This window comes from Bufo bufo, chromosome 9, assembly GCF_905171765.1.
Source record: "Bufo bufo chromosome 9, aBufBuf1.1, whole genome shotgun sequence".
Lineage (NCBI taxonomy): Eukaryota > Metazoa > Chordata > Amphibia > Anura > Bufonidae > Bufo > Bufo bufo.
In genome coordinates, this window is record NC_053397.1 from 198,429,399 (window position 1) to 198,573,577 (window position 144,179).

General features: G+C 44.7%; 1 protein-coding gene across 1 annotated transcript; it reads right to left on the minus strand.

Moving 5' to 3' along the window:
* Positions 1–5,201: 5,201 nt before the first annotated feature.
* Positions 5,202–97,364, minus strand: SHISAL2A (shisa like 2A). The gene is made up of 4 exons (XM_040407619.1): positions 97,183–97,364; positions 88,077–88,216; positions 7,317–7,522; positions 5,202–5,505 (listed from the first exon to the last, which is right to left on the minus strand). The coding sequence occupies exons 1-3, from the start codon at positions 97,362–97,364 to the stop codon at positions 7,338–7,340; spliced, it is 507 nt and encodes a 168-aa protein (XP_040263553.1). The 3' UTR covers positions 5,202–5,505; positions 7,317–7,337.
* Between the last annotated feature and the right edge of the window lie 46,815 nt (positions 97,365–144,179).

Sequence of the window (144,179 nt, forward strand, 5' to 3'; positions counted from 1 at the left end):
AACTATTTCACAAAATTTTTTTATCTACATTTTTCAAACCAGCATCTGGATCTGAATGCTTTTCTAATTGGATGTAAATTTTAACATTTAGTATAGCGACTGAGAAGTTCAATAAAGTCAGAATACCGCCACCTGTTGTTTGTTCTTTCTTTAATTTTTCTGTCCACCTCACTGAGGTGGACGCACATCCCCAGTTCCATTCTTCAACTGCCACCGTCCCGATCTTCTCTTAGAAGCTGTGACAGTTACAGTGAGAGAGCTGCAGCAGTAAGAGCATGCCCCCTGAGTTGAGAGCTTGAAATTAATCTAGCAGAGCCATTGGAGCAATTCATGGGGAAATCTCTGGATCCATGTGAGGTTCATGGCTGTGTCTAGCTTTGTTAGAAAGAGGTTGTCATGTACTAGATTATGTCTGATTTTTTTACATTAAAGGCTACAGACCCTTAAAGACTACATACACCTTTGAGGGCAATTTTTATATTATTGAATTGCACTCATATCACCACGCAACAAAAAAAAAAAAATTGTCTGCTACTGGGCAAAATCCATTTGTCCTATACTAATTTGAGTGTGCGGATTACAAATCCGAAGTCAGAATTGTTGTAACACGTCACAAAATTTTGCTAAGCATAAGTATGCCTAAATGAATTAAGCACTTGGAAAGCATTGAATAATTTTGAACAGAAAGAGTTTTACTCCAACAATTACCTGATCTACATCAAAGTTTGCGTAGTAAACAATGTATGAAAATGTAATGGAATTACAAAATTTCAAAAAGTCTCGTTTTTCAGTTTAAAAGTCTTACTTGAGCAAGGCCTAGTACTGTTAAAAGTGCTTCGGGCATCTGATTTTGCGTTTGTGAACGGTCATATTTTCCTGTTGCAAAAACCAGCAGTAGTCCCCCATCATGTTGGGATTCCAGCTGCCTTGATACCTGTTTTCCATTGTAGAAATATCTTTATGGAACCGCTCTCCATGTTCGTTACTTACGTGTCCAAAATTGGGTGGGAAAAAGTCAAGATCGGAATTTTAAGAAATGCACTTTCAATGACATTTGGCAGCCAAGTTGTTCATATGCTGTAAGCATGTTGTCTACTAATTCAGCATAGTTTGCAGCTTGTCTGTTCCCAAGGAAGTTCTGCACTACTAGCACAAATGCATCCCAAGCTGCAAGTTCCAGAAGGATGACTTTAGTTCTGAATGTGTCATCATGCCTTAGTCTGTTGATTTCGGGGCCAATAAAAATTCCGGCCTTTATTTTAGCATCAGTTTTCAGTGTGCTAAACTTCTACTTCAAATACTGGAAACCATTTCCATCACGATCAAGCGCAATTACAAAATTTTTCATTAAACCAAGTTTAATGTGAAGTGGAGGAAGATAAACTTGAAGTGGATCGACCAGTGATTTGCGTTGTACATTGTACTAACCAACTGTGTGCTCGACTCTGAGAGGCCACTGTCTCATTTTGTAATGATTGTTGTCATCACGACTGTTCCATAGGTACAAGAAACATATATTCTTTGTGTACCCTAACTGTAGGCCAAGCAGCAGTGCTACCACTTTCAGGTCAGCACAAATTTTCCATTTATGTTCTGAGTATTTGATCATTATCAAAATTAACTCCATAGAAGCATGGGCCTCTTTCATTCCAAACGCATGAGCCAATGGAACAGATGGTTTTTCATTACCATTGTGCAACAAGACAGCTTTCAAACTTGTTTTGCTAGAGTCTATGAATAGCCTACATTCATCGGGAACATGTGTACCATCTAACTCCATCATAAGACCATTTACATCAGTACAGAAACAGACATCGCTTTCAATTGCATAGTATGCAGCTAACTTGGTATGTCGATGACGAAAGTGTGAAGATGTGGTGCCTCGTTGTAGCAAATTCCATTCCTGAAGTCTAGAAGCTAGCAGTTCTGACTTTTCTTTAGATAATGACAGATCTCTTACCAGATCATGTAAATCTGATTGGCTCAGCAAGTGCGGCTGAATCTCCAGTTGTTCTGAATCAGGAAATACATTGTGACAATCAACATCTTCTTCATCAGGATCAGAACCGTCGTTTTAATTGCCGTTTCTGCTGTGGGAGGGGCAGGCACTGGATTCTCTACATCGTGTGGTACTGGTTTAAGAGCAGACTTACAGTCAGGATACACAATTTGTGACTTGTTTCTCTTTGAATATCCAGCGATTTTAGTCATGCAAAAGTAACAGTCTGAATGGTCATTTTTCTGCTTACGCCAAACCATAGGCACTGCAAAAGCCATTCCTTTCCTTTTACCATTTAACCACTGTGTTAGCCCAGAGTAACACACAGTGCAACAAACATGAGGTGGCCAGCTTTTATCTTGATCTCCAATTTTACAGTCAAAGTAATACTTGTGCGCAAGACGCACTCACTTTGTCAGATTCTTGCGCTGATCATAAGTAGTGTATTTGCCACATATGTAGCAGAAATTGTCTGGATCGTTAACACATTTGCATTTATCTATCTTAAGTTTAAAAACTGATAGCACTATAAAAGATCACTTTATCAAAATTTGTCCAGCTTGCCTTATATACTTACTGCTGACATCAGCCTGAGTGCGTCCGGACAGGTCTGGACATGTCCATTGGAATATTTCCAATATAATGCATTAATATTATAACTGAATAGGTTTTGCATGTATAACTTAAAATCTAGACGTGTCAGGCAAATTCCGAGTTCGTATTTGGAATCAGCGCGCTCATTTTAGTATAAATCGCATGTTTTTCTCTCAGTAGCAAAATCATTGTTGCGCGGTGTATTGAGTCTATATTAAAAATATTGAGCCCCTTTCTCTGCACAGACTTGAGATTCTCTAGACCCAGGCATGCTCAACCTGCGGCCCTCCAGCTGTTGCAAAACTACAACTTCCATCATTACCTGACAGCCTACAGCTATCATCCTACAGAAGGGCATCGTGGGAGTTGTAGTTTTACAACAGCTGGAGGGCCGCAGGTTGAGCATCCCTGCTCTAGACGCAGGCTCTGTATTTTTACTGTTTTCCATCAAGCAGCTCAGCTGACAGTTTCTTCTATCGGATCTCTGACCTCCTAAACACTCATTATAACTTAATTCTTCTCTTACTGAAAAGAATGTTTCTTAAATAGGTATTTATGACCTTTTAGTAATTTAGAGATAAGATTTATTAGATGACTGGAACAAAGTAAAAGTAAAATTACAATTCACACAGCTAGACAATGAATTAACCCTTTGCAAGAGAATAGCTGAATATTTCTTAAATAAAGACCAATTGAAAAAAAAAATTTTTTAGCCCAAAATGAGTAAAATGCAATCAATAAAATAAAAAAAATCCCACAAAGGTGTACATAGCCTTTAAAATGTTTAAGTTGGTCATCGAATATTTATCATCATTGAATATACATGAAAACAAGAGAACTTTCATTGCTACAGGGCACAGTAGAAAAGGCAATACCTAAGGGTGCCCTGAAGATTAAAGGCACAGGTTCAATACTTAGCTCTAGCCACCATGTCACATCAGTGAGGCATCAGGATGTACCAGCAGTTTAGGATATGTGCAAATGTTGACTTTGGTCTTACAACTTCTTATATTTAAAATTAGTGAACGATATTAGGAATGAACAGTCAAAATCCCAGACATAACATAATTAGACTTATCATCTTTTGTCTTAGGAAAATAAGGGAAAGGGTACAGTAACTAAAGGGAAATTATTGGGTTTTTATAAAAAAATATATATATATTTTGCGGTATTTTTTTTTATATGACTTTCCATTATTTCACATTGGCCCCTGGAGCAGCAACTATAGTGTCTTACCACAGAGATGCTGCTGTAACCTGCAACTCCAGCAGGGGGTGCCGGATCTTTGTTCTGGGCATCTAAGGAAGGAGATTCTGCTGGACTAAACATGGGCAGGGTGCATGTGTGTGCAGAGACTGGGTGTGTGGCTTAGTCAGAACCAGAAAACGGGTACCAGAGCACCCAGGGTGGATAATCGTAGCCATGAGAGGACAAGCTATGGCCTTTTGGTCCTGCTGCAGAATATCGACAGCAGAACCACATATTGGAGCAATTTGCAACATGTAGAGCTTAAAGGGAGAAAATTCTCAGTTGAACCAGGCACAGTGCCTCGTAGAGCTAGCTCAGCGGAATGCAGTGCTACCTGTGACTTAGCAATACGTTATTTCATTCTGGAGAAAATGTACTTCAATCCATATGCAAATGACCAGTTAAGTGCACCGAGGGCAGGCTCAAGCCACTCTGTGCACAATTGCTCCTCCTGCTTCCTCTGCCAGCTCCTCCCTCTTCTTCTTGTTTGGCAGGACAAGGAGAGGTGGCTATGCAGGATGTAAAGACATACGAGGTCGAATTACTCTTTAAACAGGTTGTCCAGCCTATTGAAATTTTTACTAAAAGCATAGACTAGTGGAAAAAAACAAAATGAGTAATACCTTGCCGACCCCCATTGCTCCCATACCCTACAGCTTCCAGGATTGATGTTTCAACATGCATATGTAACCACTGCAGCCAATCTCTGGCTGCAGCAGGCACCACTTAGGTCACCGCTGCAGTCAATGCTTGGCTGCAGCAGTCACATATTTGTGTCAAAATGTAACTGCTGGAGAGACAAGGATACAGAGACCGACAGGGAAGCGGTAAGGTGAATATTACCCAGTTTGTTTTTTCACGCCATCCTAAGTTGATGGTAATAAAAATGCCAAAATGACACCTTTAAAGGGGTTGTCTGAGATTGTGATAGTAATGACCCATCCTCAGAATAGGTAAGCAATATCAGATCACTGGGCATCCGACACCCAGGACCCCCATCCATCAGATGTTTCATAGCTTACCAAGCACAGTGCCGTACACTGTATAGCAGCTGTGCTTGGTATTGCAGCTCAGCCCCATTCACTTGAATGTGACTTAGCTGCACCTACGCCATGTGACCAATGAATGTGATGTCAATAGCCTAGGAAGAGGTCGTGGCACTCACTGAAGGCAACACCCTCTTCAGACGGTTGATCGCAAGGGGTGCTGGGAGTTGGACCCTCACTGATCCGCTATTGATGACCTATCCTGAGGCTAGGCCATCAATATCAACAACTTGAACAACCCCTTTAACTCCTAGGATATTCATCAAAAGACTGTATTTTCAACGAGTTTCTATAGGCTGTGGTTAGTCTTCCCGTATCCAAGTGGGACAGGAATAAATGTTAAGATTCCTGTTCTAGTAGATCCGTCCCATTCATACGGCAAGCTGTTCTTCCAATTCTAATGCCATCAAAGCCTCCAAGAGCTTTTCGTTTCCAAGCCATGAGACTGTTTTTCTGGAAAAAGAAGATTAGTACAAATGCCACTCAAAGACTAACAATGTAAAAGAGGCAATAGTAAGGTTTACTGATAGAACGCATGGCATGTGGGTTGTAAGGCGGTGGGCACAAGAGATCAAAGCCAAGCAGCTGTTTGAAAACACAGAATCCTCGCACAACGACCTACGGAAAAAAAAGGAAGAAAAACATGCAAATTAGAGCAGAATCATTTTTTCGATGCCAAATATTTGGTACGGTAAAACTATTAGTAACTGTGGGCAAGAGACTGAAATCAGTCAACATTTCAGTCACAATGATATCTCTTTCTTACTTTACTCTTTGCTTAAAGGGCATCTGTCAGCAGTTTTGTACCTATGACACTGGCTGACCTGTGACATGTGCGCTTGGCAGCTGAAGGCATCTGTGTTGGTCCCATGTTCATATGTGTCCGCATTGCTGAGAAAAATAAAGATTTATTTTATGCAAATGAGCCTCTAGGAGCAACGGGGGCGTTGCCGTTACACCTAGAGGCTCAGCTCTCTCTACAACTGCCCCACCCTCTGCACTTTGATTGACAGGACCAGGTGTGATGACGCTTACACTGCCTGGCCATATCAATCAAGGTGCAGGGGACGTGGCAGTTGTAGAGAGAGCAGAGCCTCCAGAGTTGCCAACCATAATTTTTCTTTTCTGGGCAACTTATCCCAAAATCGTGGATAGCCAACATTTTTTAAGGACATATTGGAAAACCATAATGAATGATAAAGATTATAAGTAATACCGGTCTACAGCTCAATATACTTATAGGAGCTCATTACCAGCATTTAGGGTTCAGCGGCCTGTGCCCGTATTGCGTCCCTCAAACAGCGGGTCTGTAATATGTGGGCACCGGCCGTGAGCTCTCCGTATCACAGATTACTTGAATGGTGTGGAGCGGAGGTATGGAGTGGAAGCCCACAGAAGCACTACTATTGCCACCGCACCCCAAAACAAATAGAACATGTTCTATTTTTTTTTTGCAGTGCGGACTGAATCTTGTCAATCATGGACACATTCAAGTGAACAGATCCACATCCGCAAACAGTGGGCACACGGCCAGTGCCCTTGCGGTGCAGTTGCTATTTGCGTTCCACAGCACGGGCACGGGGCGCACACATTCGTGTGCATGAGCCCTTACTGTGAGCTGTAAAATGATGATAATTACCACCATAATAATATAGTCAAGAACCACCAACCTCAAAAAAGTTGATTATTTTAACGGACACAGGAAAAAAGTTGCCTATTTTTATGGACTGTACAGGAATTTCTGGACGGTTGGCATCCCTGCCCCCCGTTGCTCCTAGAGGCTCATTTTTCTCAGCAATGTGGACACATATGAACATGGGACCAACACAGATGTCTTCAGCTGCCAAGTGCACATGTAACAGGTCAGCCAGTGTCATAGGTACAAAACTGCTGACAGATGCTCTTTAAAGGGGTAGTCCAGTTATATCAAGTTATAACCTAAGTTATAAGGGATAATTATTAGATCGAATGGGGTCCTACCGCTGCGGCCCCCACCCTGTGGAGCCACCCTGAAATGAACGGAGCGGTGGGTCAGAAATGCGAGTGCTGTCACTCCACTCATTTCTATGGGAGTTCTGGAAATAGCCGAGTACAACGCTCAGCTATTCCAGTTTAAACATTTTTGTAAATCCGTTTGACGTGATGAATTTCATGACCGAAACCTCCAGATTTATTTCTCCTTTTGAGCGTTCTGCAACTTGAAAACCTGAGGATAAATATTGTGCTGTTTAAAAATTCATTATGTGGAACCAGACTGGAACTTTATTCCCGCACAAAGCATAAAAATTCACATGCAGCTGAAGTTTTTCGGAAATTAGTACATGAAGCAAAAACCTGTGGAAAATATGTTTTCGGCCATGACGGAGTGGGAGTAATGAGGCTGTCAGTACAGGATGTATTTTAGGGCTGAGGAAGTGAACCATACATACTTGTTGCGATGACGGCTGAGCTCAAGAAGGTCCTTGGACGTTGATGGTTGTCACAGTGGCAAGGAAACATCTCTGAAACAATCTGTCCGGGTCTTGGGGCTGATTATCGCAGTCCAATTTATGGCTCAGAAAATGCCGCTTAAAGCCACTGGGCACTGTTGATTGGCCGGACCGGCTGGGGCCCTCCAGAGAGTTTTGTTCAGTGCCTAAAGGCAAAAAAAAAAGCCATGTTATATACAATTTGTTCAAAAATGACTAATCAGTAATTTTATGCATTGTCCAATTCTTTTGCTTTTCCCTTGAGAATAGACACTCTCGTTCCTAACAGTATTAAGGGGATTTTCTGGGAGCACTATATTAATGAACTATTCTCAGGGGTGGGGTCTGACTCCTGGAATACCAACCAATCAGCTGTTGGAACAGGCCGGTAAGCATGCTTAGCAAGCACAGCGCCAAACATTGTATAGTGGCTGTGTTTGTTATTGCAGCCAAGGTCCATTCACTTGTTCCTTTGTTGTAGTGTGCATGTATCTCAGGAAAGCTGGATAATAAGGGCACCAAAGGAGGGGGTGACTACTGAATGTGGGAAGCCTAGCAGCTTTAAAGGGGTATTCCTATCACAGACAACTCGCTAGGATATGCCTCCATTGTCTGATAGGTGCGGGTCCCAGGGAACAGAGCGAGGAGAGTGGTGGCTGGAGCACCTCTGGGACCCGCACCCGTACTGAGAAGGAGCCTGCAAAGTCAAGGAGGGAGCCCAGCACATGTATGGCCACCTAGTGATATGTCCCCAATGTCTGAAATGGGAATACCTCTTTATAACCATGTGGCATTTAAAATTATTTGGGATTTGTGATATCATGGGGGATCTTTTTCGGTTTTAACAAAAAATGTTTTTTTTGTAAGTGTATATAAGCATTTGATTGATTACAAAGTGAAGACCAGAAGATGTGGGCAAGTAATGGCAGACACAGGCAATAGAGATCATCCTCAATTCTGGGTGTGGTGGTATATGTGTTTCCAGGAAAGCTTAGTGGCTGTATAGTTTCAGGGATATCACACAGAGGGGGCTTAGAGCAGTATCGCAGCCATTCACTGGAATGGGAATGGGTTCGGGTTTTGAGAAGCTGTTGTAAATGAGTGAAGTTGTAGTGGAAAAGAATTTGATGCATTTTAGCAGAGCTGTGTGTGAAGTCTGTACTCCAAGAATAAGGTGTGGCTATGAGCTGTGTGTGTGAATGTGCAACAGAGGCACAGTCCGCAAGGGGTCCCTTTGAGATGAGATAAGTGTTTTGTGACGCCAGTTGCAATGAAGCGACAATGGGACAGAGTCCCTTTAATAAATGGTGTTGGTACCCAGGTGTAGGAATGGCCGAGTGGTGTAGGGTGGCCTACAATGTCCCTTAATGTTTTGTGCACGTGTCACGGTGCTCCTACCTGAATACGCTGGAACCCCAGGCGTTGGCTCTGAAGCAGACAAAGGGGGTAGTTGAATTGTGGGATTTAGAATAAATTGAGTCCAGACCTTGTATATAGTTGAACAGCAGCTTTACTTGAATAAACGTTTCTCCAAACGGTTTACAGACTTTGTCTTGGTTCCCAGCAGGCTTTAGCATTAACTGTGGCAGGCAAACTTATCTCTGCTACATCTGTTGCTCTCTGGCTCTGCTGTGCTGACAAGCTTAAGGCCTCATGCACACGACAGTAAAAAAAAAACATCTGTTAAAAACGGACACACTGTCAGTTTTTCATGGCCATTTTGCATCAGTGTGTGCATCCATTTTCTGGCTGTGTGTCCGTTTTTAATGTCGGTTTTGCATCCGTTTTGCATCAGTTTTTCATGTCCGTTAAAAATGGATGAATTTGACCCACCCTTCTGAGAACAGCCATAGAACAGTAGGCCCCCAGCTAAAATAATGTCCCCCATACTGTAGGAATAATTTTTTTTTTGCTGCCCCCAGCAGTGTATATAATTTTTTTATAGTGTCCCCAGCTTTTATAATGCCCCCATGTAGGCCCCCAGCTAAATAAATGTCCCCCACAGTGTATATAATTTTTTTAACCTCCCCTAGCTTTAATAATGCCCCCAATGTAGGGCCCCATCTTAAATGATGCCCCCCCCCCCCATAGTGTGTTTCTTTTTTTTTTTTTAGGGCCCCCAGCTTTATAATGTCCCCCATGGTTTATATAATGCCCCAATAGTGTCCCGGAGCCCAAAAAAAAAAAACTGCAAACCCTCACCTTATCCACTTGCTCGCGCTGCAGCAGTCTCTTCTCTCTTCACAGAACGGGACCTGCCGAAGGTGCGCAATGACGTCACTGCGCGCTCCCACGTGGTTACGTCACCACGCAGATCGCAGGTCCTTCGGCAGGAACTGCTCAATGAAGAGAGAAGAGACGGCCGCACCGCGAGCAAGTGGATGAGGTGAGTTTTTTTTTAACCCCTAAATGGCCTGTGTACCCATTTTTAACGGCCGTTAGACGGGTGCACTCCTGTCAATCGGCCGTATGGGGTGATTTCAATGGGGTCCGTCTAGCCGTGAAAACGGCCAAAAATAGGACATGTCCTATTTTTGGACGGATGCTATTCACTGGCCGTTAAAAGATGTGAATAGCCCCATAGACTTTCACTGGTGCTAAAAATGGCCGTGTGACGGCCGTTACTTAGACCCCCGTCACAAGGCCATTTTTCAATGTCGTGTGCATGTAGCCAAAATAGAATCTCTGCTTCAGCAGGATGCTGCAACTTCTCTTCTCTAGTCTAACTCTAGATTTGTCCAGGGAACTTTTCCTCCTGGCTTCAGGGGCTCCAAGCTGTGGCTTCCACATCCAGCAGAGAGGAAGGTGCTCTGACTGGCTTAGACAGGGCTTGACGTGGGCACATCAAACAGCGACGTGCACAGCCCTTGCTTCCTTCCCCTAGCAGGGGGTATGCTAGACTGCCTCTCACTAACTAGTCTCCTCCCTTCCTTAGAGAGAGGGTTAGAATAGAAAGAGGGTTCCACTCTATGTTAATGTTGCTCTGCCATGCTTGCTGCCACCTTCTGGTGAACCAGGTAAATTACATGAACATAACAGTTACAAAATAGAGAATGCACATTGTGACGGTCCTGCAATAAATATACAGAATGACATTAGGTTAACCATAGGAGATAGTAGCGGGGTGCATAGGTGGTAATGGCACTCTGAGTCATTACAAATGTATGAATATATAATGCTGCAGCAAGGAATGAAAATGTGAACCTAATCCGGACACGCTCGTCTGCAAGGGGCATAATTATTTCAATTTCAAGAAAAGCTGGGTACAACTGCAAACCAAAATATCAAACGGTATGAAGCGCAGGGTAAACTCAACTACAACAGTGGGTCTGAATAAATGTGATATTAATGGTGTTGTGTTTTATTATTTCGAGTGGGCCGTAGCTATAGGTGGTGCAGAGGTAGCAGTCGCTACTGGGCCCAGGAGCCTGAGGGGCCCAAAGACCCTTGTGCCACATAAGACACTGGCATTATAGAAAGTGCATACTAGTCAATTTACACCTCTGGCTGGAGGGAAGGGGTTAGGTCAAGAATTTGGCATGAGGGGGTGCCCTTTCAATGTTTGCCTCAGGCAGCAGGAAGGCTACGTGCTCCCCTGCCCCTTTTCAACAAGCACTGAGGGACTATGAGCTTTTAGCTACGCCCCTGATTTCGACAATCAAGGGCATAAGGTGAAGGCTACATGCACACGAACGTTGTTTGTTTCCGTGTCCATTCCGTTTTTTTTGCAGATAGGATGCGGACCCACTCATTTCGATGGGTCCGCAAAAAATGCGGACAGCACACGGTGTGCTGTCCGCATCAGTATGTCCGTTCCGTAGCCCCGCAAAAAAAATAGAACATGTCCTATTCTTGTCCGTTTTAGGCATTGTTACAATGGATCTGCAAAAAAAACGGATGGCAATTTGCGGACCGCAAAACACATACGGTCATGTGCATGTAGCCTAGTTTCACGCTACAATGTACTATGAATAGACAAATGTAATAGAACAAAATGAATTTGATAAATATCTGTCACATACTGTATAAACCCTTTCTGCCCTGGGTCAGTTTTCACCTTCCTGCCCAGGACATTTTTTGCAAATCCGATATGTGCCACTTTATGTGGTAATAACTTTGGAACACTTTTACTTATCCAGGCCATTCTGAGACTATTTTCTCGTGACACATTGTACTTCATGACAGTGCTAAATTTAATATATTTTTCCTTTATCTATAAAACAAATCCCAAATTTACCCAAAAATTTAAAAAATTCACAATTTTCTAAATTTGAATTTCTCTACTCTTCAGGCCTCATGCACACGACCGTATGCATTTTGCGGCCTGCAAAAAATACGTATGACATCCGTGTGCATTCCGTATTTTGCGGAACGGAACAACTGGCCTCTAATAGAACAGTATTCTATTTTTTGGCAGAACGGAAATACGGACATACGGAAACGGAATGCACACGGAGTACCTTCCATTTTTTTTTTGCAGACCAATCTAAATGAATGGACACGGAAAGAAAATACGTGTGCATGAGCCCTAAGACAGATAGTAATGACTCATAAAATTGTTATCAGTCATCATTCCCCATATGTCTGCTTTATGTTGGCATCATTTTGTAAATGTCATTTTATTTTTTTAGGACGTTTAGAAGCTATTTTTCACATTTTCAACAAAATTTCCATTAGTTATAAAGTGATTTTGAGGGGCTTACATAATGGAAACCACCCACAAATGACCCCATTTTAGAGACTACACCCCTCAAATTATTCAAAACTGATGTTACAAACTTTGTTAACCCTTTAGGTGTTCCACAAGAAATTAAAGGAAAATGGACGCGAAATTTAAAATTTTTCATGTTAATCAATTATTTCTTGCAACACAGCAAGGGTCAACAGCAAACTAAACCTCAATATGCATTACTCTGATTCTGCAGTTTACAGAAATACCCCATATGTGGTGGTAAACTGCTCTATGGGCACGTGGCAGTGGTCAGAAGGAAAGGAGCGCCATATGGATTTTGGAGGCAGATTTGGCTAGAATGGTTTTTGGGCACCATTTTGTATTTGAAGAGACCCTGAAGAACCCCTACAGTGGAAACCCACAAAAAGTGACATTTTGGAAACTACACCCTTCAAAGAATATTTTAAGGGGGGCACTGAGCACTTTGTCCCCCTAAGCGTTTTACGGAATTTGAAAACACTTGGCTGTGAAAATGAAAAGTATAATTTATTCCAATAAAATGTTGCTTTAGCGCCAAATTTTTCACAAGGGGTAGCAGGAGAAAAAGCACCCCATAATTTGTTACCCATTTTCTCCTGAATACGGCAACACCCCATATGTGGTGGTAAACTGCTGTGGGGGCACATGGCAGGGCTCAGAACGGAAGGAGCGCCATATGGCTTTTGCAGCGCAGATTTTGATAGATTGGTTTATGGGCGCCATTGGTTTTTATTTTTTGAGTGATTGTCTTATGTGGGGGCTCATTTTTTGCGGGATGAGGTGACCTTTTCATTGGTACCATTTTAGGATACATAAGACTTTTTGATTGCTTGGCATTATCCTTTTTGTGAGGCAAGGTGAAAAAAAAAAGGCTGTTTTGTTGTAGTTGAAAAAAATATTTTTTTACAGTATTCCCCCTAGAGGGCATATAATGTGATATTTTTATAGAGAAGGTTGTTACAGAAGCGGTAATACCCAATATGTCTATTATTTTTATTTTTGTTAAGTTTTACACAGTAAATGTATTTATGAACAGAATGAAATCTTGTTTTTGTGTTGCCATTTTCTGACTGCCCTATTTTATTTTTCTGGCGATTGTAGGGTCTCATTTTCTGTGGGATGAGATGGCGGTTTGATTTGTACCATTTTGGACTACATAAGACTTTTTGATCGCTTGGTATTACACTTTTTGTAAGGCAAGGTGACATTTTTTGGCATTTTTTTTATTTTATTTTTTTACAGAATTTACCTGAGGGGGCATCTCGTGTGATATTTTTATAGAGCAGGTTGTTATGGACGTGAAGATACCTAATATGTCTATAATTTTTATTTTTGTTAAGTTTTACACAGTAAATGCATTTTTGAAAGGAAATAAATCTTGTTTTTTTGTCTTTTTGTGCCATTTTCTGAGAGACATATTTTTTTTATTTTTGGGGCGATTGTCTTAGGTAAGATCTCATTTTTTGTGGGATGAAATGACGGTTTGATTGGTACTATTTTGGCCTAAATACGCCTTTTTGATCGCTTGGTATTACACTTTTACTGGCTGTTTTGGCCCAGTTTTTTTTTTTTTTTTTTTTACTGCACAGTGGATTATGTGATATTTTTATAGAGCTGGTCAATACGGACGTGGCAATACCTAATGTGTATACTTTTCTTTACAATTTTTTCATTACTCAATTATGGGAAAAGAACGCTTTTTTTTTACTTGAAACTTTTATTTTTTTTATTATGCAAAACTTTATTTTAACTTTTTTTTTTGACTTTTTTTTTTTTCTACAACTTTTGGGGGTCTGATCCCCTGTACAATGCATTACAATACTTCTGTATTGTAATGCATTGGCTGTAAGTGTATTACACACTGTAATACACTTACAGCCTTCCTGCCTGTGAGATCCAGGGAGCTGGATCTCACAGGCTTACATGGAAGGCAATCCCGATGCCTGTGGAAGGGGAAGCACAGCAGCGTGGAGACCTGATGGGGAAGGGGAGGGAGCTCCCTCCCTCCACACACCCCGCACATGCCGCGGTCAGCGCTAAAAAATACTGATGCCGGCGCATACAGCAGGGGTCCGGCTAACGGGAACAGCCGGTCCCCTGCAGCTGATTGGGCGGGCGCAGCTCCTGCACCCGCCCGATCAGTGTGCCGTAGTACTACGGCGCTGGTTGGGAAGTCACTTCCCGCTGGTCGGGAAGGGGTTAATCTTAATATGGAAATAATTAGATGAGGTTTACAGTTTAGCAAAGTTTATTTCGCTTTGGCAGAGGACCTCTATGGTACCATTGGAAAGTTTTTATTTAAATGTAGTGTTGGATCGACAAAACTTATAAGAACTTTAGTCTGTTTTATTTAATTCATCTAATGCAGGGGTAGAGAGAAGTAAATTAAGTTTTAACCACTTCCGGACCCTGCCATCTTGCACCTTAAAGGGATTGTCTCATCATAGACAATGAGGGCATATTGCTAGGATATGCCCCCATTGTCTTATAGGTGCGGGTCCCACCTCTGGGACCTGCACCTATATCAAGAACGGAGTCCCGCAAGGTGATGCTGGAGGACTCCAGTCCGACCACCACCAAGCCAGCTCCTCATAGAAGTGAATGGGAGCACACTGCGCATGACCGGCCACCGCTCCCATTGACTTCTATGGGCTCGACAGAAATAGCCGAGCCAGCACTCGGCTATTTTTGCCGACCCCATAGAAAATGAATAGAGGGCGGCTGCGCATGCGCAGTGCGCCCTCCATTACTTTCAGGGCTCCGTTCTCGATCTAGGTGGGGGGACCTGCACCTATAATACAATGGGGGCATATCCTAGCAATATGCCCCCATTGTCGGTCATGAGACAACCCCTTCAAGGATCAGTCCATTTATTAGCAAATCTGACATGTGTCACTTTATGTGGTAATAATTTTGAAACACTTTTACTTATCCGGGCCATTCTGTTTTCTCGTGACACATTGTACTTCATGACATTAGTAAATATCTGTAGATATATTTCACCTTTATGTATAAAAAATGAAATTTATGGGGGGAAAAATTCACAATTCTCAAAATTAGAATTTCTCTGCTTTTAAGGCAGATAGTGATACCTCATAAAATAGTTATCACTTTACCATCTAATGTGTATAAGGAGCCTTCTGACTCTCCCCTGATGGCAGATGTTGAGGGAGAGAAAGAACGGACTTCGGGCAATTAGATTTCAACATGATGGATCCTTTTGTTGTTGGGGAGATAAGAGGTCCAGTGATAACACATGCACCCCTGTCCGAGCCAAGTGGGGGGAGGGGAGAGATAGTTGTTCACCCAACAGGTATCTGAAATGTATGGCCAAGACTATAAAAAAGAGAAACAACTTGGAACATTGATTGTTTGACACTGTCTGTCACATTTATCATCATTATATAGAATAGACTATATTTTTCAGCATATATTCATGATCATTTTAGGTGGCAGAAGTTAATTATTTTGCCTTTTATATACGGTAGTTAGTCCCTTTGAATTCTCAAGGTTTTGAAAACACTGAACAACGCGTTCTTTCAGCATTTATCTGAATGTACAATATTTCAGATTTTCAGATCTCCCAGGTAGCCGCAGAATGAAAGAAAAAAACACAATGCAGCAGCACTCTGCAAACCAAATAAAGTACAATAATAACATAGTAATTAGCTAATTAGCACCAGAATATTTTCTATTACTATGGCATTATTGTACTATTTGGTTTGCAGAGTGCTGTTGCATTGTGTTTTTTTCTTTGTGTTTCTAGCCATGGCGGCGCGCACCTGTGCACTGGGATGTGCCGACTGACCCCCTTTTTTTTGCAGCCGCAGAATAAACACTGATTACAATCCAATTCTGAACTTTCCTTTATTAGGCTGGGTTCACACGAGCGGATGCCGTGCGTGACATCCGCTCCGTGAATGACAGCCAAGACCCGATGCAGACTGCAGAAGCACGGAGCATTAACATGACTGATAATGCTCCGTGCCTCTCTGTGATCTCTTTACTACGAAATCACAGTGACAACTTTATCTCACTGTGATTTCGTAGTAAAGAGGTCACAGAGAGGCACGGAGCAGTATCAATCATGTTAATGCTCCGTGCTTCTGCAGTCTGCATCGGGTCTTGGCACTCTTTCACGGAGCGGATGCCACGCACGGCATCTGCTCGTATGAACCCAGCCTAAATCTGTCTATCTAATCTATCACATCTATCTATCTATCTATCTATCTATTTCATATCCATCCTTCCATCCTTATACAGCTCCGAGGGCTTGCCCTTTCTACTGTAGCTCACTCTCTATCACAGCTCCGGGAGTGTGTTTTTTTTAGAAATCCAATGGTTCCAAATTGGTTTTCTGTTAAATGATTAGGGTTCATATTTTGATATTTAGAATAGGTCATGATGCTACTTTTCTATATTTTGGGATAGGTGGAAATCAATTAAAGTGGAAAAAAACAGGGATGAAATGTGTTGTAAGAGTGTTTTACATACTTAATTAAGAATTGATTGGTTTTGTTCCCTTTAATTCTGTCCCCTTCAATATTCTTTGTAATGTAGTGAGTTATGAATAGTTAGACATACACAACCCCCATTGTGCTAAGAAGGCCACATTCCTGAGTGATGTTGCATACTGGACATCCTTAGGCTACATGCACACGACCGTATGTGTTTTGCGGTCCGCAAATTGCGGATCCGCAAAAAAAACGGATGACGTTCCGTTTTATTTCCGGATCCATTGTAATAATGCCTATCCTTGTCCGCAAACTAGAAAAAAATAGGACATGCACTATTTTTTTTGCGGAGCCACGGAACGGACATACTGATGCAGACAGCACACGGTGTGCTGTCCGCGTTTTTTGCGGACCCATTGAAATAAATGGGTCCGCCTCCTATCCGCAAAAAAAACGGACCGGACACGGAAACAAAATACAGTCATGTGCAGGAGGCCTTAGGCCTCCTGCACACGACCGTATGGCTTTTGCAGTGTTTTGCGGTCCGTTTTTCACGGATCCGTTGTTCCGTTTTTTGTTTCCGTTGTGTTTCCGTTTCTGTTCCGTTTTTCCGTATGGCATATACAGTATACAGTAATTACATAGATAAAATTGGGCTGGGCATAACATTTTCAATAGATGGTTCCGCAAAAAACGGAACGGAAACGGAAGACATACGGATGCATTTCCGTATGTGTTCAGTTTTTTGCGGACCCATTGACTTGAATGGAGCCACGGAACGTGATTTGCTGGCAATAATAAGACATGTTCTATCTTTAAACGGAACGGAAAAACGGAAATACGGGAACGGAATGCATACGGAGTACATTCCGTTTTTTTTGCGGAACCATTGAAATGAATGGTTCCGTATACGGACCGTATACGGAACGCAAAAAACGGCCAGTAAACGTGTGCAGGAGGCCTTAGGATGAGGGTCTGAAAGGTATAAACATGGTGCACCCAGACAGTTAATTGGAACTCCATTGAACATCATTCAGGTAGGATGCATATCTATCTCTATCTTGTATCACCATGCGATATCATATTGTGTTGCAGGCCAGTGATGGTTATTTACTTTTACTACTCTGTATGTGATTTCTCTGTTTTATATATTTTTTTTCTCACATTTAGTAAATATATTTATTCACTTAGCCTGCGTAAGCTTCTTTTTTTTAAAGGCAGCTATGAAGCTGGGAGTCTGGGTCACTAAACTGGCAGTCGGGATAGAATGCACATCCGCACATGTGAATCTGATTAATGAAAACTGAAACTGACTGTAAGTTGGCACCATCGGCCGACCATCTAATGTGTATAAGGAGCCTTCTGACTCTCCCTGATAGCAGATGTTGGGGGAGAGAAGGGTCGGACTTCAGACAATTTGATTTCAACATGATGGATCCTTTTGTTTTGGGGGAGATAAGAGGCCCAGTGAGAACACATGCACCTATGTCCAGGCCAAGTAGGGGGAGGGGGGAAATAGCTGTTCACCCGACAGGTATCTGAAGTTTATGGCCAAGACCATAAAAAAAAGAGGAACAACTAGAAACATTGATTGTTTGGCACTGTCTGTCACATTCATCATCATTATATACACTGACCAAATATATACACGCAACACTTTCGGTTTTGCTCCCATTTTGCATGAGCTGAACTCAAAGATCTGAAACCTTTTCTACATACACAAAAGACCCATTAATCTCAAATATTGTTCACAAATCTGTCTAAATCTGTGGTAGTGAGCACTTCTCCTTTGCCGAGATAATCCATCCCACCTCACAGGTGTGGCATATCAAGGTGCTGATTAGACAGCATGAATATTGCACAGGTGTGCCTTAGACTGCCCACAATAAAAGGCCACTCTGAAATGTGCAGTTATGGTATGGGCAGGCGTATGTTATGGACAACGAACACAGGTGCATTTTATTGATGGCATTTTGAATGCACAGAGATACCGTGATGAGATCCTGAGGCCCATTGTTGTGCCATTCATCCACAACCATCACCTCATGGTGCAGCATGATAATGCACGGCCCCATATTGCAAGGATCTGTACACAATTCCTGGAAGCTGAAAACATCCCAGTTCTTGCATGGCCAGCATACTCACCGGACATGTCACCCATTGAGCATGTTTGGGATGCTCTGGATCGGCGTATACGACAGCGTGTTCCAGTTCCTGCCAATGTTCTGCAACTTCGCACAGCTATTGAAGAGGAGTGCACACCTGTGCAATATTCATGCTGTCTAATCAGCCCCTTGATATGCCACATTTGTGAGGTGGGATGGATTATCTCGGCAAAGGAGAAGTGCTCACTGACACAGATTTAGGCCCCTTGCAGACGAGAGTGTCCGGATAAGGTCCGGATGCGTTGCGGCAAACCCGCGCGAGTAGGTACGCAATTGCAGTCAGTTTTGACTGCGATTGAGTTCCGTTCAGTTTTTATCGCGCGGGTGCAATGTGTATTGCACGCGCGTGATAAAAAACTGAATGTGGTACCCAGACCCAACAGACTTAACAGAAGTTTAAGTTTGGGTTCAAGGTTGTGAAGATTGTATTATTTCCCCTTATAACATGGTTATAAGGGAAAATAATAGCATTCTGAATACAGACTGCATAGTACAATAGCGCTGGAGGGGTTAAAAAAAATAAAAAATAATTTAACTCACCTTAATCCACTTGATCGCACAGCCTACTTCTCTACTGTCTTCTTCTTTGAGGAATAGGACCTTTGATGACGTCACTGCGCTCATCAGATGGTCCATCACATGATCTTTTACCATGGTGATGGTTCATGTGACGGACCATGTGATGAGTGCAGTGACGTCATCAAAGGTCCTCTTTCTATGCACAGCAAAGAAGAAGACAGAAGAGATGCCGGCTGTGCGATCAAGTGGATTAAGGTGAGTTATATTATTTTGTATTTTTTTTAACCCCTCCAGCGCTATTGTACTATGCATTCTGTATTAAGAATGCTATTATTTTCCCTTATAACCATGTTATAAGGGAAAATAATAATGATCAGGTCTCCATCCCCATCGTCTCCTAGCAACCGTGCGTGAAAATCGCACCGCATCCGCACTTGCTTGCGGATGCTTGCGATTTTCACGCAACCCTATTCATTTCTAAGGGGCCTGCGTTACGTGAAAAACGCAGAATATAGAACATGCTGCGATTTTCACGCAACGCACAAGTGATGCGTGAAAATCACCGCTCATGTGCACAGCCCCATAGAAATGAATGGGTCCGGATTCAGTGCAGGTGCAATGCGTTCAAGTCACGCATTGCACCCGCGCGGAAAACTCGCCCTGTGAAAGGGGCCTTAGACAGATTTGTGAGCAATATTTGAGAGTAATGGGTCTTTTGTGTCTGTAGAAAATGTTTCATATCTTTGAGTTCAGCTCATGCAAAATGGGAGCAAAACCGAACGTGTTGCGTTCATATTTTTGTTCAGTGTAGAGGAGAATATTTGTTTCAGTGTTTATTCATGATGATTTTAAGTGGCAGAAGTTCATTATTTTGCCTTTTATATAGTTAGTCCTTTAGAATTTTCAAGGTTTTGAAAAGACAGAACAACACGTTCTCTCAGCATTCATCTGAATGTATAATATTTCAGATTTTCAGATCTCCCAGGTAGCCGCAGAATAAACGCTGATTACAATCCAATCCTGAACTTTCCTTTATAAATCTGTCAATCTAATTCTATGTATCTATCTTGTATCCATCTGACTCATATCCATCCATCCTTATGTAGCTCCTTATCACAGCTCTGAGGGCATGTCCTTTCTACTGTAGCTCTCTCCCTAGCACAACTCGGGGAGTGTGTCCCTTCTGCTGCAGCTCTCGCTTTATCACAGCTCAGAGAGTGTGTCCTTTCTGGTGCACCTCTTTCCCTGTAACTATTACAGTTTCTAACAGTAGATATAGCTACTGGCAGTTGATGGATGGGGGATGTACGACCACCTCAATGAGGTGCACAGAGAAATAAGGAAAAGCACAAACATAAGGTGGCGCTATACACATTTTATTGAATAACTCTATGCTACATTTTTAATTACATGAAATTACAAAAGTATTTAGATCCAGGTGCTGGTATAAAAAAACGTAGAATAATTTTTTTGGGGACAGCTCTTTTAAAGGGGCTGTCTGATGAGAGGCAACCAATTTAAAAATGCTTCTGGCACACCCAGAAACCAGCTGACATTGCTGGTCGGAAACCATGGCCAGCAAGACCTTTTCAGTTGTGATGGGCTTTGTTCCTGAGCTGACAGGGGCTGATCACAGCCAAAGGGGATGTGTCTGTCCGCAGTCTGACACTGGCATCACTGACTGGATAGTGGCAGACTGTGCAGGGTCATACCTTTATTACCGTTTGCTGGCAAATCATTCATAAACTTCTAATAGGAATAATAGAGGGACGGCAAAGATATATGGGGAATGCAAGTAGTTACTAATACAGACACATCAAGAGAGATGAAAGGTCCTCTTAAAACTTTCTTTTTGCCTTGTGCATATAGTTCTTATGCTGTCCCATACATCTCCATGTTAACAGGCAATGACCTATCTCTGTAATACTATCCTTTGAACCCTTAAGGTGCATTTTCAGACAGATTATCAGGACCGACTGTTCCTGCGAACGGTTGTTCCCGACAATATGGCCAAGTAAATGTGCCTCAAATCCCCCGATGAATGAGCGAAACACTTGTTCATCCTGTCATTAATACAGGCACCACTGATCATGGTCTAGTGGCCGGGTTTGGGGTGGCCCCAACTCTACGCTGGGTCCCCCGGACACCGTCGAGGTGTCATCATGTGTTGCTGCCTTCCGGAAGGGATGGTAAGGCGTGGTGCACCCCAATGGGAAATAAGTCCTGGGTGCTTCTTTACTGGAGGAATTCAGGTACAAAACAATACAGGTGAGGCGTAGGTCTGGCTTCTCCTGGCTTCAGGCCTGAGCTAGCTGTCCCTCTCTCTCTCAGAAGACTGGCATCCTGGTCAAGGGCCCATGGTCTGTAGCTTAGTAGTCCGGGTGGCTCCTTGGTCACAGGGCTAGTGACCCATGGTCTGTGGCTCAGCATCCCCATCTCAGCGTCTTTATGGGTGATTTTATTTAATTTGCGGTGGTCCACACAGAATCGTATTGTAGCGGCCCAAGGGCTGTGACTTTCCCAAATTACATTAGAGGCTTTCCTGTCGTTCACTAGCTGTTTCACTTGCTGGTACATGGCTGGTGGAATGGGCCTGTATCTTTTTTAAATGGGTAGGTGGAACTCAGTAGGGATAGTGTGGTGGATCACCTCTACTTTCCCAAAATCTGTTGGGTGTTTACTGAAAGCAGCCTCATGCTCCTTAACAACCTTCAGGACGCCCTCCTTCCACTCAGCGGGGGCGTTCTCATCCCCAATGTGCAGCTGCTCCCACCAGAGACCCTCTGGACAGACTTCCGCCTGGCTGGCAGACTCCATGGCTGGACAGTCAAAGTGGACAATATGATCGTTCCCAACATGTATTAATTTAGCAACAGTCTGGTATTTTTTCAACTGAACAGGTCGGTCACTAATGTTTAGCATACGGATTGGCACCCTGCCACGCTTCATAGTAACTAGACTACAGGCAGCGAGCAACTATTCCTTGCCCCCATCCAGTATAGGTTCCACAAGGGCCTGGAAAGCTTGTCCATGTGGTCTTATACGTGCTTTACACCAAAGTAATGTCTCAGAGTGAGGTTGTAACCATATGGGTTTAGCATCAGTAACCCTTACATTTCCAGTCTCACCCTTGTGATCAGTGAAATTTGATATGCCCTCCATGTATGCTGTAACACTCTGCAGACCGGCAAAGGGGCTGTAACTAACTCTTGTTGAAGTATACACATCAATTCCTTCACACAATTTTGCAAAATATTAATTCCCAATACCACTGGGGGGAAAACCCTCATCATGCACATGCACATGCACAACTATTTATTAACCCTTGCCGCTGTAATTCAGTGTTATCAATTTGGACAGTGGGCTCCCAGTATCCCTGGGATGCTATGGGCTGGCCATTTCTGGCGATTACATTTATCTTACTCTGAGTAGGATGACGAAGCTGGTCTAGCTCCCAATGCCGCTGACAGAATGGCAGTTGCATAGTAGTCACTTGTGACCCAGTGTCCACTTAAACAAGGCAGGACAACACCATTAATTCTGACAGTAATTGTAGTACATTCTCCCACTGCCCCAGGAGACACTAGTTTAACTTTTTGCATTCCCGCTCCACATGACTGTCACGGTGCGGTTCACCGTGACATGTGTTGCCGTGTAGGCTGGCTGCACGTCCCCTTACGTACTGGCTGCAGGTTTCTGTGTAGGCTGGTTGCTAGGGGCTGCGTGCTGGCTGCGGTGTCTAGTGTGTACTCTGCTCATGTACGTGTGTACCCTTTTGACTGTATCAGCATTTCTGTTCCTGCATTCTGGTTCCGTGTTCCTGGAATGGAGCGCTCCATACTGCAGGGTTCTGAGGTTTCTGGTTCTCCCTGACCTGGAAGGGTTAATCTCCCTGTGTTGTTTCCTGGGGTGTGTCCTCCCAGGTGCCCTCATTAGGCAACCTTTTTTTCCTATGAGCTGGTTGCTGGGGGTCATTGTTTGTGCTTTTGTCTGTGGGTCAGTTCTCTGCTTGGTTCTGTCTGTACTCCGTCTATGTGTTGCATGTAGGGTGTTGTCCCCTTGCTGCTGATCCTAGGGGTTATTCTGTCCGCACTGCGGTGTGGTTTCACCTGATTCTGCATTTATGTCGTTTGTCATGTTTTCTGTTACCAGTTCATTATGTGTTGCCTAGCAGTGTTTAACTGCATCTGATTCTGTTCTGTTCTGTTCCGTGTCCCGTCTGGCGGTTGTTTCTGCTTCTGATGTTTTGTTCATGTCAGTCTGTCAGTTCCTCCGGAAGGGGGTTCCTGGTTTCCTTAGAGGGGGAATTCCCGTGTTTGTGTATGCCCTTTCGCCTTCGACGTGCAGCTCTGCCTGGGGCCGCTTGCTCCCTTTGCTTGCGGCGCAGGTAACTGCTTCCGTCTCTGCTCTACCTGTTGCTGATATGTCTCTGCCTGTCTGTCTGTGGACTCTAGTACTATTGGTACCTTCGTAGGTATTTCCTGGTCTGTCTGGACCAGCTGCCACTGACTCGGTTTGCGCTCTGAAGTAGCCCCTGGCAACTACCTTGGCCCAAGCCTATCCTCACCATTTGAGGCTCTAGTGAATACCAGGTGCTGCTTAGTCACGCCCCTCCAGAGTATTGCCAGTCAGTGGCGCAGTGAGTTCACACCCGTTGTTCCTTGTGTGTACTTGAGTGCCTCTGTTCCTGTCATGAGCTTGTCCTCTTTAATACAGTTCCGTTTTTCCATTTTCTGTTCCGGTGTTCCTGCTCACCTGATGTCTCAGGGGTCCTTTGCGGGATCCGCGGCAAGTGACAATGACAAACTTCTTGACACTTAAGACATATCAGTTGGCCACTGAAATCAAACTGGTCACTGGGTAATCAACCATAATTCCTAGTATTACCATTGCGTTCTACCTCTCGGGTACAAAGTACCTCTATCAGGTTAGCAGCTTTGTTTTATGCCCTGTACCTCTTTTTGTAACACCTCAACATTTTTTGCAAGCTGGAACACCAACTCCTTCAAGTTAACTTCGGTATTTTCATCACATTTCTGAACATTAGACTCTACTGGTGCGCTCCTTGGTTCAGACATAATGGTACAATTATAACCTGGGTCTGAATCAGAACCCAGTACCTTTACTGCAAGCTCCTTAAAGTCAAGGAATGGCATATCAGGGTGTTGTAATGCAAGAACTCTCAGCTGGGTTTTTACAGCATCTAGTCTGGCTCCCTCTACAAACTGGTCTTTCAGAGTCCAGTCTGGGTTAAGTACCTCATGTGGACCCATGTGCTGGATGGCACGCAGAGCATCCTGGAGACTTAGAGCAGAATCTTCCAGGTTTTCACCCATCCTTTGTTTGTGGCTAAAGAAACGCATTTTTAACTCTGATAATGTGCGCCTGTCAAACATGCTGGCAAGTCTGTCTAAAATGTGGTCAGCAATACACTTCTCAGTACTAGGCCATGACTTAACCTCCCTTAGGGCTGCTCCCTCCAATTGACCAATCAACATAGCGACTTTCTGATCATAATTAAGGGAAATCATCTTGTAAATGGCGCTCATCTGATCCCTAAAGTCTTTGATGCCTGTAGGCTCTCCTCCATATTTCGGAAACTATGGTGCGCCAAAAAAGTATGGTACTGACAAGGGTATTGTTGGAGAAGGGCTAGAAACCCCAGAACTGGCAGGCATACTAGGGGCTCCCTCTACTGACATGGCAGCAAAGTATAGTAGCACTATGAGGCAGTAACCCAGTCCCTTACTAGCAAATCTCTAGCTAATAATTCAGGACACAGTCTCACTAGCACAGTCACTTGCTTGTGGCAGACCCCACAAGGGAACACTTACAGTACAGATGCTTATATGTTGCTGGTTCACCTCGTATATGGGCTGGGGCATTTCTGTACTCGCCACTGGCTGTCTTGATGCACTGGAGCTGGATCCACAATAACTCTGCTGGTGTTGGACCAGATCCTGTTCGTGACGCCAATACTGTGCCCAAGCCCTTTTTGCATGCATCTGTGTAGAGTCTGAAGGGTCCAAATGTCAAAGTACTTCCTGCTCCAGAGCACTACAATGGCTTCTGGGCAGCAGATTGTGCCATCTTAATAACCATATGCTGCTCAAAAACCATGATTCTGTATGAGGACGAGGGAGCGCAATAGCAATCCCTCGTCCTCATACAGTGAAATAAATAGCTGCTTGTAAATGCGTAGTCTCCCTCACTGAACGAGCAGCCGACTGCCTGGAAGGAACCGTGTAAATCCAGCTTTACTTATTCCTTGCATTTATTTTAGAAACAAAAGTCTGGTTGTGAAAGTGAACATAAGAATACGAGAACCAATAAGACTCCTCAAAATCCTGGGGCATTGTAGAGATGATTTATTAATTTATAAGGATTCTTGTTTTTTCTCACTTTTTTCCCCCTGTAAACCAGCCAGGTCATTTATTCACACTAAATATAATGGAGGGACTGGGGGTTTCACGGAGGAGCATCACCAAGTTGGATGCACAGCTGTATGCATTATTTATGTGTTTTCTGATGTATTTTTTATGCATTGAGCAGGGCTTCAAAAATTGAATAGACTTTCATTTTGTGCTGGAAAAGTGGATCCAAAAAGAGAAGAGGGTTTCATCTCGGATACTTTGATTCTTGAACTAGAGATCGTCTAACGTGTGATCATCTCAAGGGGGTCTCAAATATCTATATTCATCCAGTACCAGTGAGAGGTATTCCTTCCTTCTTGGACCTCTTATGGTTTATCATTATTTCACAGTGGCTTTAATTTTGTCTTTTTGACATTGATCAAAAGAAAAAGACTTTAATGTCTTTATTCAACCGTATTAATGATGTAACTATGAATGACTAACACTTTTGTACAAAGACTTATCGGTACGTCCATTACAATTTTTAAGCACAAAACTTGAAAGCCGAATTAAACCATTATTTAGTCAACTGGCTTAAGAAGTCTCATAATTTGGACCATATAAGCCATGTACTTAGAGCCAAGGAAGGATTGTATCCTACCATGTGAGATCAGAAGATCAGAAAGACTATCCCAAAGTTTTATATATATATATATATATATATATAATTGAAATATACACTGATCAACCATTGCCTTAAATGGGGTTTTCTGATATTTTTGAACTGTAAAAAATACACTGAAGACTTAGAAATCAATGTATGGTGCAATGGGACCACAATTGAGTTAATTAGTAAATAGGATTAATATAAGCAAAACACCATCCACCAAATAAATACTAAGATTGTTCCTCTGACCAAAACTCATGGAATCATAAAGACTTACGATGATGTAAGTTTCTCCTGCCTGATCAAGGGTCTACTGTATTGTATTCACATAATGCCATGAGTAGTGATAGACGAATATCGTCCCGGACATTTTGCGAACACAAACATGCGTTCGCGATCAAATGTTCCAGTACTGCGCATTTGCGGCGGGCCCCATTGACTTTAATGGCACGTGAACCTGAAAAACCTTCAGGTCATATTTGCAGCCACCAAATACTTACTAGAAGTGCACAAATAGTCCCACAACATGGACAAGTGACACACCAGTGGGGGATCTTTGACAAAAATTCCTACAAAAAATATGTATTTTATTCAGGGGCTATTTTTATGCGTCTTAAAGGGAAACTCTCAAAAATGTGCCCTGCTGAAGCCTAGAAATTTTTTATTTTAGGCCACGGGAGTACAGGCCCCAAAAATTAGGCATTCACCTGACAGAAAAGAACTTGTGATGATGTGGCTGGAGGTGCATTAGGCGGTCAATGGCTAAAAATGTTACCGTAGGCCAGTACAGGCCCCAAAAATTAGGCATTCACCTGAAGGAAGAAAACTTGTGATGATGTGGCTGGAGGTGCATTAGGCGGTCAATGGCTAAAAATGTTACCGTAGGCCAGTACAGGCCCCAAAAATTAGACATTCACCTGACAGAAAAGTACTTGTGATGATGTGGCTGGAGGTGCATTAGGCAGTCACTAGATAAAAATTTTACTGTAGGCCAGTACAGCCCCTGCGACATTTGTATTTGTTTGGTATATTACACCCCTCAATTGTTTTTTTTTTTGCGGCAACAGGTCAATCACACCCGTTGCAATTAGTTGTTCCAATAGCGTTTGTCCCTCTGTATAGCTGTGATATCGCAGCAGAAACGCACACAACTGCTGCACAATACAAATGCACTATAATATACAGTACTTTCTATGTTAGAAAGTATATTATAAGTATATCACACCCCTCAGTATATCACACCTATCACACCTATACCAGTTGTGGCCCTATTAGCTAGCGTTTGGTGTCCCTAACAGCCTGTCCCTGCACTGGCAAAACACAGAATGTAAAATCGCTGCCAGATTGGGTTCTGTTATAGGGTAGGGGGGGTGTCCATGTGCTGAAATGTCTCAATTGACTGTCCTGTCCCACCTGATGGATGTGTCATGGGTCAAAGTTCGGTGCAATGCAAAAGAATATGGCTCCGGCGGACATAGCCATATGTTCGCATGCTCGGCAAATCGTGAACGCGCAAAGTTCACCTCAAAACGACTGCCGGGTGAATCGCAAGGCCATCTCTAGCCATGAGTACAGTACAGCAGGTCCTGGTCAAGCAGGAACACATAGTATTATAAGTCATTATGATGCTGTGAGTTTTGGTCAGAGAGGAGAAATGTTCGGTATAGGTAATGCAGCCATCACATGGAGTTGTTTCCCCGACCAAACAGGTTTGTGTGAAATGAACATTAATAAGGAAGGTGCACTACTGTGGATGCAAACAAACAAGTCTGACTAAACCCTCAAACTGGTGTTAAAATTGAGAATTTAGCCAATATATCCTTATATGAAGGTCATATCTGAGCCCGAGCACGTATTGTAGGATGTATTTTTGTGGTACTTGTGGTCCGCTGCGGGCATCCTCCACTGTATGCATTTTTGCTGGGGATCACCATTAGCAACGGGCCACAAGTGCAGGATCTGCTCCCCTGGGTATAGATGTGCGACTGCATATGGGGTTGAACACTTCCTGCCTTTTGACACCACGCCATTTTTTGTAGTTTGTATTTGTTTGAAATTAGCCTAAGTGTTATTTTCTCAATTTTATTTTATAACTATTTTGCTTGGTTTTGTCCTTTTATTCATTTATTTATTTATTTTTATTTTTGTAAGTGCTGCACCTTGTTTATTAAAGCTTAAAACTTTAAAATGTTTAGTCCTTGTAAGTGCTAAAAGAATCCACAGCCTTTCAAAGAGTGTTTAATGATTTGACTGCTGGAAAGCAGAGTGTATGTTTTGGACTGCCTATCCAGCCACTAGAACTCGATTGATGGTGGCAAGTGGACTGTGTTGGGGTGTGATTTATGTTCAGTTTACTGCTTGAATGAAAGGTGATCATAAGACTGAGTGAGTGGAGATAGGTTGTTTCCTTGCAGTCATGCCCACGTCATATGCTGGGACAGTGGGTATGTGACACATACTGTTGCTTGCCCACCAGCACCTTAAAACTGTACAGGGGTTTGGCTGTGAGAAATATGGATTATCATTTATTGGCAGCCCTGATCGTCATTTGATTCACCTTTTGGCATGTACACAGTCAGTGTACATGCAAAATATGTTCTCACCCCCTGGCCATCTGCTGTCAGGGAAGGCCCCAGGTGAATAAAGTCACACCTAAACCAGACAGTTTGGAGGCAAGCTAGTTCTGCAGGAGACCCCCCATCAGGAGGTCTCAGCCCTTGCCCAGGATCAATGATAGCTCCCAGACATGTTGGCACCTACATTTCATAAGGAATTATGAACCGTCCGGCCATCCCAGGCATAATTTATTTTTGCGATCCTAGGGCAAAGGCAAACATCCACGTAGTCATGGCTTGATGCTAGGATGCCCGGGAGGGAAGATATACATATCTCCTCAGAGAAACCAAATAACGGTACCATGCTTGTAGCTGGAACCCGGGCGGATCAATTGGGCCCGAAATCATCTTCCTGCGACATTCTGGTCTGGGGCTATGAGCCCTAAGGGGTTTTATGGGTCATTTGCTGCCAGCACCAGAGAAGGAGGGGTGGACCCTACCCATAAGCAGGGAGGGGAGGGGAGCGGCCGGCTACAGATCATAAGCCCATGCAAGCCAGCGAGCGGGGTATTTTCTGAAGGGGGTCACATCATGCCAATGTGCCCCCACGTGACTGCAGCCAAGGACTATTCCACCATTATAACCCAAAGGACCTTTCATCTTACCCGGTAACTGTCTTTTGCTCTGCTTAACCCTGTTGTACCTATATCACCTGTATCTGAAACCTCAGACCACTGTATATATTCTCCGTGTATATTGTGGTATATCTAGTGTGCACTTAAGGCGATTAAATATATATTTTAATCTTGTGCTATCTTGTATCTCGATCACGTATCCCCACGTCCGTGTTTCGGCCTAGTTATAAGCTACCGCGGGTTGGTTTCTCACCCTATATAATCCCGTTAGCGGACCAGGCTTATATCAAGCGAGAAGCTGGTGGCAGTATACCCGGGCTGAGAAGGCGCTGTTTCACTGCGGCAGTGAAAAGGCTCCCTCAGCTCGTTGCCTCTTTGTGCCTGCTTGGACAGGAGGTGTCTGTGTAAACTGTACCATGCTGACCTTACCTGCTCCTCTGCAGGGCATAACGTCACGCTTTGGTAACCCGTGACCATACCGCGTCTCGTGAGCTCGACGTAGGTGACTTCAAGCGGGCACGAGGCGGGGTATTCGTCACAGGCATGCTCCATCACAAACTGTTTAATAGAACCATAGCTTCTAGGGGAGTATAGTATACAGTACAAAAGTACCATACAGCAGCATACAGCTTACCTAAAAAGCTTGGAATACAGAGTCTTAGGGGCTCCATGTACAGGCTTCACACACTTAGCTTTGCCAGGGATTTATTTTTTAAATTCCCACCTAGGCAGTGGGACCTGTGAAGAGCAATATACCGGTACTTACCTGTTCCTGCCACTTGACTTCAAGGCTGTCTGCACTGCACTTCCAGTCCAGGTCTGTCAACATCTGCATGGATGGGGCACATGCACTGCTGCAGTCAATGACAGGCCATAGAGGTGACATGTCCCCATGTGGCACATGACCCAGCAGTGACTAGCCTCTTGGGGACAGTACTAAAGCCAGTCAGATGCACCAGCAGAAGCACACAGATTTTGAAAGATGAGAAAGAGAGCCAGGGAGCAGGTAGGTATGTTTCTCTTTAAAGGTCTCACTGCTTGGGGTGGGATTACAAACAAACAACCCCTTTGAACGTCATATTACTATTAATAACAATAATAGTAACAATAACTAAATTGCTAAAATATAATAAAATGCCACCATTAAAAAGAATTATATTCTCAGACATTACATTCTAAATCTCTCTTCCAGCCACAGGTTGCGGGTATTCACTCCTGCTGATGGTCTCCTGTAATTCTAAGACATACCTAATGATATGATATATTTGTTCCCCAGATGAGGATATGAAGATCTACAGGGCTCCGATGATAAATTCTGAACATTTAACCAGCGTTACTAATTCCAGACAATATCAACATGAAAGGAAGCCAATGGAGGCATGTGCGACTGAAAACAAAGTCTGCATTCGACGGCACAGCGTGGCTCCAGTCAGACCTGTGGAGAATATAATCCATACTATAACCGCTCCAATGAATTCTTTTGTGATTTCTTAATCTGGACTATAGGGACACACAGTAATTTATTGCTCATTTCTTTGTATCGACAAACAGCACAGACGAAACATCAGGAGACCACAAATGAAGACAATAAAAGGCTATTTCTAAACTGGAAGAAAGTGCAGTCTAGCGACACATTAAAAGGGTTTACATAGTAACATAGTAACATAGTAACAGTTTGTATGGCTGAAAAAAGACATCTGTCCATCCAGTTCAGCCTGTTATCCTCCCAGTGGCGTACACACATTCCATGGGGCCCCGGTGCAAAACTGATCTATGGGGCCCCATCCGCCGCTGCCCCCCCCCCCCCACAACCTGCCTCCACCCCCCTTCCCCCCACTACCTCCCCTACCATTCACCCAACATGCCTCCCAACACTAACGCTTTGTGCGGGACAGGCCGATTTTGGATGGCAATCCTTCTGTACTGCGATCTGTGGATGACGCACTGTTATGGGGGATATCTGTGGATGATGCACTTATGGGGGATATCTGTGGATGACGCACTTATGGGGGATATCTGTGGATGACGCACTTATGGGGGATATCTGTGGAGGGCACTTATGGGGGATATCTGTGGAGGGCACTTATGGGGGATATCTGTGGATGACACATATATAGCATCTTATGCTATATATGTATCATCCACAGATATCCCCCATAAGTGCCCTCCACAGATATCCCCATAAGTGCCTTCTAGTAAAGTAATGTATTAGTGGGGGGAAGGGAGGAGGCAGGGACACTTGCGGTGGGGCTGGTGCAGTGCCCGGCGCTGTGCACACACCGGGGGCAGCTCCTACATTATGGAAGTTAATTCTGCTGCAGGACATTTTGCTCCACAAGTCTCCTGAGCGGCGGCCGCTTCACTGCTCGACCACTCCTCACATGGCAGCTGAACTAGAGCGCCGCTGCCCGCCCTTCTGCTGCTGTGCTGCCTGTGCGCAGCGTGACATCTCTCCCTCCGTCATGCGCCTCCTGCCCCGCCTGCCTGCTTCATTCATAAAGTGGAAGGAGCAGACAGACGGGGCAGGAGGCGCATAACGGACATTTTGCAAGCAGCTTGAGCGGCGCGATATGGCTGCGCGGCCGCCCACCCGCGCCACTTAGACATAAGGGAACACTGACTGCAGGGGCCAGGGGGGTCCACAGGCGGCCGGGCCCCGGGCCCCTGGAGTGCCGGGCCCGGTCGCAACTGCGACCCCTGCGACCCCTGTATGTACGCCACTGTATCCTCCACATGTTTTCCCTCACTTATATCTTCTCGGACTGTGGGCTTTAGACAGGACTTTACAGAAAATCAGACCCCTCCCTCTCTCCGGTTTTGGCGATCCTTTCTAAACAGACTGTCACCCTGTACGTTAACCTCCCAGTCATAGCTATCATCCAGCCATGTCTGTTATTCCCATTATGTCATAGTCCTCCTCACACATAACTAATTCCAGTTCCCCAGTATCAGACAGGAGTTTAAGTGCCGGTCCGGGTTTTGGCAGCACTTGGCTGTCCTTATTAGGCAGCTGGGCTCAGCTGAGATGTCTCTGTTTTTGGGATCTGAGGCTTTGTGCCGTGCTGAAGGGCATTCTGGTGAAACAGGCCCCCTAAAGCCTGCTGTGGACTACTGGAGGCAGAACTGCCAGGTGACTTGTGTTATATGTGTTTATATTCCATTGTGTGTGAATTAACACCAAGACTGCAAAGTGACGTGCTGTTTTGTGCAATTGCCTCAAGTGTGAATAAACACTGACGTTTCTAGTTAAGAACTTGTATTTTGCCTCTGTACTGCGCCCGCTTACCTTATCTACCAGAGCGAAACCCACAATACCTACAATTGAGAGGTTTATGTATACAGGGATCTCAAGTCTCCCGGAGGTTCAGGGAGTCTCCCGCTATTAGATAGCGGCTCCCTGACACCATGTGAAACAATATAGAAAGGTTCACTGATAGCAGAGCAGAGAGATAAGAGAAGTGACAGGACAGAGTTTAGATTACAGGTTGAATTAACCCTTTAGGGTCAAATTGGCTTCTCAAGGAGCTATATATGTTAAAGGCATCCCTTCTTCTGTCTCATTCAGTAGCTATATAACTATTGAGAGAGATGTATTTTTTTTAAATACATTTACACATTTAACCCTCCATGTTAATTATATTATTTACCCCAGTGTTAAATTCACCCCCCTGGATGCTTGTTTTTTTCCTACAGTGGGGTAGAAAATTACACACAGGGTTTAAAGAATAAACTTCTTGACTCAGACCAAGAGCCGACTCAGCGAGTCAGCGAGTGAATGGAAGCATCCGCGCATGCGCATTGCGCATCCTAAGCTTCGGTTCACTTGCTTCTTGTCAGCTCAGTGAATGAACTGATTCAAATGAACCGATTCATGTGAAAGATCCGAACTTCCCATCTCTAGTTTACTCGCAGTAAACCTTTCCAACAACCTGTAGCAGTGTCCCCTTCTCGGCGCGTGCGCACAGTGCAAGAAGAAGCCGATGCCAGCAGTCCGCAACGGCGTATCAGGCTGAGCCTGTGCGCACGCGCGGGATCTCAAAGCGGGAGGAGGGGGAGGGAGGGAGAGGCGGCACTGAGGAGTAGAAGGTCGGCGCTGGGCACGAACGGCGATGCGTGCGGCCGGGCACCATGCATCCACAGACCTCCCCTGCTTGGGCACCTTAATTCAATGATTGACAGGTTAGTAAAACCTGTTTTTCCGCAGAATAAAGCCACAAATAGCTTTTATAAGGCCACCTTAGAAATCAGAATGCTGCCCTGGACATGAGCAGGGCTTATAGGTGGTGACAGAATCCCTTCAATCATATACATAAATATGATAATTTGGGGCAGGGTAATGAGCCCAGTCCTCCACACCATAGAGCAAAGTGTGCAGATACTGCATATGTATGGAAAATGTAATAAAAAGTTTGTGAAAAAAAATAAAATAAGAAAACCTCCCTGAAATGAGAAGTGCACCTCCCTGAAATGAGTTTTTACAGGTTGGGATGTCTGCTGTATATTTTTTACCCTACACCTTTCCTTATGAACTGTTCTAGTCGCTCCTTCCATTCCTCCCCCAGTTCCATTACCTGGCCCCAAGTCTCTATCTGCACTATCTTCCCCTCCTATAATGTAATTACCCCCCCCCCCCCCCCCCCAGTTTAAACACTCCTCCAACCTTCTAGCCATTTTCTTCCCCAAAACAGCTGCACCTTCCCCACTAAGGTGCAGCCCATCCCTACGATAGAGCTTGTAGCCGACAGAGAAGTCGGCCCATCTCCAGGAACCCAAACTTTTCCTTCACCAGTTTATGAGCCACTTTTTAACCTCTCTGGTGTGGCTCGTGGCACAGGAATTATTTCGGAAAATGCTACCTTTGAGGTCCTTGCCCTGAGCTTGTGACCTAATCCCTTAAATAATTTTCAACAATTCACTCAACACTAGCAGCTGTGCTATGCCTGAACTGACATCCCTCTCATCTGCCAACCTTGCAAACTTATTGGGGTGTGTCAGATCCAGGCTAGCCTCCCTGGCACTCTTCCTTCTACTCCGCTTTCTGTTACCCAGCTAGCTACCTCACTTTCCTGATCCTCCATACTACAACCCTCCCCCGCGTCTACCCCATAGAGTGCAGTGAGCAGCAAATTTTTTTCCAAATTGCCAACGCTTCTAAGTGTCAAAACGGCAGACGGGGCCGGCAGGAGAATCAACGCTGGCCTGGCCCTGTCAATCAAGACGTGAGAGGGGGCGTGAGAGGGGGCGAGAGGGGGCGTGAAAATGAGGTGGGCGTACGGAGCCTCTAGGAGCAGGTGCAACGCCCCCCCCCCCCCCATTGCTCCTAGAGGCTCATTTGCAGATGATAAAAGTTAAAATTACACGAAAACGGGGGCATACTTAAATAAAAGAAATGCACTTGGACATTCCTGGCACATATCGCACTTGGACATTGCTAAACACAGTGTGAAGCAGTGGCGTGCCTAGGGCGGGTTCTTTCTCTGGCACCCCCCCCCCCACCCCCTTCAAATACTCACAGTAGTATTGCCCTCATTGTACAACCTTCACAGTAGTTTTGTACAGATGTGTGCCCACTCACAGTAGTTATGCCCACATTGTGCCCTCTCAGAGTAGTTATGCCCTCTCTATTTTCACATCTATAATGACAGCCTGTTTAATAGCGAAAATTGGGGTGACAGAAACCCTTTAAGTCACACACTTAATACACACACGCTTGAATTCAAACACGCGAACACAGGAAAAGTCAGAATACTCTTATGCCCAGAAAGTTGACCATTGTTTGGTAATATCTAGTTCATCCACCCTTCTTTGGCCGTCCACAATGATGTTTTCAAAAAATAATAATAAAAAAAAAAACAGTTTTTTCTATAATTGAAGGTCTGGCATTGAATTTATTTTTATAGGTGCTGCAATTTTTGTTGTGTGTAATAGAGATGGCTTTGCGGTTCGCCCAGCGGTCATTTTACGGCGAACTTTGCGTGTTCGCGATTCGCCAAACATGCGAACATATGGAGAAATTCACACCCGCCATATTCTTTTACATTATGAAGAACACTTTACCCATGACACATCCATCAGGTGGTACAGGACAGCCAATTGAGACGTTTCAGCCCATGGACACACCCCCTACCTTATAAATAGACCCGATCTGGCCGCCATTTTACATTCTGTATTTTGCCAGTGTAGGGAGAGGTTGCTGTGTGGAGCAGGGACAGACTGTTAGGGACACCAAACGCTAGCTAATCGGGCCACAAAAGTCCTTTTAAGGAATGGTATAGGTGTGCTATCGATAGGTGTGATACACAGAGGGGTGCGATATACTTATACTTTTATAATGAGTCAAAAACACATAGATCTATATAGTGATCACCTGGAAGTCAGGGGCCTAGGGGCTTAATAGGGACATTTTTCTATAGGATAAAGTTTCGGACGGGGTCGCTCTTATCAGGGCGGGTGGTCTGTGGTTAGGCTATCAGGGCCAGAATAGCACCCCCCTGTAGGGCAATATCAGGGACAGTTCTTTGCCCACCCTGTCCTTCAATACTACATCATCATCTAGCCCAGGGATAGATGGTTTTTGCTTTCCCTCCGGGATTCATCGATGTGCACTGGAACCCCCCGGATTGTGGTAGGACATATGGTTTCTGATTTAGTGCCGCCGAGCACCTGATTTGGTGCCGCCAAGCACTTGTTATTGCCTACCACATCTATGCTTTTTGCTTAAAGAGGACCTTTCACCGATTCTTACCCTATGAACTAACTATACAGATAGGTAGAGCGGCACCCGGGGATCTCACTGCACTTACTATTATCCCCGGGCGCCGCTCCGTTCTGCCGCTATGCCCTCCGGTATCTCCGCTCACTAAGTTATAGTAGGCGGAGATACCAGTCCCTAAGTTATGGTAGGCGGAGTCTGCCCTAGCGCTGGCCAATCGCAGCGCAGAGCTCACAGCCTGGGAGGTTATTTTCTCCCAGGCTGTGAGCTCTGCAGTGCGATTGGCCAGCGCTAGGGCAGACTCCGCCTACTATAACTTAGGGAACGGAGATACCGGAGGGCATAGCAGGAGAACGGAGCGGCGCCCGGGGATAACAGTAAGTGCAGTGAGATCCCCGGGTGCCGCTCTACCTATCTGTATAGTTAGTTCATAGGGTAAGAATCGGTGAAAGGTCCTCTTTAAAGAGGTTTTGCACTTTGTTTTAACTGAAGATCTATCCTCTGGATAGATCATCAGCATCTGATCGGCGGGGGTCCGACACCCAAGACCCCCGCCGATCAGCTGTTTGAGAAGGCAGCGGCGCTTCAGCAGCGCCGCGGCCTTCTCGCTGTTTACCGCTGGCACAGTGACGTCACGACTAGTATCAACTAGCGTGGGCGGGGCTAAGCTCTGTTCACTTTAATGGAGCTTAGCCCCGCCCACGCTAGTTGATACTAGTCGTGACGTCACTGGGCCAGCGGTAAACAATGAGAAGGCCGCGCCGCTGCTAGAGGGCCGCAGCCTTTTCAAACAGCTGATCGGCGGGGGTCCTGGGTGTCAGACCCCCGCCGATCAGATGCTGATGATCTATCCAGAGGATAGATCATCAGTTAAAACAAAGTGCAGAACCCCTTTAACTTGAATAATTTAATTTGTTTTAATTTTGAGGGATATCTTTTGCGGAACGGGTGCAGACCCATTCATGTTCAATGGGGCTGGAATGTGCTGTCCGCATTTGCAGATCCGCATCCGTATTTGCGGATCCGCACTTCCGCATCTGTGCTTCCGTTTCCGCCAAAAAATAGAACATGTCCTATTCTTGTCCGCAATTGCAGACAAAATTAGGCATTTTCTACTATAGTGCCGGCGATGTGCGGTCCGCAAATTGCGGAATGCATATTGCCGGTGTCCGTGTTTTGCAGACTTTTGAATGGACCCTCATAGTAACATTATTAAAGGTTACGTTTTATCTTTATGTATATTCTAATGGATTGCCTTCCTTGTACAATGTTATAATATACTTTCTATGTTAGACGGTATATTATAGTGCATTTGTATTGTGCGGCAGTTGTGTGCGGTTCTGCTGCGATACTGCAGGTATATAGAGGGACAAGCGTTATTGGAACAAACTATTTCTACTGGTGTGATATACCAGTCGACCCCCCCCAAAAAAACTGATTGAAGCAGTGGAGTTATATACCAATATACTTTCTTTATAGTGCATTTGGGTACTGTATAGTGCATTTGCGCGTACGCATTGAAAAAAAATATAAATGGAGATCGCAAATTCGAATAATACATCTGGTATGTCACTGTCCATGTTGTGGGGACTATTTGTGCACTTCTAGTAATTATTTATTGGCTGCAAATATGAGCTGAAGTTTTTTCAGGTTTGCCTGCCATTAAGGCCTTATGCACACGACCGTTGTGTGCATCCGTGGCCGTTGTGCCGTTTTCCGTTTTTTTTCGCGGACCCATTGACTTTCAATGGGTCCGTGGAAAAAATCGGAAAATGCACCGTTTTGCAGCCGAGACCGTGATCCGTGTATCCTGTCCGTCAAAAAAATATGACCTGTCCTATTTTTTTGACGGACAACGGTTCACGGACCCATTCAAGTCAATGGGTCCGTGAAAGAACACGGATGCACACAAGATTGGCATCCGTGTCCGTAGGTTACTTTTATACAGACGGATCCGTCTCCATAAAAGCTTTTTCAGAGCTGAGTTTTCACTTTGTGAAAACTCAGAACCGACAGTATATTCTAACACAGAGGCATTCCCATGGTGATGGGGACGCTTCAGGTTAGAATATACTAAAAGAACTGTGTACATGACTGCCCCCTGCTGCCTGGCAGGTGCTGCAAGGCAGCAGGGGGCAGCCCCCCCCGTAGTTAACACATTGTTGGCCAGTGTGGCCGCCCCCCCCCCTCCCCTGTAGTTAACTCGTTGGTGGCCAGTGGGCCCCCCTCCCTCCCCTGTAGTTAACTCGTTGGTGGCCAGTGCGGCCGGCCCCCCTCCCTCCCCTGTAGTTAACTCGTTGGTGGCCAGTGGGCCCCCCCCTCCCTCCCCTGTAGTTAACTCGTTAGTGGCCAGTGGGCCATCTCCCCTCCCTCCCCCTCCTAATTAAAATCTCCCCCCCCTATCATTGGTGGCAGAGGAGAGTACCGATCGGAGTCCCAGTTTAATCGCTGGGGCTCCGATCGGTAACCATGGCAACCAGGACGCTACTGCAGTCCTGGTTGCCATGGTTACTTAGCAATTTGTAGAAGCATTATACTTACCTGCGAGCTCCGATGTCTGCGTCCGGCCGGGAGCTCCTCCTACTGGTAAGTGACAGGTCATTAAGCAATGTGCCGCACAGACCTGTCACTTACCAGTAGGAGGAGCTCCCGGCCGGACGCAGACATCGGAGCTCGCAGGTAAGTATAATGCTTCTACAAATTGCTAAGTAACCATGGCAACCGGGACAGCAGTAGCATTCTGGTTGCCATGGTTACCGATCGGAGCCCCAGCGATTAAACTGGGACTCCGATCGGTACTCTCCGCTGCCACCAATGATAGGGGGGGGAGATTTTAATTAGGGGGGAGGGAGGGGAGAGGGCCCACTGGCCACCAACGAGTTAACTACAGGGGAGGGAGGGGGGGGCCCACTGGCCACCAACGAGTTAACTACAGGGGAGGGGGGGGCCGGCCGCACTGGCCACCAATGAGTTAACTACAGGGGAGGGAGGGGGGGCGGCCACACTGGCCACCAATGTGTTAACTACGGGGGGGGGCTGCCCCCTGCTGCCTGGCAGCACCTACCAGGCAGCAGGGGGCAGTCATGTACACAGTTCTTTTAGTGTATTCTAACCTGAAGCATCCCCATCACCATGGGAACGCCTCTGTGTTAGAATATATTGTCAGATTTGAGTTTCAGATCTAAATCATATCCGACAGTATATTCTAACGTAGAGGCGTTCCCATGGTGATGGGGACGCTTCAAGTTAAAATATACCATCGGATTGGAGAAAACTCAGATCCGATGGTATATTAACTCCTGACTTTACATTGAAAGTCAATGGGGGACGGATCCGTTTGAAATTGCACCATATTGTGTCAACATCAAACGGATCCGTCCCCATTGACTTGCATTGTAATTCAGGACGGATCCGTTTGGCTCCGCACAGCCAGGCGGACACCAAAACGACTTTTTTTTTCATGTCCGTGGATCCTCCAAAAATCAAGGAAGACCCACGGACGAAGAAACGGTCACGGATCACGGACCAACGGACCCCGTTTTTGCGGACCGTAAAAAAAAACGGTCGTGTGCATGAGGCCTAAAATGAATGGGACCCACCGCGAACTTGCGGATCGCGAACATTTGATCGCGTTCGCGAACCGTCCCGGCAGATGTTCGTCCATCACTAGTGTGTAAGATGACATTCACATTGCACTGTAAATACATGTCCCAATGTATACCTCCAGCGGATGCCACTGTACAGGCACAGTTCCCCACGGTAAAAAATAAATGTATACTGCACAGTATACATTATATTTAACTGAATGATTGTATAGCATAGCACAATCTACCGTGTTATTCCATATAGCAAGCAAATGGTGTGGCCAATGTATACTGACCCAAAGAAGACCAAATGGAAAATCTTTTGGCCTCCTTCATGGGAATCTATGAATACAATTGACGTATAGGTCGGGATCATTCCTGGCACATATCGCACTTGGACATTGCTAAACACAGTGTGAAGCAGTGGCGTGCCTAGGGTGTTTGGCACCCAGGGCGGGTTCTTTCTCTGGCACCCCCCCCCCCCCCCACCCCACCCCCTTCAAATACTCACAGTAGTATTGCCCTCATTGTACAACCTTCACAGTAGTTTTGTACAGATGTGTGCCCACTCACAGTAGTTATGCCCACATTGTGCCCTCTCAGAGTAGTTATGCGCTCTCTGTGCCCCTTTTACAGTTGTAGAGCCCTCTTTGTGTTCCCTTCACAGTAATAATCCCCATTATGCCATCTTCACAGTAATAATGCCCATTGTGTCCCCTTCATAGTAACAGTCCCCATTGTGCCCCCTTTATAGTAATAATGCCCACTGTGCCCCCTTCACAGTAATAATGCCCATTGTACCCCTTCACAGTAATAATGCCCACTGTGCCCCTTAACAGTAATAATGCCCACTGTGCCCCTTAACAGTAATAATGCCCACTGTGCCCCTTAACAGTAATAACGCCCATTGTGCCCCCTTCACTGTAATAATGCCCATTGTGCTCCTTTACAGTAATAATGCCCATTGTGCCCCTTCACAGTAATAATGCCCATTGTGCCCCTTCACAGTAATAATGCCCATTGTGCCCCTTCACAGTAATAATGCCCACTGTGCCCCTTCACAGTAATAACGCCCATTGTGCCCCCTTCACAGTAATAACGCCCATTGTGCCCCCTTCACAGTAATAACGCCCATTGTGCCCCCTTCACTGTAATAATGCCCATTGTGCTCCTTCACAGTAATAATGCCCATTGTGCTCCTTCACAGTAATAATGCCCATTGTGCCCCTTCACTGTAATAATGCCCATTGTGCTCCTTCACAGTAATAATGCCCATTGTGCTCCTTCACAGTAATAATGCCCATTGTGCCCCTTCACAGTAATAATGCCCATTGTGCCTCCTTCACAGTAATAATGCCCACTGTGCTAGCAATGCCCTCTGTGCCCCCTCCATAGTATAATCCCCATTGTGCCCCCTTCACAGTAATAATGCCCACTGTGCCCCCTTCACAGTAATAATGCCCACTGTGCCCCCTTCATTGTAGTAGTTCCCTCTAGCTCTGTGCCCCCTTCATAGTAGAAATGCCCATTGTGCCTCCTTCACATTAGTAATACCCTCTGTGTCCCCTCCATAGTAGTAATGCCCTCTGTGCCCCCAGCTATTTGAAGAGAGGGCAGCGCACATATGAGAGTTGCTTTCTCTGCTCTGTTCACCTGCTCGCCGTAGCATTTGCAGTGATGAGCAGCTAAACAGAGCAGAGAAGGCAGCGCTCATACAAAAAAAAAAAGTGGACAACCCCTTTAAAGACATACTTGGAAAACATTACATACAGCGCTACAGAACATACAGGGTCATACAGCGCCACTTATGTACCTCTTCCATCCAGTGACTTCTATTCTCTGATGTAAATATTCTCTTTCCTCTTCTTCTTCTCCTGTCAGACCAGACCGCCATGGTGACTTCTTTCAGCCGCGCCTCGTCTCTGCAGAGTTTAACAGACAGACCTCTTACTTTCCTACTTTTCCATCCTCCTCCTCACCTTCTCTACACCCCATCCTGCCACCTCCAATACTGTGTCCACTGTGCACCCCAATACTTTCCTTCAGAAACAGTCGACCTGAAAATACTGCTACCACACAGATAGTGCGTGAGTACAAAAACACCCCTTTATATTGTGCGCTAGTAATAAAAATAAAAAAACACCTTCCTTTCAGATCAGACCCCCATATAAAACCCTAAATGAGATCCCCAATCTCAGACCAAACCCCCTTTAGACCTCTATGTCAGACCCCATATAAGACCCCAGTTTTAAACCTCAGATCAGACCCCCATTAGACCTCCATGTAAGACACTGACCCAATATCAGACCTCAGATAAGACCCTCATTAGACTTTCAGACCCCCATATAAGACCCCCATTAGACCTTCAGACCCACATATCAGACCTCAGACCAGACCCCCATATCAGACCTCCAGACCCCCAATCAGACCCCCATTAGACCTACAGACCCCTAATCAGACCCCCCAGTCAGACCTCCAGACCCCCAATCAGACCCCTATTTCACCTCTAGACCCCCCCAGTCAGACCTCTAGACCCCCCAGTCAGACTTCCAGACTCCCAATCAGACCCCCATTAGACCTCCAGACCCCCAATCAGACCCCCATTAGACCTCCAGACCCCCAATCAGACCCCCATTAGACCTCCAGACCCCCAATCAGACCTCCAGACCCCCCATTAGACCACTCCAGACGCCCCAGTCAGACCTCTAGACCCTCCCAGTCAGACCTCCAGACCCCCCCAGTCAGACCTCCAGACCCCCCCAATCAGCCCTCCTGACCCCCCCATAGACCGCTCCAGACCTCCATTAGACCTCTCCAGACCCCCCATTAAACCTCCATATCAGACCTCAGATCAGACTGTAAAATAATAAAGTCACTTACCTCTCCTGCCGCCACTCTCCCTGTTCTGGCTGTCTTCTCTTCTGAGTGCCCGCGCTTCAGTTAGGGTACTTTCACACTTGCGGCAGGATGGATCTGACAGGCTGTTCACCCTGTCGGATACGTACTTCCGCTATTTCGCCGTGCCGCCGGACCGCCGCTCCGTCCCCATTGACTATAATGGGGACGGGCGGAGCTCCGGCGCAGTACGGCAGTTCGCGGTGAGAGGCCGCCGGACTAAAAAGTCGGACATGCAGGACTTTTAGTCCGGCGGCCATTCGCTGTGCACTGCCGTGCTGCGCCGGAGCTCCGCCCCCGTCCCCATTATAGTCAATGGGGACGGAGCGGCGGTACGGCGGCAGGGCGAAATAGCAGAAGGACTGATCCGACAGGGTGAACAGCCTGTCGGATCCGTCCTGCCGCAAGTGTGAAAGTAGCCTTACAGTTACCTGACCTCCTGCAGCGCCAGGTCAGAGTGCGCTCTGTACGTCCTGACGCTGCAGGCAGTCAGGACACAGCAGCGCGGACCCTGAGAAGAGCAAGCAGGAGGAGGGGTAAGTACTGGACAGCGCTCACAGTGCTTTACTCCCTCTCCTCCTGCAGACTAGTAAGTGCTGCACTGTATCTTATAAAGGGAAAAGCAATAAGCGCTTCCATCTGTATTGATGGAAGCGCTCATTGCTTCTGTTCTGGCACCCCCTGAGAGCGCTGAGAGTCAGCACCCAGGGTAGACCACCCATCCCCCACTGGGCACACCACTGGTGTGAGGGTAGCCTTAAATGGGTTTTCTGAGACTTTAATGCTGATGACCTATTAGACACCTGGTTCCCCATCCTCTTCCCCTCTTCCCCGGTTAAATGTTTGAGAAGGCACTGGCACTTGCAGTAGCACCACAGCCTTCTCTCTGCTTGAACCACAGCGCTGTACAGTCGTGGCCAAAAGTTTTGAGAATTACATAAATATTGGAAATAGCAATTTGCATATACTCCAGAATGTTATGAAGAGTGATCAGATGAATTGCATAGTCCTTCTTTGCCATGAAAATTAACTTAATCCCAAAAAAACCTTTCCACTGCATTTCATTGCTGTCGTTAAAGGACCTGCTGAGATCACTTCAGCACAAGGCTGGAGATCATTATGTCAGGCTGATTGGATTAAAATGGCAGACTTGACATGTTAAAAGAGGGTGATGCTTGAAATCATTGTTCTTCCATTGTTAACCATGGTGACCTGCAAAGAAACGCGTGCAGCCATCATTGCGTTGCATAAAAATGGCTTCACAGGCAAGGATATTGTGGCTACTAAGATTGCACCTCAATCAACAATTTATAGGATCATCAAGAACTTCAAGGAAAGAGGTTCAATTCTTGTTAAGAAGGCTTCAGGGCGTCCAAGAAAGTCCAGCAAGCGCCAGGATCGTCTCCTAAAGAGGATTCAGCTGCGGGATCGGAGTGCCACCAGTGCAGAGCTTGCTCAGGAATGGCAGCAGGCAGGTGTGAGCGCATCAGCACGCACAGTGAGGCGAAGACTTTTGGAAGATGGCCTGGTGTCAAGAAGGGCAGCAAAGAAGCCACTTCTCTCAAAAAAAAAAACATCAGGGACAGATTGATCTTCTGCAGAAAGTATGGTGAATGGACTGCTGAGGACTGGGGCAAAGTCATATTCTCCGATGAAGCCTCTTTCCGATTGTTTGGGGCATCTGGAAAAAGGCTTGTCCGGAGAAGAAAAGGTGAGCGCTACCATCAGTCCTGTGTCATGCCAACAGTAAAGCATCCTGAGACCATTCATGTGTGGGGTTGCTTCTCATCCAAGGGAGTTGGCTCACTCACAATTTTGCCCAAAAACACAGCCATGAATAAAGAATGGTACCAAAACACCCTCCAACAGCAACTTCTTCCAACAATCCAACAACAGTTTGGTGAAGAACAATGCATTTTCCAGCACGATGGAGCACCGTGCCATAAGGCAAAAGTGATAACTAAGTGGCTCGGGGACCAAAACGTTGACATTTTGGGTCCATGGCCTGGAAACTCCCCAGATCTTAATCCCATTGAGAACTTGTGGTCAATCCTCAAGAGGCGGGTGGACAAACAAAAACCCACTAATTCTGACAAACTCCAAGAAGTGATTATGAAAGAATGGGTTGCTATCAGTCAGGAATTGGCCCAGAAGTTGATTGAGAGCATGCCCAGTCAAATTGCAGAGGTCCTGAAAAAGAAGGGCCAACACTGCAAACACTGACTCTTTGCATAAATGTCATGTAATTGTCGATAAAAGCCTTTGAAACGTATGAAGTGCGTGTAATTATATTTCACTACATCACAGAAACAACTGAAACAAAGATCTAAAAGCAGTTTAGCAGCAAACTTTGTGAAAACTAATATTTGTGTCATTCTCAAAACTTTTGGCCACGACTGTACATTGTATAGTGGTTGCACTTGGTATTGCAGCTCAGTCCCATTCACTTCAATAGAGCTAAGGTGCGCCTAGGTCAGTAATAGCTAACCACAGACACTGTGGTGAAACGACGACTCCCAGCATTCTCCATTCATTTCTATGGAGTTCTGAGAACAGCCAAGCAAGGGGGCATCTTGGGAGTCGTAGTTTTACCACAGCTGGAGTGCCGGAGGTTAGCCATCACAGGCCTAGGCGATGTGAATGATAGACGTGATGTCACTCAGCCTAGGGAAAGCAGTGAGAAGCGTCAGGTGTCGTGATGGTTACACTGCATGGCCCTGACAAATCCAAGTGGAGAGGGCATGGCAGTTGCAGAGAGAGAGCAGAGCCTCTAGGTGTAATGGTAACGCCTCCGTTGCTCCTAGAGGCTCATTTGCATTTCTCAGCAATGCGGACACATATGAACATGGGACCAACACAGATGCCTTCAGCTTCCAAGCGCACATGCAACAGGTCAGCCAGTGTCATAGGTACAAATCTGCTAACAGATGCCTAAGCTGAGGTCTATGTCCTGGCCATCATACAGAGAACGAATCTGAATCTCTTGGGACCCAATGCAAAATCTGTCATAGGGCTTCCCTGACCATGGTGTCCTCTTTTGTGGCAGAAGTGCCAGTGGTTCTCTTAGGCTTTCTCCTACATCAGAGGACAGTCATGATAAAGATCAACTATAATAAAACATAACACGCCTATGCACTTTAAGACATGCTCCCTTCATTGGACTCTGATAGTTTCCATACCATACAGTAAGTGGCACGTACTGTGTGATGGAGGTCTACACAGGAGTACTCTGCCCTGCAGACTGGTGCCCCTTTAATCTTGGGGCTTATAAAGTTATCTAAAGAAGAGCAAAAGATTAACGCCTTCGAGGGACTTACAGTATGACTGTATCACAAAAAGTTATACAATTTTGTAATATATTTTCTGCAAATTATTTTCAAGATCTCTAGAAATCGAGGCTAAAGATACCATACACGCATTGCATGAAGCTTCTATAGGGCTCCTGGGAGGAGAGGAATTTTCATGGTAGAAAAAAAAATCCAATTTAATGACTACAAGCAGAGATCTTGAAAAGCCTAAATATTAGAAAGCCAATATTTTTTTTCAAATAGGACCAACTACCCCTGATTGTCCATGAGCTTACTCCCATATCAGTATGAGTTTGATATTGGGGCTGAAGACCATCAGTAAGGTGCCCCATTAATTATGAGAACCAGAAAAATAGTAGGAGTGAAGATAAAGTATTGTTTTTAATGGTAAACCATTTGGCTATGGTCGTGTTGTAGTCTTCCATCTGGTGGGTGTCACCGCCAGATCTCTGAGAAGTTCTGATAGACGTTCTTCAGTACCTCCTGCATGATGTTCTTTTGTTTTGCTTTCCCTTTGACATCTCTTCTCCCTCTCCCAGCTGTCATCTATTAGCAGTGATTGCCTCCCTATATATCTCCTTCCCATACTGTTTCACTTTGCGGTTTATACTACTTCCTGGATTGGTTTCACTGCTTGAAGTTCCTCAAGATAAGTCTATTTCTGTATTTGTGTCTTCCTGTTGGCTTGATTCTAGGTGACCCTGTGTCACGGCTGAGGATGGGGGAAATCCTCAGCCGTGTGGAGCCCGGTGATGTTTCGGCTGCTTGGCCATGAAGACAGGATTAGGGAGCAGGTCACCTCCTAAGGCATCCCTAACCTGACCCTAGCTCCTAGCTGCATGGGCCAACCTTGATGGTAGGAGGGCCCATGCTCCGGAACCTAAAAGTCCCTGCTAGCCCTCAAGATGACCCTCACCTAGGAGCTAAGTAAGACAAGCCCACTCCTCCTAGACACGGAGGAGCAGGAGTCTCAACGGCCAAGCTGCAGGAAAAGGGGAGACATAAACAGCTCTATGGATATGGCAGGTGAACAAAGAGTTCCACCTACCTGCCACAGCCTTGCTGACTGGATCCCTGTGTTAGCAGGGTGCAGATCACAAACGCATCCCCACACAGGGACCCAGATCCATAGCTGCACAAAATCACATATAAAACATCACACGGACATCACACATAACTAGAAATAACTTAAAGCGACATTATGGTTATGACATTAAGGTTTATGACCACAGGGGTGGCTCTTACTGGCAGGTAATAAAGACATGATGCTGCTCTCAGCTAAGCATGGCTGAAGCAACCTGAAGGCCTGCAAAAGCAGTGAGGCTTTATAGGCCAAGAAGCCACACCCCACAGTCGGACACACCCAGTGATCACACACACTAGGAAGGGGATTAACCCTTCCAACACCAGGGAAGGGAAAACACCACTTAAAGGGAACGTGCACACAATAACATAAAACACAGTGCACACATCCACACATCACACACAAAACCGCATGCGCAGCGTAGCGAGCTGCATGGCACAGCTCAGCCTGCTACGCTGCCACATACATACTGTTGCCAGCGGCAACCACAGGTGAGGCCAATACCACAGCCCTCACCTGTGATTGAACACCAATGAAAACCGCTGACAACCGCATGCGGTTCAGGAGTCACGGTCATAGCCATGGCCGTGACACTCCCACCCCTCAAAGCCCCCCCACCAAAAAAAGACACGTGAGGGACTCAGACAAGGGGATAGGAGAAGGGGACGTCCACTCTCAGTGCCGGTTCTAAAAAGGGGTCGCTGTCAGCTGCATCCTCTCCCGGCTCACACTAGCCAGTCCGACGAGGACTGCAGCCCGCACCAGCAACAAAGAGAAAAGAACCACTGAGAGATGAACGAGGGGACTCTCCACTCACGTCCCCACTCCAGTCGCTGCCAGCAGACACTCCTAACCAGCACGCAGCCGGACCACTTACGGAGTGCTGCCAGCAGACGACCAGAGATGGGAACATGGAGAGGGACGAGGGATCCCCAACACGGACGGTAAGGTGGCGGGGAATAAGCCACCAACCGTGCCGTTAACGGAGAACCCCCAGGAACGCTCTCCCTCCGGAGAACGCGCATGCAGGCCACAAGGATATGGCACTGCATGCTGCACCCTCTTTCGAAGGTGTGCAACTCGCACACCAAACAAACACCCTAGTGCTATAAAATCAGGGGGACGCCAAACGAGGCAACGGTGAAGGGAAGGCGGGGAAACGCCACTCACCGCGCCGTCAGAGGCGAAACCCCCAGAACGCTCTCCCTCCGAAGAGCGCGCATGTAACCCTTCCGCAGAGGGCGGTACATGCTTCACCCTCTTTCGAGGGATGCATACTCCCACCCCTCAAAGCCCCTCCCAACAACAAAAGGGGAAAGTCGGTGAGGCATAAGAAACAATGGGAGGGGGGGGAGGGGAAAGACAAACAAAAGGGGACACCAACACGGACAACGGTGAGCAAGGAATGGCGGGGGATGCCACTCACCGCGCCGTAAATGGTGAACGCCCCATAACGCTCTCCCTCCGGAGAACGCGCATGCACCCCATCCGCAGATAGCGGTGCATGCTTTACCCTCTTTCGAGGGAGCGCCACGTAAGAGCGACTGTGGTCATACTGTCACGGCTGAGGATGGGGGAAATCCTCAGCCGTGTGGAGCCCGGTGATGTTTCGGCTGCTTGGCCATGAAGACAGGATTAGGGAGCAGGTCACCTCCTAAGGCATCCCTAACCTGACCCTAGCTCCTAGCTGCATGGGCCAACCTTGATGGTAGGAGGGCCCATGCTCCGGAACCTAAAAGTCCCTGCTAGCCCTCAAGATGACCCTCACCTAGGAGCTAAGTAAGACAAGCCCACTCCTCCTAGACACGGAGGAGCAGGAGTCTCAACGGCCAAGCTGCAGGAAAAGGGGAGACATAAACAGCTCTATGGATATGGCAGGTGAACAAAGAGTTCCACCTACCTGCCACAGCCTTGCTGACTGGATCCCTGTGTTAGCAGGGTGCAGATCACAAACGCATCCCCACACAGGGACCCAGATCCATAGCTGCACAAAATCACATATAAAACATCACACGGACATCACACATAACTAGAAATAACTTAAAGCGACATTATGGTTATGACATTAAGGTTTATGACCACAGGGGTGGCTCTTACTGGCAGGTAATAAAGACATGATGCTGCTCTCAGCTAAGCATGGCTGAAGCAACCTGAAGGCCTGCAAAAGCAGTGAGGCTTTATAGGCCAAGAAGCCACACCCCACAGTCGGACACACCCAGTGATCACACACACTAGGAAGGGGATTAACCCTTCCAACACCAGGGAAGGGAAAACACCACTTAAAGGGAACGTGCACACAATAACATAAAACACAGTGCACACATCCACACATCACACACAAAACCGCATGCGCAGCGTAGCGAGCTGCATGGCACAGCTCAGCCTGCTACGCTGCCACATACATACTGTTGCCAGCGGCAACCACAGGTGAGGCCAATACCACAGCCCTCACCTGTGATTGAACACCAATGAAAACCGCTGACAACCGCATGCGGTTCAGGAGTCACGGTCATAGCCATGGCCGTGACACCCTGACTCCCTCCGTATTGAGTGCAGGGAGCCGGTGGTCGTGTCCCCTCACTATTATAGGGTTTGCAGGTGTCACTCAGTCTAAGGTACGTGGACATGCAACTTTCTATCATTGAGATCTTTGCATTGGCTGAGCAGTGAGGGAGAGCTCTAGGGCATTAATAGAGCTTACCCTTTTGTTCCTTAGTTTGGGATCAAGTCAGTCGGATCTTTATTTGTTACTTATTGTTTCCTGCTACACCATCCATGACAGTGGGCTTGTGTGTGTGTGTGTGTGTGTGGGGGGGGGGGGGGCAACAGCAATTAGAAAGTGAAGACCCAGCATGCCATACCACCTAGAATATCAGAGGAACCTCACACCTATCACCAGTCTTCAAAAGGCGCTTAAAAAGGACCTGTCCTCTCTTCTGACATGTCTGTTTTAGTAACTACTTGCATTCCACATGAAATAACAATTCTGGAGCATCTATTCTTACGAATCTGTGTTATGCAATTCCTTTATTATTCCTGCTAGAAGTTATAAATGAATTTATAGCAGTTTACAATGAAGGTCCAGATGGGTGTGACCAGTTGGGGGGTGTTCCTGCACAGCCTGACACTATCCAATCAGTGCTGACAGTGTCAGACTGTACAGGGATACACCCCTAACTTGTAACACCCTGCCGGACCTTCATTGCAAGCTGCTAGTAATTCATTCATCATTTCTAGAAGGAATAATAAAGGAATAGCATCACATAGAGCCATAAGATTAAATGCTACAAAATTGTAATTACAATTTACAGGTGGATGCAAGTAGTTACTAAAACAGACAAAACCAAGCCTTTGCCCACGATTCAATGAGTATAGCAGCATTTAATTTGGAGATGCCATTCCAGTTGGCGCATGCGCTCATCCTGGACCATCTAGGATAGCGCATTGGCAGATACATTTTATGGAGGGAACGGGTCACTGAACATTACCCAGTGTGCTTGCACCGTTCCAAGACAATTCAGAAAACAGCACACGCGCAGACGCACAGCCATAGTTTCAGACTTGTTTAGGGAACGCCACTCCAGGTCACGCCCTACATTGGATGAGAATGACAGCGTGGTGAAAGGTGTTCCTTTTCTGTGGCATGCCGGAGGAAGAGTATACAGCAGAACTGCTGATGAAGGTACATTAGTAAGTTATATTTTCCTGCCTGACACATCTTAGTAAAGGTGGCCTTTATGGCACTTTATGGCTCTGCTCACATGTATCACTTGTGCTGCGGTTATTATTGCCAAGCGGCGAAGAACAGATGGGCAAAAGGACCATGCAGTTTACTGCTAATTTCCATGGTTTGTGGAGAGTACTTGTGAAGCGCATAAACCCACGAACTTCGCTTGTGCTTGCCACGAAACCGCAGTAAATAGCAATAACTGCAGTTATTGTCGGAATACATCACAGCAAGATGCTACGTGTGAATATACCCGTATGCAGCTCTTATTTTGCATGATTCCTAAGAACATCATATTCTAGGGGCTTAAAGAGGAGCCAGAGAGAGAGGAGGGTAAGTGTATGAGTGTGGTCTGAGTAGAGAGTATCTAGTAATCAAGCTAAAGGCATTGTGTGCATGTATGAGCTCCTGACGTAGGCCAAAAGAGAAGCCTCATCCAGGAAAGCACCATTCCTGAGACTGCAAACTGCCAGAGAACAAAACAACGGAAAGAATACTCCAGAGGGAAAGAAAACTGTCATTTTTCTAGATGGCTGAGAAACGCATAAAGGCCATGCTGAAAAGACAGTAAGGTAACGCTCGTCTACGTCAAAAGACTTTGCTGCTGTGGAAAGGGTAAGTATATTGCTTCAAAGCCCATCACACTTGTAAGACGGATTGGCAATCTGGATCTGAGTTCTGGACCCAGTAGCCTGGGCATTGTCGAAAGAGGTAATGAGAACAGAATTGCATTCCTTTTTTAGGCAGATTGCAAAGTTTTCTTGGAGTGAGATTCAGGGAGGATTACTACCATCATTGCTGCTGCCTGCTATTGGAAGACCCTATCCTGTAAGATACCTCAGAACTGTGCCTATAGCTGCTCTATGTACTGCAACTCCTATCATCTATTCAGTAAAGAGAGAATTTATTTATTGTAATCAAACTGGCCTGGTCATTAACTCCACCATCATCTGCCGGCTCCTATCTACTTCTGCTCTACTGTCTTGCTCCCATCTACCTAACATCAAAGACACCCCAACTACCACCAGGCAGGAGGCCTAGAACATCCAGGGTGTGCCCTGAGGGAAGCGAGGGTGTGTTCTCTAACCACTGCACTCTTGAACTAGGAAGAGCTGGAGAAGGACGAGCCACTGTGAGTAACTACCACCACCTTCAATGTCGTCACCACCACTCCTACCCGCTCCAAAGCCTCCATCACGCCTCCCCCTGGAGCCTGAGTCATTGCATTAATAGATGAGGGTCTTAAGAACAGGTCTCCCCGTTTTTAATTAACCATGTTCTAATAGAGAGGGAGCAGTGGGAACCAGATAACCCCTTTTAACTGCATTATTGCTAATAATGGACTTTAGAAGAAGCTCTGAAGATACTAAAAGCACATATTTTCAAGACATTCAACTTATTTACCAGAAGTCTGTATTTTCTAGATGCAATTTAGATTCAATATATATAAAAAAAAGATCTCTGCCTCTTCACGGTATTTTCAATTACAGATACAAAAAGCTCTAGAAAAAGGAACATGTAATAGGGCTGCCTCGTGTTCAGTGACTTTCTGGGCCTCTGTATGGAGGCCATGGAGGTCATGACTAGCCTGAGCATCCAGCAGGGCAGGGGTCTGGGTCACATATTTCAGTCAAAACCAACAAACCGGATTCCAAAAAAGTTGGGACACTATAGAAATCGTGAATAAAAACTGAATGCAATGATGTGGAGGTGCCAACTTCTAATATTTTATTCAGAATAGAACATAAATCACGGAACAAAAAATTAAACTGAGAAAATGTACCATTTTAAGGGAAAAATATGTTGAATCAGAATTTCATGGTGTCAACAAATCCCCAAAAAGTTGGGACAAGGCCATTTTCACCACTGTGTGGCATCTCCCCTTCTTCTTACAACACTCAACAGACGTCTGGGGACCGAGGAAACCAGTTTCTCAAGTTTTGAAATAGGAATGCTCTCCCATTCTTGTCTAATACAGGCCTCTAACTGTTCAATCGTCTTGGGCCTTCTTTGTTGCACCTTCCTCTTTATGATGCGCCAAATGTTCTCTATAGGTGAAAGATCTGGACTGCAGACTGGCCATTTCAGTACCCGGATCCTTCTCCTACGCAGCCATGATGTTGTGATTGATGCAGAATGTGGTCTGGCATTATCTTGTTGAAAAATGCAGGGTCTTCCCTGAAAGAGATGACGTCTGGATGGGAGCATATGTTGTTCTAGAACCTGAATATATTTTTCTGCATTGATGGTGCCTTTCCAGACATGCAAGCTGCCCATGCCACACGCACTCATGCAACCCCATACCATCAGAGATGCAGGCTTCTGAACTGAGCGTTGATAACAACTTGGGTTGTCCTTGTCCTCTTTGGTCCGGATGACATGGCGTCCTAGATTTCCAAAAAGAACTTTGAATCGTGACTCGTCTGACCACAGAACAGTCTTCCATTTTGCCACACTCCATTTTAAATGATCCCTGGCCCAGTGAAAACGCCTGAGCTTGTGGATCTTGCTTAGAAATGGCTTCTTCTTTGCACTGTAGAGTTTCAGCTGGCAACGGCGGATGGCACGGTGTATTGTGTTCACTGACAATGGTTTCTGGAAGTATTTCTGAGCCCATTCTGTGATTTCCTTTACAGTAGCATTCCTGTTTGTGGTGCAGTGTCGTTTAAGGGCCTGGAGATCACGGGCATCCAGTATGGTTTTACGGCCTTGACCCTTACGCACAGAGATTGTTCCAGATTCTCTGAATCTTCGGATGATGTTATGCACAGTTGATGATGATAGATGCAAAGTCTTTGCAATTTTTCGCTGGGTAAGACCTTTCTGATATTGCTCCACTATCTTTCTGCGCAACATTGTGGGAATTGGTGATCCTCTACCCATCTTGGCTTCTGAGAGACACTGCCACTCTGAGAAGCTCTTTTTATACCCAATCATGTTGCCAATTGACCTAATTAGTGTTAATTGGTCTTCCAGCTCTTCGTTATGCTCAAATTTACTTTTTCCAGCCTCTTATTGCTACTTGTCCCAACTTTTTGGGGATTTGTTGACACCGTGAAAATTGGAATCAACGTATTTTTCCTTTAAAATGATACATTTACTCGGATTAAACGTCTGATCTGTCATCTACATTCTATTACAAATAAAATATTGACATTTGCCATCTCCACATCATTGCATTCAGTTTTTATTCACAATTTGTTTAGTGTCCCAACTTTTTTGGAATCCGGTTTGTAGTTCTGATTTCCCTCTCCTTATTGGTCATCCCCCATAGGGAAGGAGGGGTTAGCTTCTACCTTCAGTATTAGTTCTTCAGCACAAAGTACATTGCAGCTTCAGTCTATCAAGATGACAATAATCATGAAGACATCATGAAGACTCTCTGCATCATCCCCACCACCTGTGCCACCGAGGCAAGCTGGTTAAGGAACATTGATGGCAAAATCCATCATTGAGTCGGCTTTCCGTCTCTTGGCAGTTCACCATGAATGCTTCCACCTCCTACGCAGTTTTTTCCAGGGACACTACTACTATGATATGAGTTTACCAATGGGATGCTCCATATCCTGTTTCTACTTTGAAATATTTAGCTCTTTCTTAGGGTCCATTCACACATCCGTATGTGTTTTGCAGATCCGCGGATCCACAAAACACAGACACCGTCAATGTGCGTTCCACATTTTGCGGACCGCACATCACCGGCACATAAATAGAAAATGTTTAATCTTGTCCGCAATTGCGGACAAGAATAGGACATGTTCTATTTTTTTCGTAAACGGAATTGCAGACCCGGAAGTGCAGATTCAGACAGCACATAGTGTGGTCAGTGGCGTAGGGATCGCCATAGCAGCCATAGCAGTGGCTATGGGGCCCTACGCCACTGGGGGCCCGTCCGGGCCACCTTCTGTTGATTTTTTTAATTTTTTTTTTATTTACATTTACATACACACCACACACAGACAGCCAGGCCCGAGCCGCGGACCACCCGTCCACTACACTAGACTAGTGTAGTGGGCGGGGCGCGGGCGGTCCGCGGCTCGGGCCTGGCTGGGGAGGAGTCAGGACTGGAGCAGGGCGCACGCAGGGCCGGGCCGACACAGAGGCTGGGGAGGCCACTGAGTAACTCAGAAGATCTGATGGTATATTCTAACTCAGTGAGATCGTAAAAACTCAAATCCGATGGTATATTCTAACCCCCAGGCGTTCCCATGGTGACAGGGACGCTTGCCTGGGGGTTAGAATATACAAGGGCCACGCCGCTTACAGGAGTATATTTATAAACTAATCAGTAACTGACTACTTTAACTTTAATCATTGACATTGCTGATCTCTTTACTGGGATATCTTACTCTGTCTTAGCTCCGGTAACAGCAGGCAGTGCGGGAGGGCGGCGCTCACTCACTGACTTCATGCGCCTGCGCCGCCTCGTGGGAATAGCAGGCGCGTGACGTCAGTGAGTGAGCGCCGCCCTCCCGCACTGCCTGCTGTTACCGGAGCTAAGACAGAGTAAGATATCCCAGTAAAGAGATCAGCAATGTCAATGATTAAAGTTAAAGTTACTGATTAGTTTATAAATGTACTCCTGTGAGCGTCGGGGAGGGTGATCTGTGGATGTTACTGTTTAGGGGAGGGGGATCTGTGGATGGCACTATTTAGGGGAGGGAGATCTGTGGATGGCACTATTTAGGGGAGGGGGATCTGTGGATGGCACTATTTAGGGGAGGGAGATCTGTGGATGGCACTATTTAGGGGAGGGGGATCTGTGGATGGCACTGTTTAGGGGAGGGGGATCTGTTGATGGCACTGATTAGGGGAGGGGGATCTGTGGATGGCACTGTTTAGGGGAGAGAGATCTGTGGATGGCACTATTTAGGGGAGGGGGATCTCTGGATGGCACTATTTAGGGGAGGGGGATCTGTGGATGGCACTGTTTAGGGGAGAGGGATCTGTGGATGGCACTATTTAGGGGAGGGGGATCTGTGGATGGCACTATTTAGGGGAGGGGGATCTGTGGATGGCACTATTTAGGGGAGGGGGATCTGTTGATGGCACTATTTAGGGGAGGGGGATCTGTGGATGGCACGGGGGGGGCCATACATTTTTTTTGCTATGGGGCCCATGCATTTCTAGCTACGCCCCTGAGTGTGGCCCCATAGAAATGAATGGGTCCGCAATTCCGTTCCGCAAAATCCGGATGTGTGAATGGACCCTTACAGTGGGTGGTCTCTGAGGAGTCAGGACGCCCATCTTTACTGCATTATTTAGATGATTTCCTTTTCTTAGGCCCAGCAGGTACTGAGGTAACGTTACATTGTTTAAACACTTTCCGTCGCATGCTCAATTATTTTGGGGTCCCTATTGCTGAGATAAAAACAGAGGGTCCACTAACTGTCCTTACATTCTTAGGCATCCAAATCGATGTAGATAGGATGGTATTCCGTTTAGCCCAACAAAAATTGACCAACTTAAAAGGTCTCCTGTCCCAAGTCCTGTCCCTACTAGGGCATCTCACATTTGCCAGCAGGGTGCTTCCTATGGGCAGAGCATTTTGCCGTAGGCTGTCCCTCGCTACTAAGGGCGTAAAGCAGCAGCACTGTGGGGCCCGGCTATCAGTGACTGCTGGGCCCCTGCAGTGATCGGGCGCCGCTCCTGTGCCCGCCCGACGTACGTACTATTACGTCATATGTCGGGAAGGGGTTAAATAGCATTATTTGAAGGCTGGTGTTGAAAGAGTTAATACTGTGTTGTTTTTTTATGTGTTTTCTGTTTGCTGAGTTCCCGGTGTTTGCACCAGAGTCCCTGACCCCAGCTACCAACCACACTGGGACTATTCCAGGAAGTAGTAGTCTGGTTGCTTCCCTGTACGAAGTCCAGATCCCTGTACAGGAGTTAAAGGGTGAATACCAGGGAAGCGTCAAAATAAAGTGCTTAGGGTTTAGCCCAAAGGCAAACAGGTTATTTGGCACAGAGGGTTCACACTCGCTGACCTTAACAACGCCTTCCATTTGCCTCAAAGATTCAGATCACAATGACAAAATTCATGTTCCCAGAAACCACTTGAGCTCACCCAGGCCACCGTGAGGCACTTGCCATGAAGTGGATAGAGAAGTAATATTTTGTACCATGATTTGATTACTTGCATAAAGCCATTTTTTTGTACATCATTGACTTTAATTTTACCTTAACCAAAATGAAATCTCATCAGAATAAGAGCACTCTGCCGGGCTTTGCATTTTCCTCCATCAAGAGGTTAATTAATTCTGTCATTGCTTTGGTTTAAATACAGAGATGTGATTTACTGATGTGCCGAAATGTGTTGACATAAAATATATATAATCCCCTCTGTCATTCACACCTATAATATTAGACATAAATTATAGATGGTTATAAATATATATATATATATATTAGCAGAAGGACCCGGCTTTGCACGGGTATATTTCATCTATTTCATTTAATGTTTGTGTGTGTCGTTAAAAGATATCGACAGTATCCACTATAACAGTGACAGCTACAGTACCCCACACCCTTAACAGTGACCTCCACAGCCCCCCACCCCTTAACACTGAACCCCCCCACAGTGCTGCGTCTCCTTAAAATGGGACCTCCACAGCAGCCTGCCCCTTTAACAGTGAGTTCCACAGCACCCCACCCTCTTGGCAGTGACCTTCACAGGGGCCCACCCCCCTTAACAGTAGCCTCTACAGCACCCGCCCCTTAACACTGACCATAGTGTTAAGGGGCGTAGTTACAGTCCTCTTAACTGTGACTTCCACCATTCCCGACCCCCTTAACAGAGACCTTCACAGCGACTGCCATTTTAACAGTGACTGCCACAGTACCCTGCTGCCTTAACAGTGACCTCACAGTCCCCGGCTGCCCCTTTGATAGTAGCCTCCACAGTCCCCTCCTCCCTTAAGAGTGACCTTCACAGTGCCCGCCCCTTTAACATTGACTTCCACAGCGGCCTGCCCCCCTAACAGTAGCATCCACAGTGCCCTCCCCTTCAACAGTGACATCCACAGTGGCCGCCCCTTTATAAGGGACCTCCACAGTACCCCATCTCCTTAATAGTGATTTACACAATAACCCGCAAAACACATACGGACGTCTGAATGGAGCCTTACAGGGGGGTGATCACCCCATATAGACTCCCTGATCACCCCCCTGTCATTGATCACCCCCCTGTAAGGCTCCATTCAGACTTCCGTATGTGTTTTGCGGATCCGATCCATGGATCCGTGGATCCGCAAAACACATACGGACCTCTGAATGGAGCCTTACAGGGGGGTGATCAATGACAGGGGGGTGATCAATGAAGAAGAAGATAAAGAAAATGATGATCAGCCGGCACTCTATAACGAATGGTGTGGTGCTCGCGTCCGAGATTACGATCTCATAAATATGGTAAAGGAAGACCGGCACTCACTGTATCTTGAAAATAAGAAATCTTTATTGTCACATACAATCCGTGACGCGTTTACACTCACATCTGGAGCCTTTCTCAAACATATAGGATATGGTACAAACAAAATGAATACACGGCATTTAAATAGCCCGCCAAGGCGGAAGTGACATCACATTACCATAGTGATAAAGTCAACAAAACAATTAAACAATTAAAGTCTAAAGCAAGTGAAGAAAAGATCCCAGCCGCAATCAATTATCAATTCAAATACTGAATATTTCTTGATGGCAGTAATGGGGTTAAATAAAGTTGCACAATAATAATGCCGCTGGGATGTCTTCAGGTTTTCTAAAAGTAAAAAGAAACAAATTTTCTTATATATTAATTTGCAACAATGGCAAATGTTTTTATATACAAAAGGAAAAATAAGAGAAAAACATTTGTAAATGATAGCAACTATCTAGAGATCTGAAGATTCACAAGAAGCTGTGGAGGTCGTACTCCCGGTTCAAGCCTTTGGGCTCCAATGTTTGCAAAGTGTGAATCCAGTAAGATTCACGCTTCTTCAACATCCTAACCCTGTCACCACCTCTACGGGGTTGTGATACATGTTCTATAATCTGAAACCGCAGTTGCGAAATATTATGATTGCAGCGATCAAAGTGGTGCGGTATAGGTAGAAGCAGGTTCTTTTTGCGTACGGTCGATTTATGTTTGGAGAAACGATCCTTCATACGCATCGAAGTCTCGCCTATATATAATAAGCGACACAGACACTTTAATAGATAAACAATAAAATTACTATTGCAAGTATAGAAACCCTGAATAGGAAATTGTTTCCCTGTATGTGGATGTGAGAAGTACTCACCTTTGATCACACTAGAACAGTGTATGCAGCCTAGACAGGGAAAAGTGCCTTTTTTTGGTGTAGATAAAGTAGTTTGTCGTTGTGTCATGTGAACACTGCCTATATCGGCCCGCACCACCATATCACGTATATTTTTGTTACGTTTATAACAAATCAGCGGACGATTCTGGAATTCCTCTACGGAGGGATAAGCCCTGGATAGGATATTCCAATGGTGATTAATGATTAGTCTGCATTTATGAATCCAAGGATGGAATTTTGAGACAAAAGGGATACGTGATTTTTTTGTAGTTTTGTCGAATGGAAGAATGGCCTTATTCCTCTCTTGATTAAGTAAAGAAGTGGGGTACCCGCGATGTCGAAACCTATCACTCATCTCACTGAGGCGAGTTTCCTTGATACCAGCTTCAGAGACGATTCTACGAATCCTCTGAAACTGGGAGTGAGGTAATGCTTTTTTGAGAGTAGGGGGATAGTTGCTGGAATAGTGTAAAAGAGAATTTCTATCTGTACTTTTGATGTAAATCAGTTACTAACAATCCATCTTGCCCTTTAATAACAACGGTGTCAAGGAAACGAATCCTCTTGTCATCATAGTGTAAAGTAAACTGCAGTTCACTCCACACTGAATTTAAATACTCAGCAAACTCAAGAAGGGTTCGATCAATGACAGGGGGGTTATCAATGACAGGGTGGTGATCACCCCATATAGACTTCCTGATCACCCCCCTGTCATTGATCACCCCCCTGTAAGGCTCCATTCAGACGTCCGTATGTGTTTTGCGGATCCGATCCATGGATCCGTGGATCCGCAAAACACACACGGACCTCTGAATGGAGCCTTACAGGGGGGTGATCAATGACAGGGGGTGATCAATGACAGGGTGGTGATCACCCCATATAGACTCCCTGATCACCCCCCTGTCATTGATCACCCCCCTGTAAGGCTCCATTCAGACATTTTTTTGGCACAAGTAAGCGGAAATTGATATTTTTTTTATTTATTTATTTATTTATTTTTTTCTTACAAAGTCTCATATTCCACTAACTTGTGCCAAAAAATAAAATCTCACATGAACTCACAATACCCCTCACAGAATCCAAATGCGTAAAATTTTTTAGACATTTATATTCCAGACTTCTTCTCATGCTTTAGGGCCCCTAAAATGCCAGGGCAGTATAAATACCCCACATGTGACCCCATTTTGGAAAGAAGACACCTCAAGGTATTTTGTGAGGGGCATGGCGAGTTCATGTAAAATTTTATTTTTTGTCACAAGTTAGCGGAAAGGGAGACTTTGTGAGAAAAAAAAAAATCAATTTCCGCTAACTTGTGCCAAAAAAAAAAAATAAATCTATGAACTCGCCATGCCCCTCATTGAATACCTTGGGGTGTCTTCTTTCCAAAATGGGGTCACATGTTGGGTATTTATACTGCCCTGGCATTTTAGGGGCCCTAAAGCATGAGAAGAAGTCTGGGATCCAAATGTCTAAAAATGCCCTCCTAAAAGGAATTTGGGCCCCTTTGCGCATCTAGGCTACAAAAAAGTGTCACACATGTGGTATCGCCATACTCAGGAGAAGTTGGGAAATGTTTTTTGGGGTGTAATTTTACATATACCCATGCTGGGTGAGATAAATATCTCGGTCAAATGCCAACTTTGTATAAAAAAAATGGGAAAAGTTGCCTTTTGCCAAGATATTTATCTCACCCAGCATGGGCATGTGTAAAAATACACCCCAAAACACATTGCCCAACTTCTCCTGAGTACGATGATACCACATGTGTGACACTTTTTTGCAGCCCAGGTGGGCAAAGGGGCCCACATTCCAAAGAGCACCTTTAGGATTTCACAGGGCATTTTTTACACATTTTGATTTCAAACTACTTCTCACGCATTAGGGCCCCTAAAATGCCAGGGCAGTATAACTACCCCACAAGTGACCCCATTTTGGAAAGAAGACACCCCAAGGTATTCGCTGATGAGGGGCATGGCGAGTTCCTAGAATTTTTTATTTTTTGTCACAAGTTAGCGGAAAATGAGACTTTGTAAGGAAAAAAAAAAAAATCATCATTTTCCGCTAACTTGTGACAAAAAATAAAAAGTTCTATGAACTCACTATGCCCATCAGCGAATACCTTAGGGTGTCTACTTTCCGAAATGGGGTCATTTGTGGGGTGTTTGTACTGTCTGGCCATTGTAGAACCTCAGGAAACATGACAGGTGCTCAGAAAGTCAGAGCTGCTTCAAAAAGCGGAAATTCACATTTTTGTACCATAGTTTGTAAACGCTATAACTTTTACCCAAACCATTTTTTTTTTTACCCAAAAAGACATGTAGAACAATAAATTTAGAGAAAAAATTAAATAGAAATGTCGTTTTATTTGAAAAATTCTACAACTGAAAGTGAAAAATTTCATTTTTTTGCAAAAAAAAAAATCGGTAAATTTTGATTAATAACAAAAAAGTAAAAATGTCAGCAGCAATAAAATACCACCAAATGAAAGCTCTATTAGTGAGAAGAAAAGGAGGTAAAATTCATTTGGGTGGTAAGTTGCATGACCGAGCAATAAACGGTGAAAGTAGTGTAGTGCAGAATTGGAAAGAGTGGTCTGGTCATTAAGAGTGTTTAAGCTAGGGGGGCTGAGGTGCTTAACTATGACCTCCACAGCACTCCGCTCCATTAACAGTGTCATCCACAGCACACTGCCCAGGAAATCTGTCACCAGGATAATCACTATTGAAGTAAAGCCATAGCCCAATAGCACTTAGTACCTTATTTCTAGATGGGGCTTTGTTTCTGCAATAGATGTTTTCTATCTTCAGAAAATCCAGTTTATTTGGTATGCAAATGAGCCCGTAATGTGTCCAGAGGAGCATCACTCTTGCAGGAAGGAGCCCAGGCACGCTTCCTGCTAGTGCCCAAGCCCGTGATGTAGGAGGGGTGGGTGGACACATTGTGGCAGGAGGCATACCTGGGCTCCTTCCTGCAATAGTGACGCCCCTCTGGGAACCTTACTGGCTCATTTGCATACCAAATAAACTGGATTTTCAGAGGATAAAAACATCTATTGCTGGAACAAAGGCACATCTGGAAATAAGGTAAAAAGTGCTATTAGGCTATGGCTTTACTTCAATAGTGATTATCCTGGTGACAGACTTCCTTTAAAGCTGACCTACAGCAGTGAAGAAAAATGGCTGGGTTGTTATGGAAACCTGGTGTAAAACTGTGTGTATGTGGAGACTAAGGGCCTGCTAGCTTCCATTGGCTGATAAGGGTCATGTGACCAGGCTTCTATTGGCTAATGCATTTTTTGGGAATATCTCAGGAGTGTTACGTGCTAGAGAGCTGAGACCCAGTCTAAAACCCTCCTGGACACCTGACATACCTGTGTGCCAAATTTCGTGATTGTAAATGCGACGGTGCGGATTCCTTTAGCGGACATACATACACACACACACATACATACAGATATTTATTTCCAAAGGTATAAACTAAAATAAAAGTAAAGATAGTTAAAAAAGCTAAAGATTCATGTATAAAACAACAATCATATATAGTAATGATTCACAACCCCGCGTTTAAAGGCAATGACCTATTAGGCTATGAGGTGTTTAGTCGGCATACAACTGACCACCTTAGTACCCCTAATAATACATTATACTTAATGCTTTTGTAGCTAACAATAGAATAGCAATAATCAAATATCAAACGTCTATTATGGATTAGATAATAATATCTCATACAGTGGTATTTTTGGTTGTTGATAGGCAGAACACCACGCAACAAAAAAAAACTTTTCATCTGCTATTGGGCAAAAACCATTTGTCCTATACTAATTCGAGTGTGCAGATTACAAATCCGAAGTCAGAATTGTTGTAACACATCACAAAATTTTGCTCTGCATAAGTATGCCTAAATGAATTAAGCATTTGGAAATCATTGAATTATTTTGAACAGAACGAGTTTTACTCCAACAATTACCTGACCTACATCAAAGTTTGCGTAGTAAACAGTGTATGAAAATGTAATGGAATAACAAAATTTCAAAAAGTCTTGTTTTTCAGTTTAAAAATCTTACTTGAGCAAGACCCAGTACTGTTAAAAGTGCTTCGAACATTTGATTTAGCGTTTGTGAACGGTCATATTTTCCCGTTGCAAAAACCAGCAGTAGTCCCCCATCATGTTGGGATTCCAAAGGCCTTGATACCTGTTCTCCATTGTAGAAATACCTTTATGGAACTGCTCTCCATGTTAGTCACTTACGTGTCCCAAATTGGGTGGGAAAAAATCAAGATGGGTATGTAAGAAATGCACTTTCAATGACATTCGGCAGCCAAGTTGTTCACATGCTGTAAGCATGTTGTCTACTAATTCAGCATAGTTTGCAGCTTGTCTGTTCCCAAGGAAGTTCTGCACTACTAGCACAAATGCATCCCAAGCTGCAAGACGCACTCGCTTTGTCAGATGCTGATCATAAGTAGTGTATTTGCCACAAATTTAGCAGAAATTGTCTGGATCGTTAACACATTTGCGTTTATCCATCTTAAGTTTCAAAACTGATAACACTATAACAGATCACTTTATCAAAATCTGTCCAGCTTGCCTTATAAACTTACTGCTGACATCAGCCTGAGTGCATCCGAACAGGTCTGGACAAGTCTATTGGAATATATCCAATATAATGCATTAATATTATAACTGAATAGGCTTTGCATGTACTCAAAATCTAGACGTGTCAGGCAAATTCTGAGTTCATATTTGGAATCAGCGCGCTCATTTTAGTATAAATCGCATGTTTTTCTCTCAGTAGCAAAATCATTGTTGCGCGGTGTTATTTATACGACTGGTATGCGATAAAATGTCCAATCTGACGACAATGGCTCGGTTAGATAAAACACTTAGTTTTTCGAGCAGCTGATATATATCAGCAACATGTCCCATCTGGCATCTAGAACACCTTGTATTGGACTAATAGTCTCACTGATAGGTGTTTTGATATTATATTCCCACTTATTCTATACTGTATTGAAGGTAGATGATATCTCCTCTGTAGTAATAACAACACAATATCACTTAAATGGTTTATATTAATTGTAGCAACTGTTCTTGATAGTAAATAGATCGCTTATAATTAGGGTTGAGCGAACCCGAACTGCAAAGTTCGGGTTCGTACCGAACTTTGCGAGTTCGGGTACTAGGACCCGAACCCTGACTTTTTCACTGAAGTTCGGGTTCGATGTTCGGGTGATTTTATTATTTTCCATTATAACATGGTTATAACGGAAAATAATAGCATTCTTAAGACAGAATGCTAAATAAAATGCCCATTGAGGGGTTAAAAATAATTTTAAAAAACTAATCTCATCCATTTGATCGCGCAGCCGGTATCCTCTTCTTTTTTCAGGACCTGCAAAAGGACCTGCGATGACATCATCGCAGGTCCTTTTGCAGGCCCTGAAGAAAGAAGAGGATATCGGCTGCGCAATCAAGTGGATGAGATTAGTTTTTTTAAATTATTTTTAACCCCTCAATGGGCATTTTATTTAGCATTCTGTCTTAAGAAAGCTATTATTTTCCATCATAACCATGTTATAACGGAAAATAATAAAGTGAAGATCGGGTCCCTATTGACTTTAATAGGGTTTGGGTTCTGTGTTCGGGTCAAGTTCGGGTCTCGAACCTAAACTTTGACCTGAAGTTCGGCCAAACCCGACGAACCCGAACTTCACCCCCGAACATCACAGGGTTCACTTATCCCTACTTATAATATGCTTGTTGTCTACATTACCAATCTGTGTACCGTCCCGTCCTCCTTGCGTCCAAAGTGTGGCTAAGTTTGAATGGCCGCTGTACTCTGTCAGCGTTTCTTGTGTAGCGTCCCACGTGTTAGGAAGCTATTGCTTGAATTGGCAGCGAGGGAACGGTGTGTGTGCGGCTTGACTGGAATTCCTTAGTTACTGAAGGTCAGCGTGAATGCAGCTCATATGGAACGTTGCTGTTGCACCACAATGATCTGCCACATAAGACCAAAATTACAGTTGCAATGTTGTAGAGAGGCAGGGTTAGAGTATCGCTCTCTTCTATCCACTGCTTAGGGGAATGCACCAGACGCGTTTCGGAGCATCTAGCTCCTTCTTCAGTGGTGTGCAGTGGACATTTTCTTGATTCCTTTTAAAAGGTAATTTCTTAATTAGGGGGCAGTGGTTTTTGCAATGGCCATACGGCCAAAAAAACATGGACTGGATTGCTCTAATTAAATAATTTCATAAATAAATGTCCCACATAGTGATCAACCCTCAGGATGACGATAAATATACATCTATATATATATATACAAACCGGATTCCAAAAAAGTTGGGACACTAAACAAATTGTGAATAAAAACTGAATGCAATGATGTGGAGATGGCAAATGTCAATATTTTATTTGTAATAGAACGTAGATAACAGATCAAACGTTTAATCCGAGTAAATGTATCATTTTAAAGGAAAAATATGTTGATTCCAATTTTCACGGTGTCAACAAATCCCAAAAAAGTTGGGACAAGTAGCAATAAGAGGCTGGAAAAAGTAAATTTGAGCATAACGAAGAGCTGGAAGACCAATTAACACTAATTAGGTCAATTGGCAACATGATTGGGTATAAAAAGAGCTTCTCAGAGTGGCAGTGTCTCTCAGAAGCCAAGATGGGTAGAGGATCATCAATTCCCACAAGTTTGCTCTCACGACTATGTCTGATCCAGACAGGTCTGGGAGGAGAAGGTCGCAGCGACTTGCTACTCGCGATAGCTTGTGAGTTTGCTCCGTGGTTCAGGGTATGTCATCTGGGTTTTGCCTTGTGAACCTTTTTGTCCTGACTGGGAGTTTGTAGGCATCCTTCTCAGGTGAGTCCTGTCTGCCACTCCCAGCTACTATATTAGTTTGGCCAGATATACTGTCACGACCGCTACCCAAGCAGCAGTCGTGTCGCACCAGACAGAGGGGAAGGGGGACCCTTATCTACGGATGGGAATAGTATGGCCACCCCTGATTAAACCTAAGCTGGCACCTGTCTGCCCTGATACCCTAGACGGGGTGTGAACCCGTGCGGCGAGCTGGATGCCTAAACCCTCCGTCACCCTAAAAAGCCTAGAGTGGGGAACGGCCGATGGGAGCGCTAGTCACCATCACTTATGTCTACCAGTATCAGCGGGGAAGACTGTTATTCTTGTAGTTGTTGACAGATTCAGTAAAATTGTGCACTTTATTTACCGTTAGCCGAGTTTGCCATTAATAATCGTCGTCAAGAATCCACCGATGAGTCACCATTTTTTGGTGCGTATGGTTTCCATCCTCAGTTTTGTACGTTTAGTGAGGGGGGGCCGTCTGGGATTCCCGAGGAGGAACGATTTGCGTCTTCACTTTCTTCAGTGTGGCAGAGTGTGCAAGAAAGTTTGAAGAGAATTGGTGGTAGATACAAACGTGCGGCTGATAGGAAGCGCTCTGAAGGTCCCGACCTTGGGGTGAATGACTTGGTGTGGTTGTCTACCAGAAATATCAAGTTGAAGGTTCCCTCGTGGAAATTAGGTCCGAGATTTATTGGTCCTTATAGGGTAATTAAGATCATTAACCCGGTGGCTTTTCGTCTGGAGCTACCTCAGACTCTAAGGATCCATAATGTCTTCCACAGATCTCTGCTTAAGAGATATGTAGAACCTCCTGAACCATTGCCACTACCGCCTCCACCGGTGGTTGTTGATGGCAGTCTTGAGTTTCAGGTAGAAAAGATTGTTGATTCACGATATGTTCGCCGCTCTCTTCAGTACCTGGTGCACTGGAAAGGTTATGGTTCCGAAGAGAGAATGTGGGTTCCAGCATCAGAGATAAAAGCGGACAGACTCATTCGGGCTTTTCATAGCTCCCATCCGGAGAGGCCTGGTCTTGAGGGTCCAGGGGCCCCTCGTAGAAAGGGGGGTACTGTCACGACTGTGTCTGATCCAGACAGGTCTGGGAGGAGAAGGTCGCAGCGACTTGCTACTCGCGATAGCTTGTGAGTTTGCTCCGTGGTTCAGGGTATGTCATCTGGGTTTTGCCTTGTGAACCTTTTTGTCCTGACTGGGAGTTTGTAGGCATCCTTCTCAGGTGAGTCCTGTCTGCCACTCCCAGCTACTATATTAGTTTCACTTTCACTTGCAGTCATTGCCAGATATAGTCTTCACTTCCAGTTCTGTTCTGACCTTTGAAGGAGATCGTTTTATGGTGTTGCTGTGGAGCTCTTGTCCGGCGTGGACTGTCGTGATTGGGATCGCCTTCTCTGCTCGTGACTGGATAAGTCTATCTCTTATATAGTTTATTTGTTGCCGTCTTCCCCTGCTGTTCTCCTAGACATGAGTGATGGTGACTAGCGCTCCCATCGGCCGTTCCCCACTCTAGGCTTTTTAGGGTGACGGAGGGTTTAGGCATCCAGCTCGCCGCACGGATTCACACCCCGTCTAGGGTATCAGGGCAGACAGGTGCCAGCTTAGGTTTAATCAGGGGTGGCCATACTATTCCCATCCGTAGATAAGGGTCCCCCTTCCCCTCTGTCTGGTGCGACACGACTGCTGCTTGGGTAGCGGTCGTGACAGTTGCGCAGAAAGATAGGGGAGCAATATCAGAAAGGTCTTACCCAGCGAAAAATTGCAAAGACTTTGCATCTATCATCATCAACTGTGCATAACATCATCCGAAGATTCAGAGAATCTGGAACAATCTCTGTGCGTAAGGGTCAAGGCCGTAAAACCATTCTGGATGCCCGTGATCTCCGGGTCCTTAAACGACACTGCACCACAAACAGGAATGCTACTGTAAAGGAAATCACAGAATGGGCTCAGGAATACTTCCAGAAACCATTTCTCAGTGAACACAATCCACCGTGCCATCCGCCGTTGCCAGCTGAAACTCTACAGTGCAAAGAAGAAGCCATTTCTAAGCAAGATCCACAAGCTCAGGCGTTTTCACTGGGCCAGGGATCATTTAAAATGGAGTGTGGCAAAATGGAAGACTGTTCTGTGGTCAGACGAGTCACGATTCGACGTTCTTTTTGGAAATCTGGGACGCCATGTCATTCGGACCAAAGAGGACAAGGACAACCCAAGTTGTTATCAACGCTCAGTTCAGAAGCCTGCATCTCTGATGGTATGGGGTTGCATGAGTGCGTGTGGCATGGGTAGCTTGCATGTCTGGAAAGGCACCATCAATGCAGAAAAATATATTCAGGTTCTAGAACAACATATGCTCCCATCCAGACGTCATCTCTTTCAGGGAAGACCCTGCATTTTTCAACAAGATAATGCCAGACCACATTCTGCATCAATCACAACATCATGGCTGCGTAGGAGAAGGATCCGGGTACTGAAATGGCCAGATCTTTCACCTATAGAGAACATTTGGCGCATCATAAAGAGGAAGGTGCAACAAAGAAGGCCCAAGACGATTGAACAGTTAGAGGCCTGTATTAGACAAGAATGGGAGAGCATTCCTATTTCTAAACTTGAGAAACTGGTCTCCTCGGTCCCCAGACGTCTGTTGAGTGTTGTAAGAAGAAGGGGAGATGCCACACAGTGGTGAAAATGGCCTTGTCCCAACTTTTTGGGGATTTGTTGACACCATGAAATTCTGATTCAACATATTTTTCCCTTAAAATGGTACATTTTCTCAGTTTAAACTTTTGTTCCGTGATTTATGTACTATTTTGAATAAAATATTAGAAGTTGGCACCTCCACATCATTGCATTCAGTTTTTATTCACCATTTGTATAGTGTCCCAACTTTTTTGGAATCCGGTTTGTATATATATATACACTCACCTAAAGAATTATTAGGAACACCTGTTCTATTTCTCATTAATGCAATTATCTAGTCAACCAATCACATGGCAGTTGCTTCAATGCATTTAGGGGGGTGGTCCTGGTCAAGACAATCTCCTGAACTCCAAACAGAATGTCAGAATGGGAAAGAAAGGTGATTTAAGCAATTTTGAGCGTGGCATGGTTGTTGGTGCCAGACGGGCCGGTCTGAGTATTTCACAATCTGCTCAGTTACTGGGATTTTCATGCACAACCATTTCTAGGGTTTACAAAGAATGGTGTGAAAAGGGAAAAACATCCAGTATGCGGCTGTCCTGTGGGCAAAAATGCCTTGTGGATGCTAGAGGTCAGAGGAGAATGGGCCGACTGATTCAAGCTGATAGAAGAGCAACGTTGACTGAAATAACGACTCGTTACAACCGAGGTATGCAGCAAAGCATTTGTGAAGCCACAACACGCACAACCTTGAGGCGGATGGGCTACAACAGCAGAAGACCCCACCGGGTACCACTCATCTCCACTACAAATAGGAAAAAGAGGCTACAATTTGCACAAGCTCACCAAAATTTGACTGTTGAAGACTGGAAAAATGTTGCCTGGTCTGATGAGTCTCGATTTCTGTTGAGACATTCAAATAGTAGAGTCCGAATTTGGCGTAAACAGGATGAGAACATGTATCCATCCTCTGATGGCTACTTCCAGCAGGATAATGCACCATGTCACAAAGCTCGAATCATTTCAAATTGGTTTCTTTAACATGACAATGAGTTCACTGTACTAAAATGGCCCCACAGTCACCAGATCTCAACCCAATAGAGCATCTTTGGGATGTGGTGGAACGGGAGCTTCGTGCCCTGGATGTGCATCCCTCAAATCTCCATCAACTGCAAGATGCTATCCTATCAATATGGGCCAACATTTCTAAAGAATGCTATCAGCACCTTGTTAAAACAATGCCACATAGAATTAAGGCAGTTGTGAAGGCAAAAGGGGGTCCAACACCGTATTAGTATGGTGTTCCTAATAATTCTTTAGGTGAGTATATATATATATATATATATATATATATATATATAGCCCTAAAACATGTAACTTTCCTATATTAGCATTAGGAAGATTTCAAATATAACCAACATAAACTAAAATAAATTAACCCTCAAAAGGCAGACCAAAATATTAAAAAAAGCACCTGCGTTATTGATGCGTTTTTTATGCCTTTTTTTGTATTTTGCTATATTCAAGCTCATAATAAGTACTTATCTAGATTTTACTGATTCTATGTTTCTTTCATATGTAATAAAGTATCAAAATCTCCCATTTTTAATGAAATATACATATTTTTCATAATTCTCTAATTAAAAAATTACATCTGATAATGATATATATATTTGTTGAATAATCCCTCAATTCTCTTAAAATACTAAAGGATATGTATCATATTGTTTGACCCCCCCCCCCCCCAGTAAGGCAAAACTGTGCACATTTCAGAGTGGCCTTTTATTGTGGGCAGTCTAAGGCACACCTGTGCAATATTCATGTTGTCTAATCAGCACCTTGCTATGCCACACCTGTGAGGTGGGATGGATTATCTCGGCAACTAACACAGATTTAGACAGATTTGTGAACAATATTTGAGAGTAATGGGTCTTTTGTGTATGTAGAAAATGTTTCAGATCTTTGAGTTCAGCTCATGCAAAATGAGAGCAAAACCGAAAATGTTGCGTTTATATTTTTGTTCAGTGTATATATATATATTAAACTTTAAAGCTTCTAGAGGGGAACCTTTGCTGCTTTTTCAGAATAGAACTCAGATCTGCAGCATTTTACCTTTTGATAATAACATGAACCATCCTTGACCTATAACTTGGCTATAACCAACTATTCAGTTCACTGAGGACCATGCTAGAACTGTGAGTCAGTTCATTGCCTTCCATGTACGTGGAAAAGATCAATGTGACTAATAATACTTTCCTTTACAAATGTTAACCCTATGTAGAAGTCAACCTTGTCTCCACAGCTGTGCTATAAGCAATACACAATATTCCGGAGCGTGAACAATTGCAGAGGATCCGTAGCCAAGAAAGAAGAGGATATAGATTTGTGGAGCGTGTCCTTCAGGACTGAGTATTTCGAACACCTCTGTACGGAGGGTTTCTTCAGACAAGGCCAGCCACTTCAGTTTGCACGTGCAAGTAAATCTCAAGTGCGAAAGAAAATCTCCTGCAAAGCTTCAATAGCCCAGGGGATATATATTTATAAACCCACGAGGTCGGTGGCTTAAACTAGTTCATTAAGAAATTAAGGAGATTTTGTGCCCAGACACAAGTTCTAATTTGTGAGGAATCTAACGTTAAAGAGACATTTCTCTGATAAGGAGATGGAAGAAAACAATGTCCGTAAAACACATCGACAAATGAAAATTAATTTACCGGCTTTTCTTTTCAGGAACAATGCTCAATGGTCTGCGTCATGAACTTACAGAAGAAAACAATGCATGTACGGGAACCGTTGATAGAAAAGAGTTGAAGATTACAAACCCGAAATATTATCCAGTAAATTCCCGAACAGCTAGTATGGATACTTTTCAAGAGGTGCTTGAAAGGGAGCTCACCAGCATATATAATAGAAGAAAGTCCCCCCCCCCCCCCCCCAAACCTACCGCCATAACCTATCTGACAGACAGCGTGATGCCTTAAAACAGAAGATCGGACAGATTTGGTTATTTAAAAGATGGATAAGGGGGGCTCTGTAGTGATCATGGGCAGGGATATGCATCATCAACAGATTGGATGGTAACCCCCTATCCAAATATCAAGCTGAATATTCACATATTATCAATAAAGGCAGAAATGGAGGTTTTCTTAGCCAGCAAAGGTTTGATTTCCTATCTGTGGAGGCACCAGTGACACCTATTATAGATGCATTGCCGAAGATTCACAAAAATATTAACCCCCCTCCCCCCTTTGCTCCCGATAGTATCTGGCATCGGGTCTCTGACTGAGAGGGAATGGTTGGATTCATTTTTGCAGCCTCTGATCAGATTGACGCTCCGTATGGCATCCGTTTTTTTTTGCGGATCCATTGTAATAATGCCTATCCTTGTCCGCAAACTAGAAAAAAATAGGACATGCACAATTTTTTGGCGGAGCAACGGAACGGACATACTAATGCGGACAGCACACGGTGTGCTTTCCGCGTTTTTTGCGGACCCATTGATAATGAATGGGTCCGCATCCTATCCGCAAAAAAAAAACACGGATCGGACACGGAAACAAGATACGGTCGTGTGCATGAGGCCAAAATTTGATAATTCCTCTCATACAGACACCTGTCAGATTCAAACACACATTTAGGCCTCATGCACACGACAGTTGTTTTTCTCGGCCTCCGTTTCGGTGTTTTTGCGGATAGGATGGGGACCCATTCATTTTAATGGGTCAGCAAAAAAATGCTGATCGTTCATTCGTTTGTGTTCCGCGTCCGTTGTCCGTGTTTCCCTTCAGCAAAAAAAATAGTGCATGTCCTACTTTTTTCACATTTGCGGACAAGGATAGGCATTTATTACAAGGGATCTGTGGGGAAAAATGGATCCTCCAAAAAAAACAGATGCCGCATCCGGTTTTTTTGCGGACGCAAAAAACAACTGTCGTGTGCATGAGCCCTTAGGCTACATGCACACGACCGTGTGTTTTTTGCAGTCCGCAAAAAAAACGGATGACGTTCCATATGGCATCCGTTTTTTTTTTGGGCGGATCCGTTAATAATGCCTATCCTTGTCCGCAAACTAGAAAAAAATAGGACATGCACTATTTTTTTTTGCAGAGCAATGGAACGGACATACTGATGCGGACAGCACACTGTGTGCTGTTTCGTGTTTTTTGCGGGCCCATTGAAATGAATGGGTCCGCTTCCTATCCACAAAAAAAAACAGAACGGAGACGGAAACAAACAACGTTCGCGTGCATGTAGCCTAACTGTAACACCTCAGGTGTAATTTATACGATGGTCTGTACTGCGGGAAGCACCAGTAGACAGTTTAAACTAAGATTTAGGCTCCATTCACATGTCCTCATTTCTGTTCCGCATTTTGCGGAACGGATATGCGGACCCATTGATTTCTATGGGAGCCGCACGATGTGCTGCCCGGATCCGGAAATGCGGATCCGCACTTCCGGGACCGCAATTCCGTTCCCAAAAAAATATATAGAACATGTCCTATTCTTGTCTGCAATTGCGGACAAGATTAGGCATTTTCTATTATAGTGCTGGCGATGTGCAGTCCACAAAATGCGGAACGCACATTGCCGGTGTCCGTGTTTTGCGGATCCGTGGATCCGCAAAACACATATGGATGTGTGAATGGACCCTTTGAGAGCACTTGAACTATATTGTTAACCCTTCAGCTACTGGCATATCAAATGCAGCAAACCATTTTATAGTGAAACACAATCGTAACACAAGTAGCTTACGCACTTCAATTGCATTTGAAAAAGTGACACTGCCCCAAAGAGGAGGTAACTTGAAGAAAAAAATTCTGTTACGGGAAGCCTACTGGATATTTAGGTTAAATACCAGATTCCCTGCTGGATTAAACCTAAAGAAAGAATTAATGCACTTTTACTAAACCGCTTAATTTTTAGGCTTATGTGTTTTTTATATGATCGGGACATCACTAGGGAGTCTCGATATATACGGTATCTCCCCTTTTATTGTGAAGTGTTATTTGTGATTTTAACAATGGTTTAGTGGGATATATTCTGCTATATTCACACCATGCATTTTCTGTTGCGATTTATACTGTATTCCTCATGCTTATATACAATATGCGTTTGGCTCTATTGGGAGTGAGGACCTCTAGATGTATCTGCTTTATTTTATAGGTACACTGAGTTTTAATCACATTTGATATGTTACCGGTCTTATGTGTGTTGGATTTGGAGTGCCCAGCCTGGGTTTTGTGTTCCCTTTTCTTTCTTTTTTTTCCTCCTTCGGGAATTTGCTTCGCCTGATCATGGTGGGAGCAGATATTTAAAAACCCCCAGTGCTGGTCACTCCTGGAGGTTGGTATAAAATTTGAATAGGGGGTCACTCAATATTTAGGCAAACACACGATAGATTAGTATCCACATAAACTTTATAGGCTTAAAAATATAATACAGTGTTATATATAAAACATCTCATAAAAATACAATTAAAATAACATATATATACCGCACTCTGATGCCACTCTTATCACAATGTCCCAATAAATGTAGTGGCTATATGATAAGGGATATAGATTGGCGTAAGTGCCAAGTCTGTCTAGTTGAATTGAATTGTTATGAACCGGAGCTGTAAATGGTCGTTAGTTCATCCGTATCATTTATATAGCAAAAGAGGTGGTTAGTTAATTGTACATTACCACATCTTCATCCAGTACCCACTTGGTCTCTTGCTGGACGTACTATTTGTTTGGTCCCCCGAATAGGTGAAGTCTCCCGCTCCTCTATGCAGAGCGCAGCGATATTACAAAAGTTCTTTGTTGTGACCTTCCAGGACCTTACGTGGCGTCCCACGTGGTTCACTGCTTGGTCATGTGCTGCTGACGTCTTTTAGGCGGGGATTCAAATCACCTGTATTCAGTAGTGATGAGTTTGGACGTGATCGCCATTCCAAATATTAGATGGTACACGTCAACAGGAGCGCTCTACATCATAAACTTTGACGTGTACCATCTAATATTTGGAATGGCGATCACGTCCAAACTCATCACTACTGAATACAGGTGATTTGAATCCCCGCCTAAAAGACGTCAGCAGCACATGACCAAGCAGTGAACCACGTGGGACGCCACGTAAGGTCCTTGAAGGTCACAACAAAGAACTTTTGTAATATCGCTGCGCTCTGCATAGAGGAGCGGGAGACTTCACCTATTCGGGGGACCAAACAAATAGTACGTCCAGCAAGAGACCAAGTGGGTACTGGATGAAGATGTGGTAATGTACAATTAACTAACCACCTCTTTTGCTATATAAATGATACGGATGAACTAACGACCATTTACAGCTCCGGTTCATAACAATTCAATTCAACTAGACAGACTTGGCACTTACGCCAATCTATATCCCTTATCATATAGCCACTACATTTATTGGGACATTGTGATAAGAGTGGCATCAGAGTGCGGTATATATATGTTATTTTAATTGTATTTTTATAAGATGTTTTATATATAACATTGTAGCGTGTTTATATTTTTAAGCCTATAAAGTTTATGTGGATACTAATCTATCGTGTGTTTGCCTAAATATTGAGTGACCCCCTATTCAAATTTTATACCTATCTTCACATACCAGCATTTGGGAGTGCTGAGGGGTAGTGCACCATTCCAGAAGTTGTACAGTGAGAGAGCCACCATCTTTTTTCTAATTTCACTCCTGGAGGTTATGAGCAAGAGCCAGGAGGCATGAAACATGTAAACCTTGGAGGTGATATCCACTGTTTGTTTTCTACGATTATGAACTTTTTTCATTTTTTCACATGTGAGAAGAGCACAGATGCTGGTGAGTGAGCTGGACTTAATTTATTTCGTTTAAATTTGCAAGTTCTAATTAGTCTTATACCATAAAGGGATACTAATTTCCTTTTTATAATTCAGTATTGTGTTTCTGTAAATTGTTCTTGTGATGAGATCTAGAAAGGTATAACACCTCCACGATTTTTCTCACTCCTTAAAGGATTTCTATCACTTCGTATGACATAATTAGCTGGCAGACACTAGCGATCTGCTAGTGTCTGCTCTGGCCAACCATCCTACTATAATCACTTGTGGGGCAGCGGTTTTGCTAAAAAACTAACTTTTATAAATATGCTAATGAGCCTCTAGGTGCTATGTGGGCGTCATTAGCACCTAGAGGCTCCGTCTACCTTCATACACAGCGGCCGCCCAGCGCGTCCCTCCAGCCCGCCCATGTCCTCCTCCGTGTGACGCAGCGGACGAGTTCTCGCGCATGCGCCGTGCGCGGCTGTATTCGGCGCATTTGAGATCTCAGCTCGGAGCGGTCAGACATTCAATGCGCATGCGCCGAATACAGCCGCGCATGCGCATTGAATGTCTGACCGCTCCGAGCTGAGATCTCAAATGCGCCGAATACAGCCGCGCACGGCGCATGCGCGAGAACTCGTCCGCTGCGTCACACGGAGGAGGACATGGGCGGGCTGGAGGGACGCGCTGGGCGGCGGCTGTGTATGAAGGTAGACGGAGCCTCTAGGTGCTAATGACGCCCACATAGCACCTAGAGGCTCATTAGCATATTTATAAAAGTTAGTTTTTTAGCAAAACCGCTGCCCCACAAGTGATTATAGTAGGATGGTTGGCCAGAGCAGACACTAGCAGATCGCTAGTGTCTGACAGCTAATTATGTCATACCAAGTGATAGAAACCCTTTAAGAAAACCTGGCCATCTGAGATCTCGTGAATTATGAACCAGGTTCCTTGTCCTTCTATAAAATGCCAAAATTTTGATCTACATACAGTACTCTGCAAACGTTTTAGGCAGGTGTGGGAAGAACGCTGCAAAGCAAGAATGCTTTCAAAAAGTCTTAATGGTTTATTTTTATCAATTAGCAACAAAAATAAAAAACCTATATTTGGTGTGACCACCCTTTGCCTTCAAAACAGCACCAGTTCTTCTAGGTACACTTGCATACAGTTTTTGAAGGAACTCGGCATGGAGGTTGTTCCAAACATCTTGGAGAAATAACCACAGATCTTCTGTGGATGTAGGCTTGCTCAGATCCTTCTGTCTCTTCAAGTAATCCCAGACAGACTTGATGATGTTGAGATCAGGGCTCTGTGGGGGCCATATCATCACTTTCAAGACTCCTTGATCTTCCTAACTCTGAAGATAGTTCTTAATGACATGGGCTGTATGTTTGGGGTCGTTGTCCTGCTGCAGAATGAATTTGAATGTAAACTATTAACTGTTTTTGAATGCTTTCTTTCTTTGCAGCACTTTTTTCCACACCTGACGAAAACTTTTGCACAGTTAATGAAGCTGTATGGGGACAAACAATCTCACTAATGATGGTGAAAATGGACCTAAGCAACTGCCGATCCACTCTGTATATCGTTAATTGGTGCTCGTTACTGACCCACATAAACTGACCCTTATACACTAGATAATAGTTGACCTAACCCACCGATTTTGGCAGTACCTTGCCAACTACCTGGAGTATATGGGAATGTCCCAACTCTTTCCAGAGATATGATGTCGGGGGGAAAGAAGGATCAGGCATGTTACATTTTGCATGCCCAATCCTTTTGCTCTCAGGGTAGATAAGACACTTTTAGGATATCTGGCATTGGGTTATAACACTGTCCCCATTCAGAGCACATACACTCTATCCAGCTGTATGGGTAGACACAGCTGCATTTTAGACGGACCTAAACCAGATCTGCGTGGTCCATATCTTAAAACAATTCAGCCCAGTAGATAAGTGATGTGTGGTCACTAGGTCGAATTCAAAATGAAGTCCTGATTACGTTTGCATTTGTAATAAGCAAAGATAGATGTGCCTGAGATGTAACTTAATGAGGCATCACCCGAAATCTGCTCAAGGGAGCAGCTTCTGCTCCCTTTTCTCTCGCGTCTAATCTTAGGCTACTTTCACATTCGCGTTAGGTGCGGATCCGTCATGGATCTGCACAGACGAATCCGTTCAGATAATACAACCGTCTGCATCCGTTCAGAACTGCAAGCAGCGTTTTGGTGTCCGCCTCCAAAGCGGAATGGAGGCTGAACGGAGACAAACTGATGCATTCTGAGCGGATCCTTTTCCATTCAGAATGCATTAGGGCAATACTGATCCATTTTGGACCAATTGTGAGAGCCCTGAACGGATCTCACAAACGGAAAGCCAAAACGCATGTGTGAAAGTAGCTTAGGCTACTTTCACACTAGCGTTAATATTTTCCGGTATTGAGATCCGCCATAGGGTCTCAATACTGGAATAAAATGCTTCCGTTTTGTCCCCATTCATTGTCAATGCGGACAAAACGTAACAGAACAGAGTGCTCCAGAATACATTCCGTTCCGTTTGGTTGGGTTCTCATACCGGAGAGCAAACCACAGCATGACCCACAATGCAAGTCAATGGGGACGAATCCGTTTTCTCTGACACAATAGAAAACTGATCCGTGCCCCATTGACTTTCAATGGAGTTCATGACGGATACGTCTTGGCTATGATAAACATAATACAACCAGATCCATTCATAACAGATGCAGACGGTTGTATTATCAGTAACGGAAGCGTTTTTGCTGAACCCTGCCGATCCAACAAAAACGCTAGTGTGAAAGTAGCCTTACATTTGTTTTACAAATGACTAATGACTTACAGACGTGCAATATAAGGAACTAGAAAATAAGAACTCCCTTTCCCGGGTGCCAGATAAGAGGATTGTCCTACTTTCTATCTCCAATAGTGATCTGAGATAAGGACTTAAAAAATAGGTCGCTCCTCGTTCTGTCTTTGTGGGACGTTAAAGATGTAATTTGCTCTGCTCTTTGTCACTTTGGAACACTTTGCTATGGTTCATCTTGATTCTGCTGTTAAATTAGCGCTTTCTCTCATTAAAGATCTCTCCAACCGAGGAAATCCATGGCAGCCGGCCAAACGACCTTACGTAAACCGCTTATCCACCTAATTGACTTTGTTCGGCTAATATGAAGAAGTTAAGAAATATCAGCTTAGATTTATTGCAATGTATTTTATTCCTGAGCCTCCGGATCGAGGTAATGATTAATCATGGACTTATGTCATCTAGAGTCAGCAGGTAAGTGTCTGGAGCAGGATAAAGCACCCGAGCGTGGTAGAGATGTCGAGTATACTGCACCACACATCGGTTTATCATTATCACCCAGCCAAATCCTGTAGGAACCAACATTGTGAGATACATCTATGTATTGGTGGCCATGGGCAAGAAGATGACTTTGTCAAGCTCAGTCAGGTCAATAAGTACGTGTCTGGGACGATGACCCAACCAACTTGTATTGGACACTTTAACCCCTTTAAGGAAGCGGCCTACTATGGTATTTAAAGCAAATCCCCGTTGCTCCCAGAGGCTCATTTACATATATTAAAACTTTATTTTTCTCAGCAATGCGGGCACATATGAACATGGGAGCAACACAGATGCCTTCAGATGCCAAGCGCACATGCAACAGGTCATCCAGTTTAATAGGTACAAATCTGTCCTTTAAAGGGGCTATGTAACTTCCAGGTGTTTTTTTAACTAACCCACCACCCAGCGGGACTGGTCAGGGGAAACATATTTGCCTGCTACTCAAAGCTTGGTTCTGGCCGCATGGGTCAACCTCTGTCTTCACTGTGCTTGGTCAGTTGGAAACCCCTTTTAGACTTGGCAAATTTGTTTTATTCGTTCTTTGATCTTTTTTAGTTTTACATAACCATATGAGGGCTTGTTTTGTGCCAGGCAAGTAGTATTTTTTTTATTTGGCAACATTTTGGGGTACATCAGTTGAATTGCATAACTTAAAAAAAAAATATTTTGTCCACCGTGTGGAAAAAAAACAACATTGTTTTTAGGGTTTTTTTTTTACGGTCATTACTGTGTGAGAAAAATGACATGTTAAATTTATCGTGTGGATCAGTATGATTATGGAGATACCAAATTTATATGTTTTTTGTTATGTTTTACTACTTTAAAAAAGAGAGTTTTTGTTTTTATTGATAGCATTTTTGGGGGCATGAGACCTTTTCATCATTTTTATTCAATTTTTTGGGGAGGTGAAGTGAGCAAAAAAGGAAAATTCTGGAATAGTTTTTTTCTAGGGTATTCACAGTAAAAGTTAAATAATGGGCTATTTTAACATAATGGGTCATTACAAACTCTTTTTATTACACAGCTGGCACCCACAAGCTCCTGAGCCCGAGTCATGACGATGACATACTATTATGGAACAGCGTTAACTACCAGCGTTCTGTGACATAATCATGTCACTGAGTGATGAGGGATTAAAAATATTCTTTATTGCAAGTACAAGTGTGTACACAACATAAAGGTGGGCTCCGCAGATGCTATGGAGCAGTTGAAGAGAGGGTGGTCAACCTTGGGTAGTGAGAACACATGCAGGATTCTCCTCTGCCGATGTGAGGAAATGGTCCAAGGGTCATGGGAAGTGCATGAAGGGAATACAAGCTGTTTTGTCCAGGGTGGCAAAACTGGATCTATACAAAAGACAAAGGCCCAGACTTACCAATCCAAAATATTGTCTAGACCTGAAACAGATTCATCACAGGGGCTCAGGCTGGATAATAAATGTGGTGCAGAGATAGACACTTCCTCTGATTCTATGCCAACTCTTGGTTGACTTATTTTGAGCCAGAATTTTACACCAGAATCGTGGCGAACTTTTGGCAAAAAATTGTGCATTTTAGGTCCTCCCGCTTTTCTATGAAGCACTGCCCCTTCCAGCTAAGCTCTGCCTTTTGCCGAGCAAGTTAGAAAAACTGTGGAAACCCTGGATGTGCCAAAACAGGCCAATTTTCAGGCAGGTTTTTGGAGCAGACACATTAGTAAATCTGTGCCAACATATATTAGAATTTTGAAGAACTTTTCATTGTACAATTATTGAAGGAAATCTCTCAGCAGTTTTGACCATGCTAAACTGCTGACAGCACATTAGGTAGGGTTGGGGTGAGCAGAACAAAAATACCTTTTGTGTAAGATTCATTATCAGGAGTAGTGAGAATAAGAAGTTTTTTTCTGCCAGATTCTGCTCCTGCCAGGTGCTTCACAGCCCATGTGCTTGGGGAGGGGCTGTAGTGGCCTCTTGGTTGGATGTCGCTCAGAGGGGAGGGGCTGTGAAGCATATTAATGTCCACCTCCTGGGCAATTGCAGGAGCAGAATAAAACTTGATATTCAAACTGGATATAGTAAGAGTTGCACAACTAACCCAGAAATAATGGTAGGTGCTCTGATGGGTATGATACCTCCAATCACGTGTAAAAATTATATATTAAAAAAGATCGATCGGCACTCAATATCTGCTCCACGCTGATAGCCTTTTAATAATAAACAATAAAATAGTAAAAATGCAATTGCCAATTGTTCACACTAAAACAAAATTGTACACTCTAAAAGCAAGATACACAAAAATCACGTAGAGTTGACCTAGTTTATGCTTGTATAAAGACCAAAGTCCTGCATAAAACTATTCGAATGTCAGTGCAGATAATCTGTAAAAATCGCACCAAGATGGTATTGCTGTTCATCCGATTTTGTTGCGATTATTTGGCAATTATTGTTTGCGATTTTTACTCAATACATATTTATATCGATGCAACCTATTCCTGTATTGAGGATGGACTTGAATCCTATATTGGACTTAAATGATGGTTACTCGACAAAAGTCACATCCGATTATTTGCAATGTTATCACTGATGAAGGAGCAAGTCTAATAAAGCTCCGAAACGCGTCTGGTTACTATTGGAAAATACCTCATCATCTATAAGAAGATTGACTACAATATGCCGGCATAGATAATCTTTTCCATCAATCTTTGAAGCGATTATAACAACAAACCAACAAGAGCCTTCCACTCTATAGCAAATAGTGGAGAAAACAGAGGAAATTCGATGCGATGACGCTGTGATTGCAAAACCTTCAACCGAGCCATACACCTGCGGTAATCTCACGAGACATACTGGGATCTCAGAGGTAAGCGTACACCGGCTGCTTTACACGTGGGGCGCCACACAGCACGGATAAACACCCGGAGAAACCCATCTACTAGTGAGTACCGCACAGATCCTGAAAACACATGTTGGGATAATCCACGAAAAATCGTAGATATAATAATGTTCAATTAGTGCGATTATTAATAGGACGAACATTGCAAATAATCGGATGTGACTTTTGTCGAGTAACCATCATTTAAAGGGAACCTGTCACCCGAAAAACGCTTACTAAGCTGTTAATAGTACCTTATAGTGCTGCATAGTAGTTTCCTAATGCACTTTTTCTTCATTTAGCCGCATCTAGCCTCCTTGAGAAATCGATGTTTTATTCAGCCGCTGCCCCCTGCTTCAAGTCAGGTTTGAAGTCAAGGGGGCAGCGGCCTAGGCGTCTCGAATGCTGCTCTCCCCGCCTTTATTGACACGCCGGATCTCAGTGCTGGGACCGCGCTCCCAGCCCGCATGCGCAGTAAAGGGCTGCTGTAGCGCGATCCCGGCTCCGGCTCGTACACTCAGCCGGCTTCAGTTTCGCTACTGCGCATGCGCCAGCCTTACATACTAGCGCAGTTACAGAAGATGTCGGGCGCATGCGCAGTAGCGAAACTGAAGCCGGCTGAGTGTACGAGCCGGAGCCGGGATCGCGCTACAGCAGCCCTTTACTGCGCATGCGGGCTGGGAGCGCGGTCCCGGCACTGAGATCCGGTGTGTCAATAAAGGCGGCGGGAGGCGGGGAGAGCAGCATTGGAGACGCCTAGGCCTCTACCCCCTTGACTTCAAACCTGATTTGAAGCAGGGGGCAGCGGCTGAATAAAACATCGATTTCTCAAGGAGGCTAGATGCGGCTAAACAATGAAAAAGTGCATTAGGAGACTACTATGCAGCACTATAAGGTACTATTAACAGCTTAGTAAGCGTTTTTTTGGTGACAGGTTCCCTTTAAGTCCAATATAGGATTCAAGTCCATCCTCAATACAGGAATAGGTTGCATCGATATAAATATGTATTGAGTAAAAATCGCAAACAATAATTGCAAAATAATCGCAACAAAATCGGATGAACAGCAATACCATCTTGGTGCGATTTTTACAGATTATCTGCACTGACATTCGAATAGTTTTATGCAGGACTTTGGTCTTTATACAAGCATAAACTAGGTCAACTCTACGTATTATTGGGATTTTCTGTACAATTTTGTTTTAGTGTGAACAATTGGCAATTGCATTTTTACTATTTCATTGTTTATCATTAAAAGGCTATCAGCGTGGAGCAGACATTGAGTGCCGATCGATCTTTTTTAATTGATATTCAAACTACTTCTGAAAATAAAAGCTTCACAAAAGGTATGTTTGTTCTGATCTCCCCAGCCATTACCTACTGCAGTCAGCAGTTTAGTAAGGTCAGAACTTCTGACAGTTGCATTTTATGCTTTATTTCTATAACACCAGATGACCTTATTAATATATGTACATTTCAAAGCAGATTACCCTAGTAGAATGGATTCAAGAGACTTCCTCCAGAGACTTTTTGTATCGCAGTTGATTGATTTTCTGTGAGATTCCATATAAAAAACCAACAGGGGGAAAAATCTGTCCAGCTCTACAAGATGCTGGATGTATTGAGGAACATTTCCTTATACGCAGAACCCTATGGGGCCAGTACGGCAGCATGGGGAGGCCATACATTGCTGCACTAGAGAACCATTAACCCCTAGAATTCCATACAACATGAAAAACATAGCAAGATTGCATTCAAATGTAAAGTGAACTGTTTAACCAATATTCCTCCACAACTGGTGGTGTAGAGACCAAACACTTTGTAAAGCCAACCATATCCAGCGGAGCTGCTGTCAGTGGAGCTCTCATTATGCCAGTAGCTATTTTTCAGACTCCCCCATAATCATGATCAGATGAGGCAAGCATGCATGTTGCTTTGAACAGAAAGAGGGAGATCAACTGCTGCAGACCTCATGTTTGTCCTAAATTGATCTAATGAGCCTGGTCAACTTTAGTCTCCAAGATAGGAAAGTCATGACTTTATGTAACAGGACTTGTGGAGCAGCAAGTATCTGATATGGACGTACAATGGTTGTGACCAATGCACAAGTATCTGAATGCAGCATTGAGATGTTCAGACCATCACCAACCTACACTAATGACTCCAAGAATCATGGCCAGATGGGTTCAAGTACAATGTGTTGGAGATCTGTCTTTGGCAGGGTTAAAATTTATGAAGCCATAGTGTGCGAACTGATAATCTCCATGATATCATCTATAATACCTCCCCCCCCCCACCCCACACTGGTCTACCTACCGAAATACTGAAGAATTGTGGGTGGCCATCCCTTACTCCACTTTGTCTTCTACACCTTTCAAAAAAAAGGTTAATCTGGTCATTAAGAATCCTCTGTTGTAATTGTGATTGAAGGGGTTTTCCACTACTGTAACATTGATGCCCAGGACCCCTGACAATCAGCTCAGTGAGTAGGACAAGGTGCAGTACCAGACATAGCCACAACTAAACGTATGGCGCTGTAGTGGGAGTCAGACCCCCATCAATCAGATATTGATGGACTATCTTAAAGGGGTTGTCTCACTTCAGCAAGTGGCATTTATTATGCAGAGGAAGTTAATACAATCTACTTACTAATGCATTGTGATCGTCCATATTGCTTCCTTTGCTGGCTGGATTAATTTTCCCATCGCATTATACACTGCTCATTTTCATGGTTCCATCAGTGGTGGCCGTGCTTTCACACTATAGGAAAAAGCACTAGCCTATGTGCAGCCCACGGTCCCGGCCACCAGAGACAGGAATTTCTGTATATATACTACTTGTGTTTCTATTAGGATGTACCTGTTGATAAAGGCATGTTTGCCGTCCTGGTTGTAGGACATGATATACCGTATTCTGGAATAAACTGAATTTGCAAAGACACATCTGCAGGGATTCATTACTACATGCCGGCCACTAAGAGAGACTGGTGCTTTTTCCTATAATGGGCAAGCACGACCACCGCTGATGGATTGCAAGGTGGTCGTAACCATGGAAATGAGCAGTGTACACTCACCTTAAGAATTATTAGGAACACCATACTAATACGGTGTTGGACCCCCTTTTGCCTTCAGAACTGCCTTAATTCTACGTGGCATTGATTCCACAAGGTGCTGATAGCATTCTTTAGAAATGTTGGTCCATATTGATAGGATAGCATCTTGCAGTTGATGGAGATTTGAGGGATGCACATCCAGGGCACGAAGCTCCCGTTCCACCACATCCCAAAGATGCTCTATTGGGTTGAGATCTGGTGACTGTGGGGGCCATTTTAGTACAGTGAACTCATTGTCATGTTCAAGAAACCAATTTGAAATGATTCGAGCTTTGTGACATGGTGCATTATCCTGCTGGAAGTAGCCATCAGAGGATGGATACATGTTCTCATTCTGTTTACGCCAAATTCGGACTCTACCATTTGAATGTCTCAACAGAAATCGAGACTCATCAGACCAGGCAACATTTTTCCAGTCTTCAACAGTCCAATTTTGGTGAGCTCGTGCAAATTGTAGCCTCTTTTTCCTATTTGTAGTGGAGATGAGTGGTACCCGGTGGGGTCTTCTGCTGTTGTAGCCCATCCGCCTCAAGGTTGTGCGTGTTGTGGCTTCACAAATGCTTTGCTGCATACCTCGGTTGTAACGAATGGTTATTTCAGTCAACGTTGCTCTTCTATCAGCTTGAATCAGTCGCCCATTCTCCTCTGACCTCTAGCATCCACAAGGCATTTTCGCCCACAGGACTGCCGCATACTGGATGTTTTTCCCTTTTCACACCATTCTTTGTAAACCCTAGAAATGGTTGTGCGTGAAAATCCCAGTAACTGAGCAGATTGTGAAATACTCAGACTGGCCCGTCTGGCACCAACAACCATGCCACGCTCAAAATTGCTTAAATCACCTTTCTTTCCCATTCTGACATTCAGTTTGGAGTTCAGGAGATTGTCTTGACCAGGACCACCCCCCTAAATGCATTGAAGCAACTGCCATGTGATTGGTTGACTAGATAATTGCATTAATGAGAAATAGAACAGGTGTTCCTAATAATTCTTTAGGTGAGTGTATAATGTGATAGAAAAATGCTATTTGCTGTAGTGAGACAACCCCTTTAAGGATCCATATTACAGTTCCGGAAATGAGTCACAGGGGAATTAATCTCTAAAACATGAGTCACATTAGAGAATAGTTGGAACTGACAGATAGATAGTCAAGCAATTAGTGTATGAGAAATGTTGTCAAGTTCATTCATTTGCAGTATGTATCTGACATGGCTGTCATTATCGGCATAAATAGCCTGGCATTTACTCGGTCATGATTTTGGCGTGTGACAAGACGACACTGATCACTCATTTTCTCGATAACGCAGTTCTTGTAGTCGTAGCTTGGCTTTCCTTCACACAGGGCAAAGAGTTGCTTTAACAATGCATCTAGATGCCCTGGTCCTGGCATCCATTACCCCAGGGCACGTACTGTACCACTACAGCTACCCCTAGATCCATGGAATTGAGTTTCATGTTTTGCTGGGCCACATCGTGGTGCAATATATCATGCATTAAAGGGAAGGTCATACTGACATATTCTATCATGCTTTTACCATGAACATATTTTTGACATCTTTGTTATTGTTATACATTTTTACAAGGCTATTCATATTAACCAAATCATGAAACATTCACACTGAAAACTGGGACCCACACAGTAGGGCAGGGATCAGCAACCTTCGGCACTCCAGCTGCGGTGAAACTACAACTCCCAGCATGCACACCTATTGGCCTGTTCTTGTAACTCCCATAGAAGTAGAAGGAGGACTCTGGGAGTTGTAGTTTCAGAAGAGCTGGAGTGCCGGAGGTTGCTGATCCCTGCAGTAGGGTGAGTTGCCCTATTTTGCTGTTCACTTTTAAGCTTTGCTGTTTAGACTGGGACAGTTTGGCCAGAGTTGTATCGTTTCCATTAAAGAGTGGGTCATTTCGTGGGACAGATTATATACCCATCCCAGACTCTGATGGCATATCACTCTTATCTCCAGAATAGAGCCCCCTGAAGTGAAGGAGAACACACTGCGCAAATCTCCATTCATTGCTATGGGACTTCCAAAAACAGCCAAACGAGTGCGGTCAGCTGTTTTCATTTCCATAGTGGCTAATGGAGAGTGCACCACGCATGAACAGTCACCTCCCAATTCACTTCTATGGGACTGCCGGAATTAGTTGAACCAGCGCTCGGCTATTTTCGGAACTCCCATAACGTTGAATGGAGACCGTATTAGGGCTCATGCACACGAATACATTTTCTTTCAGTGTCCGTTCCGTTTTTTTTGCGGAACTTTCTCTGTGTGCATTCCGTTTCCCTATATCCTTTCCACCCAAAAAAATAGAACATGTCCTATTATTGTCCGCATTATGGACAAGGATAGAACTGTTCTATTAGGGGCCAGCTGTTCTATTCAGCTAAATGCGGAATGCGTATTATTTAGGGATCAATTTTTTAGGAACCTCAAACTACATACGGTCGTGTCTATGAGCCCTTAGTCTATAGACACTTTATTGCCCATTGACTCCCATTCATTGCTATCACAAAGCACACACACACACTCCTGTACCACCTATACAGGCAATACAGGAAGAAAGTGTGGGTTTTCAAAATGGCCACCCATGGGGGAGGTTTTTCTAATAATAAAAGTTTTATAATAAACAGTAACAATTTTTTTTTTTTAAATACCAAAATTTGCTACATTTGATTAATAAAAACACTTGATATATTTCTTTAAAAGGGACACTAAACCTAGTCTAGCTTGTCCCCATTTGACCTAGGCTACATGCACACGAACAGATTTTGTCTCCGTGTCCGTTCTGTTTTTGTTTTTTTTGCGGATAGGATGCGGACCCATTCATTTCAAGGGGTCCGCAAAAAAGGCGGACAGCACACCATGTGCTGTCCGCATCAGTATGTCCGTTCCGTAGCCCCCGCAAGAAAAATAGAACATGTCCTATCCTTGTCCGTTTTGCGGACAAGGATAGGCATTGTTACAATGGATCTGCAAAAAAAAAAAATAACGGGTGACATACGGACGCCATCCGCTTTTTTTTGCGGACCGCAAAACACATACGGTCGTGTGCATGTAGCCTTAAAGGGACACTTCCATCCGAAAAAGTTATTTTTTTTAACTCCATATTCATAGAAAACTTTTTTTTTATGATTTTTTTTAGAACTTTTGGCTGTTTTTCTTTTTGATTTCAGCAGTTCCATGTCATTGAAAGTGAAATACAAGATATTGTCCTTCTGTAGCAGTCGACACAAATGAAAAAAAACCTCCTATATAGATGGTGAATCCACTGTCGGTTCACTGCTGGTGGTGACGGATACAAAGCTGCACGGTCTAGAGTCTGATCTGCACCTACGTGTCCTCTCTACCATGAAGGACATAGGATAGATGGAAGTTACAGCTCTCAGCTCACCTGCTGTCTGTAGGCTCAGCCCAGTGTCCAGCTTGTTGTGCGGCTTGTTACTGATGAACAGGTAGCAGAGAACACAAACGGTGATGATAAATGCCAGCAGGACCACCGCTGCTATGGATAAGCCCACCAGTGCCCCCACGCTGCAGAAAGAAGAGCACATGCTGAAGGTCTATCAGACTATACAATGAGACAATGATGTCCAGTAACACGTTTTTATTCAGCTGAAAGAGACCAGAACAGTGCGATTTCATTATCATTAAACACACTGCTTGCTGACAGTTTCTATTTGGGTAACAGAATTGTTTTGCTTGAACAGGACCAAAACAGGACACAAAATCCATCTACAGTAACTATGCTCCATACTGGACTGAAGTAGGAACATCGCGGTAAGGGCTCAGGCACACAAACTTATTTTTAGTCCATATCTGTTCCGTTTTGTGCATTCTGTAAACGTATGTCCGCAAGTCCGTTTTGCAAAAAAAACAACATGTCCTATTCTTGTCCGTTTTGCGGACAAGGACAGGCATTATTTACAATGGATCCGCAATAAAAAAAATAACAGATGTAACGGACGACACACGGATGTCATCTGTTTTGCAGACGGCAAAATACATACGATCATGTGCATGAGCCCTAATGCAGGTACAAATAAAAAAAATACTGCCATATAGGAGAATTTGTTCATCGTGTACCTCAGTGCACCACAGGTACCAGCATACCATAGGGTGCACAGAGAGGATGTGTAGAGGGGAGCGATCAACCACTCAACCCTATCTCCTGTCCTGGCAGGTTTGTTATAGAAACGTCTCCAATTTTTCCAGATAGCTGTAATTCTGGATGTTTTCACATGAGTTGGAACAGTTGCCAACATTTTTGCAACAAATGTGTCACATAGGTTACCCCTATTCATTTCCTGCAGGGTACTTTCACACTCGCGTTGTTTGATTCCGACAGGCAGTTCCGTTGCCTGAACTGACTGCCTGATCAGGCAAACTGTATGCAAACGCATGTCATTTTTTCTGACTGATCAGGCATTTTTCTGACTGATCAGGATCCTGATCAGTCAGAAAAATGCATTGCAATACCGGATCCGTTTTTCCGGTGTCATCAGGCAAAACTGATCCGGTATTTATTTTTTTCTCATTTTTAAAGGTCTGCGCATGCGCAGACCGGAAGGACGGATCCGGCACTAATACATTTCTATGGGAAAAAATGCCGGTTCCGGCATTCAGGCAAGTCTTCAGTTTTTTTCACCGGACATAAAACCGTAGCATGCTGCGGTTTTCTCTTTTGCCTGATCAGTCAAAATGACTGAACTGAAGACCTCCTGATGCATCTTGAACGGATTGCTCTCCATTCAGAATGCATGGGGACATACCTGATCAGTTCTTTTCCGGTATAGAGCCCCTGTGACGGAACTCTATGCCGGAAAAGAAAAACGCAGGTGTGAAAGTACCCTAAGTGACCCTGTGCTACACTGCTTGCTGATTGTTTACACTTTGAAAGACTTTTCCACTTTTAGTCCACTGCTCAAACCAGACTACGGGTTATTTCACACTAGCGGCAGGGGAGTCCGGCAGGCACACGTCAATGGGGACGGAGCGGCAGTCCAGGGGCACACGTGAACTAGCAGCAGGACGGATCCGACAGGCTGTTCACCCGCTGGAACAGCCTGCCGCTAGTGAGAAAGTACCCTTAGGCTACTTTCACACTTGCTTTGTTAATTCTGGTATTGAGATCTAGCGGAGGAGAACACATGCAGTACTTTTAGTCCGGCGGCCTTTCACCCTGCACTGCCGTGCAGCGCTGGAGCTCCTCCCCCGTCCCCATTATAGTCAATAAGGACAGAGCGGCGGTCCGGCGGCACGGCGAAATAGGGTTAACAGCCTGTGGGATCCGTCCTGCCGCTAGTGTGAAAGTAGCCTCATTCCTTTTGGCAATGCACGAATAAACAAGAGCCGGGTTACCATTCTTCTTGTCAATAGGATGTGACCCTACACTGCCCGACACACTCAGCGCTGACTGGTCAGTTTCAGAATGTGTAAGGGTATGTCCTGATGGAGTGGCCGTCCATATGCAACCAAGTCACACCCAGTGGCCTTCCCCCACCCGCCATGACCCTTTAACAAAATAAATACACATAGTTGTTCAATTAGTCATATTATTCAGGAGCCAATAACAAAGGAATGGAACAAAGCAGAGTTTTAAGGCCCCTTTCACACAAGCGATATGCATTGTGTCCGGATGTGTTCCGGGAAAAACTGATGGTTTTGTACACAAGTTCAATCAGTTTTTTCTGCAATTGCGCTCAGTATTTAAGTTTTTTCCGGACAGATTGTATCCAGATTGCGGGTGTATATCACGTGCGTAAAAAAAATAAAGAATAACAATCTACTCCATTTAAAGGGGTTATCCAAAGTGTAAAACATGCCCCCCAATGCCTGGGTCCCTCAAATGCATTATACTTGCCATGACGGGGACGAGCCTCCCTAGCATCGCGGCGGCCGTGCGGGGATCAGGAGCAATGCGGGTGCTGGGGAGCGGGGTAAGTATAATGTACACGAGGGGCCTGGGAATTGGGGGCAGGGGTGCACCACCAATGAGGCCAGGTGAGGCGATTGCCTTAGGTAGGGGCAAGAGGGGGGCAGCAGAAGGGCCATGGGCAATAGGCGCTTTCATTGTGGCGAAGGGGTTAGGTTAAGAAATTGGCAATGTGGGGCGTCATTTCAGTTTTCGCCTCAGGCAGCAGAAAGGCTAGGTGCACCCCTGATTGGGGGGCATGTTTTACACTTTGGATAACCCCTTTACAGTCTATGAAACTGACAAAATGCTGTGCCCCTTCTGTCCCCCCACCAGTACCTGGACTTGGCTATCTTTGTCTGTGCCACATGTTTGACGCCACTCTATTAGGCTAGGGCTACACGGTGACATGAGTCGTGCGACAATAAGATTACACCGCGCGTCGCTCACTTGCGGCGGCACCGAAGTGCAATTACAAGTGCTCATCCCATCCAAGTAAATGAAATGAGCGTTCTACCGTGCCACTGAGACTTCCGAGACACGCATTGTAATCTTGAAGAGAATGTAGTTCTCGCATAAGCGCCGCCTCCTCCTCCTCTTCAAAGAGCTGATCGGCAGGGATGCCGGGAGTCGTACTCCCACCTATCCCGAGGATAGGTCATCAATTTGTCCTGGCTGCACAGCCCCTTTAACATTGTCTTCTGGAGCAACGTTCCTCAACTCCAGTCTTCAGGGCCAACCTTTCGGTTATGTTTTCAGGATTTCCTTAGTGTTGAGCAAGTAAAATAATTAATGTCAGTGTGTCAGGATTTACCACAAGTATTAATTCTGTGAGATATTCTCGAATCATGACCAACATGTTGGCCCTGAGGACTGGAGTTGAAGAACACTGTTTTGGAGGATCAATACTAAGATAAAATTTAACAAGAACTAAACAATCCCCCGTATCTGACATCAATCAATACACATTTTTACCAGTCTCAGTCTCTGTTGGAAACCAGTTTGTCAGACAAGATATTGACAAAACATTGTACCCTGCACCTAATGGAAGTAGCAGCTGCAATTGCAAAAGATGGAAAGTGTTATGGAAGGTGTACAGCAAACAAGAAGACACAAAAGGAAGATCCGACTGACTGGATCCAAAACTAAGGAACAAAAGGGGGAGCCCTGCAACAGACCTGACTCTCTCCCTAACTGCTCAGCCTATGCAAAATTCTGAATGGTAGAAGATCGCATATCCTCGTACCTCGACTGTATAACCCCTGAACACCCTATAATAGTGAGGGGACACGACCACCGGCTCCCTACACTTGATACGGAGGGAGTCAGGGTCACCTGAGATCCAGCAAACAGGAAAATACAAATGAATGAACAAAACTTATCTGTAGAAGACTCAGTAGTAGCATCCAGCATGCATACACTCCAGGAAGTTGTATAAACCGCAAAGTGATGCAGTATGGGAAGGGATTTAAAGGGATGCAATCAGTGCAACTACATGACAGCTGAGAGAGGCTAACGAGATGAGAAAATTAAAGCAAAACAAAAGGAACCTCAAGGAGGAGGTTCTGAAGGACGTCTGTCAGAGCTTCTCAGATGTCTGGTGGTAACAGAAAGAAAGCCAAAAAACATGATAAATAGGGATGAGCGAATCAACATCCGAAGTTAATTCGCATAAAACTTTGTTCTAATACTGTACGGAGTAGGAGCATTAGAGAGTATTAGATAGTATTGTAAAAAACCATTTCCCGAACTCAGGTTTGGTTCCAAGGAGTTGAGAAGAAACGGTTAAAAAAAGCAGCAAACTACCTAACAATCTTCATTGTTTCCCAACATTTGACACATGTAATGTTCACCAGGAGGTTCCATGGAAATATGAACCTATTATATCATATGGATGCCAGTCATTTTCAAGGCTCTTAAACTCTGTGTGCTAAGTGGATGCCTATGACCTTCAACTTCATTGTATGTTCCTGAATAGTTAGAAATGTGTGTTCAGGTAGGTTAGCATTAGAGAAACAATAATCCAACTGCAGTTTCTGTAAAAGACTTTCTACTTACAAAGAACACGTCAACTATTTAATATGACCCAAACTGCCACCATGAAACCAAAGAAGCTGAAGATAACTCCACTTGTAGGTCCTTCGAGACTTGGGACATGCACTATTGCTTTCTCAGAGGTCACTCCTTTCTGTAGGACCGTTGCGTGCTGTGTTCCTATAATGTAGAACCGTAGCTGCAAAGTCCTGCTGACACCATCTTTCTGCTTTTTGTTTTCTTTTACAGGCAGATGGATCTGATGCCCCACCCGATATACGTGAAAGAGCCCTCACTTGCCAAAGCTGTCCAACTAACACCACCAAGTTTTTCCTCCTGATCAACTTCCAAGCCTTACAGCTCTCGCCTTTACCATCTATTCTTGAAGAGGTTTCTCCAAGCTCAAAACTTCCAAAGTTGTGTTGGTAGTTGTGTTTACTATGACACTTGACTTTAAGCTCTGGGGGCTTCCCATTTCTCTTGATCATCTTTGAGATGTTTCTACACCTTGATTGGAGTCAACCTGGGGTAAATTCAGTTGATTGGACATGATTTTGAAATACACAGCTCTGTCTAGATAAGGTCTCACAGCTGACAATGCACATCAAAGCAAAATACCAAGCCACGATGAGGAAAGAACTGCCTGTAGAGCTCAGGGACAGGGTTGTGTGGAGGCACAGGTCCTGAAGAAAGAAGAAAGAAGAGGAGATCTGCTACACCACCAAGTGGATGGGGTGAGCTAAATTTGTTTATTATTTTTAACTCCTCAATGGACATTTTACTAAGCATTCTGTATTAAGAATGCTATTATCTTCCCTTATAACCACGTTATAAGGGAAAATAATAAAGATCGGGTCTCCATCACAATTGTCTCCTTAGCAACCATGCGTGAAAATCGCACCGCATCCGCACTTGCTTGCGGGTGCTTGCGATTTTCACGCAGCCCCATTCACTTCTATGGGGCCTGCGTTGCGTGAAAAACGCAGAATATAGAGCATGCAGCGATTTTCACGCAACGCACAAGTGATGCGTGAAAATCACCGCTCATGTGCACAGCCCCATTGAAGTGAATGGGCCCAGATTCAGTGCGGGTGCAATGCGTTCACCTCACGTATTGCACCCGCGCAGAAATCTCGCCCATGTGAAAGAGGCCTTATAGTCCAGAGCTGCATTCATTATGCTACAGACTTCCAAAATCTCTCAGCATTGCTTGCTAGCTCAATGTCTGTACAAAGCTTGCGGTCCTTTACTCCTGGCATTGTACAGTAGTCTAATGTGGGAAAACCAAACTGTCCGCCCTGCCCTGCATAAAAAGAATATTTCACTGATCATTTTTAATAGCAACCACAGAATTATAAGTGCAGCTCTGGGTCCACGGGCTGTAACTCGACTAGATAAGTAAAGTTTTGAATGGTTCATATTAATATATAAACTTTAAAATTATATTCATTGCTGAATATACAGCTTAAAGGGGTTGTCCACGTTCAGAGCTGAACCCGGACAGATCCCTTTTTCAACCAGACAACCCCTTTGAGATGAGCATCGGAGCATTTCATGTTCTCAGCGCAGGGCAAGTGCTTTTTGGTTTATTTTTTTACACTGCTCGGCGAAGGCTTCCACCTAGCAGTGTTCCTGGTGACATCACTGGCATTAATGGGCGGGCTTTAGCGGTGACCTAGCCTGTTTTACAGGCTAGGGCAGCGCTAAAGCCCGCCTATTTGTGCCAGTGATGTCACCAGGAACACTGCTAGGTGGAAGCCTCCGCCTAGCAGAGACCCAATACGTCACCAGATCTAGTGCCATTCAGCATAGGGCAAGGGAGAGCATCGGAGCATGAAATGCACCGATGCTCATATCAGAGGGGCTGTCTGGGTGAAGAAGAGGATATGTCGGGGTCCAGCTCAGAACCCAGACAACCCCTTTAATGGGGTTATTCATCCCTGGGGGCCTTTTGGGCAGACCCTACAGTGTGGCTGGACCAGCTGTGGTAATCATACTTTCCTGACTCCAGCCTCTGGGTTCCATCTCCATTGCTTTCCCTTTAGGCCCGCAGGTCTCGAGTCTCCATCAACACCCAGTCTGACGTGGGTCAAACGTAGCTGCTGCAGCCAATAACTGGCCGCAGCAGTGACATGTCACCCATGTGTCATGTCACTGGGTCACAGTTTTTGGCTGCAATAGTCATAATTGTTAATATGGATAGACCTAATCCCCTTGGCACCCGAGGGGGAAGCGATGGGGCCGAGACCTAGCAGCGCGGATCAGGTAAGCATGATTACCACCGCAGATCCGGCCACGTTGAGGAGGTCTGTAGTAGGTCCCCGGGGGTGAACAACTTCTTCCTTTAAGAGCTTGTCCCCATTGCTGAAGCAAACATATCAACCCACATTAACTGATGTGATCGCATCTAGAACTTGTCGCAACTTCACATGAAGTTTTAGACCTATTTACGAAGCAAATGAGGCAAACACAGGCGGCAGCATAAACTTAGGGGTCAACGTATCAACATGCAACTTTTCCCTCTCATTTTCTTGGAGTGTCTGTCATGGCTTTTGCCTCTTGTTTTGCAAAAAAATGTTCAAAATGTCACTCGCCTTTTGTTACATTTGTTTCACGGAATATCTACGAATTCTTCAGGCTAAAGTCTATTTATCAGAAAGGCTGCATCAGGGGACCGGAGTACACTTGCGACTTTTTGCAATGATAAATCTGACAAAAAATGGAGCTCTGCCCACTCGACCGACCCTTAGTCAATGTAAAAAGCTGGGCAAAGCAGCCTAAAAATGGTGCGAACACTTCATAAATTTGTCACAAACTGCCTACTCGACCGATGGAACAGCCACAAATCACTTTTCTGGCACAGCGCATTCGATACATCACCCCCTTGGACTACAAAGCTCAAAAAATGTGTCATATTGTCTCACGCTGGATTCAGACAATACTGCGCCAGCTTTTTTGTATAAATGAGGCCAGAAGTCCGGTGCATTTAGTAAATATCTTCCACGGAGTCTTCATCAGTGACAGTATGGGCTAATGGGAAAGGGGAGTGAGACACTTAAAGGGGTTGTTCACATTCTGGGGTCTATTTGGCAGAGCACTTTTGCGGCCAGACCTGCGGAAGCAAGCAGGGGGCAACATCCGTGCGGATACTGCAGACGGATTCAGACCCGTTCAACTTGAATGGGTCCGTGGTATGTCCGCACCGCAAATAAGTAGCGCATGCTCTACTTTTTGTGGTGCTGAGGCACGGACAGAAACATCGCGGAAGCACTCCGTAGTGCTTCAGTGGGGTTCTGTGCTTCCACTCCGTCCCGGACCTTCTGGATTGCGGACCCATTCGAGTGAATGGGTCTGCATCCGTGATGCGGGGTGCACGCGGCCAGTACCCTCCGCTGTTTATGGCCGCAATACGAGCAAGGGGCGCGTGCATGAGGCCTTACACATGACTGTATGTATTTTGCAGTCTGCAAAACACGGAGTAGCAAAAAAACTGACGACAACCGTTGGACGTCCGTGTTGCATCCGTTTTTTTTTTTTTTTTTTGCGACTCCATTGTAACAATGCTTGTCCTTGTCCGCAAAACAGACAAGAACAGGACATGTTCTATTTTTTTGGTGGAATGGACTTGAGGACATACGGAAATGGAATGCACACAGATTTGTTTCCGTTTTTTTGTGGACCCATTGAAGTTAATGGTTCCGCATACAGGCTGCAAAAAAAAAACTGAACAGACACTGAAAGAAAATACGGTCGTGTGCATGAGCCCTTAGGGCTCATGCTGCACACACACTTATTTTTCTTCCGGTTCCGTACCGTGCGTTTACAGATCTGAACGCGGAACCATTCATTTCAATCGGGCTTGGAAAAAAACTGAAAACGCCTCTGTGCGCATTCCATATCCGTATGTCCGCTCGTCCGTTCCACTTTGCAGACAAGGACAGGCATTGTTACACTGGATCGCAAAAAAAAACAAAAAACGGATGCAACACAGATGTCGGATGCGCAACATCCATACGGTCGGTCGTGTGTATGATCCCTTAAGATGTGACAACATTCTTAGTCTATCCATGCACCACATTTATTTTCCAGCCCTGTGGTAACTTTGGCGCACCTTCTGCCTGCCCAAGTTTTTCAGGATTAGTGAATGTGTCCCATTATGTTCTCTCCGAGCTTCTTTACTGTATGAAACCTATGGCTGTATGTTATAGTGACATTCTAACTATCCAGGGAGTCACTCTGCATAGCACTGCAAGATATTCCTGGCACTACGCCGCCGGCATGGCGCACTGTTCTACAACTAGCCTGACGTTCGATGTAACACATGTGGCAGGGCTCATCCTACTATTATTCATAAGACTGCAGGCAACCCTACCGCTATATAGTAAGCCCATGAGTTACCATGCATCAATGACAAATTCAGCTCTGCTACATCTGTAAAAAAAAACGCAAAGAAAACACATTAAGTAACATTTGACTCAAAAGTTCTTTGACCATCAAAGGAAGTTCTTTCATCTCAAACCGATACTTACAGCGCTAAAGACAGCAGACTTACCTCAGCCACCACATGTAACTGTGCTCATAGGGGAAGAAACTGTTCGGGTCATCGCAGCAGTATTTGAAGTCCTTAAAGCCGCAGCAATATATGGCTCCAAGGTCACTGTCTCCCCTTGGACAGCTAAAAGCCCCAACCAGCACCTTCTCAACCGTGGTGTAACTGGAGCACTCTGCACTCATAGTCCTCCTGGGCGCTTCACCGGGCAAGTGACATGAAAAGACACTAAGAGTTCCAGGGGAGAGATGAGAAATTCTGTTACCACCATCCCATGGACAAAAAGATGAATGCTTTAGTCCAGAGAAGAAGCACGGTCCTCACAGCTGCATCTTCAGCATCTCTGCTCTCCTCAGGACCACAAGTGATGCTCCCTACAGGGAAGCTGCCTTGATAACTGGTTGCTGCTGGCACAAGATGCATCTATGTCTCCCTCTGGTGGTGATGGGAAGCATAACACTCTCCATGTGCATGCTGAAATTATCTTTATATTGGATTAGCAATCTAAAAATGCTGGGTCGTATGTTTTTTTTTTTTTTGCGGGACAAGTTGTACTTTCTAATGGCACCATTTAATATTGCATACAAATGTAGTGGGAAGATGGGAAAAAAAATACAAACAGAGACAGAGGGGAGATTTCTTCAGAGAGATCCAGGCTATGGCAGACAACGAACTGCTCCCTTGATCTCCCACCCTTGAGGAAAGCCATCTTAGATGCCGTGGTCACAATTGACCATGGCATCTCAGGAGTTAAATGTCTGCAATCGGCATTATCGCCAATCGCAGACATTAGCCCCAGGTGTCTGTTGTTTAAAACAGCTATGATTCAGTAGAGAGTTGAAAGTGCAGGGGTGGACACAAGCAGGTGTCTGATTAAAATATAAAACAATTAATATGCCAGACATACTGTCTGGGGGCCCTTCTTGAATGTAGTGCAATAGTAGAAATGCCCAGGCTGCACTGCTAAGCTTAGAGTGGGGCTTAGTGGGCTGTTGGTACGAAGCTTATCAGTACAACGGGTGAGGGGGCCCATATATAACTTTGTTTAGGGGCCCCAAAATGCCAAATCCACCCCTGCACCTAAGCAACCTGGTGTCATGCAAAACAATCAACAGTGTCCAGTGACATTTTATGACGAATCCAGGTGCAAATTCCATGGGGGATGGGGTTCCAAATGTGTTAGCTTTTTGCCAGCTTTCTACATGGGTTCCCTTCCCCAGATCCATATTGTAACATGAAAATATTCTGTCTATTTTCAACCACCACTAGGGGGAGCACACTGTATTGAGATTTGTACAGCTCTTTTTCATCTGCTGTGTGCTCCCTCTAGTGGTGGTAGAAAGAACTGTAGCCCTTTACTGGATGTTTTCTGAACTGCTTGGAGAAGGTATTTTCAGGTGCCACAAACAGCTCCCATAATGCCCCTGACTCCATATGTAGTAACCCAGAGAGGGCACTACCATTCCTACACCTAGATACTGTCTCTAATGGCTAGCAAATAATGTCACCTGTGTATTTAATTCCAGGTAATGTATGTATTGTATTTCATGCACTGTGCCTGGTTGTCCAGCAGGTGGGTGTATCTGGCAGAGAGATCTTTGGGTAGAATGGAACTGACCATTCCATTCTCAGTCCACTTTTGGGCAGAAGTGGGCTAGTCCTGCTTCCATCAGGGGAGGGGTTGACGGAAGGTAGAGGCAGTTTTGGAGTCCAAAGGGACCAGACATGGGGCAGTGAGGGGAACGCCCCAGGGGAAGCAGCTCGTAGAGCACCATACTCCTTGCAATGCATAGACTGAGTATTACGAGGGGTTCAATGGCCAAAGGCATCCCACTCAAAAGTACCAGAACTGCTAGAAATTCCAGTAACTAGACTGAAGCCAGAGATTAGTACAGCAGAGAAAGAGAAAGCAAGGTATTCAAGTTTCCCTGCCAGTTTACCCTTAGCCTGCTGGAGCCAAGAGAAAGATCAAGTATTGTTTGGATGACTCAAGGTTAACGCAAGTTTATTCAAATAAAAACCGTTAAACTTCACCAAGTCTGGACTCAACTGACTCCAACTCCTTGAATGCCACGGAGCCTAACCCCGGGGGAGCAACAGTATCCAGGTAGGAGCATCGTGACCCAAAACTGTCAGACCGTATCACCACTTGGCATTCCTAAACACTGGGACCCGATCGGCCCTGGGGGGGCGGCACGTTGCACATACCTGCCATTAGTCAGAATACTCCTTTAAATTCAAATGGAAACCAAATAGACATTAAGATTAGTCTCCCTTTATTATGATTATTACTCCTATATTTAATGCACAACCTTTCCTATACAAGTCACAGGTGGCTTTGCAGCCTTCCCTCAATCTTTGTACTAGTGAGAACATAAAATCAAGTACAAAATGCAAAGTATTTTAGAAACCGCTTTTAGTCCCTGACTCTGAAGCCTGGGGATTGTGCATACAGTTGTGTTAAAAATTATTCAACCCCCACTGAAATTGAGTGTTTTGGCCAGTTTGACATTGATTTTGATCATTTCAGTCATCTTGTTTACAATTAAATCAAAGAGGCACTTGTAAGTCAGACAAATATAACATTTATAATGAAATAACCACAAATGTCTTTTCTGTGCTCACATCATTATCAGTTTTATTCAACCCCCAAGTGACATTCAATCTTAGTACTTAGTACAACATCCTTTTCCAGTTATAACAGCTTTTAAACGTGAAGCATAGCTTGACACAAGTGTCTTGCAGCGATCTACGGGTATCTTCGCCCATTCTTCATGGGCAAAAGCCTCCAGTTCAGTCACATTCTTAGGCTTGCGCGCTGCAACTGCTTTCTTTAAGTCCCACCAGAGGTTCTCAATCGGATTTAAGTGTGGTGACTGCGATGGCCACTTTAAAATGTTCCAGCCTTTAATCTGCAACCATGCTCTAGTGGACCTGGAGGTATGCTTGGGATCATTGTCCTGTTGAAAGGTCCAACGTCTCCCAAGCCTCAGGTTTGTGACGGACTGCATCACATTTTCATCCAATATCTCCTGGTACTGAAGAGAATTCATGGTACCTTGCACACGCTGAAGCTTCCCTGTACCTGTAGAAGCAAAACAGCCCTAAAGCATGATTGACCCCCCGCCATGCTTCACAGTAGGCAAGGTGTTCTTTTCTTCATAGGCCTTGTTCTTCCTCCTCCAAACATAGCGTTGATCCATGGGCCCAAACAGTTCTAATTTTGTTTCATCAGTCCACAGAACACTTTTGTGGTTTGTCCACATGACTTTTGGCATACTGCAGTCGACTCTTCTTATTCTTTGGAGACAGCAAGGGGGTGCGCCTGGGAGTTCTGGCATGGAGGCCTTCATTACGCAGTGTGCGCCTTATTGTCTGAGCTGAAACTTCAGTACCCACATCTGACAAATCTTTTTTCAGTTCCTCAGCAGTCACACGGGGACTTTTCTCCACTTTGCGCTTCAGGTAGCGCACAGCAGTCGAAGTCAGCATCTTCTTTCTGCCACGACCAGGTAGCGTTTCAACAGTGCCCTTTGCCTTGTGTAAAGGGGGAATATTAATCACCAATATTTATGCAAATATCAATAATTAATATTCATAAATGGGAGGAGCCGTCTATTGATGACTCCGCCCATTTATACCTAAATAAACATAAAACACTACTGATTACCTCTGATTGCCTATACATTACACTGAACTACACTACGTGCGACTTACTATCACTATACTACGGCGGCGACTAATAAAACCACCATACACTGTATTATGAACAATAAGGAATATTTATTACACAATACAATTATACAAGTCTAACAATATGCTATATCTATATATATATTCATAAATCAATGGATATGAATATATATACATATAGACGTACACACCGCAGTATAGAAATGGTACTACAATAAACACAATACAAGCCTAACTACTCTACACAGCACAATCCCAAATTCCACCCCACACACTATCTATATAATACAATAATACATTTGCATACACACAAATATCAGTAACCCACCCGCCTGACTAATCACTGTCCCTATGGGGTACAAGGAGTTAAACACAATGGTGGCTCTGCAGGGGTTATTACGGAACAGGGGATATGAGGGATCTACAATCCTGGGGGAACACAGGGGATATATGATTATAGGGGGACTCAGGGCAGGAGAGGTTAAGGGTAACCAAGGGTTATACAGGGGTGACTGGGCTGCTTCCAGGGTACAGGCTCATCAAGGATTAATGCTGAGACATGAAGTCAGCAGCCAGGGGTTAGGGGATGGTTGGTACTCAGCCATTTTTCAGGGCCATGTGGCCTCTCTTCAGGGTGCAGCTCCCATGTGTCTCATTGCAGACCAGGAATCCAAGCGACCGCATGTCTGGCCTGCTGGGGCTTTATAGCACAAAAGCAGCCCCCCTCCTCCTTCTTCAACAGGAGGGTGATGACATCATTGTGGGGTCGTGTGACGGAATGCTAGAGCTGAAACAAAGGACTTCCTGCACAAGCTGTAAGCCTCCCCCCAGCTGCTACAACATAACATCACCCACTCCCACGTCATAAACGAACCAGGCTGATCAATATATATATATATATATATATATATATATATATATGTGCACCTATACACACTACACAACCTGGGGATACTTAGGTATATACATCCATATAGATGTTTGGGGCACATCTACATGCATGTCCATATACACAATATCATAAATGGGCAGTAATAAGCCCACCTGCATATGGATATATTATACATAGAGATGTATGCTGACAAGGGGGCATACATACATCTCCATGTATACACCCATACCACCTGGACCGGCCCATGCAAAAGGGCCAATATACATGCATATATGTAAGGGCATATATACATATATATTTAAATCCAAACTTCCCTCAACACCTTGAATTTGCGAATGATGCTTCCTATGGTGTCTCTTGGTATGTTTAACATCTTTGCAATCTTCTTATAGCCATTGCCCTTCCTGTGAAGAGAAATCACCTCTTCTCTTGTCTTCTTGACTTCACCATGTTTGTAAACACACCAGTAAATGTCTAGAAGGAGCTGAGTATCACAGTCCTTTTACATCTGCCTAATTGGTGCTTATTATGCTTGATTGCTGCTCCTTGACATCCACAGGTGTTTTCAATACCTGATCGAAAACACTTGAATGAACCTCTGTTCTTAAGAGTGGTAGTCTTTAAGGGGTTGAATAACTGTGTCAATAAAGAAATCACAAAAAAAAATTTAATACTGTATTACAAAAACAATTGATGTCATTTTAGTTGCATTTGGTACTTTAAAAAGTCCTTGTAAGATTTCATTCTGAACAAAATTACAAATGAACACTAAATTCCCTAAAACCCTTTACAGCATTGGGGGTTGAATAATTTTGAACACAACTGTATATTTGGCTCTATCTCTATGCAGTCAGGCCGCGGAGCGTCTGCCCCTGAATGACAGGAGTCACCCCGATGAATTTGTAATGTGTCTCAGCGCTGTCAGGGAAAATCAATAAACATGAAAAATTATCTCACTTGCAAGTTAATCGTTCCATTATCAGGTTATCAAAATCGTAGACATCTGCGCGGTGTAAGGTCCGGGCGGTTCATTCAGAATGAGGGTTGATATTGTCTCTTACCCTGGGGCAGTGATTTACTACAGAGACCGTGAACGTGACCAGAAAATCCTCACGGTTTTGTATGCAACTTTAGTCACAGGACAGAGCTGATAACGTTTAGCACGCTGCAATAATCCTCTTCTGGGTTAATAGACCAGAATCTAGCGCTGCCAGGATTTTTCCAATTATTTGCTGTGATGGACGGAAAGCAGAAGATCCACAGAATGCATCAAAAGCGGTCAACGCCATTAAAATAAAAATGAATATGCACTTTTCATCCATACATTTATTTCTGAACATTATTTCTGAGGGCTCATGCACACGACCGTATGTGTTTTGCGGTCGGCAAAAAACACATCCGCAAAAAATACAGAGGATGTCCGTGTGCATTCCCTATTTTGTGGAACGGAACAGCTGACCCCTAATAGATCAGTCCTATCCTTGTACGTAATGCAGACAATAACAGGGCATGATCAATTTTTTTGCGGAACGGACATACGGAAACGGAATGCCCACGGAGTAAATTCTGCTTTTTTGCGGACCCATTGAAATGAATGGTTCTGCATACGATCCGCAAAAAAAACGGAACGGACACGTAAAGAAAATACGTTCGTGTGCATAAGCCCTTAGGGCCCTTTCACACAAGCGAGTTTTCCTCGCGGGTGCAATGCGTGACGTGAACACATAGCACCCGCACTGAATCCTGACCCATTCATTTCAATAGGTCTGTGTACATGAGTTTTTTTTTTTCACACATCAGTTCTGCGTTGCGTGAAAAACGCAGCATGTTCTATGTTCTGCGTTTTTTACGCAGCCCTGGACCCATAGAAGTGAATGGGGCTTCAGTGAAAAACGCATTGCCTCCGGATGCAATGCGTTTTTCACTAATGGTTGCTAGGAGAGGTTGTTTGTAAACCTTCAGTTTTTTATCACGCGCCGTGAAAAAACGCATTGCACCCGCGCGGAAAAAAATAAACAACTGAACGCAATTGCAGACAAAACTGACTGAACTTGCTTGCAAAGTGGTGCGAGTTTCACTGAACGCACCCTGAACGCATCCGGACCTAATCCGTCACACTCGTGTGAAAGAGGCCTTAGGCCCCTTTCACACGGGCGTTGCGGGAAAATGTGCGGGTGCGTTGCGGGAACACCCGCGATTTTTCCGCGCGAGTGCAAAACATTGTCATGTGTTTTGCACTCGCGTGAAAAAAATCGCGTGTGTTTGGTACCCAAACCCGAACTTCTTCACAGAAGTTCGGGCTTGGGATCGGTGTTCTGTAAATACACTGCTCAAAAAAATAAAGGGAACACTTAAACAACACAATGTAACTCCAAGTCAATCACACTTCTGTGAAATCAAACTGTCCACTTAGGAAGCAACACTGAGTGACAATCAATTTCACATGCTGTTGTGCAAATGGGATAGACAACAGGTGGAAATTATAGGCAATTAGCAAGACACCCCCAATAAAGGAGTGGTTCTGCAGGTGGTGACCACAGACCACTTCTCAGTTCCTATGCTTCCTGGCTGATGTTTTGGTCACTTTTGAATGCTGGTGGTGCTTTCACTCTAGTGGTAGGATGAGACGGAGTCTACAAGCCACACAAGTGGCTCAGGTAGTGCAGCTTATCCAGGATGGCACATCAATGCGAGCTGTGGCAAGAAGGTTTGCTGTGTCTGTCAGCGTAGTGTCCAGAGCATGGAGGCGCTACCAGGAGACAGGCCAGTACATCAGGAGACGTGGAGGAGGCCGTAGGAGGTCAACAACCCAGCAGCAGGACCGCTACCTCCGCCTTTGTGCAAGGAGGAACAGGAGGAGCACTGCCAGAGCCCTGCAAAATGACCTCCAGCAGGCCACAAATGTGCATGTGTCTGCTCAAACGTTCAAAAACAGACTCCATGAGGGTGATATGAGGGCCCGACGTCCACAGGTGGGGGTTGTGCTTACAGCCCAACACCGTGCAGGACGTTTGGCATTTGCCAGAAAACACCAAGATTGGCAAATTCGCCACTGGCGCCCTGTGCTCTTCACAGATGAAAACAGGTTCACACTGAGCACATGTGACAGACGTGACAGAGTCTGGAGACGCTGTGGAGAACATTTTGCTGCCTGCAACATCTTCCAGCATGACCGTTTTGGCATTAGGTCAGTAATGGTGTGGGATGGCATTTCTTTGGAGGGCCGCACAGCCCTCCATGTGCTCGCCCGAGGTAGCCTGACTGCCATTAGGTACCGAGATGAGATCCTCAGACCCCTTGTGAGACCATATGCTGGTGCGGTTGGCCCTGGGTTCCTCCTAATGCAAGACAATGCTAGACCTCATGTGGCTGGAGTGTGTCAGCAGTTCCTGCAAGACGAAGGCATTGATGCTATGGACTGGCCCGCCCGTTCCCCAGACCTGAATCCAATTGAGCACATCTGGGACATCACGTCTCGCTCTATCCACCAACGTCACGTTGCACCACAGACTGTCCAGGAGTTGGCAGATGCTTTAGTCCAGGTCTGGGAGGAGATCCCTCAGGAGACCGTCCGCCACCTCATCAGGAGCATGCACAGGCGTTGTCGGGAGGTCATACAGGCACGTGGAGGCCACACACACTACTGAGCCTCATTTTGACTTGTTTTAAGGACATTACATCAAAGTTGGATCAGCCTGTAGTGTGTTTTTCCACTTAAATTTTGAGGGTGACTCCAAATCCAGACCTCCATGGGTTGAAAAATTTGATTTCCATTTTTTTTTTTTGTGTGATTTTGTTGTCAGCACATTCAACTATGTAAAGAACAAAGTATTTCAGAAGAATATTTAATTAATTCAGATCTAGGATGTGTTATTTTTGTGTTCCCTTTATTTTTTTGAGCAGTGTAGTATTATTTTCTCTTATAACATGGTTATAAGGGAAAATAATAGCATTCTGAATACAGAATGCATAGTAAAACAGCGCTGGAGGGGTTAAAAAATTATAATAATAATTGAACTCACCTTAATCCACTTGATCACGTAGCCCGGCATCTGCTTCTCTCCCCTTTACTGAATAGGACCTGTGGTGAGCATTAATTATAGTTCAAGGACCTGTGATGACGTCACTCCGGTCATCACATGGTACGTCACATGATCTTTTACCATGGTGATTCACCATGGTAAAAGATCATGTGACGTACCATGTGATGACCGGAGTGACGTCATCACAGGTCCTTGAACTATAATTAATGCTCACCACAAGTCCTATTCAGTAAAGGGGAGAGAAGCAGATGCCGGGCTACGCGATCAAGTGGATTAAGGTGAGTTAAATTATTATTATTATTTTTTTAACCCCTCCAGCGCTGTTTTACTATGCATTCTGTATTTAGAATGCTATTATTTTCCCTTATAACCATGTTATAAGGGAAAATAATGATGATCGGGTCTCCATCCCGATCGTCTCCTAGCAACCATGCGTGAAAATCGCACCGCATCCGCACTTGCTTGCGGATGCTTGCGATTTTCACGCAACCCCATTCATTTCTATGGGGCCTGCGTTGCGTGAAAAACGCAGAATATAGAGCATGCTGCGATTTTCACGCAACGCACAAGTGATGCGTGAAAATCGCCGCTCATGTGAACAGCCCCATAGAAATGAATGGGTCGGTATTCAGTGCGGGTGCAATGCGTTCACCTCACGCATCGCATCCGCGCGGAATACTCGCCCGTGTGAAAGGGGCCTTAAACAGCTTCAAGTCTCATGCATGGTCACATAGCTTAAAAGGGTATTCCTACCTCAGACATTGATGGCATATTGCTAGGATATACTGCCAATGTCAGATAGGTGGTTCCAATCTCCAGAACGGGGCCCCCGAGTGAAGGAAAGCACACCTCGAATAACCCTGTTATAACGGAATTTCTAACGCTGATGCAAACCCACCCTAAGACAGATCACACCAAGTTTACCACTAACATGAAGTACTGTGGGGGAGATTTATCAATACCCATCTCCCTGCAATGGCGTGAGGTGCGCCTAAATAAATTAGTCGCTTCTCTAGCAGTCCGTGCGCCAGAAACTGAAGTCTATCGCCAGCTTCTGCTGAAAGTTATAGTAACTCTGGTGGGCCGCGGGAAGGCCCACACTTGGAAAAGTGTCGCCAAACCTAAAAAGTCTCAAATTATGGCGCACATATGGCGTGCACCAAAATTTGTGGTTTTTTTCATGCGTCACAAAAAACAGTCTCAGAATGTCTCGGGTAAGTAAAAGCATTCCAAAGTTATTACCACATAAGGTGACACATGTCAGATTTGAAAAATTAGGTTGCTTCAGGAAGGCGAAAACTGGCTGTGTCTGGAAGTCTGAAAGGGGTTAAAGAGGCAGTGTCACCCCTTGCAGGCTGTATAATGTCTAGAGTCGAGCATCCCCTCAAAAAGAACACACTATAAAAATACAATAAAAAATGCAATGCTTAGTAAAGGGGTTGTGCAAGAATGGGGGGGAGGGGATAATTCCTCCCCCCACATTCTGCCAGACCTGCAAAGGGAAGATAGTTTGCCTGCTTCCGAGCGCCAGCTCCCCACTCCTCCTGGCCTGCGATGCACCGATAGGCTCCAGCGATGTCAACATCCGGTTTGACTTCGCTGCAGCCAATCACAGGTCATGGCGGAGTCCAGGTCACCTTGCATCAGGACACAGGGTCACATGGTCGCAAGGGGAACCGGACATCGCCACGGCCTGTGATTGGCTGTGGCGATGTCAAACCGAACATAGCTGGAGCGAAGCATCGCAGGCCTGGATAAGAAGGAGCGGTGAGCAGGGGCAGGAAAGCAGGTCTTGCATAACCCCTTTAAGTAGAAATTTGATCCATGCGCATATGCGACGGACTTGACCGCGGCCAGGGGTCCCTTTTTAGTAACGGAATAAATATTTTGCTGTGACGCCAGTTACAGTGAAGCAACAACGGGCACAGGGCCCCTTTTAGTGATGTTGTGGTACCCAGGTGTAGGAATGCGAGAGTGGTGTAGGGTGGCCTAACTGTCCCTTAATGGTGTTGCACTTGTCACGGTGCTCCTACCTGGATACGGTGGACCCCGGGAGGTCGTCCGAAACAGAGCAAAGGGGTAGTTGGTAAAGCGGATGAAGAAATAAATTGAGTACAGACCTTGTATATAGTAGAACAGCAGCTTTACTTTCAATTAACGTTTCTCCAAACAGTTTACAGGCTTTGTCTTGGTTTCCAGCAGGCGTTGGCATGAACTGTGGCAGGCGAACTCCTCTCTGCTACATCAGTTGCTCTCTGACACTGTTGTGCTAACAGGCTGGCTATGGAGCTCAGCTTTTTCTTTATGCTGTACTTCACTTTCTGTGGTCTGGTCTGTCTCTAGATTAATACCAGGGAATCCATATTTCCTGGCTTCAGAGGCTCTTTGCTCTGGCCTCCAGATCCAGCTGAGCTGAAGGTGCTCAAGCTGGCCCAGACAGGGCTCATCCAGCAGAGGCTCCTGCTTGCTTCCCCTAGCAGGGGGTACTCTCCACTGACCTCTCAATAACTTGTCCCTCCCTCTCTGCAGCAAGTGGGAAAATACCCATCACAGCACAGAGGAAGGGTTAGAATGAAAAGGAAGAGTTCACCCTAGGTACCTGTAGCTCTGCCCTGTTTGCCGCCATCTGCTGGTGAACCAGGCATATTACATGTTAACACAACAGTTACATGGAAATATGAAAACACCTTTTGCAGGACCTAGAAATAAATACATAGGATGACATGTGGTTAACCGTAGGAGACAGTAGCAAGGCGCAAAGGTGGTAACGGCACTCTGGGGTGTTACACATATATGCCTGAGGCCTCTTTCACACGAACGTGTGCGCTCTGTGACCGTATTGCGGACCGCATTTGCGGATCCGCAATACACGGGCGCCGTTCAGTGGACATTCCGCATCACGGATGCGGACCCATTCACTTGAATGGGTCCTCAAATCCGGACATGCGGAATGGTGTGGAACAGAAGCACGGAACAGAACCACACGGAAGCACTACGGAGTGGGGTTTCGTCCCGTACTTAGGTTCCGGAAAAAGATACAACATGTCCGATCTTTTTGCGGAACGGGCGGATCGCGGACTCATTCAAGTGAATGGGTCCGTGATCCGCTGCGGCTGCCCCACAGTGGGTTTTCGTGCATTGCGGCCCACTCGTGTGCAAGAGGCCTAAGAAAAAAACTTATTGAGGCTTGTCTTAGCAATTTCTGAAGCACAGGACCCCTGCTTGGATTTCTCTACAAGTTTCCACAAAGTCCGTGTGAGAGACGCACTCTCATTTACTTGTATTAGAAGAATATATACGGAATCTCTTTGTGCCTCTAATGCAGTCACGAATATAAAAAGCCCAGGTTGCACCAAGGGGTTCTCATGCTTCAGAAAGGAAAGAGATTCAATTAGCGATAAGGATCAGGAATTAAAAAGGTTCACCAGCCTGCCTTCAGCGTGACACGGTGGCAGACGCGGACAACTGAGGACGCCCGTGTAACGCTGGAGAAAAAAAGAGTGTGTCCCTTGTAATGCCCTGGATTTCTGCTCTGATTTCTAATACACATGTGGTCTGATTGTTATCTAAGTCACAAATATAGAAAATCTCCAACCTACCTAATAACACCCAGTTGTATTTCATGTCTTTTATTAAAGGGGTTCTCTGCTTTTCCTATACTGAAGACCTGTCCTCAGGTGGGGGCATGACTGCCGACACCCATTGGTGGCACTTTTTACTGGCACATTATTGGGTTGCACTATAGGGGCATCTATGGGGAGACTTCTTACTGGCACATTATTGGGGCACTATGGGGGCATCTACTGAGGCCGCAGAGAAGGGGTATTTTATATGGGGGGCTCTGTATAGGGGTATTTTATACTGGGGCACATTATGGTGGGTACTATGGGGAAGGAGAGAGAGGAGTACTATCGGCTCATCTATGGGGGGCACTAAGAAGGGGTATTTTATACTTGCAGATTATGGGGGACACTGAGGGCATCTACCGGGGCACTATATATGGGGCATTTTATACTGGTACATGATGGGGGGCACTAGGAAGAAGGGGGAGAGGAGCACTATGGGGCATTTACTGGGGGCACTATATAGGGGTATTTTATACTGGCACATTATGGGACACTATGAAGACATTAGCTCAACTGGGGGCATTAAAAGGGGGTATTTTTTGCACTGGCACATTATAAGGAGGGGCATTACTGGGGGGCATTATGATTGGCTTTATTACTACTGGGGGTCTATAGGGAACATGATTACTAGTATGGGCACGATGGGAGCATTATTACTTCTGGGGCACAGTGGAGACATGTTGGGGGCACTGTAGGAGCACTATTACTACCATGTGTGCTCTAGCGGAGAATTATTCCTATTGGTGGGACTTTTAGGAGCACTATTACTGTGGGGGCACCCTGGCACAGTATCAGCTCACCACAATTATTTTTGGGGGACGTTATGTTTACACTATTAGTGTCAGGGGCACTATTTTCTGGGCGCAGTTATTTTAGGGCACTGTGTGCCAATAATTATTGAAGGGCACTATCTGCATGGTACTACTATTATCAGGGGGTTTATCTGTTTCTGCAGTATAGTATTGGGGAGCACAGCGGCACAGTATTGGGGGTGGTAGGATGATTTGTCCAGAAGATGGGAGGATGATGGAAAAGTAGTAAACTAAGATATTGTTTGTCAAACTGCAGAGACGAGAAATGTCTGAAAAATGGTGGTCTGGTCTGAAGGTCCGAAAGGAGAAGATGAGGAAAGAGAACATCTACATCAAAGAGACGTCACTGGATGTAAGAGGTAGGGGGCGCTGTATTACCGTATATTTAGGGGTGAATGGAGGGGTTAGTAGTACAGTACTATCTGCACATTGTAAAAGAAAGTAATCTGCAAAATACTATATATTTGTGTCAGAAGTTGTGCTTTTTTAATTTTTTGAATAATGATGCAGCCATTTTATTTGATACTTTTCTGCGGATTCTTTTTTTTTTTCTCTATATTAAGGGACACTATAGTCACCAGAACCACAACAGCTAAACGTCGTAGTTCCGGTGTCTATAGCATGTCTCTGCAAGCTTTGTAATGTAAACACTGCCTTTTCCGAAAAAAAAGGGCAGTATTTACATTACTGCCAAGGAACATCTCTAGGGGCCACTCATCATTATTACAGTTTACTACTCTACGAGGTGTGTGGATTATTTTTTTTGTGTGTGTCATGGTGGAGGGCGTGATTACATGCTAGGGTGTGGGAAGGCGGGATCCAGGGGGCCCAAGTAAATTCTTGCCCAGGGTCCAATCAATAATAAAGACGGCCCTGGGACCAGGTGAGGCCGATCTGTGGAATATGAAAAAAGTTGGACAACCCTTTTAAGATCAGACTTTGACAAAGGGAATGGTATCTCCCAGTTGTCAAATTGCACATTTCCAGGAGGAATAACTGAGCAACTGCCCACCACAGAGGTCTAAGAAAAGATCATTTGTTGGAACAATATTATTTACTAAAACAAACCTCTAAGAAGTGATGACCATTCCTGCATGAGAAGTCCCACTCTGACTACTGGAGTGTTACACAGATATAATGCGATAATTTCCCAGTAAAGGAAAATACCAGTAGATCTTTTCTAAAGCCGTGAAGATTTGGTGACTTTGAGGATGAACCCTTCATGATCCATCTGGATAAGGTAATACAGTACGTGGAGCATGCTGAATACTAATAATAGCAGAACATTATAATAGAAGCTGAAGTTTCTAGACAGTTGCCAAGGTAAAGCGAGACTCTTTCTTGCCCCGTGAAACCACAGCAGTTTCTTCTCTGAACATAAAGGGATTATGACATGAGTAAAAAAAAAATCATATAGACAACACAGTACACTACAATCTCTTTCTAACAAAGCTAGAACCAGCCCTGTACCTCACATGGATCCTCCCCATTCATTACTCCAATTGCTCTACTAGATTTATTTCAAAGAAACAAAAAATAACCCAAAATGTCCCAAAGGAAGGGGGGGGGGGATAATATCCACCCTTTTACTGGAATAGTAAACCCCAGGGGAGGGACACATAGAGATAAGACTCGGTAAGAAGCTCCCGAGTTGGCAGCTCAGAGGGCATCTCCCTTCTGCTGCAGCTCTCTCCCTGCACCTGTACAAACTGTATGACACTAGCTGACCTGTTACATGTGCACTTGGCAGCTGAAGGCATCTCTGTTGGTCCCATGTTCATATGTGTCCGCATTGCTGAGAAAAAGGAAGTTTTAATATATGCAAATGAGTCTCTATGGGCCAGTTTGTAGAAGCTCCCACTAGGGGCGATGCTCCTGTTGGATCTGGTCATTTCTAATGATGCAGAGCTTGTTGGAAATGTTACTGTTCAAGAAACACTAGGTAATAGTGACCACAATATAATCATATTCCCTTAAATTATAAGAATCAAACTCTGTCAGGCAAAGCAAAGACACAGAATTAAAAAAAAGCTAATTTTCCTGGGTTGAGGGCAGCATTTCAGGGCATAGACTGGGATCAATTACTGTCACATAATAATACTGAGGTTAAATGGGAGAGATTTAAATCCACATTAATTGCATTACAAAATGTATTCCTTTAGGTAACAAGTATAAACGGCTAAAATTAACCCAATCCCCCCCCCCCCCCCCACCCATGGCTTACAGCTACTGTAAAAAGGGCAATAAATGACAAAAAAGGGCATTTAAAAAAATACAAATTTGATGGGTCAGCTGTAGCCTTTAAAGTTTACCAGAAAGCACCAAAAAACAACTGTATCATAAATATCTCGCATGGAGTTATTCGTATTATCACCTATACAGCTCAAAGAGCAACCACACAGAGAGTAATTCTAATTAATTATTCTTTATTGGATATCCAAAACATTAGATGGTATATCAGTTAAAACATATACAAAAACAGCACATACTGGGAACACAACGGTGTTACAATAAATGTATAAAAACAGAGTAAGCTCCAAACCAATAAGGGACTAGTATCCCCCCATACACAATAAAGCAGTATCAACTTGGTGGGGCGCATATAGCGATAATAGCATCCAGAGCATACATACACAAACACTCCAAACATTTAAGGGAGTGTAAGCCTGGGTGCCGCCCATACCAAGCAGAGACTGCAAGGGAAGAGGGGGGGAGAAAACACAGTAAAGTGCAAGTGTCAAAATCATTGCACTTGCACTTTACTGTGTTTTCTCCCCCCCTCTTCCCTTGCAGTCTCTGCTTGGTATGGGCGGCACCCAGGCTTACACTCCCTTAAATGTTTGGAGTGTTTGTGTATGTATGCTCTGGATGCTATTATCGCTATATGCGCCCCACCAAGTTGATACTGCTTTATTGTCTATGGGGGGATACTAGTCCCTTATTGGTCTGGAGCTCACTCTGTTTTTATACATTTATTGTAACACCGTTGTGTTCCCAGTATGTGCTGTTTTTGTATATGTTTTAACTGATATACCATCTAATGTTTTGGATATCCAATAAAGAATAATTAATTAGAATTACTCTCTGTGTGGTTGCTCTTTGAGCTGTATAGGTGATAATAGCCTTTAAAGTTTACAAAGGGCTTAATAAAATCTGTAAACAAGAAATAAAATTAGCAAAAATACAAAACTAACAGCAGGTGGCAAAAGAGAGCAAAACAAATCCCCAAAAATTCTTTAAATATATGAACGCTAAAAATCCAAGGTCTGAGCAGGTAGGACCCCTAAATAATCGCAAAGAAGGTTAGTCACTGAAGACAAGGAAAAGGCAGAGTTACTAAATGTGTTTTTTAGCTCTGTATATACCAAAGAAGAGAAAGGAGCTGATATCTGTGGTGCTGGGGCACATCCAGTAATATGCTCAATTGGCTAACTGTAGATATGGTCCAAGCTAAGTTAAATAAGGTAAATGTGAACAAGGCTCCAGGTCCAGATGGATTACACCCAATAGTTCTTAAAGAGCTCAGTTCAATCATTGATGTGCCCATGTTTATAATTTTTAAGGATTCCTTAGGTACTGGTACAGTGCCAAGTGATAGGCGCAAGGCAAATGTGGTGCCCATATTCAAAAAGGGCTCTAGGTCCTCCACAGGTAATTATAGACCAGTTAGTTTAACTTCAGTTGTGGGAAAAATGTTTGAAGGGCTCTTAAGGGACTATATACAGGAGTGACTATACTGTAAATAGTATTAAAAGCGATAACCAGCATGGGTTTACCAAGGACAGAAGAAAACGGATCCGTCCCCCATTGACTTTCAATGGAGTTCATGACGGATCCGTCTTGGGTATGTTAAAGATAATACAACCAAATCTGTTCATAACGGATGCAGATGTTAACAGCAGGTAGCTGACTGATATGAGGTTGCAGACTGAATGAGCAGTCATCTATCCTTCCATCACTTTCCTCCACTGACAACTTTAGGATGGTGTCAAATGTGGCATAATATTAAAGGGTCCAGTGTCTGACTGGCATCAGCAGGAGCTGTCACCTAATGCTTTAAAGGGCTTCCGTCACCCCCCCAAACAGCAATTTTCAGAATTGGACTTAATATAATTGCTAATGTACGCAGAGTCCATATATACCCCTCTTACCTCTGGCTGTGCTTTAAATTCTTTAAAAATAGTACTTTTGTGATATGCAAATGTCTTCACTACCAGCAAGTTGGGCGGTTACATGCTGGTAGCCGCCGCATCCTCGGTCTAAAAAAACACCCCCTCCTCCACTTGATTGACAGGGCCAGCGAGCGCTCTCCTCCTCTCGCTGGCCCTCTCTGCCCATAAAATCCCGCGCCGGCACAGGCGCTCTGAGAGAAGGACGCTTGCTTGCCCGCTCCTTCCTCAGTGCGCCTGCGCCGATGACGGTAGCCTACACCCGGAAAAGAAGCATCGGGTGTAGGCTGACGTCATCGGCGCAGGCGCACTGAGGAAGGAACGGGCAAGCGAGCATCCTTCTCTCAGAGCGCCTGCGCCGAATGAGGGCCGGTACGGCGCAGGCGCAGGATTTTATGGACAGAGAGGGCCAGCAAGAAGAGGAGAGCGCTCGCTGGCCCTGTCAATCAAGTGGAGGAGGGGGCGTTTTTTTAGACCGAGGATGCGGCGGCTACCAGCAAGTAACTGCCCAACTTGCTGGTAGTGAAGAAATTTGCATATCATAAAAGTACTATTTTTAAAGAATTTAAAGCACAGCCAGAGGTAAGAGGGGTATATATGGACTCTGCGTACATTAGCAATTATATTAAGTCCAATGCTGAAAATTGCTGTTTGGGGGGTGACGGAAGCCCTTTAAAGAGGACCTTTCATCTGAATCAAGTAAGTAAACTGAATATACATACATGGAGAGCGGCGCCCAGGGATCCCCCTGCACTTACTATTATCCCCGGGCGCCGCTCCGTTCTCCGGTTATAGGCTCCGGTAAAGTCACAGTTAGGCTCCACCCATTTGAGCCTGCCGGCGTCTCTTTCTCCTATGTTGTAGCGCTGGCCAATCGCAGCGCTCAGCTCATAGCATGGCTAAGAGCTGAGCGCTGCGATTGGCCAGCGCTACAGTATAGGAGAAGGAGACCGCGGCAGGCTCAAATGGGTGGAGCCTAACTGTGACTTTACCGGAGCCTATAACCGGAGAACGGAGCGGCGCCCGGGGATAATAGTAAGTGCAGGGGGATCCCTGGGCGCCGCTCTCCATGTATGTATATTCAGTTTACTTACTTGATTCAGATGAAAGGTCCTCTTTAAACCCATCGTTTATTTCCTTTTATACTCCTCTGGTTTTATAGCATAAATTATAAGAACAGACTAGTGGACTTCAGGGCTAATCCATAATTGCAAATATTAATTGCATTAAATATTAATAAACTGCAGGCCATCAGGGGACATCAGCATTCATCAGGCATTTTGCTGTTTTAACCGAGTTGTCTCGTCTGTAAAATTGCTTTGCATAGATTCAAGCTGTGGCCGCCGATGGAGGGGATGAGAGACATCTCAGAGCTGCTCAGCCTCCTGTGAGATTAGCTGCACGTTTATGAAAGTGTTTTCTGTGGATCTGGAAGGCAGCAGAGGAGATTTAGAAATTCTACTGGTGCTCATCTTTCTAGGTGTATCTGTAGGTTACTTATCAGAGACTTCAATGCGTGAACGGCAATATGAAAGTCAACTATTAGGCCTGATCTACCAGGGTAGTAGGCATAGTGCAATGAGCAGGATACGGGGTATACACACTGACGCTAATTTATGCAATGTCTGGGTCAGGTGCAAATTATAGTCTATGTTTTTTCGTGACGCCAATTGCAGTGTGCGCAGGGTACTATCACAGGGCCCTCTAAGGTGTTATAAGTCACGTCTCAGGTTAGGAATGCCAGAGTGGTGTAATGTCTCTGTATGGCAGTGGTAATTGTGTCAACGGTGTCTTCTACCTGGGTACGGCTGGACTCCTGTCTCCTGGCTCACTTGCAATAAATTGAGTGTAGTGATAGGAGGAGTAATAGAGGGATTTGGCAGCAATAATTGAGATCCAGAGCTTGGGTCCCAGTAGGCTTTCAGCAATGGTCGGCAGGAATTTATCTTCTGCTCTATCAACCTGGAGTTTGCAGGAAAGGGCGTTTGCTTTGTAGCTCTATACTGTGGCAGGAATTTGGCTTCTGCACTTTCTATCTTCTGCTGTATGGGGACTGACTAGCTGAGGAGGAATATGACTTCTCCTGGGTCTCTGGACTTTACTTATAGTTATCTTCTCAGGGTATGCTTTCTTCCTGGAACTGGAGGTTGTCTGCTGTTTCATCCAGCTGACGCTGCAGGGCTCAGGCTGGGGATTTTATCAATGTCTCAGCCAAGACAGACAAGATCCTGGCTTTCTTCCCTATACCTGGGAGCTCCTAACACACACAGCCTTTTCCAACAGGGGTGGCTGGCATACTCTGCCTCTAACTTCTTTCTCCACCCAAACTGCAGGATGTGGGTGCAACCCACTCTGCTCACAGAGGGGGAGCTAAGCTGGAATGAACTATTCCAGCTTAGAAATACTAAACTGAACCTAAGTCCTTACCAACGCATTGCTGACACCTGCTGGTGAACATGGAAATTGCAACAATTGACATTTAACATGGTTTATAATGCACAGTTGTGAAGACATCATGTAAAATCACATCAGATGACAAGGTAAAGGCTCTTAACAGATTGTAGTGGGGTAAAAGAGTTTCGTAACACAGCTCTGGGGTGTTACAATAGTCGTGGTTTAGAGAAGCCACATGGTTCATAAGAATCTGTAAGTCTGGAGATGATTCATTGTCTTCTATAGGAGAGTGTTGTGTGCAATGGCCGGCTTTGGGGTGGCTCCAATACAACACCGGGTCCCCCAGACACCGTCAGGGTGTCACCACGTGTTGCTGCTCTCTGTAAGGGATGGTAAGAAGTGTGCACCCCAATGAAAAATAAGTCCATAAAGTCAGGGTCTGCAGTAAACCAGGGTGCTTCTTTACTGGAGGAATTCAGGTACAAAACAATACAGGCAATGCGTAGGTCTGGCTTCTCCAGTCTCCTCCCTGGCAGAAGAAGGGTTTAATAATGAGGCAAGGCCTGAGCTAGCTGTCCCTCTCTCTCCCTTGACCAAAGGCAGGAGGCCCATGGTCTGTGGCAGAGTACCCCCATCTCAGCATCTTATTCTGGTCACTCAATAGTCTGGCAGAGTCTCCTCTCCTAAGCACTGTTCTTTAACTGCAGAACACTAGGGGCTCTGACCGCTCTCCTTATATACAGTTTCTGGCTGAACTAGAACCTTCTAGTGGGGGGGTGGAGTGGAGAGGCTCAGCACAAACAAATACAATGTTACAATTCTAGTCTTTCATAGACTTGCATTAGAGCTTCAATAATACTAAAAGGCAATGACATAGCAGTTTTTCTAGACAAAAATAAGTCTTCAGACATGAGAACAGAGCTAAGCCATACATCCAAAAGGTCAGTCTGCCTGGTTTCAGTGGTAAACAAGTCTAGCTTTTTCCCTCTAAAACATGCTCTTCTTATGGTAGCTGTGGGAAATTACAAGCTTCTCACTATTAGCTAGAAAGTCCCCAAAGTCTCTCAGTGTTCATTACCCTTTCCACAGTGTTGTGCAAATACAGTGCAAATGAGCAGGATATATATCATAACAAATATATAAAATGCACTTACACGGTATTAAACAGTATAACTCAGTGGGCAAATGTCCACAAATGTTAAGACTTCAAAGTACCCCTGCTCCAGAGCACTACATGTGTTCTGTGACATGTACAAAGATGATTGTGTAGAAAGGGGGAGGAGATCAGCTGGGACTATCACCTATTGTCAAGGGTGTATCCTGGTGAGAAGTGATCGCTACAGAACTTGAAGTGTCAGCATATTATGAGGCTCAGCAGCCACAGTGAAAGTGGAAGATTTCAGAATTTATCTTAATATACAGTTGCAAGAAAAAGTATGTGAACCCTTTAGAATTATATGGATTTCTGCACAAATTGGTCATAAAATGTGATCTGATCTTCATCTAAGTCACAACAATAGACAATCACAGTCTGCTTAAACAAATAACACACAAATAATTAAACGTTACCATGTTTTTATTGAACACATCATGTAAACATTCACAGTGCAGGTGGAAAAAGTATGTGAACCCTTGGATTTAGTAACTGGTTGAACCTCCTTTGGCAGCAATAACTTCAACCAAACGTTTCCTGTAGTTGCAGATCAGACGTGCACAACGGTCAGGAGTAATTCTTGACCATTCCTCTTTACAGAACTGTTTCAGCTCAGCAATATTCTTGGGATGTCTGGTGTGAATCGCTTTCTTGAGGTCATGCCACAGCATCTCAATCGGGTTAAGGTCAGGACTCTGACTGGGTCACTCCAGAAGGCGTATTTTCTTCTGTTTAAGCCATTCTGTTGTTGATTTACTTATATACTTTGGGTCGTTGTCCTTTTGCAACACCCATCTTCTGTTGAGCTTCAGCTGGTGGACAGATGGCCCTAAGTTCTCCTGCAAAATGTCTTGATAAACTTGGGAATTCATTTTTCCTTCGATGATAGCAATCCGTCCAGGCTCTGACGCAGCAAAGCAGCCCCAAACCATGATGCCCCCACCATCATACTTCACAGTTGGGATGAGGTTTTGATGTTGGTGTGCTGTGCCTCTTTTTCTCCACACATAGTGTTGTGTGTTTCTTCCAAACAACTCAACTTTGGTTTCATCTGTCCACAGAATATTTTGCCAGTACTGCTATGGAACATCCAGGTGCTCTTGTGCAAACTGTAAATGTGCAGCAATGTTTTTTTTGGACAGCAGTGGCTTCCTCTGTGGTATCCTCCCATGAAATCCATTCTTGTTTAGTGTTTTACGTATCGTAGATTCGCTAACAGGGATGTTAGGATATGCCAGAGACTTTTGTAAGTCTTTAGCTGACACTCTAGGATTCTTCTTCACCTCATTGAGCAGTCTGCGCTGTGCTCTTGCAGTCATCTTTACAGGACGGCTACTCCTAGGGAGAGTAGTAGCAGTGCTGAACTTTCTCTATTTATAGACAATTTGTCTTACCGTGGACTGATGAACAGCAAGGCTTTTGGAGATACTTTTATAACCCTTTCCAGCTTTATGCAAGTCAACAATTCTTAATCGTAGGTCTTCTGAGAGCTCTTTTGTGCGAGGCATCATTCACATCAGGCAATGCTTCTTGTGAAAAGCAAACCCAGAACTGATGTGTGTTTTTTATAGGGCAGGGCAGCTGTAACCAACACCTCCAATCTCATCTCATTGATTGGACTCCAGTGGGCTGACACCTCACTCCAATTTGCTCTTGGAGATGTCATTAGTCTAGGGGTTCACATACTTTTTCCACCTGCACTGTGAATGTTTACATGGTGTGTTCAATAAAAACATGGTAACATTTAATTATTTGTGTGTTATTAGTTTAAGCAGACTGGGATTGTCTATTGTTGTGACTTAGATGAAGATCAGATCACATTTTATGACCAATTTGTGCAGAAATCCATATAATTTCAAAGGGTTCACATACTTTTTCTTGCAACTGTAGTTAATGACATGGAAAACATATAAAAAATGCCCAAAAATCTCACAATTTTTGGCATGTCTGTTTTAATAACTACTTGCATTCCCTGTGTTATAAAAATTCAGGAACATCTATTGTTATGACTGTATTAAGTGCCATTCAGTTATTATTCCTGCTAGAAGTTATGAATTAATTAGTAGCAGTTTGCAATGTAGATCAAAATAGGTGTTACGAGTTGGGGAGTCTGGCACTGGCAGCACTGATTGGATAGTGCCAGACTGTACAAGGACATACCCCCAACTGATAACATCCAGATGTACCTTCATTGCAAACTTCTAGCAATTCATTCATTACTTCTAGCAGGAATAATAAAGGAATGACGTGATAAGAATTGATGCTCCAGAACTGTTATTACATGGGAAATGCAAGTAGTTCATAAAACAGGCATGTTTATACATGCAGCTGATCGAGCGGGCAATGAACATTCCTTATTCCCAATCATTGCTCTATCGGCCCATGCAAAAGGGTCTTTAAACTAGAGGTCATTTCCTGATCACACATTCCCTTTAAATAATGCAAACTCTGAATTTTCTTTACAGATATAACTTTAGATTTACGCATGAGTAATAAATTACGGATTTGGCTCCTCTGCTTCCCTTTCATTGCCTGTTGGGAATTGTCTTCATTTCTCCATCAGGGGATAAAAGGATTGAAGATTACCATTGTCCAGCTGCTGCAGAAAATCCAAGTGATTCACGAATCTGTATATCACTGAATAGTTAACCTACTTAAAACTTAACTTTTATATTGGTTATTTTCTAAAATAAGTCCCACAAAATTATTGTAGATGACTGCATTTGATTTATCTGGCAAACAAGCAAGTGTTCAAAGGTACAAAGCACCGCATTCAACATACAATGATGGTTTTTGAAAAAGACACTGAGTTTTTGTCACCACTCACGGTTTGATGTATATTACATTAAGGCTGATGTGGAGGCTTTAAGTCCTAGCCAGGCGGGCATATTCGATGAAAGAAGTCCTTTGGATCCCTGGACCTTGTTTGCTACTTCGTCCGCTGTAAATAGGGTCCAAGAAGGTTTGTTAATATTCCTGCCCCTCTTTGTAAAGACGAAACAGTGTATTGGGAGATATATCCCTAATAATCTATTAGGCCCTGCCTAAAAGCGGAGAGGTCTCCCGCCTATATGCAGAAGAATCACCCCCTAAGGAGCGACCCCACTTATCGATGGCTGACCCTGGTAATCTCACCCTATATTGGTACCTCCCAGTGCCTGTATAGCCAGATATTCCGTCTATTCCCGACGCGTTTCCTCTGACAAGATATACTGTCAGATTCATCAGGGGATGAAAAAGATATAGGTACAGCTCAATAGCCGTTAGCCAAATCGCTATATCTGATGCTCCAACTGATTAGATGCAGTCCAGAGCAATGTCTGAAACTTGCTCCGTAATATACCCAATAAAATGAAACAAATTTGGTATACATGTGTCGCTTACATTTTCCTGGCGTGCGTTCCATCTTGCCAAAGCGCAACCGGAAGCTTATCGCTCGGCGCATGCGCCGGTATCCACCGTGGAACGCATTAACGTCACTAAGGTGCGTCCGAAAGAGCGACCAGCAGAAATACGTATGCAGATTTATCCACGGTGGAACGCATACTACTGCGCAGGCGCCTAGGGACATATTCGGCGATTGCGTACACAATATAAATAAGGTCATATATGACTCCCCTGCGCTTGCGCTCAGGGAGTATTTGTTCTGCCAATAGTTATGGTTTAATGCAAGCTAAAATAAGAGTATTAGGCAGGATATTCAATGTCTCCTTACATATTTATATTTCTACTATATAGGGTATAATCTATGATTTTCTCCATAAGTAATCTACTATATAATATAATCTATAGTTTCCCCACAGTGTAATTAATAAATATATATATATATATATCTGAGAGACTTTCAACTAAAAATAATGCCAGGGTCAATTATACAAAATTTGGGTATATTAGATTAAGGCTTCAGCGGTTTGATTAATAGGGACCAGGTGAAAAAATAAGAAAAATAAGGTTATTTTACACAAAATTCATGATATACCCTATCAGGATTAACTTTTTCACCTACTTCTTGATATATAATTGTTCGACCTTTCTCGGTCTGATACATTTGTTTTCTGACAAGTCCATATATTTCCTGTATATTATCAATTGGTCAAAAGTAAATGGATACAGCAAGATTTATATAAAACATCCAAAGGACAGTACCTCATTAAGGCCTAATGGGCTCACCGTTTTTAGTCTGTGAGTCCACTCTGCCTCTTTTTGTAGTAATTTTCTATTTAGATCACCTCCTCTTGGTGAGGGACGTACAACTTCAATTACACAAAACCTTAATGATTTTTCATTTCCTTCATGGATGTTTTGTATATGTCTAGAAATAGTTGTATCTCTTTTGTGTCTAATATCTCTTAGGTGGTCCCCAATTCTTCTCCTAAATTCCCTTTTCGTCTTGCCCACATATTGGAGTTTGCACACACATGTACACAGATACACGACTCCTGCTGTTTAGCAATTTGCAAAATCTCTGATGGTGTACTGTATGTTTTATTAGTCGTTGCTGGTAAAAGTTTTGGTTTGACATATATGCGGACAAGCTAAACAAGATCCACATCTGAAGGTGCCAAGAGGTTTTCTATCCAGCCAAGTTCCTGATTTTTTAATAGGTGTATAATGGCTATGGACGAACCTGTCCCCTGAAGACCTACCTCTTCTGTATGTTATAGCCGGATATGAGGGGAGAATATCCTTAACGTCAGGATCTATGAGCAACATTTCCTAATATTTTAGTAAAATGTCTCTGACTTCTCTGTTACAGTTATCAAAGGTTCCCACTATTCGAAAGATTGGATCCATTTCCTGTTTCCTCACTTTTTTGGGGGACAATAAATTTGTTCTTTCCCCGTTAAGGGCTGATCTAAAAGCTGTTTGCAGCGGGCGGTCCGGATACCCTTTTTGATTAAATCTGATCTTCAAGTCTCTGGCCTGATCATAAAAATCATTTTTGGTGGTACAGTTTCTGCGGATTCGAAGGTACTGTCCCTTCGGGATACCGCATTTAAGGTTAAAAGGGTGATGACTTTCCCACCTTAGTAGATTATTGGTTGCTGTAGGTTTTCTATAGGTCTTGGTGTTAATAATGCCATCAGTCAAGTTGATATACAAATCCAAAAAGGCCAGACCTTGGTCACTTATCTCAGATGTGAAATGCATACCTATCTGATTGTTATTTAGGTCAGTCAAAAGAGCCGCCCCAAAATATCAGTATATCATCGATATAGCGGCCCCAGAAAACTATTCTTGACGTTCAGACAATCTACTCAGTGAATACCACTGTGTCCTCCCACCAGCCCAGGAACAAATTAGCATAAGTGGGGGCGCAAGCGCTCCCCATTGCTGTGCCCCTAAACTGGTGGAAGAATTTAGAGTCAAATAGGAAGTAATTGTGTCTCAGGACGAAATCCATGAGTTTGAGGACAAATTGATTGTGGGCTGTAAATTTAATTCCCCTACTTTTTAAAAGAATGGTTCACCGCACAAAAACCCAAGTCATGGGGAATATTACTATAGAGCGCCTCTACGTCTAAAGAAGCCAATAGGATACCCTCTTCAAGATGTAATCCATAAATTTTAGTTAGTAGATCAGAGGTATCTCTAATATATGATGGAAGTGCCGTAACAAAAGTTCTCAAAATCTTGTCAATGTATACACCTACATTCTGTGTTATGGAATTAATCCCTGCCACTATTGGGCGGCCCCTTAATGGGGTAAACCCCTTGTGGATTTTAGGTATAGTGTAGAATGTTGCGATCTGTGGATGAGGTCTTAACATAAATCTAATTTTGTCACTGGACACTAATTTATCCTCGAAGGCTTCCAGGAGTAGGGCCTCTAAATCACTGTAAAAATCAGGTGTGGGGTCCATCCTAAGTATATTATAACATTTTTTATCATTAAGGATAGCATTACACATTTGTTTGTAGTCATGGTGATCCATGACCACTAAATTTCCTCCTTTGTCTGAAGGTTTTATTATAATATCATGATCTGCCTCTATCCTAATCATGGCTTCTATTTCACTTTTTTCCAGATTAGATTTCTTTCTACCCTTTATTTGTCTTTATTCCAATCTTTCCAATTCCTTAGTGACTATGTTTAAAAAGAGATCTATAGTGTTTGTTTCCATTTGAGGCGGAGATTTGATACTTTTGGGTTTTAAATTAGTGAAGGGACCCTCCCCAATTTTCCTTTCCCCTTTTAAGAGGAGATCTGCCATTGTTTTAACCAAGGGAAGTTCATCCAAAGGAATGCTTAGTTAAAGAGGACCTTTTTTTATCAGAATCAAGTATGTAAACTGAATATACATACATGGAGAGCGGCGCCCAGGGATCCCGCTGCACTTACTATTATCCCCGGGCGCCGCTCCGTTCTCCGGTTATAGGCTCCGGTAAAGTCATAGTTAGGCTCCACCCATTTGAGCCTGCCGGCGTCTCTTTCTCCTATGTTGTAGCGCTGGCCAATCGCAGCGCTCAGCTCATAGCATGGCTAAGAGCTGAGCGCTGCGATTGGCCAGCGCTACAGCATAGGAGAAGGAGACCGCGGCAGGCTCAAATGGGTGGAGCCTAACTATGACTTTACCGGAGCCTATAACCGGAGAACGGAGCGGCGCCCGGGGATAATAGTAAGTGCAGCGGGATCCCTGGGCGCCGCTCTCCATGTATGTATATTCAGTTTACGTACTTGATTCTGATGAAAGGTCCTCTTTAAATACTCTCCTCTAGATCATTGTGCCTGAAAAACTTTTGCCATTTCAACTTGCGGCAAAAAAGATGGACATCTTTGATCCAGAGGAAGGAGCTGTAGTTTGTAGTTGGTATAAAAGATGTGCATCTCTGCCTCTGAGAAGATCTTTTGTGTTAAATTTATGATCTGCCCTTTCTGGTTGGGATCTATTTTTCTTGTCTGGGGCGGTCCCTCAGGTGATATGGGATTCCCCCTGACTCTAAAAAACTCGAGGGTAAACCAGAGGATCCAGAGGAACATTGTCCCTCTGGATATGTAGTTCTCTGATCGTTCCTGGGTTGATTTCCCCATCTTTGGTTTCTATTTCTAAGTCCTCTTTGTCCTCTATTCCCTCTGTATCTAGGTTTCCCTCGAAGTGAATAATCTACCGATCTTTCTGTGTCTGATGTTTCTATCTCTGATGAAGAGGCCTCTTTTACAGTCAATTTAGTTGTATCACTTAAAATCAGTTTGAGGGTTTAGTGAGACTGCAGAGTGCACCTGTCGTTGTTATTGTTTTGTTATATTGTTATATTAATTATTACATCCGCACTTGTTACCTTGTGTAGGATGTCTATTGTGGTACTTGTGGTTCGCCGCGGGCATCCTCCACCATATGCATTTTGCTGGGGATTGCCATTAGCAACAGGCCACAAGTGCAGGATTTGCTCCCCTATATATATATGCACAACTGCATGTGGGTTTGAGCACCTCCTGCTAACGCCAACCTGTCTTCTTAGTTTGTATATATAGATTCCTGGAGGTGTATAAACTCCAATTTAAATGTGCCTGTTTTCCATCTACAGGCTACATTTAGGTGCACCTGTGAGGCCTGGGACATATCAGCCAGTCTTGAGTGGGACTCGCAGACTCCTCCCTCCTCCCATTGGAAGCATGGCTACATGCTGGAGGTAACTTGTGAGCTATTTGTGAGTCGGCCTCATGCTCCTGTAATTTGCCCACTGGCTCCTGGTATTGCCCATACGGCTCAGGTAGGAGAGTGTTAGGTCCCGGGCTACTTGAGAAACCTTGGCGTGGTGCTCAGGCTTAGACATGTTCTACACCGTAGGACATGTTGACTAATCTCTCAATTTTAAAATCAGTTTGAGGGTTTAGTGAGACTGCAGAGTGCACCTGTCGTTGTTATTGTTTTGTTATATTGTTATCACTTAAATGTGTATAAGCTCTTTTCTCTTTAAACTCCAAAAGGTCCTTTTTATATTGATTATGTTTTCTCTCCTTATAGAGGTGTGATATTTTTCCACAGAAGTTTGTAAATTACTTTCTTTTTTGGAGAAATTAGGATCGTCTTTAAACTTAACTGTCTGATCAATTAATGCGTTCAATCTAGTTGATGTTTTTTCTAGCGTTATTCGCTCCTCTGTGAGCAACAATCTCATTAAATTAAGGGAACTGTCACGGATCTCCGCATAGTATCGGCGTATCATGATGCTGGAAAGAACACACTGAGTGTATTAGAAAACATTTCTTGGCAGTAAGCACCTAGAACCCTGCTTGGGGCAGATACACTGGCCAGGAGAAGCATTTGTAGAACTCATTAAATGTATAAGAGCGAGAAAAGAATGTAGACAGGGCTTGAGGCTGACAGCTAACAACTTGAAAAATAATCTGCAATATATTCCTATTATTTTAACCAAGGGGTGATTAAGGGTGCAAGTAACCATAAAGTCAGAACATGCAGCTGCTAAAGGTCCCTTGGAGAGAGGGGCTCCGCTCTGATCAGTCACATCCCTTTTGCTATTAGTTGGAGAGTTGCAGCAAGCCCCTGAGGAGCCAGTGCAGAGGATGGGAGTGGTAGTGGCCCTGATGAGATGTTGTTTCCCGGTGTACTTTCTCAGGCCGTTGTTCTTGCCTAACACTGTCCCTAGCTAATTGCACGATCTGCCCTAAACGGCTGCCCACAACTGGACGGCAGTCCCTTCCTAAATAAGTGCAGGTTTGAATCAGGAAAGGGAAATTAGGGAGACAAAATAACAGACTGGTAACAGAAGGGCACAGAGGACAGAATAAAGAGCCAAAAACGCATCAAGCCGAGGTCAATGCCAGTAAAGTCTAAACCAAACCAGGGGTAGCCAGAGATCAAAACCAGGAAATCACATCAAATCCAAAGGGTCAAGCACAAGTCAGAGTCAGGGTACATGTAGATGTCAGGAATCTAGCAGTGACTTCCCAAAAAATGCTAGTGTGGTAATCCAGGGGATAAAACTAATCACAGGCAACCTGTGGTGCCATGTGACCAGTGATGCCAGTACGCACAGCAAGCGAGTGCAGTCTCTAATTGGTCAGCGCTCCCTCGCCTCGATATCCGATCCATCTCTTATCAACAAGATGCTGGCGGTTCTGTGGAAAAGGGACAAGCCGGTGTAGGGACGTGACATCAGGCTGGAAGTAAAAAAATAAAAGTCTCTTTTTAGTGCAAAAGATCATCCAGCAGTATGAAGTACTAAGTGCAATTTCTCTTCCCAGATGATGAGGTATGGTGGCTGGCAAAGTGGCAGTTAATAGCAGCTCTGGTGTGCTGTCTTGCTGATGTCTCTCCCCTGAACTTCTGGATGCCAGCTGTATGCTGACAATTGTGGATATAGGTTAATGCAGGCTTTGAGTTGGTCTAAGGGATGGCTGTCTGAAAAGTAGTTCCTCACCTGCATCAGGGTCTATTAAGTGGGGTTAGATGGTCACTCTGTTGACTGTCAATGCTGTAGATTCTAGGAAAACTGTATCTTTGGTATTTTCTTGCAGTCTCTTTGGAGCAGTGGTCTCACAAGAGAGTTATTCATTTTGATAAGAGTCAACCTGTCAGCATTTTCAGTTGACAGGCGGATGCGCTTATCAGTTATTATGTCCCCAGCAGCACTAAATACCCACTCTGACAAAACGCTGGCGGCAGGGCAGGCCAGCACCTCCAAGGCGTAGAGCGCCAGCTTGTGCCACGTGTACAGCTTGGACACCCAATAGTTGTAAGGCACAGAGGGATCATTTAGGACGCGGTCTTCTACGTACTCCTTCACCATCTTCCAAAACTATTCCCTTCTTGTATTCTTGTACCACTAGGCCGCGCATCAGGGTGAGGGTGCTGGCGGGGTGTCATAAAACTGTCCCAGGCCTTGGAGAGTGTTGCCCTGCCTCTGTTGGAACTGCTGTGTGTTCCCCTCGTCTCCCCTCCTCGGTTGCCCAAGGAACTACGTACTCTGCCGCCAGCGTTGTCAGCTGGAAATTTTTGGAGCAATTTTCCACAAGGACCTTCTGGTGTTGCACCATTTTTATAGTCCTTCTACACCACAGGAATGAGAGATGAGAAGTTCTCTATGTAGCAGGGGTCGAGAAGGGTGAACAACCAATAATCGGTGTTGGCCAAAATGCGTATAATGAGAGGGTCACGGGAAAGGCAGCATAACATAAAGTCAGCCATGTGTGTCAGAGTCCCAACAGACAAGACTTAGCTGTCCTCATCAGTAGGATGACTCTCAATCTCCTCATTCTCTTCCACCTCTTCGGTGAATCCACGCTGAACAGATGGAATAAACCTGCTATGGGTACTACTCTCTGTAGCGGAGGCAACCGTCTCCTTCTCCTCCTCCTCCTCCTCCTCATAATCATCCAATTCGCACTGAGAAGACGAACTGAGGGTGGTCTGGCTTTCACCCTGTGTACTGTCTTCCCCCTTTTCCACCTCTTCCACATGCAAAGCGTCCGCCTTCATTGTGAGCAGCCAGCGTTTTAGTAGACACAGAAGTGGGATGGTTACGCTGATAATAGCGGCATCGCCGCTCACCATCTGTGTTGATTCCTCAAGGTTGCGTAAAACCTCACAGAGGTCAGACATCCATGCCCACTCGTCGCTTGTGAAGAGTGGAAGCTGACTGGAAAGGCGACGACCATGTTGCAGCTGGTATTCCACTACTGCCCTCTGCTGCTCACAAAACCTGGCCAACATGTGGAACGTGGAGTTCCAGCGCGTGCTCATGTCACACAACAGTCGGTGAGCTGGAAATTGCAAGTGCTGCTGTAGCGTTGACAGACCAGCGGCAGCTGTAGATGACTTTCGGAAATGGGCACACACACGGTGTACCTTCACCAGTAGCTCAGGCAAATTGGGATAGGTTTTGAGAAACCGCTGAACCACAAAGTTGAACACGAGGGCTAGGCATGGTATGTGTGTGAGCTTGCCGAGCTCCAAAGCTGCCACCAAGTTACCGCCATTATCAGACACAACCATGCCTGGTTGTAGGTTGAGTGACGAGAGCCACAGCTCAGTCTGGTTCCTTATACCCTGCCACAGCTCTGCGGCAGTGTGCTGTTTGTCACCTAAGCAAATTAGTTTCCGCACAGCCTGTTGCCGCTTCCCCACTGCAGTGCTACACTGCTTCCAGCTACTGACTGATGTCTGACTGGTGCTGCAAGATGAGAATTCAGAGGTGGAAGAGGAGGAGGAGGTGGAGGAGGAGAAGGGGGGTTGCAGCCACTAATGTAGGTGGTGACGGAAATCCTGATGTAAGTATGGCCCCTAATCCATGGCGTCGGTAGCACCTGTGCCATCCCAGGGTACGACTCGCTCCTGGCCTCCACAACGTTCACCCAGTGTGCCATCAAGGAAATGTAGCGTCCCTGGCCAAAAGCACTTGTCCATGTGTCAGTCGTTAAGTGGACCTTTATTGGTATTAAAAATACATGACATAGGTGAAAACAAGGGGAGAAGAAGGCCACAAGGACCCCTTCACCACAGAACCCCTGATAGTAGGGACCATACAGGAGCAACTACAGGTCACAAGCCCAAGGTATATACAATGGATGGTGCCAGCAAACAATTAGTGTATATGCAGCCTGGATAAATACAACAATTGAACATGATAGGACAAATGTTAAACATGTAAGCACAAGTATCTTGTAATCCTGCGTTGTATGAGTGTAGTGTACGGGAACTGTAATGCCCGTCACTACAGAAGGGTCACTTGTTGTGCTGTCGTTTCCCCTTATTTATGGGGAGGTTGGTATGAGTCATCTTCATAATGTAATGCTATGTACTTCCCTGTTACTGTGAAATTTGCATGTGCAGGCCTGCTAGGGGTGTCATTCCAGCTCTTAGTCACAAGAGGGAGCTAGGGAGCCCTAGTTTATATAAGGCCCAGTCAGGGAAGGGAAAGGCAGTCTAAGGTTGATAGTCTAGTCTAACCAGAGATTAGACAATGTCAGAGTCAAGTCCAGGCCTGAAGCCTACAGACTAGGAGAGGGTAATGCAGTCCCTGTAACCGGGTTCCAGATCCAAGGAGAAGGTTCCCCTCCTGAATTCATATACGCAGAAGCAGGAACACTACAGTTAATGAGCCTGAGGAAACTGAGAGAGAGACAGAGGCAAGTCAAGAAAAGCAAGAGGTACTCAAGACAACAGAGGAGGTACTTGATAGAGATAAAACCAAGGATACACGACAGAGCTAGGGCATTGGACCTTGGAGAAGAGTTTCTATGTTCCAGGATCAGTCAGGAATAGAGTGCAAGCTGCCTGTACTGCAAGTCCTGTGTTTAACACTCTAAAGTCACCTTGCTATATATATATATATATATATTGCCTGCATCAACTGTATTGAAAATCAACTGTCTTCAAAGGAACTGCGCTTCCGTCAATGTCCCTAAATGATGACTACTAAAGTTTGAATTCTGTTTTAACATCACGTGGTTCCTCAGTTATTCCTGCTATCAGCAAACGGCGTGCCACCGTTTAATTGGCACTGGCGTCACGAACATTTCTCATCATCACCTGCCCTTGCAGAGAGTCAGCCGTCTCAGGTTAGTGTCTATTGCACTACAACACCCAGGAACATTTCTAAACCTAACTTGAGTACGCTGCACCTCTCTTTTGGCGTCACGAACAGGATGCGCATGCTTTCTAGTGCAAGAAGCGTGAACTTTGTGCCTTATACAGTTGCCCTGTGACCAAAGTGACAAATTGCCTGTTTTATTAAAGTGGACTTTGTGGACTGAAAAACATACCCAAAGTGTGCCTAAAACCTCCAAAAAGCGCTGTGCAGTGTTGCGCTATCAAGAGGAAGGAAATCGCCACACCGGAGTGTGGTTTTATGGACTTTTATCATCCTGCTTGCTGTCAGTGAATAGACAGCGGATTTTGCTAAAGATGGCCGCTGAGCTTGCTGAATTTACTGCTGCGTCATCTTCATCCCGAAATTGCGGGAAAAGTTGGCGCCTTTTTGATGAAAAAGCGGGAAAGGGTTCAAGGTCAGGCGCCATAGCCTGTCTGGACATTTGCATGTCTGCCAGCATGGACTCCGCCTTCCGTATACTGGAATACTTGGGGGGCGGCCTCCCAGTGCAATGGGAGGATCTGGCTGATCTTATTGGCGCCACCCTGTCGCTCTCCAGAGAAGGATCGAGCATGTTGGAGAGTGAGGACTGCTCTGCGACTATGTCTGCGCCTGAGCTATTGAAGACTGATGTCGTTGGTGTCGAGCCAGAGGAGGCTCCACCGGCCTACTCTCCGGGACCGGAGAGACCCGCCTGCCCGCCACTGGGGAAAGAACCGTAGCTCCATTATGGCTCTTGGAGAGACTTCTTTCAGCCCTCTTTCAAGTGGTCCTCATTGATGGCAGAAATCCGGGAGGCCGCTATAAAGAGGAATACAAAAACTAAAATTTACTATGAGGAATTAACCAAGACTATTCACGAGCGCCACACCAGTACCCAACCCCGCCTGGAAAGGAGAAAGGGGTTGGTGGTGTCCTTTGACAAAACCCGTGGCTACGGGTTCATACAAGACTACCTAACTGGCAGAGACTTATACGTCAACAGGAGATCTGTTAAGAGAGACTACCTCCCTTCGTATCAGCATAGCCTCCGCGAGGGAGAGGAGGTGGAGTTCACCCCTGCCGAGAGCCTGAGAGGCCCATATGCGACTGCTGTGACCCGTCCCAAGCGAGAACCTGAGGACTGGGAGGCAGAAGAAGACTACTCTGGCTGCGAGCGGGAACCTGAACGCTCTCCAGAACAGGCCCACCACGCCTTCCAGGAGCGAGGCTCCTTCATTGGGCCTAATGTCTTCTGGCAGCCAACCATGTTGGAAAAATGGGTGAGCCCCTATCCTTCCCCCGAGCTGCCTCGTCGGGAGAAGACAATCCAGGACTTGGAAAATCTCAAGGGACTCCGTGTTACCCTGGAGAATATCCGTAAGGGAAGGAGACCCGATGTGCCACCGGAGCCTGACGCGGCCGCGTCCGACGCATCGTTGACTGTACCTGCGCCGGCGACGCCAGCAGAGGACAACGATTCCGACACGGAAAGCATCGGTGACCAGATCGTCCGGCTGGAGGAAAAGTTGCGGGAGCTGCGCAAGATTGCCACCGCCAGGATCCAGACGCCGCCTAAAGGAGACGAGGTAAGGGTGCCTGTCACCACCCGTAAACCACCGTCTGCTAACACTGCTCCGTCCAGGCCCCAAAGAAGACCCACTATTCCTGTGAATTGCTGCACAGAGCCCACCGGACCGCTTGCGGCGGCGGTACCCAATGCAGCACAACCTACAATCATTATGCCGGGACCGGTACGGTCCACAAGAGTGTTTACCCCTAGGCCTATGGGGCCAATACCTATTAGGGGTCCCTTCACTTTGCAGCTGCCCCCTAACACTGTAATGTGGGCACATCCTCCTGCAGAGGACTACTACAGGCCGTATTTGCCAGCAGAGCCAGGTGATTATGACATGCCACTGTGAATCAGCCTGCTAGGCCTTTGATTTATTTTGCTAAAGAATGATGTTGAAAGCTTAACCCTTCCAGGACAGGAGTCCTATGTTTCTTGGTCGTTTGTTGCTGCTGCCAGTTTATCCACGGCTCAGTGGTAGGTGTTAACCACTGAAGTATTAAAGTCAACGAAGCCAAGTTTGTTTCCAGGACCTCCTGCCTGCTTTTGCTATCCCACGCCAAGTTGTGCCTGTTCCTTTGTTGCACCTTTTACCCTTAACCCCCTTTTCAGGTTGATCAGGGGTATTACAGCACTTGTTTTATATTGTGCAACTTGATATTAAGGAACTGTGCCCGGAGATAGACTCAAAAGAACCTGAGCCTCTGAGATTCTTACTTTTTTTTTTTTTTAAAGGAAATGTGCCCAGAGATGGACTCCACCGCATGAGAGCCTCTGTGATTTATAGGAAAGTAACCTGGGTACGGACTCATATTTGTTCTTTGAGCCTCCAAGAACTTTTATACTGTTTTACAGTTTCTTGCTGTTCTATTAAGGACAATTTGCACATATGGACTATCCTGGTATTAATGTCACGTTGTGCCAGGTCAGCGCCCCAGTTCCATTCACTATCCTGAGAGAAGAGAACGACGCCCCTTGTCACCACCCTTCACCTTTGCCAATTGGACCTGATATGAATGTAAATGCAGATGAATTACATATATGTATGCCTGCATGTCTCTTTTTCTATTTCAGGTGAAAATTCCAGTTGGGCGGGCCCTGATGGAGTACGAGGTCGTACTCAGCTTAAAGCAGCGGGGTATGTAGTGTACGGGAACTGTAATGCCCGTCACTACAGAAGGGTCACTTGTTGTGCTGTCGTTTCCCCTTATTTATGGGTAGGGTTGGTATGAGTCATCTTCATAATGTAATGCTATGTACTTCCCTGTTACTGTGAAATTTGCATGTGCAGGCCTGCTAGGGGTGTCATTCCAGCTCTTAGTCACAAGAGGGAGCTAGGGAGCCCTAGTTTATATAAGGCCCAGTCAGGGAAGGGAAAGGCAGTCTAAGGTTGATAGTCTAGTCTAACCAGAGATTAGACAATGTCAGAGTCAAGTCCAGGCCTGAAGCCTACAGACTAGGAGAGGGTAATGCAGTCCCTGTAACCGGGTTCCAGATCCAAGGAGAAGGTTCCCCTCCTGAATTCATATACGCAGAAGCAGGAACACTACAGTTAATGAGCCTGAGGAAACAGAGAGAGACAGAGGCAAGTCAAGAAAAGCAAGAGGTACTCAAGACAACAGAGGAGGTACTTGATAGAGATAAAACCAAGGATACACGCCAGAGCTAGGGCATTGGACCTTGGAGAAGAGTTTCTATGTTCCAGGATCAGTCAGGAATAGAGTGCAAGCTGCCTGTACTGCAAGTCCTGTGTTTAACACTCTAAAGTCACCTTGCTATATATATATATATATATTGCCTGCATCAACTGTATTGAAAATCAACAGTCTTCAAAGGAACTGCGCTTCCGTCAATGTCCCTAAATGATGACTACTAAAGTTTGAATTCTGTTTTAACATCACGTGGTTCCTCAGTTATTCCTGCTATCAGCAAACGGCGTGCCACCGTTTAATTGGCACTGGCGTCACGAACATTTCTCATCATCACCTGCCCTTGCAGAGAGTCAGCTGTCTCAGGTTAGTGTCTATTGCACTACAACACCCAGGAACATTTCTAAACCTAACTTGAGTACGCTGCATGAGGACCATTTATGAAACGGGAACCGATGCCCAATATCAAAAGTGCATAATAGCAGATCCGTACAACGAGGCATACATGCACAAACTACATCACATTAAAATGTCACAGGCAAATAAAACAACATGAATAATTTACCCATAATGGACAAGTGACCCGAGGCTCCAAGTGTGCTGATGCCTCAACGCGCGTTTCCCAACCCACTGGCTTCGTCAGGCCGGAACGCGTCATCGGGTGCTATATAGCACCCTATGACACGTGGTTCGGCTCAGTCTTAGTCAGGGAGAGCTGCAGCAGAAGGGACAGATAGTGTAGGGACATGAATAGTTGTTTTTTTTTTTAGGCAGGGTTTAGTGTTAAAAGGTGTTAGAGACCCAAAAGTCCTTTTAAGGACTATTGTTTTATCTGGCTGCAATATATATTATTATCGCAACCTGCGCTAAATTGCGTGCAATTGTTTGGCCGCTGCTGACCGTGACACAGCCTCTGCTACATCTGTTGCGTTACATTTGTGCATCCTAAATATCTCTGACATTCAGCGCAATTGTTTGGCCGCTGCTGACAGTGACATTACCTGCGCTACATCTCCTGTATAATGTTTGCGCATCCTAAATATCTGTGACATTCAGTGCAATTTATTTGCGCATACACTTACAAAACCTGCGCTATTGTACGTGTGACATACTTGCAAGCATATATACCATTTAATATGCTCAAGGCGAGCAGTAAGGGACGGGTAAGGGGCCGTGCTGCTGATGGTGCACGAAGAGGCCGTGGCCCTGGGTGCGGTAAAACTGTGCCTGCTGCCAGAGCACAAGAAACACTCATCCACAATACCTAGCTTCATGTCCCAGTTTGCAGGGCGGCGCAGGACACCACTCTCGAAGTCAGACCAGTGCGACCAGGTGGTCGGTTGGATTGCAGCAGATAATGCTTCCAGTTGGTTAAGCACCACCCTGTCTTCCACAAAGTCCAGTCTCAGTAGCCAAGAGTCCTTCCTCCCACCATGGAGAGTCTTGGCAAACATGTGATCCCACACTCGGATATTCCCAGGAGCTCTTTTCATCGCCATTCCTTGATTTGGGCGTCTCGCCAAGCCTGCTTGAAGAGGGACATGAGGAGATCTTGTGCATTGATTCCCAAACTCTTGAGCATCCACAGTCAGAAGAAGATGACGGTGGGGAACGGCAATTAGTGTTTCACGAGGTGGATGATGATGATGAGACACAGTTGCCAATAAGTAGGAAGTATTGGGATGGCTCATCCTCCAAGTTGCAAGGAAAAGGGTGCTCCCCCTAAAAAGGTTACCCCAAACCTTTGAAGGGAAATCAAGTATGCAAATAAATAAATAAGAGGGGCACACCTACATCTGATTCACACTAAACTCTGAGCAATATTTTAAAATTTATTTAATATAATATGCAAATATGGTACCTAATTTATCGCTCTAAAAAACATAAAATACATATTTAAAATGTGGCCTTGCCAAGGGTTAAAGTGTACTTAAAACTGGGAACTCAGTAGTAAATACAATGTCTATTTCAATAGTACTGAGTCTCAGCCTATAGGATAGTAAATGCAGTCTCTGTATTGATCCGCAGTTTGTTTGCGATTTTTTCAATATAAGAATTTGCTGAGATAGGAATATTGTCCTTTTACGTTTTGTTGCATATAGTCTTTCACAGTTATAGCTTTGTTTCACAGTTGTAGTTTAGCTAGTACACTTATTTTATATATTATTTTATATATTATTTTATTAAAAGAGAATGACACAAGTATGGCATACATGTAGCAATATGCTGGCCCACGCAGGGGCACTTCAAAAATACCAAGAAAACAGTGATGCATAGGGACATTGGCATTTATCAGGATTCTTGCATGTAGAAAGACATGATTCCTGCTCTGATGGCATACAATATTCACAGGATAGGCATATCGCACACATAAATGCTCCAACATTAACATCAGTGACAACAACACTGCAAAGTACCTACATATTGGTTAGAGGGTCAATGAGGCCCGTCAGCTGTCGAGTGCAGACGAGGTGTATGTAAGGTGAGGGGAGAGGCACACCAGTCACCCCAGACTTTTTCAAATTTTTGTGGGTACCCTCTATGCTTATACACAATATTCTCCATGGAGACTGCGTGATTCACAAGAGTGAGCCACTGTCCCTTCGAGGGGGGGGAATCTCCCATCCATCTTATGGCAATTGCCTTTCTGGCTAGAAATAGTGTTTCCGCTAAGAAGATTCTGTGGTAGTGTGACCACGACTCTTCATCAATTACTCCCAAAATGCACATCTTGGGGCATAACGGCAGCGCCACAGGAACCATAGTTGCGAGGACCTCCAGAACTGAAATCCAGAACTGGCGAATGAACTCACAATCCCACATCATATGCCAAAAATTGGCTCCATCGGCATCGCATCTATGGCACCTGGAGTGGCTAATTCTACCCATCCTTTGAAGTCTGGTGGGTGTGAGGTAGCTGCAATGAAGGATAAAAAGCTGAATCATCCTATTATTTATGGAGCCACCAATGCCTCCTCCCAATCTTCAGAAGACAGAGAAGGTATTAGCAACTTCCATCTGTCCTCGACAGCCAACGGGGTCACCAGCAGGCGGCAGTCCAACAGATGTGTATATAGCGCTGAAACTATGCCTCTCGGGCCTTGCGATTTCAAAACCCCTATAATAGGATATTTAGAAATACTCCTTTTATCATCTCTGAATTGGGCCTGCAGTGCATGTCTTAATTGGAGGTATCTGTAGAAAAGAGTGCGCGGCACCTGAAACTTATCCAGAATCTGGGAAAATGATCTAAGCTGCCCACTCTCATATAGATCTCCCAAAGTGAATATACCATGCCTCTTCCAGTCAGGTACACCTTCCAGCTTTGCCAGGTGTGGGAACATACAGTTATCCCATACGGGGACTTCACTTGGCCAGTCCTTGTAGGAATTTAACTTAGATGCCTGCCATATCTTATGAGCTAGCTTATGTACTGGGAGAAGACCCTTTTAAATGTGGCGAGATCCCTCCAGGACGGGCCATAGCGTGGGAACTTGCAAATATTCGTGCAGGTAGCATTCTGCATTAGGCCTTGAGGCATCGGTGACCCAATATCTCAGAAATCTGAATTGGCTTGCTATATAATGAAGAAAGAAGTCTGGAAGGGAAGCTCCTCCCTGTAGCCTCGGCCTCTGTAAAACTGACAGTGAGAGTTTCCTCCTAGATTTACCCCATATAAAGGAGGCTATTATAGCATGTATACGTTTAAAGAATCCCCTGGGAACTGGCGTACAGGCGTGGGACAGCAAATATAGACCTTTGGGCAAGACTACCATCTTTACCAGATTCAGTCTACCCATAACTGACAGTGGGAGAGTCTCCCACGTTTTAACCTTATCTTGGAATATGGTCTCTAAGGGTTCAATATTCAAAACATAGGAGAGTTGGGGTTCTTTAGTGATTATTACCCCTAGGTATTTAAACCTATCAACTACAGGCAGGTTGTTTTGATAACTAGGCCAGTCATGCGTCCAAAGGGGTATGATGGCAGACTTGCCCCAGTTTATGTTTAGCCCGGAATATTGCCCAAAGCGCTCAATGATTTCTATAGCTCTTAATAGAGACACCTCCGGGTCCGACATAAAAAGGATCAAGTCGTCTGCATACAGTCCAATCCTGTCTTCCCTATCTCCCTCGCAGACACCTACATAAACCTGATCCTGTCTGAATCTGATAGCCAGATGCTCTATAGCAATTGCAAACAGCAAAGGCGAGAGCGGGCATCCCTGCCTCGTGCCTCTGAGTAAGGGGAACCTATCAGAGTGGGAACCGTTCAGTTGGATGCTAGCAGTGGGTTTTTTGTATAATATTTCTATCCATTTATTGAAGTTAGGACCGAAGCCGAAGCTACCCAGCACTGCTGTCAAAATGGGCCATTCCAACGAGTCGAAAGCCTTGGCCGTGTCCAGTGACGCCAGAGCCCATCTCTCCTTCTTAGCCACCCCCAGCTGCGCAATTACTTGAGCCCTCCTAATATTGTCAGATGTGGACATTCCAGGCATAAAGCCCGACTGATCAGAATGAATTATTGACGTAATAACCTTATTCAACCTATTGGCTATAATTCTGGTCAGGATTTTATAGTCCAAGTTTAAAAGTGAAATTGGACGATAAGATCCACACTCCAATGGGTCCTTGCCAGGCTTCAAGATCACAACAATGGAGGCGTCATACATGGAATCTGACAAGGAGCCACGGGAGTGCACCGCTCGGTACAGGTTCAACAACTGAGGGTTTAGATTTTCCCCATACCTAGTATATACCTCTACCAGGATGCCATCCGGGCCTGGGGCTTTTCCTGTCGGTAGATCCTTAATGGCTCTCTCCACTTCGTCTAGTGTAATATCCTCCTCCATAAGACCCTTATCTAGGTCCGCTAGCCGAGGATGAGACACTTCAGTGAGGTAGGACTCTAAATCTAGCCCTGAATAAGTAGCTGCTGATTTGTATAGGTCTCTGTAAAAATTATGAAAGCATTTCAATATGTCTTGCACCGATTCCATTATGCGGCCATCAGCCTCCTGTATCCTGAGTAGCGGGGGAGACATATTATTAGTGCGTGCTATATGCGCAAGTAACTTCCCTGTCTGATTGCCTGTTTCAAACGCCTGTTGCTTAACCACTTAAGGACCACAGGTTTATACCCCCCTAAAGACCAGGCCCTTTTTTACAAATCGGCACTCCACAACTTTAGCGGTTTATTGCTCGGTCATACAACTTACCACCCAAATGAATTTTACCTCCTTTTCTTCTCACTAATAGAGCTTTCATTTGGTGGTATTTCATTGCTGCTGACATTTTTACTTTTTTTGTTATTAATCGAAATTTAACTATTTTTTTGCAAAAAAATGACATTTTTCACTTTCAGTTGCAAAATTTTGCAAAAAAAACGACATCCATATATAAATTTTTCTCTAAATTTATTGTTCTACATGTCTTTGATAAAAAAAAATGTTTGGGTAAAAAAAAAATGGTTTGGGTAAAAGTTATAGCGTTTACAAACTATGGTACAAAAATGTGAATTTCCGCTTTTTGAAGCAGCTCTGACTTTCTGAGCACCTGTCATGTTTCCTGAGGTTCTGCAATGCCCAGACAGTACAAACACCCCACAAATGACCCCATTTCGGAAAGTAGACACCCTAAGGTATTCGCTGATGGGCATAGTGAGTTCATAGAACTTTTTATTTTTTGTCACAAGTTAGTGGAAAATGATGATTTTTTTTTAAAAATTTTTTTTCTTACAAAGTCTCATATTCCACTAACTTGTGACAAAAAATAAAAACTTCTATGAACTCACTATGCCCATCAGCGAATACCTTGGGGTGTCTTCTTTCCAAAATGGGGTCACTTGTGGGGTAGGTATACTGCCCTGGCATTCTAGGGGCCCAAATGTGTGGTAAGTTGTTGGAAATCAAAATGTGTAAAAAATGACCGGTGAAATCCGAAAGGTGCTCTTTGGAATGTGGGCCCCTTTGCCCACCTAGGCTGCAAAAAAGTGCCACACATGTGGTATCGCCGTACTCATGAGAAGTTGGGGAATGTGTTTTGGGGTGTCATTTTACATATACCCATGCTGGGTGAGAGAAATATCTTGGTCAAATGCCAACTTTGTATAAAAAAATGGGAAAAGTTGTCTTTTGCCAAGATATTTCTCTCACCCAGCATGGGTATATGTAAAATGACACCCCAAAACACATTCCCCAACTTCTCCTGAATACGGAGATACCAGATGTGTGACACTTTTTTGCAGCCTAGGTGGGCTGCACCTTTCGGATTTCACTGGTCATTTTTTACAGAATTTGATTTCAAACTCCTTACCCCTAGAATGCCAGGGCAGTATAACTACCCCACAAGTGACCCCATTTTGGAAAGAAGACACCCCCAGGTATTTCGTGATGGGCATAGTGAGTTCATGGAAGTTTTTATTTTTTGTCACAAGTTAGTGGAATATGAGACTTTGTAAGAAAAAAAAAAAATCATTATTTTCCGCTAACTTGTGACAAAAAATATAAAATTCTAGGAACTCGCCATGCCCCTCACAGAATACCTTGGGGTGTCTTCTTTCCAAAATGGGGTCACTTGTGGGCTAGTTATACTGCCCTGGCATTTTCCAGGGGCCCTAATGTGTGGTAAGTAGGTAAATGACCTGTGAAATCCTAAAGGTGCTCTTTGGAATGTGGGCCCCTTTGCCCACCTAGGCTGCAAAAAAGTGTCACACATGTGGTATCGCTGTATTCAGGAGAAGTTGGGCAATGTGTTTTGGGGTGTCTTTTTACATATACTCATGCTGGGTGAGAGAAATATCTCGGCAAAAGACAACTTTTCCCATTTTTTTATACAAAGTTGGCATTTGACCAAAATATTTATCTCACCCAGCATGGGTATATGTAAAATGACACCCCAAAACACATTGCCCAACTTCTCCTGAGTACGGCGATACCAGATGTGTGACACTTTTTTGCAGCCTAGATGCGCAAAGGGGCCCACATTCCTTTTATGAGGGCATTTTTAGACATTTGGATCCCAGACTTCTTCTCACGCTTTAGGGCCCCTAAAATGCCAGGGCAGTATAAATACCCCACATGTGACCCCATTTTGGAAAGAAGACACCCCAAGGTATTCAATGAGGGGCATGGCGAGTTCATAGAAAATTTTTTTTTTTGGCACAAGTTAGCGGAAATTGATTTTATTTATTTTTTTCTCACAAAGTCTCCCTTTCCGCTAACTTGGGACAAAAATTTCAATCTTTCATGGACTTAATATGCCCCTCACGGAATACCTGGGGGTGTCTTCTTTCCGAAATGGGGTCACATGTGGGGTATTTATACTGCCCTGGCATTCTAGGGGCCCTAAAGCGTGAGAAGAAGTCTGGAATATAAATGTCTAAAAAATTTTACGCATTTGGATTCCGTGAGGGGTATGGTGAGTTCATGTCAGATTAAATTTTTTGACACAAGTTAGTGGAATATGAGACTTTGTAAGAAAAAAATAATAATTTCCGCTAACTTGGGCCAAAAAAATGTCTGAATGGACAAAGGGGTGAAAATGTAAGGACAGAGGGGTGATCAATGACAGGGGGGTGATCAATGACAGGGGGGTGATCAATGACAGGGGGGGTGATCAATGACAGGGGGGTAATCAGGGAGTCTATATGGGGTGATCACCCCCCCTGGAAGGCTCCAGGGAGACGCCTGTATGTGTTTTGCGGATCCGATCCATCTATCAGTGGATCCGTAAAAATCATGCGGACGTCTGAATGGAGCTTTACAGGGGGGTGATCAATGACAGGGGGGTGATCAGGGAGTCTATATGGGGTGATCACCACAGTCATTGATCACGCCCCTGTAAGGCTCCATTCAGACGTCCGTGTGCGTTTTGCGGATCCGATCCATCTATCAGTGGATCCGTAAAAATCATGCGGACGTCTGAATGGAGCTTTACAGGGGGGTGATCAATGACAGGGGGGTAATCAATGACAGGGGGGTGATCAGGGAGTCTATATGGGGTGATCACCACAGTCATTGATCACGCCCCTGTAAGTCTCCATTCAGACGTCCGTATGCGTTTTGCGGATCCGATCCATCTATCAGTGGATCCGTAAAAATCATGCGGACGTCTGAATGGAGCTTTACAGGGGGGTGATCAATGACAGGGGGGTGATCAGGGAGTCTATATGGGGTGATCACCACAGTCATTGATCACGTCCCTGTAAGGCTCCATTCAGACGTCCGTATGCGTTTTGCGGATCCGATCCATCTATCAGTGGATCCGTAAAAATCATGCGGACATCTGAATGGAGCTTTACAGGGGGGTGAACAATGACAGGGGGGTGATCAGGGAGTCTATATGGGGTGATCACCACAGTCATTGATCACGCCCCTGTAAGGCTCCATTCAGACGTCCGTATGCGGTTTGCGGATCCGATCCATCTATCAGTGGATCCGTGAAAATCATGCGGACATCTGAATGGAGCTTTACAGGGGGGTGATCAATGACAGGGGGGTAATCAATGACAGGGGGGTGATCAGGGAGTCTATATGGGGTGATCAGGGGTGATCAAGGGTGAATAAGGGGTTAATAAGTGACAGGGGGGGGTGTAGTGTAGTGGTGCTTGGTGCAACATATTACTGAGCTACCTGTGTCCTCTGGTGGTCGATCCAAACAAAGGGGACCACCAGAGGACCAGGTAGCAGGTATATTAGACGCTGTTATCAAAACAGCGTCTAATATACCTGTTAGGGGTTAAAAAAAACACATCTCCATCCTGCCAGCGAACGATCGCCGCTGGCAGGCTGGAGATCCACTCTCTTACCTTCCGTTCCTGTGAGCGCGCGCGCCTGTGTGCGCGCGTTCACAGGAAATCTCGGCTCACGCGAGATGACGCCAATCGGCGTTAGCATAGCCTGGGGGAGCCGCCGCGATGACGCCTTTTGGCGTTACAGTTGCGGCAAGTGGTTAAGGAAAAAGAGCTTCCTTTTGCTCTTTTCCTCCAGATGCAGCATGTACATTCTCCCTCTGGATAACCACTCTACTCTGCGCTCTTCAGAGGGGGACTCAGTGAAGGCCCTCTCTGCCTCCTTACAGCTGGCATGTAGATCATTTTCCTTACGTTGCAAATCTTTCTTAACGTATGAAATGGAGGATTTGATGCATCCTCTAAGTTACGCTTTCATTGTCTCCCAAAGCAACAGAGCGTCTGTAGACTCGCCCTGTACCTTAAAAAACATCCTCAATTGATCTGGGATTCTGTCATTTGAACCAAACAAGGACAGCCAGAAAGGGTGCATCTTACTGCCGACGCCGGCATGATCAGTCAGGGCCAACTCTGCCAACAATGGGGCATGATCAGAAGAACCCTGTGGTCTGTGTCTGATATTCACCAGGTCAGTATATACTATGGCATTACCGAATAAGTAATCAATTCTGGACAGGGCTCCCCTGGCAGGGGTAAAGCAAGAGTATTCCCTTGTTAGTGGATTCTTGGCTCTCCACATGTCTACCCATCCCATCTCCTGCGATATTCTGGCAAGAACCGTGCTGTTCCCTCCCGCCCCTCCCCCATCTGCTCTAGAGCTAAATCTGTCTAGATCCTCATTAACTACTTGATTAAAGTCTCCCATGCATAGGAGACGGGCATTGGGATAATTAGCCACAAAACCCGTGACTGCTTGTAGAAGGGATAGAGATGCAGGAGGGGAGTTATACAAGTTAACAATCACATAGGGGACACAGTTAATGTGAGCATGTATGAAGATGTACTTGCAGCGTACTCAAGTTGTGTGCAATAGGTGTTTCTGGGTGATGTAGTGCAATATACACTAACCTGGTACAGCTGACTCTCTGCAAGGGCAGGTATAGGTAGAAATAGTTCGTGACGCCAGTGCCAAGTAAACGGTGGCACGCCGTTTGCGAATGCAGGAATAAGTTGAGGAAACGTAGTATTAAAACAGAACTCCAACTTTAGTAGTTTTGCAAGCAGAGACAATATTGGAAATGCAGTTCCTAAGCATACAGTCGATTTTGCAATTCGGTCGATGCAGGCAATTCAGTACAGCAGGGTAATTACAGAGTGTTGAACACAGGACTTGCAGCACAGGAGCTTGCACTCTAATTCTGTCTGATCCTGGAATATAGCATATCTTCACCAAGGCCCATTAACCTAATGCTGGCTTTATATCCTTGGCTATGGCTTCTATAAGTACCTCCTCTGTCTTTCTGAGTACCTCTGGCTTTCCTGATCTTTGCCTCTGTCTCTCTCAGCTTCTGGACACTTCCTCAGGCTCTAGAAACTTCTGAGCTGTGGTCTAGACTGACTTTTGCTTCCCTGTCTGGGCCTTATATAAACTAGGGCTCCCTAGCTCCCTCTATGGACTAGAAGCTGGAATGACACCCCTAGCAGGCCTGTACATGCAAGTTTCAGTAACCGGAAAATACATACATTACATGACATTTTATAAAACTG

Excerpts from the sequence above, each read along its gene's own strand:
- SHISAL2A (XM_040407619.1), bottom strand. The coding sequence starts at position 97,364 with ATGAGTGCAGAGTGCTCCAGTTACACCACGGTTGAGAAGGTGCTGGTT. Across the intron at positions 88,217-97,182 it reads AGTTACATGTGGTGGCTGAG|CGTGGGGGCACTGGTGGGCT; the intron begins GTAAGTCTGCTG and ends TTCTTTCTGCAG. Across the intron at positions 7,523-88,076 it reads GCTGAGCCTACAGACAGCAG|GCACTGAACAAAACTCTCTG; the intron begins GTGAGCTGAGAG and ends TTTTGCCTTTAG.